This window comes from Melitaea cinxia, chromosome 11, assembly GCF_905220565.1.
Source record: "Melitaea cinxia chromosome 11, ilMelCinx1.1, whole genome shotgun sequence".
Lineage (NCBI taxonomy): Eukaryota > Metazoa > Arthropoda > Insecta > Lepidoptera > Nymphalidae > Melitaea > Melitaea cinxia.
Window position 1 is genome coordinate 8,505,583 of NC_059404.1, and position 106,764 is coordinate 8,612,346.

The window sequence follows — 106,764 nt, forward strand, 5'->3', positions numbered from 1 at the left end:
CAGGTAACAATTGACTCGTAAAACAATTCTACATAAACAATTCTTATAACACAAATACAACTAAAAAAATTAATGAATATCACGAAAATTTGAAAAATACAATAATAGAATAATAAAATCACATTAATAATAACTAATACCAAATACAAATAAATAATTTTAACAATAATTTCATTATATTAAAACTAAAAACCACTAAATACAATCACACAATGTCAAATATGAATAAAAATAATAATTAATATTTAAAGCTTTCGCTCCGATTTTAATATTATTTAAAACTTTAATTTATAATTATGTAGTAATATAAATATTGTTTTACAAAAAACTTAACTTTTTAATAAGTTTTCTTACTTTGATGCGAAGAATTTATTTTACTGGCAGCACCTGCAGTTTGTAGCTTCATTTTCGAGGGTGAGGTGCGTTGAGTATCTTTTGGCGTATTTTGATGTCGTGGGACAATTTTAAAATGCTGAAATAGTGTTATAATCGTCGAAGTGCTCAAATATGTGTCGTGATAGTGATTTATTTAATAATTATTCGATCATAGTGTAGTGTTCAACATGTTTCGATGTATACCTTTGTTTAAATGTAATCGCCAAGTGGAATGTGTAGACAAGCGGCATTGCTCGTTGCCAACAGTACCTGAAGACATTTTACGATATTCCAGGAGTTTAGAGGAACTTTTTTTGGATGCTAACCACATACGAGATTTACCCAAAGTAAGAATATTATTTTTAACATATTTTAAAATTTCCTTCGTGGGCGTTTACCTTATCACTGAGATTGTAAATAACGTTAAGAGCTCTACCTATTTTTTTTAACGAAAAAAAAAAAACAACATTGTCTAATAAATTTTTAATCTAAGCTTATTGTATTAATTCAATTACGTATTTACATACGTGAATAATATTACAAAGTTAATAAATTTTATCGCCCTAAATTCTAAATTGATTATTTAATTTCGTTTTATTGATATTTTTCAAATAAAACTAAGACGGCATAATTGTCACTTAATGAAGACATATCATTTATTATTTCAGTTAAATATTGATAGAAAAATAGTTCCATCATAGTTCATTCACACTAAAATATTTCTAATTGTTACAATTTATCAAACTTGTTGTGATAACATCCTATACCTGTTGCATTGCCAAAGATTTTAACTTGTCTATTTACAAACAGTTAATATTTGAAACCATTATATTTCATTTTTAACATGTTTTATATTTTACTATAAATCTTAAATAAAATAAATATTTTTATATATTTTTTTACATAACAAATTAGATAGGTAAGTATTATTCCCAGATATCAAATAGATAAGTTCCAAATTTAGGCACATTTGATTAATTTATATACCTACTTATTACGGTAAAGCTTTAGATTATGTAAAACCGAATTTCGGGACCGTGGGGGGAAGGGGGGGTGAGGGTGGGGAACGCTACCCCTAGTACCACTGTCACACCTCAGAACCCCATGGTTATGGAGATATTCATGGTTAAAGTTTTGAGGTTAGAAGAACAATTTCGAAAGTTAGAGGAACGCTTGGCTCCGGCGCTGTGGGAAGTGCAGCCCTTCCGCCCTTGCGCGCGAAAGCACGCTCACTCATGCTCCGTTCCGCAGGGGGGGGGGGTTCCGCTCCGGCGAGGGCTGCCTTCCCTCCGCGCCTCCGCGGCACAAAAAAAAATCACTCTAGGGGTAGGACAGACCAAGACCACGTGGACAGTGGGGTGCTCCGATTCGGTTTTGGGTATTTTTCGAATTTCTAAACCTATATTCTAGCACGCAATGTTACTAATTTTATTAGAATATTATGTCTGACGCGTTATTTTGTTTAAAAGTGTCGATTTGTCACACAATGCAAACAGGTTTTGAGGTGTGACAGTGTTACCTTGTATAGATTCCCCTACACCCTCCACCCTCCACACCCAAAAACCCCATAATTCGGTTTTTCTAATTCGGTTTTACCTAGTCTAGATTTTAGCCCTTATTACTTTTTAGTATAAATATTGAGTTACAATAATTAGGCACTTATTGTAATTACTATTATTTATTAGCAGATTTTTTTATTAGTTTAGCTCCTTGTAAAATTTACATTAATAAAGTATATGTTGAATGTAGTTTTTGATAGTAACACATTTGTAAACAGTTTTATTTATTGTTGTTTGTGATTTATTGTTAACATGTTTCCAATCATCATCAATTAGTCAAGTAGTATAACAGAATAATTACCATATAATGGTAAATACTATCTGTGTCTCTGGACCTCCCTAATTTTCAATACAATTTATCTATTCCTTTAAATTCATTTGATGTTATTAATATTGTATGAATCTTGTTATGCTTGTTATGCTTTAATAGGGTAGTTTATAGCCTGTAGTTTATAGTCCTACAACTGACGGGGTCGATTGTACTATCGAAAAGTATTTAAATATTATTTATTTAGATATAACCTGATTCCATAGTCATATAAACTGGAATTTTTAGTGTTGTTACTAATTGTATAATTTAAATAAGCCGACGTTTTTCATCTTGGAGATTATGAACATTTTTGAATATCATATCAAAATTTGACTGTTCTAGCGGGGTTCGAACCATGCTGTCAAAAGTCAAATTTTGATATGATATTCAAAAATGTTTAGAATTCCTAATGTGTGGGTAACACAAAAATAAAATCGTACATATCGGAAATTATGTTTTAAAACTTTTATAAGTATTGATAATTTTTATTTTTTTTTTGTTACAGAATTTCTTCCGACTTCATAGGCTGCGGCGACTAGGACTTAGCGATAATGAAATTCACAAGCTTCCACCTGATATACAGAATTTTGAAAACTTAGTGGAGTTAGATGTTTCTAGAAATGGTAAGTACTAAGCTATTTAGCAGATTTTACACGTATAAACTTATTATTTTAACTGGAATTTCATATTAATATTTGTTGTGTATGTATTTACTAAACATAACTTATTAATAATACCTATATAAAAATTAGCATGTCCGTGTCACTTTTTATATTGTGTAAAAAAATATAACTTGTTTTTCATCTATAGTAAATTAATATTAACACACTATAAAAGCGTACGCTTCAGCTTGTAATATCCCACTACTGGGCATAAGCCTCTTTCCCCATGTAGGAGAAGGATCAGAGCTTAATCCTATATATATAAAAGCACCTGTTTAGTGCAAATTTTGCTAAGCAACTGATGATGGCAGACTCACATTAAGGAAAATAACAGTCTAACCCACATTAAAGATTTACAGTATAATTTTTTTTTATATCACTAGGTCGGCAAACAAGCGTATGGCTCATCTGATGGTAAGCGATTACCGTAGCTTATAGACGCCTGCAGCACCAGAAGTATCGCAAGCGCGTTGCCGACCCAATCCCCCCCCCCCCCCAGGAGCTATGGTCACCTTACTCACCAACAGGAACGCAATACTGCTTGAAAACAGTATTATTTTGCTGTGATCTTCTGTAAGGTTGAGGTACTTCCCCAGTCGGGCTGCTCCATATTTTGCGCAGGAAATTTGTGCTGTGCCCTACCTCAGTTAAAATTGCTATTTGTATAAATAAAAAATTGCATTACAAAGCATTTAAATGGCCTATTGTCTAGTCTGGTGTATTTAAATGGTATTTATGTAAAATATGCATTTTATATTACTGAAATTTTCATGTCCTTGTAGTTTCTCATGTAAAAATTCTTAAAATAGGCAATTTCACTATATATATATATATATATATATATATATATATATATATATATATATATATATATATATATATATATATATATATTTGTCACTATTCAATAGGTCTGTTAACTTTCGATTAAATATTCTGCTCTTCAGCTTTGTATTTTTATAATGTTCACATATAATATTAAGAACACACATCATATATGTATACTTTTATAAAAGCAAAATCTTTAAAAATTCATAATATTTATTTAATCTCACTGTGAAACATTTGATTAACAAGACGGGCTTATGCCCCTCTGGTTAATTGGCCATGATTACATTAAATATGCTTGTTTTTGCCTTTTTAATAATATCTTTACATTCTTGATAGTTTTAAACTGTCATATAGTATTTATTTTATTGGTACATCGAAATTCGTAAGGACTCCGTTGCAAAAATGGGTGTAACCAAATAAAGTGAATTACGTTTTATTATGCATGCTGCGTGTCTCTTTGGCGTATCCATTACCAAGTGTGTTAGCCAGGTGTGAAATAGAAAATACTGACAAGTACTTTTATACTACTGATACAAACATACTCAGGTTTTGTGGCCCACGGTTTTTTATTCGCGAAATATACTTAGTTTTATTCCAAAGTTTTTAATAGGTTCTTTCAGTACTACACAGTATTAATAGCCATCAAAATAGAAAAGTCAATATTCAAATCTTTCTTACCTGTGTATGTATTGTCGCACCGTGCAACACATGCTGTTTACGATCGCCTTCAATGGAGACTTATCATTCGTGGTCGCGATTCTCATCATCGAGGGAACGAGGAAGAAGGAGAAGGGTTTTTGTGCAGTCCTTGTGGGTTTCCCCACCGTACCTCGGAGGGCACGTTAAGCTGTCAGTCCCGGTTGCTATCATTGTACAACTGATAGCGATCGTTACTCATAGTAGGAAATATATCCGCCAACTCGCATTGGTGAAGCGTGGTGGATTAAGCTCTGATCCTACTCCTACATGGGGAAAGAGGCCTATGGCCAGCAGTGGGATATTACAGGCTAAACGAATAAAAAAAACCGTTTCGTTACAATTATAGTATTGTATTTATCGTTTACAATTACATATTATTAGTATTTAAAATTCGTTTATTACTATATAAATAGATATATAGATGAAGAATCTCAGTAAAATATGGACGCTCAAACCATGAGTTTTTTATGTAATGTAAGTTTCTTAACAGAAAAATCTCGAAATTCCTAACAGATACTGTATAGATTTCCTCACTATAGCCTGTATAGAGTTATAAACAAAACCATTTAATATTTACTTGTTAAGGGGCTACCCTACCTCAGCTCGAATTCAGATTTCACCCGTACTAAATACACATGAGAATTGAGAACGCTTGGTTGTTCATCGCGCGAATTATATGTATTTTCTCCCCACAAACATTATCAATAGTTATTTTTTAAAAAACGCAACATATAAAATGTTCTTCATACTTATTTCAATTACCATGCTTAATCTCAAGTCCATTACTTCTATATTTACTGAGATATTAAGGTTTTAATACAAAAATAGAGGTAACTTTGCGATTTTCTTTTATCGAGAAAATTTTATGAAATCGTGTTTTCGAAACATATGAAAGATAGTTTATGTCCTGAACTTTACCATACATAAATTTCAAACTTAAATATTCAGTAGTTTGGAAGATATGGACACCCTGCCGAGTGGAAAATAAGCAATTTGAGGTAGTATACACTCTTAAGCCCTCCCGGCTGTCTTCGTTAGTAAATCGCAGCTATACGAACCCTAGATGATAAATAAATTAATCCAAACTTTATCCATTTCAAATTGCTAATTCAGGGATTTCTGCTTACGTATTACCTGTTAGGCTATGTAAATATACTAACACTTCATCATTTTTGAAATAAATAAATAAAAGATTTACCTATGAAGATAAACAAGTAACTTAAATAAGTTGATTTGATAGACTTTAATGTTTAAAATTTCAAAACTAACTAAGTACGAGTATTTAAAATCTCGCGACAAGCTTTTATTTGTCATGCAAATTGTGTAATAATGACTATACGTTAACAGTATAAATATGTTTTCAAGAAAAATCTTATTTTATTTTTAGGGCATTTAAAATAAAACCTCGTTAAAATAAAGCTTGAAAGGTAAAAAAGCTAGCTTGAGAGGTGAAACCTTCACGAATTGAGTGAAGCGTCACATTACTCAATCGGCACAATAATGACGGAATTGTAAATCGAATCAAGTGATAAAAAGTGGCTTATGTACGATAATCGGAAGCGCTCATCGCAGTGCCTGAACCCTGACGAGACAGCCAAATCTTGCCGCCATTGCGTTTTGCGTCGTTCACTTGTTTATTTTTCAAAAGAGTAATTGCGGAGTTTCTTGCCGATTCTTCTCTGCAGAATCTACATTCCGAATCGGTGGTAGCTTTACTTCTACAAATATAATAATTTATTTTTAAAGTTTTAATTTGTAAAATGACGATTTGAAAGTGCTCTTGGAGCCTATTTGAATAAAGCTATTTTTGATTTTGATTTTGACTACAGTTTTCTTAAATCTGGCTAGACGATTACGGCAGATGTCTGTTGTCAGCAACTGCAAACCATGATGGAAAAGCTAGTCAATCGCTCTATACCACTGCTGCTTCAGGACAACGCTAGACCACATATTGCACAACAGACGGCTACCAAATTAGAGGACCTTTATTTGGAATGTTTAAGACATCCACCGTACTACCCGGACCTTGCCCCAACAGATAACTATTTTGTTTCAAAATTTGGGCCTGGCTCCTGGGGGAATTAAGGATAGGGTCGCCAACGTTTTTGCGATGCTTCTGGTGTTGCAGGCGTCTATAAGCTACGGTAATCGCTTACCATCAGGTGAGCCGTACGCTTGTTTGCCGACCTAGTTACCTACATAAAATAAAAAATAAAATAAAAACACAAAACGCCAATTTCATGTCATGAAAAATTTATAGAGCAATTATTTAAACATTTTTGTTATTTGCAACAATAAAAATGTTTAAATCCGAGATCGGGAAAACTTTTGCTAATGGTCCTATTTGTTGAAAAATGGGTTTTAAAACTTTTTTAATGGGATTTTATTAATTTAAGCGTTCAGTATTATTAGTATTCTGGTTAGTATACACCATCATTTAAAAAAAATGTTATTAACAAAAAAAAAAACCTTGTGCGTGCTACAAATCCTTCCGACCCATTCATTTTTAAACGGTTTTATTTAGCTCACCCCGTTTGTTTTTTTCTAGACGTCATTCCGGATCGAATGAGCTATGGCACATATTTTTAAGAGCTTTATTTCCATTTAACACGTTTTGATCTCATTGACTAGACTATGATTCTGATTAAAATTATTACTTCATACATAATACGAATAGTTTTTTTAAATATTGGTTCGCTGTATGGTCGTTGTAATTTTTATATTAAATTAACAATTGTTCTTAATAAATTAATTTCAATTAGGAACGAAAGCAAAATGACAACAAAAAATATAATTATGTTAAATATTTAAACTAGTAATTATCCAATTAAAATCTATACTAATATCATATACCTGAAGAGTTTGTTTGTTTTTTTGGTATTTGAACGCGCTAATCTCAGGAACTACTGGCCGATTTGAAAAATTCTTTCAGTATTAGATAGACCATTTATCGAGGAAGGCTATATATCATCACGCTAAGACCAAAAGGAGGGGAGCACCAATGAAAAATGTTTCAAAATCGGTTTTTTCCTTTTGAGAGCTTCGGCTGCGTGCGCTGCGTAAACAGTTAAAGTTTCGCAAAAATCACGCATGACAGAATTGTTCCGCTTTAACAAAGGTTGACTTACTATAACCTTTTTTATGCTAACCAAATTTGTTCTAAAATAATGCATTATTTGCAATGGTGTTTTTATAAACATGATATTAATCCTAAACCAAATAAATATGTTATTTACCGTAAGCATTTAATTTGAAATAAAACTGCCCTTTACATCATTCGATTTCAATGAATCTCTTAGGATATCGCAGTTTTAAAATAACATCGCATTAAAATAATTATCAAGTAAAAGAAACAAATGTAATTTATCCATCTACTGACAAAAGCTCTACGCTTTCTTCCTCAAATTAACGCATTGGAAATCGCGGGGCACAGCTAGTACACAATAAAATTGTTTCTACATTTATGATTTGTTTGCTATTATTATGTAGATAATTTAAAGAAATTGCCTTTAGAGTTCTGTATCTAACGGGTACTAATGTGTATCTGATAATAATCTGTTCGTCAGTTCATTATTCATGCATGCATTCTGCAGTCATCATTTCATTCATGACTGCATTCTGCAGTCACGGGGATATATGTTTTCTGGTCTTGATTTTTTTCAAAATTGTTAATTTATTTATAAGAAATTAAAATGTACTTTAAAATAAATGGGGGTACTCTATTTGAGAAACGTAATTTTTTTTCTATTCCAGTCTAAAATGTGAAATATACAGAATCCTTTACGTGGTTGTTTGAAACTCAATTGACCGTTTTTTACGACCTTATTATTAATTAACCGCCTTAGCGGTTTGGGAACAAGAACGTGTAAACTTTAGTTCATTTGTAATGAGCTTTCCCGTGAATGTTCATTACTTGTAATTTATTATGTTTGCACAATGTAGGCGTTTTTATTCTAGCTAGCATTCAGACGAATCAAAAAAAAATATGCTACGATATTTCGTTGATTAGTGAGTCAGGCGAACTTACATGTACAGAAGAATAGAAATCTTGATTACATACAAAATTTGGCTTTCGTTAGGGTAGACGGCAATGTAAAGGACGAATTTTCCGTCTTTTTATGAGTTCCTTATATGTATAAGTTTAACAGAAATGCTATTAGGTTATAACGTTGCTTTGATAAATAGACAACTTTTATTAAAATTATTCAACATTGTCAACTTACGTTATTATTTTCATTACATTTATTTTTGTATCTTTCTTTCGGTTTATAAAACCGTCACGCTCCTATAATAAAATTTCTCGGTTATTTTGGATTTCTTCCTGAAAGAATATAATAGACAAATTTAGTACTTGAAAAATGCAAAGCTATCAACTAGGTCGGACTTGAACGCTGTGTGCTATCGGCTTACGTGCTATCTCGGGTCTCTAATTTATTTTTTATCTTATTTTGAGAGTTTTAGAACAACGTTATAAACCAATTTTGAATGTAACAAACATAATACCAAAGCAGACGCAACGTGTAATTTTAATTAAGTATAAGAAAGATTAACTTTAAATGAATTTCAAATTCTTACGGCTTCACTTCCTCGAACGTTTATTTATAAAAAAGTACGGTTTGTTTTGTCAAGACGGTCGTCCCGTTTGTTTTTATTCATTGCACTCCATTCATTCGCGTCATATGTAGGTATTCGGGGTCGTCGTAGTTAACAAATGCGAAGTTTGTACAATGAACGTTATTGACGCTCCGCAATGTGATGCCCATTCAAGATATAACCCTGGATACCATTAGAAACTCATGTAATTAACACTGATTTTTTCGGTTTTAAGATGACGTAACATTGAAACATGTGATTTTTTGTCATTTCTGTTTAATGTATATTCTGTACACACACGTCACTGATTGTCGACCAATTTTAATGATTTTCTTGTTTTGTTAGAATTACTAGAAGATTAACAACTGGGACTTAATAGATCGAACTGCAGTCCGGGTCTTGCATATTTTTCGGACAGAAAATCGGGAATCAGACTCGTTAGGATTAAAATATTATGTACATACCTATATAATTTTAAATACTTTTCATATGTTTTTATTTTCAATATGTTTTGTCAAGAGGCGTGATCCTTACAGAATAAAACGGCTCTATCAAGGTTCGCTTTTTAATGATTCTAATAATTTAATTACATTTCGAATCATAAATACTTATTATATTGTATTTTACAGTAATTTAACATTAAACTACTGCTATATTGCACGATAGATTTTATATTACTTAAAAAATGGTACTTAGCAATATATATTTCTAATTGAAGTGAGAAACTATTAAGATACATTTTGTTCTGATATTACTAAAAAGATAAGCTTTTTTTTTCTAACCTAAACCTGTCTAGAATCCACATTATTATAGGACAAATATTTTTGTCCCGTTCTTTTAACGATGTCTAAAATATTTAATTAAAAGTCACTATGTGATATACATATATATTATAACTACGGTACAGCCATACAGGTACCGTTCACTGTCGACAGACAGCGGTCTTACTTGTCGTTTGAATTTATATAACACACCTTATCCTCGTCGCGTACTAAAACGTGCGAATAAAATATTTTGGCAACTAAAGAATCCATTAAAATTTTAATCTTGTAAGATGTAACAGATTGTTTGTTTTCAAAGGTTGACAAGTTACCGCACTGCTGTTCGTGACATACTTATAAATTAACTCGCACGTAAATAAAGACGAGTACCGAATTTAAATCGACTTTCATCGGAATCGGCTCCTTCGTTCTACGTCATCGTAACGATGTGTCATTAATAGATGGCAAAATTATTCATGACATGCCTAAGCATTTGTGGCAAAGGGGCTTAATAAAGTTGAGATATAAAAATTAGTTGCTCCAACAGTTTTTCATTTCAATTGACAATTTTCATTTTTTTTTTACATTTTTCCATGGACTAAAAAATTTGATTTTAATTCCGGTACGTATTTTTAACGAAAATGACCGCATCGATTAATTGAAACTTTCATATTCTATTTTCGTATAACGGGTATAAAGGGGAGAGTGTAGTTGCAAAGAGTATTAGTTGGGGTCGCCTATGACGTTAATGGCAAATAGTCATAATAATCGGAAAATAAGGTCCAATCATTTGTAAGATTTATTTATTAAATATCTAAATATATTCCTGTTATATCATTGGAATGTGGATTGTGAATATGTTCATGAGATTTTTTGAAGTGAAACTTCTTCAGGCGCATGAGGGTAAAATTTTTACGGATGAAACGGCAACGTTTTGATGAATCGGCAACGTTTTTGTCGATATCACTGGTACGGAAATCTAAACTTTAGATTTGTATAAATATAAACGAGACTAAAAATTAGTTTGCCAAAGAAGTTTCACTTCTGACGTGTACTTTTAACGCACGCACCTTTTTTAATAATCGTCAATAATGTATATTTATGGTATATATTAATAGTAGAACTAGTGGGTGCAAAAATGTCTTCGTGAGTTGCCCTAATTCTATAATAAATGTGCAAACTTATAACTGTTATAGTCAAAAACATAAATTTGAAAGAATTTACACGTTATAAGAAACTAATAAGTAGTAAATAGCGCAAAGGTAAAATATTCCGTTACTAGTTCATTAGCACATAATTATAACATACGTAAAATAACTTGTCATTTGCAAATTATGATGGTCATTGACTTTAAATAAGGGTCGGAAAACAACGTAACCTTTGTAACACTTAACAGTACATAACAAAACTTATTATGGTCTTAGTAGATACTTAAGCTTTAAGGTTTTTTGACTTAATGGTTTCGTAATGTAATAATTGTATTTGCTCCCAATCGAAAATAAAAACCGACTTCAATTACACCGACAAGTAATACCACATAGGTAGACGAAAAAATAGTCAAGTAAATACGCGTTATAAAAGATTATTCAAAATGTAGTCATCAGATTTCTATCAAATTTAAACGACTACAAGACGCAGCTTTCGATTAAACCAAGAATCATAAAATCGGTATACCCAGTGAAAACTTAGTATGATACAACATAGATTAATAGCAATAGCTCGAAAAGTACTTGTTAGATTGTTACAAAGTTCTAATACACATTAAATATACAGTCAAACTGAGAACCTTTCCCTTTTTTTAAGTCGGTTAAAAATTATAAAAAAAAACTCTGACGTAAGATGTCACTTTTGAGACTACGAATATAATATTGAAATGAGAAAATACTTAAAATTAACGATGTATAATTTTTGTAGTGTTTGTTGTTTTTTTTTTATGTTTATGCTTTGATCGTTAAAAAGATTTTTAATTTTTATATTAAATTATTGGACGGGTATTTATGCTAAGAGTATTAATTTTAAATCGTTTCGAAAATTAATTGAGTACTATATTCAATTCCAAAGAAAATAACAAAAATGCGTAAACGTATTAAATTTGTTACTAAAGGGCCACAACATTAATTCAGGATTTTTAATAATTCATATCTGCTTTCAGCGATATCACCTTTGATGTAGAGTAAAAGTATTACGTATTTTCATTGCCCTGGTTTAACAGGTCATCAATCATTACTGTAGACAGAATCTGATTTTGACGATAGAGCTTAAATTAAAATTTAAATTAGATATCTAGACACACGAAATCACAATACTATTGATGGTGTTGATAATAGTAAAAAAAATACTATTGTAGTAACAATTCGATTACTAAGCGACATTTTACTACTAACTCAAAAAAAAAAAACGTATGCCAGTAAATGTTCTATGAAAACATATTACGTGAAATGATTTTTTCATCATCGGAAACGGCAAATTCACGGTTTGTGATTCGATTGCGATCCCAGCGACCCGTGTAGATGAACCAGATTTCCTGTGAACTCAACATCACGCAATATGGATGGTGTTAAGTATTATTTACAGTTAATAGTTTTGCTCTATATTTAAAACAATGCAGACGCCATTCTAAATTTATGATTACGTTCGGTGCTTGGAAACATAAACAACGTCGCTCTACATTTAACCTTAGGCGTTAATTTATAAATTTAAATTGATTTCATATAACATTATATATATAAAATATTATTATGAAACAATATAGTTCAAGTAAAAATGTCATATACAATTTAAAATAGGTACAAACCTATTAAATATGGAATTCGATGTCGCTATAGCGAAAATCAAGTTTCTATGATATTCTAACTGTAATACTGTGCAGTTACTTGGTTAAACAAGCTTCGATTTGCATAAGATTTTCTACATTCCTACATCGTACGTGGATGCCTGACGTGATTCTAAAACTTTTAGCTTGACACCTGCTTCCTGAGCTGTTACGAAACAGATAACAGAAATGATAAAATTTCTACTTTCAAAATACTCCACATTCCATGCGAAGATAAAGAAATATGAACTATTACAGTTATTTGTCCAATGTTATTGAACTTTGATTGTATCTTTAAAACAATAAGTGGTCAAAATTTTGAATTAATTTCTCTTAAAGGTCAACTAGTTAAGGCTATCTTGTATTCCAGTTATGGTTGTCACTCGTCAAACGTTTGATAAACTGAATGTTTGTATTCGGTAAGGCATTATTAAAGTAGTTTCTTTGAATAACCCGTTTGTTCGGTTCGATGGCTATGGCTTATTCGGGTGTTGAACCTAACCGCATTGTCCTCTGCTCCCACGCCGCCGCATCGCAATCTCGGATCATATCTCTCCCATACCCTTCTCTACATCGGCGAACTTTTACTCGTTTAATTCGTTTAAAATTTTAATTAAAATGTCTTTTTTGTCTTAAAATATATGTAAAAATAATTTTCATATTAAAATTACACGATGATGTGACAAAATCTTAAAAGCAAATTTGTCACTAAATACGATTGTTCAGTGCTTCAGCTATTTTTAAACCAAAATTAAATATTGTATTTGAAAAATAACACTTAGTTTTAACTCAGTTAATTTAACCTAAATAATGTACAATTTTAATTTTAGAGACTAAACTATGATTTAAATGTATTTTAATATTTGATAGAATATCTACTCCTAACCGTATTGTAGTAATTTATATCGTTTCAAACAACGCAGCTAGAAATAGAATATATAATAACTAGAAATTTTTGAACGCTTATCAGTCATTCCATAGCGTCGCGTAATCCGGATCACTAGTCTGTTAGATCACTTTTAAACCAGTCCGATTATGTTATTTCTACCGTATTCAGTGATTTAATTGTCAGTATTTTGTAAATGTATGACTTAGAAATTGTAGTTATATATGGTAATATTTATATTTTATGACTAATAAATGTATTCCTAAAATTCTGACTTTGTACTCGTACGTTCATGTCATAATAAATTTTAAACAGAAAAGTAATAAAACTAAGACATCATGAAATGTTGCAGAAAATTCGTTTATCGTCGCAGGTGTGACTAATACTTACGCAGGTTCAGAAGCAAGATATTATAAACGAATATAAATACCAGACCATGGTTATTTAATGTTATAAACAAATATTGTACTCTTTTCAAGGGCGAATTTCAGCCGCTCGAACACTTCACGATTCTCATGTAAATCGCGAAATATCAATCGTCGGTTCGTTTAAGGCAATCACTTAGCGTATCTCTTTTAAATGCTTAGGAATTAATTTTATCTTGTTGGTGTGTTGCTTTCCTTTGGTATTTTATTTGACCCAGTTCCGTACATCGTAATATAGTTAATACTAACGTATATTACTATGTACGGACTTTAATAGTCCTTCCATTAAACCTTCTGTGAGTTGTAGGTGAGAAATGTGGATATCGTTTCTCGTGTCATGTAGTTAATAGAGTTATGAAACACGAATTGCCAACGGTAACCATATTGAGCGCCATAAGCGACGTAAGCTGACCTATTGCGTAGCCTTTCAAACATATGTTACAAGTTTTCGTATAAATATTCGCTTGCAAGCTATACATTGTACTCCGCCGGTCAGATGGCTTCCATTACTGTGGGCGGTGGATCGGCACAGTCCACTTGCTCATCGCTTTTGTATTGCAAACAATTCAATAACGCTATAATAGGATTCCACTTCGTCTAGTGTAAACCACGCGAGACTGTCCAACCTATCAACTTTTGTAGGTAATACATTTTATAGCTACATGGTGCGAGAGGCATATTGAGGACGTATCGTAATTGAATTCAGACAGAAATTACGTTTAATTTAATTTTACTTTCTACAGTTGTATCACTTTGATTGGCATGACATAAATAAAAGCATCTTTTTATAATCATTGAATGAATATAATGAGAGTGATGTATGAATGATGTCACAAGTCACCGATCTAAATCTAGATTGAGTATTCGAGTATTTATTACATACAAACTTATCGGTTTCAACTATACTTCTTTACCTAATAGTATTTCAAAACTTAAAGATTTCGGAGCCCATAGGAAACAAGTGGGGTTGCTAGTTTTGTCTAAATAATACGTAGATGTAGATATGAAGCGCCATCGTGGATATTAAGCAATTTCCTCCCAGTTCCCTCACTTGACGAGTTGTTTGCGGATGTTATGTTCCCGACCGTACCTAGTACTTAGGAAATGTCGATTGTATTGTTTAACGACATTACATAGAACTTAATTGAATGTTACACTTTAACGTTATATAACATGAATATAGTTTTAGTAGTTTTAATTTAACGTTCGCTAGTCACAAAAAAATCTTAGATCAGTCTTTCTCACTTAAAAAAGCTTCGAATAAAAGCTTTTTTTTTAAATCATCTTTTGTGGTTTTTTTTTTAATAGCTTTGGGTAATGGAAGCGTAATTTTAGAATTAATATTTTCTTTACTGTTTAGAATTTTAAATTTTTTGTTTTGTACAAACTACATATTTTTAAAAATGTTTTTTTTTTTAATACCCTTAGATGTTTACTAGATCTTGTGATTTGATTACCTAACCCACTGCGCGTTAAAAAATCACAATAGAATTACATTTAAATCTATTGTTTTCACTCACAAAAGATTTTCGTCTTAGATATTTGATAAGAGTACGTTTTAAATAATGTTAATGTTATTTTCATTGCAAAATAAATTGTTTTTAATATAAAAAAGAACATTTCATTAATGTTAAAGAGAAAATTATTCAATGAGCTATAATTTAAACCTTATAAATTTATAATCATTCGTCCGTATCAAAGCGCATCCGGTATAGCCATAGCCGCAGGTTTCCTACATCTCTGAAAAGGCATTAACCTCTAAGAGTCATAAACAAAACTACACTTAAAGACAGATTCTTAGTAGCGGCATACCTTTCCAAAAATAGTCGCACTTACCGTTTACATTACTCAGCCATGAACGTTTTTCTACCGGTTATCAAAAACGTTGAAAAAATAAACTAAGGGTTTTACTTACAATTTTCTCATTTATACTATACACAAAGTATTAGTAGGCTTTTGAAGTTAAAATTTAAATCACAAAGGTATGGCAATAATTTTTCTTCAGTTAAAGCATGTTATATAAGCTGTTGAGCGTTGACCCACATATCCGTGCCTTCAATTTAGTCGCAGTTTATACAAGGTCCTTTGTTTGCAATGCACCCATAGATTGTGCTGGCCCTAGCCTGACAAATAATTTATGACGCCACGCCTGTCGGAATGTCCGCCAGCTAAACCGGAAACCGGAGTGCACTACCGTTAATATCATGAAATTAATAAACGAGTTTATAATTACTTTTTAACTGTGAAGTAAGTGTTAAGTTATATAATCTAAACTTAATTTTATCGAAATTGCTATTGATGAATTTAGTCATTCAATTAAAAGCTATTTAGTTTTGGTAGTATAATTCATTATCATTATGAAACAATACGGTATGTGTATTAATTAAAAAACTTATGTTTTCTACATTACAATATTAAAGTTAAAATTTGACGACGTGTTGTCGCAGCGGTCACAACACTTGGCTGTAGCGATGGCGATCCGTTAAATCCGCGTTTTTTTTTATGCCCTAGGTCGACAAACAATCGTACGGCTCACCTGATGGTAAGAGATTACCGTAGCTTATAGACTCATGCAACACCAGAAGCATCGCAAGCGCGTTTCCGACCCAATCCCCAACCCCCCCCGCAGGAGCTCTGGTCACCTTACTCACCAACAGAAACACAATACTGCTTGAAACAGTATTATTTAGCTGTGATCTTCTGTAAGGTCGAGGTACTATCCCAGTCGAGCTGCTCCATATTTTGCGCAGGAAATTCCTGCTGTGCCCTACCTCAGTTAAAAGCGTTATCAAAGATTACTCAAAAACTAGTCATCAGATCTCGATCAAATTGAAATGGGATCACAAGAAAAATAATATAATAATATAATATATATAATCATAATAATAATAACCATATAAGAGGGGTGATCCAAAAGTAATGATAATGAAAATAAAACACGGTAATTAAAGTTAAAATAATAATTTATTTTTCTACATAGTCTCCTAACAAATCAATACATTTAGTCCATCTTTTTTCCAAACCCAGGATTCCATTTGAAAAATTATCTTTTTCTTGACCCTCCCAAAACGCTTCAACAGCGGCCATTACTTCGCTATCGTCTTCGAATTTCTCGCCTCGGAGGCGTTCCTTGAGCCGAGGAAAGAGGTAGAAATCACTAGGACCTAGATCTGGCGAATAGGGAGGGTGTTCGAGCAGTTCGAATCCCGTTTCTTGAATGGCAGCCATCGCAACTGCGGCTTTGTGAGCCGGTGCGTTGTCTTGGTGAAACAGCACTCCAGCTCGCAGTTTGCCGCGTCTTTTTTCCTTAATGGCCTCCCGTAATCTTCTTATTTGGTCTGCGTAGTAAGAGCCCGCAAAAGTGTCTCCCTTTTCCAAATATTCCACCGTAATTATGCCTTGAGCGTCCCAAAAAAAAGATGCCATAACCTTTCCCGCCGAACTTGAAACTTTGAATTTCTTTGGCGTCGGTGAGGAGGCTCGCTTACAAGTCATCGATTGTTGTTTCGTTTCAGGATCAAAATGGTGGATCCAGGTCTCGTCCATAGTCACAAAACGGAACAAAAATTTTTCTTGATCTGCTTGGAACTTTTTGAGATTGACCCTCGAAATGTCAACTTGATTTTTCTTTTGCTCGTCGGTTAACATTCTGGGTACCCAACGCGCAGAGACCTTTTTCATATGCAACTCGTTCGCAAGGATTCTTTGAACGCTGCCATATGAGATCCCTGTAACCTCAGCTACATGCCTGATGGTCACTCTTCGATCTTCCAACACAACATCTTCGACTTATTTCACGTTGTCTTCAGTGAGGGACGTGGATGGGCGTCCTTCGCGATGTTCATATTCAGTGGATGTTCTGCCCAGTTTAAACTCCTTGGCCCAGCGTGCAACTGTAGAATATGGAGGAGCAGAGTCCCCCAATGTTTCCACTAAGTCACTGTGTATGTCTTTTGAAGATATTTTTTTCAAACAGAGGTACTTGATGACAGCTCTAATTTCGTTTTTCTCCATGTTGATGTTATCTCTTTAACAGTTCGTATTCAAATGAATGTATCTCTCGGAAATCGTGATCTATTTATATGATTTTTTTAGGCTGACGTAGTGAGTATATAAGCAAGCAAAAAATATTTTTTTTTGCATTTTTATGTGGACCTGAAGTAACCGATTATCATTACTTTTGGATCACCCCTCGTAGGAAAAATGTGCTGTGTGGCTTCGGCACCAAAGAATATAGCCACCTCTCTCAAGCTCTCTCTTCCCGTGGGTGTCGTAAAAGGCGACTAAGAGATAACAAGGTTCCACTACCACCTTGGAGCTTAGAAGCCGACCGATGGCGGGATAACCATCTAACCACTGGCTTTGAAACACCCAGGCCGAAGACGGGCAGCAGCGTCTTTTGTTAAGTAGAGTTACCCGCGGAACTCCATCCGGTACCCTCCAATTAATGTGGCTGATGGCTCCCGCAGGGGTTTTGGTCGGTATTGCACACCCAAGCGCTGAAGCCGACATACGGTCTAGGAATGTCTACCCGAGCATCCTGGATATCACCCGTAAATTGGTTGCCGTGCGATACCAAAAAAAAAGGTATATACCTATTGTGTGCGCAATAAAGTGGTTCGTCGCTTGTTAGTTGAATTTTTATTTCACTTGTTTTCAATTGAAGTCAATAACTATCGACAATAATAAACTTTTCAGAGATTTAATAACAGCGATGACTAGACGTGAACAAGAAAAAGTCATTTGAATATTGCGTAATCAAAATGAGTTCATAAAAATTGTTATTTAAAAACCTCATTTCTTTATTATAAAAATGTATTATGAAATGAAAAGAATGATAATCATTTGTTTGTAATGTGTTACGGGCGTCTGGCCTTGTTCTCAGAGCTTTCAGTGTTTAGATTCGCGTTTTGTAACATTGAACAATTGTAAATTTGTGAACCGCACTGTTTACGTGTCCATGTGTTAATTAATTACTGTTCCAACCTTCAAAGGTCCCACGCTAGCAGATCCTGTTTCAATATAAAACTGTTACAAAGTCATTACATAAACAATGTAATTTTTGCAATAATGTAAATTGAAAATACTTTCAATTATATAAGTAATATTGTGTATTTATTACAATGCAATACAATACCAATTAATCATTCCAAATCGATGAGGAGTGTGGATCTCAGTGTCATTACAAAATTATTGTTACATGATCTTAGAGTTATTACTCTTCACGACGAATGTTCTCATTGAAGGAAATTAGTCATTAAATTATTTTTAAATAAACTGGTTTCCTTTTAACTGAGATAAAGCACGTGCTATTAATATATGTTTATTTTGTAATTCTCAAGCGTGATAAAGCAAGTAAATCTATACAAATAAATAAAATTGGAGTGTCTGTTTGTAATATTAAAACAACCGCTTTTTACTAAATGCATTTGGATGCATACACGATACATATACCAAAATAACATTTTTACAATTTTGTCTGTGTCTGTCTGTTCCGGCTAATCTCTGAAACGGCTAGACCGATTTTGACGGGACTTTCGCAGGCAGATAGTTGATGTAATAAGGAGTAACTTAGGCTACTTTTATTTTAGAAATTTATTTATTTTATAACTTTGCGAACTGAAACAATAAACTTTTTTGTTAAATTCCATGCGAACAAATTTGCGGGCACAGCTAGTATTGATATAAATTTGTTTCTTGATATCTATGTGTATCGGTCGCTAATCGACAATCATTTGGGTGCTGTAATTTAGAAATTACCATTAATTCTAACTGTCGCGAAGTTGATTTATGTTGGAAGGGGATAGATTTAATTGTATAATCTTTTACCTGGTTGTTACTCCTTGTTACTAGAATTTCCTAAACATGTCTAAGATACCACGAGGCTGTAAAGGTCATATAAGTTTATCCTTATAAACTTTTAAATTAGAAGTTCTATTAGTGATCATTATTATCGGTAGAGAAATGATACCCTATAAACCTACAGCGAAGAAGTGTCCTATTTATAATTGTACATATAAAATATGTATAATTATAAAAAAACATTCGATGAAATAAAATTACTTAATATACATATCGAGTGGAGTTAATGTAATATACACGATATTATGTGAAGTTAAGCAAACAGAAAAAATGAAATGCGATACGAAAATTTCACCATTTCGACTTCTTGGAAACAAGGTTTAAATATTCAAGGACGTTTAAAATTTTGTAATAAACTTCAATTTCTGTGAAACAAAAACAAAGGCAGAACACATACAATCTTTGTACTCAAGCTTGTGTTACTATAATTGTGTATGTGTGTGTTTGTGTGCGTGGAAGAATACGCTAATTACTCAAAATTTCCACTTAATATTTTAAACAGCGTTGTGAGCACTCATTATAATAAAAGTAAGATAGGCCTTTTTCAGTAGTGGGTCGCTTGCTTGTGTGGCATTGCTCTTGCTTGATACCCAAGCGTATTTTTAAGACTTAAGTTTTTTTAAAACGTGTACAGTTTTTAGCTTCAAGAAATAATAGAACTCCTTTGCTTACATGTCTCCTATTTTTCTCTTAGAAATTTCTGTCTTATTTTCAAAAAATTAAGTTAGACGATCAGATGCGCGTTAATACATGTGAACGACAATGTGTAGCTTAAATGCGTAGTAAACAGGAAAATGACAAGTAATTCTAGTCACAACATCGTTTGTTGCAGTAACACTATTTTAGATTTAACTGTAGCTTACTACTGTAGAGATTTATAACATAAACCATTGAAATGAAACAACATTATTCTTCTCTGAAATTATATTATATATCAAATCGTTTGTAATGCTAGTTAGAATCTAAATTTATAACTGTCTACTGTGATTTTATATGCTTGAAATTAGATAGTTAAATGAAAATATTAATAACATAACTTCCAGAATATATAATACATAATGGACTCATCATATTTAATATTTAATTCATGAAAATATTTGTTCTTTTAGAAACTGTACCAATTATGTGGCTAATACGGATAACATTTTGGAATTGTGAAAAAAATGTATTAGGTATTTTTTTTTGTATTTTGTAACATACATAAATACAAAAAAAAATCATCTTCTTCATCTCTATATATCTTTTTTTACGTATATTATGTAACGTGGTTATTTGAATTTGATTAGCTTTATTTACGAGTACTGTATATTATTTTAGTTGAAATAGTTTAAATAATTAATTTTTATAATTTATTGTCTATTTTATCAATTTTCTCAATGTTTGGAGATTGTCGCCCTGTAAGAGATCTGATAGAGATAATGATTTTCCTTATGTAATTTCAAATATGTAATAAAGTGTTCAATAAATAAATGAAAAAATAGACACTTGAAGAATTTAATTCGTCCTTAGAATAGTTTTAATTAACGACTGCGATTACGATTTCTCATGTGTTTTAATAAAGGCTTGTTACAAATTTTATAAATTAACTTTACCGATACTAATTATATGTCCTTATTAAAATTGTGTTTTTTATTATTTATTTAAACACGCTTTTTTTTGTTGGCCCGCTAAAATAAAATTAGGTACTTAGACGATGAATCTAAAAAAAATATATACCTAATTTGGCTATTTGTCTAATTATAAATGTCTGAAAATGATCGAGACAAAAGAATAAAATCATGAAAGAGTTCTATTGTTTGTTAGAGTGTAATTTTTTTATTTTAGTAATTTACATTCAGACATTTAACAATTTCATTTCAGACATTCCTGATATACCAGAAGATATCAAGAAGCTGCGTGCGCTGCAAATTGCAGACTTTAGCAGTAACCCCATACCGCGGCTGCCGGCGGGCTTTAGCCAGCTGCGGTCGCTCACCGTCCTCGGCCTCAATGATATGTCGCTTACTAGTTTACCCAGCGATTTCGGCAGGTGAGTCAAACAAGTAGCTCAATGCAAGTTATGTGCGCATTTTTATCGATAAAAATAACCTTATAATTGCTACAAGCAACTTTAAGCAACTCTTGTATGAAATAACTATGGAAAAATATTTAAATAAAATACGCAGCTAATATTAGATTCATTAAAATTTTATTTAATATATAATTTTAATAACACGTGTCAAGCCACCCACAAGAAGTGAAATAATCATGCAAATCAGAGAAATGAAGTTAGTTAAGTTTCTACTTAGTATACTCAAGGACATTTATCCTAAAGGCTTCAAGGCCGTTAGCTCCGGCAGCTCGATTCCAGAGGGACGGATGAAGCCTGAGAACTGTATTATATAGAAATGTACAAATTACTTAAAAGTAAATAGGTATTTGATTGATTATAAATGTGATATTAAATGTTGTACTTACTACAACTATCTTTCTATCAATTATATATAACTTTATAATGGGTATATATGAAAATATTACATAATTATGTTAAACGTAGGCTGTAATTCATTATCATTTTATTTAAGATTGATTCAACGTATTACGCTTATATTCAGTATTAAATGTCGTCAATGTGTCAAAAAACTATACTAGTAGTTTTATATAATAAAGTAAAAAACAGAAAATTAATTCGTAACTTTAACTTGTTAAACATAGTTTACAATAGAACGTATGTATTTACCTACCTTGTTATGAAAATTTAATACCTTCCATTACCCAAATCTTTTATTTTAATATGTGCAAATTGAATACCAAACAACCAGTCAACGTGAATTTCAAACAGATAAAGGTAATGAAAATTTTTAAATTTAATATTCTATCACATTTTAAGTACAAAGTTCTAAAAGTGACAAAAGCGAAAGTTAAGTGGAAAGCTACAGACTAAGGCGTACCTTTCTGAGAATAATGTTATATAAGGATAGTGCAATGAACTCTTTTTTTTTTCGTTCGTTTTTTAAATGTCTTTTTTAAGTAGAATTCCTGTTATTGTTATTTTTACGAAACAAACCATGTCGCTAATTAAATACAGTAATCATATTATATTAATACGCTACGGTGTTGACCTCTCTTTTTAGAAAAAAAACTCATAATTACTCCACATAAATTATAATTATATCATTTTATGGATAACTGCTTGCTCTACCGGCATCAACAACTAAAATATTTATTATTGCTTGTGTTTTGTAAATTAATTAATTATTAAAATTATATATATATATATATATATATATATATATATATGATGGCTTTAATTTTGAAACAATGTCAACATGATTGTCGGTCGCTAAATTTTTAAAATTAATTTTGTAAAGTGATAATTATTTAGTGCGAATTCTTCGCACGGGTATAGCTAGTTGTAATTAAGTAATCACGCAACATATGGTCAGTGTTATTACCTCGTTTACAAATACGAGTATACGACCTTTAACATTCAGATCAAAAACGGTTTTAAGTGTTTTAATTCGAAAAATGCTTGCATCAATTTTTCAAGAACACGTTTCAGGGATTTAATAGCTCATCAAGATGCTCGTTCTTTTCTAGTTCCTCTCAAGTTGTTCGAACAAAGGGAGAACACAAGGGCTTAGCTGGGCTTAACCCAATAAAAATACACCTTTTTTCACGTATTTAAATACCACCGGTTGCTTCAGTAAAATAAAAAATGACCAAGGCAAACTGCGTATTCATACACGCTTATAATCTCTTCCTTTTTAAGTTTCCAGTTCGCTATTTGTGCTGAAAATAAAGGTTATTAATTCTATATTAACGAAACGTATAAAAGTATTACATTACATGATAAACTACTGGGGCGTGCCTTGTCAGTTGTCTGTTATCAGAACAGGCGTCTTATCTTACCTATTTTTCTTTTATAAAAATTGCTAACTCTACAACAACAATGACAAAAATTAAAAGATGTTTTTTTTACTTAGTTGAAAATACTTTTGGTTAAGTTAACTAAACTATAGTAATAAATAAAATCAGAACCTCTACTAAACTGAAAGATTTACTGAGAAGCTACAACAAGTACCATAAATTCTGTGAAACGTTGAATTGCAAAAGTATTCAGCGATAAGTGGTACATTATTCTTAAGTTAACGCCTTTTAATTGCAGCGATAAACCTCATTTTTTATGTCCAACAAACGAATTTATGACTCTTGTGATGGTTTATCATAATGTTCACAAAATTATTACGATTGTACTGAGAAGTGGGCCAAACGACGCAAAAAACACTTGTACATAATTGTGTTTGCTCGCAAACTAAAAAAAACCGACTTCAATTACATCGACGAGTAATAAACGTAGATCGACGAAATAATAGTCAAGTAACTACGCGTTATCAAAGATTACTCGAAAAGTAGTTATCAGATCTCAATAAAATATATACGTGACCACAGGACAAACACCAGCTTTCGATTAAATTAAAAATTATTAAAATCGGTACACCCGGTAAAAAGTTATTACGGATTTTCGAGAGTTTCCCTCGATTTCTCTGGGATCCCATCATCAGATCCTGGTTTCCTTATGGTATTAACCTAGGGATATCTTCTTTCCAACAAAAAAAGAATTATCTAAATCGGTACACCCAGTAAAAAGTTATTGCGGATTTTAAAGAGTTTCCCTCGATTTCTCTGGGATACCATCATCAGATCCTGGTTTCCTTATAATGGTACTAAATTAGAGATATCTACTTTCCAACAAAAAAAGAATTATCAAAATCGGTATATCCAGTAGAAAGTTATGTGGTATAATACAACGTAGGTCGACGAAAAAAGCGTCAAGTAAAAACGCATTATTAGATATAACTCGAAAAGTAGTTGTTAGATCTCAAATAAATTTAAATGGGATCAATTGACACACACCACCTTTCGATTTAAAAAAAAATTGTCGAAATCGGTCCACACGCTCAAAAGTTCTGATGTAACATACATAAAAAAAATACAGTCGAATTGAGAACCTCCTTTTTTGGAAGTCGGTTAAACACTTCAAGCAATGCTTCATTCGTAGAGTTGACCGTGGCTTGTGATTCATCGTTGAGCGTGTTTAGTAAGCAGCAAGCACGGATCACTAAGTACTTTGACATCAGCTTAGGAATGCGTCAAGGTTTCCAATATGAAACAGCTCGGCGTACAAACGGTAAACAATTAGCGTACGATATGTATTTTCAATTGACGGAGGTACACATTTTTCTTCGTCTCGAGATTCCTATTTTTTTTTTTGAAGAACCACTTAATCTACTATGTTTTGTATATTCTTATATTCGATTTACATATTGCTTTTATATATGTCTTTTAAAGCCTAAATACATGTTCTTACAAATGGTTTTGAATCTCGTACAACCTGTGCCGTCTTAAGATAAAATGTAGTTATCGAATATCTAAGAGTAATACATGAAAGAACCGTTTAACTAATATTACTGGGAGAAAATGTTTTATAATTTCAAACTTCATGAGAACTCGTAACTAGACGGTGAGAGCCACGTGGTCTCGTTTTAGCAACCTTTTATATGAAAACTAGCTGACTCGGCAAACGTTGTCTTGCCGCTAAACGCTATTTTAAAATAGGGGTTTATCGTAGAGGGTTGAAAATTTAGGGTTGTATGTATTTTTTAATGTTGCATCATAAAAAAAATATCTAAAAATTAAAAAAAAAATTTTTTTGGGGTGGACTATCCTTAACATTTAGGGGGATGAAAAATAGATTTTGTTCGATTTTCAGACCTAGCCAATATGCACAAAAAATTTCATGAGAATCGGCCAAGCCGTTTCGGAGGAGTTTAACTACAATCACCGCGACACGAGAATTTTATATATTTGATGATTTTGGTGAGATAGAAATGTTTCACTAAAAATAACAGAAAATATTACACTATATTAGTGTAAGACATTTTGCTTCAGAACAATTTTATACAACCGTAACATACGTGTCGTTAGCTTAAATAAGAATAATAAGTTTTAAATTATACACTTACCCACTTTACCTTGTATGGATGCATTACTATGAAAATTGATCTCGCCTTAGTCATCCATTGTATTTTTTATGCTCATTTAATGTTTGTCACAACACATAAGGCTTATTATTTTATAAATATGGTAAAATGAGTAACGAGTTGTTAGAATTATTTTAAGTTTCAAGTTAATGAGATCTCACTTTTAATGATGTAGGTAACTGTAAAATTTAATTTAAATTTTATTTCTCTACTCTTGGCAAGTCATACGATGTCAAGGATTACTACTGTATATAAATATGTGTAGAAGTAAGCTAAGAAATGCCCATCAAAATTGTGTAAATTATATCTGGAAGTTGTCTTTTCGTCTATATTAAGGATGTGTGATAATGTTTTTGTTTTTTGTCGATTTCAGTTTGGTGTCTCTCCAGTCACTGGAGTTGAGAGAAAATCTACTCAAATCATTGCCTGAATCTCTAAAAAATCTCACCAAGTTAGAGAGATTAGATTTGGGTGATAATGAAATTGAGGAATTGGTAAATTTACTTTATATTACTACTGCATTTGATACACCTATCTGGCTAAACTAGCAAGCGTCGAAAACTTTTAAGATATTTTAACATCTCTCCACAAAATGTACAGAACATATTTGTCATATGAAGTATTTTCGAAATTATAAAGATTTCATTCATTTCATTTCAATCATTCTCTAGAATGATGCTATTTTAAATTACCTATTGAATATACTAATATACACATTTGGCCATGGGGGTGATTTGCAGTTGCAGTTTATGGGATATTTTACTTCTTATAATTTACCAAATGGTACATTTTCACATTTTAGCCTGGATTTATTGGTGAACTCCCGGCTCTCCAAGAACTTTGGTTAGACCACAACAAGCTGCAATATTTACCTTCGGAAATCGGCAATCTGAAAGCTTTAATATGCTTGGACGTTAGTGAAAATAAATTAGAAAAAATTCCAGAAGAAATCGGCGGTCTTATGTCACTTACTGATCTTCATCTATCCCAAAATATGCTTGAAACTGTACCGAACGGTATTGGTGAATTATCTAAACTAGCTATATTGAAATTGGACCAAAATAGATTACATACATTAAATGAAAATGTAGGAAGGTTGGTTACATTATTATCTCTCATTTTAATTTATTATTATTCTTGTAATTGATACAAATTAATCATTGTAATTGTTTTTCAGTTGTACAAATCTTCAAGAGCTTATTCTAACAGAGAATTTCTTAATGGAACTACCAAAGTCCATTGGAAATCTCAAAGAGTTGACCGTATTGAACGTCGACAGAAATTCATTAGGTGAAATTCCTCTGGAGATTGGCAATATGACGCTATTGGGAGTGTTGAGTTTGCGTGACAACAAGTTAACGAAACTACCGAACGAACTCGGGAACTGCAAATCACTTCATGTTCTGGATGTCAGTGGGAACAGGTATATTTATTTTTATTGGATATGCTTGAAATATAAAACTAACTTAATATACCTTTGTTACAATGTCAAAAAAATAATACTTAGGTCCTAGTAATTAAAACAGCGAGCTAAAAATATTTTGTTGTGCTGGTAAAATTTATGGCTGTTTTAATTATATATAGGATACTAGATTTGACTCGCGGCTTCGCTCGCATTGAATTTTTTTAAATAAAGAGTATTCTATGTTACTTCTAATACCTCCAAAAATATGTGTACAAAGTTTCATGATGATCGGTTAGAAGTTTTTGCGTGAAAGCTTAAAAAACAAACTTACATTCACATATTAGGGATTGGCTTTAACCGTTACGAAATTTGGCGTATATACATTGATTTTAAGTATATAAAAAAGTTTCATTACATTATTTCGCATTAAATCACAAAATTTTGCTATCCATATATTTCCTATAAGCCATTAAAAAATCCTAAGATTAAATGTATATCATTTATCACAAACATCTAGAAGCTGATAATAATTATAATAATCGTTTTGAAATTTTTAGATTACAGTATTTACCGTACACATTAGTAAATTTGGAACTGAAAGCAGTATGGTTGTCAGAAAACCAAGCACAACCTCTTCTGACCTTCCAAACTGATAGGGATGAAACAACGGGAGAAAATGTACTTACTTGCTTCCTACTGCCTCAGCTCAGTTACACACAACAGCCAGGTACATACGGATCATACAAAAAAGATAAGGAGTACCAAAAAAGGTTTTGCTTTCGGTGCTATTTATAATCAAGGTGTTATGATGGTGTTTATATAATGGTTTACTATTTTTTAATTTCTTAGCTTTTTAAATATACACTTTAACACGCCAATGCGCGTGGCTCTGTGTGCATGTTCTTGTAAATATAACATCTTTATTTTTTGACATTCTCGCGGAAGGTTTTGTTTAAGGAAGACGTGATCTTATCGCTTCGTTATGCTAGTACAATCTACAATAATGGGATTTGTTGTTTAAAAACAGATTTATATTGATAGATTTATATTAAATAAAAAAATAATGATATGTAGTTTTATGTTAAATCAATTATTTATAAATCAGGTCACATGCACAGTTATCGCAGTTACATGCTTAATGCACATGTAGCATCGCACATCATGAAGTTAAATACTTCTTCTTCTTTAAGATTAATGGTATTTGAAGTTAAATATTTAAACACTTTATTTAGTAAAATGAACTTGAGATTTTAAAAACATCATCATACGCATATGATTATGCTTTTAGTGAATTTTTAGCTTTTACTATTGTATTTAAAAGAATGGAGTTTTTATGACTATTGGTACATATTATGTAATGTTAAAATATTTTATATTTGTAAAGTATGTAACTAATGTAATGTACTAAATGTATATTTACTAAATTATTCGTTCAAATGATGTTTACGAAATATTTGTTTATATTTCCTCGAAATAACTCTGTTCTTTTAAGTTATTATTTGCACTGTCAACATTTTTTTTAATCTGTCTCGACACGGTATCTTTACGAACAATTAACATAGAAAACAAAACATTACAAATGTATCGTTTTGTATGTTTGCTGAATGTCTTACTCGGATGCACATGACCTTGAAACGTGACTGTTTGATGTCCTTCGCATTTTGCTTCTTTTGTGCTTTTTATTTAATTGTGCAAGGCATCTATGACTATTTACATCATTAAAGTAATCTAAAATTAAAAAAAAAAATGCTTTGTTTAAAATATTATTAGCCCCATAAAAGAGCCATAACTTAAAGATCATTTATTTCTCAAAAGAATACAATTCACTTACGTTTTTTTATGCCACTAGGTCGGCAAACAAGCGTACGGCTCACCTGATGGTAAGCGATTACCGTAGCTTATAGACACCTGCAACACCAGAAGCATCGCAAGTGCGTTGCCGACCCAATCCCCAACCCCCCCAGGAGCTCTGGTCGCCTTACTCACCAACAGGAACACAATACTGCTTGAAAACAGTATTATTTAGCTGTGATCTTCTGTAAGGTCGAGGTACTACCCCAGTCGGTCTGCTCCATATTTTGAGCAGGAAATTCCTGCTGTGCCCTACCTCAGTAAGGCACAGTTACATGAGAATTTACAGATACAAATTAATAAAACTTAAATTATCACACTTAGAAAAACTTTGTGCAAACTTTTTATAAATAGTACATCAATAATAATGTAACATACAATTGTATGTAACGAAAAAGCTATTTTAAAGATATAAATGGTAAATAGTCATAGATCTGCGTTTGTTTTGTTTTTGCCGTGTAAATACTAAATGTCACTTTTGCCACTTGCCACAACGCAAATAGAGTTGGAACATACATCAGAGGTCGGCAGTGGCACGTGGTTCAGGGAACACAGATTTAATTCACAGTCACAAGAGCTTGATAGAATACGAGGTAAGTTTGTTTAGAGCCTTTGGTATTTATACCTATATTATCTACTTTATTAGATAAGAACACGTTGATTTTTTTACAGTCATACCATTTTATAAATACACTTTTTCTTTCCATAATCTAAGGGTTTGTATAGAACTAAATATTCTTTATTTATTATTATTTTTTTTTTACTATAACACAATAATTTTATATAAAAATGAAATAAGTAGTTCAATACCCGGGACGAATTGGCAGGATTTAATGAAAAGTATTTAAATTATTTTCTATGTGTTGTGTCAGCGCTACGCAATGTTGTCTCGTTGTTTTCTATACATATCATACACCCAATATACACGTTATTTTATCACGATTTAACAAATTTCCAACAGAATCAACATTATCAAGAGATCAGGATTCGGACGACGACTGGGAAGAGAAAGAAGCGTCTAGAACAATATCCGTCAAATTTACTGAAGACGTCCCCGAAGCGAAAGAGGTGAGCCTATGCTGTTGTCTCTTTCTATGTAAAAGAAAAGTTTATAGAAATGCTTCCAGAAAGTTCTACGGACGAAATTATTGCCACGATATTAATATTAAAACTAGAAATCGATGTATAAAAGCGAGGTACTGGGTTAGAGACAATGTATATACTTTGTTTTCTAGACAAAGAGCGTATTTAGCTTTGAGTTCAATATTAGTGGCATTAGAATAACGTTTTAATCAGAATTATAATACTACTGGTATTGTACATATGCAACACTAATTAAATGCAAGGTATAATTGTATATTGCGGGTAACAAACAGACTATGTTTGTAATAAAATGATTATTTTTATTTATTTTTATTATTATGTTTTTAATAAATATGCCATTTCTATTGGTTTATGTTTTATTTTTACTGCATGCTATATCATTAATTCACATCATTTAATACACTGGTGTGGGCTTAATTTAATATGATATTATATATTTTATTCTAAATTCTAATTATTAAGTTATTTTGAAAATACGGATATACTTTAATTTTTATTTATGAATTTTTGGAAAAAAAAAACATATTTGTTTAAAATTATGTTCTTAATATTGTTATTTGGTTTATTTAATATTCTTATCACCCATTATATAATAAAGAAATATAAGAACTAATTATTGTTGCTGTTGAATTTTATAACGTTATGTTCACTCAGTAATGTTATCTGGGCCAAAATATATTTTACGCTATCTCAGCATTAAATCAAGATAAAAACGGTAGACTCTACTTAGTTATAACTCTCAAATGTCTTATATTCAATATATCAAAAAATTCCAAGTAAATTAAAATAAATTAATAAATATTTAATTAATACCGTCTAATCTTTTTACATCGTTTTATAAATAAACTCTTATTTCTATTCTCTGCTTTTATATATTTAACTATAATTATTTTTGTTTATTATTATTATTTTTTGTCTTTAATGTACTTCTATAAATAGTAATTCGTAATGAAACAGGCAATGGGTAAATGAAACACAATACGAAAACTATGCTTATATTTCAAGACGATTTTAAAAATTAGACAGCTGATGTCAGCGCCTACGATACACGCCTACAAACAGCATCTGGAACAAAAACATTACACGCATTTTTTGCTAAATTATATTTCCTGGATGAACTTATAGATTATATTTCCTGATACTATAGATTTATATATCCTGTAGTGTACTCGAGATATTGTAAGAGCTATCCCACCTACAAAAAATGTTTAGTCTTCAGGCTAAAATAAAAAAAAATAAATAAAAAAAAATGTCATCGTTGAGTAAAATATTAAAAAAAGGTTGAAATTTCAAGGATGGGTAGAAATGGTTGTAGAACGGGTGCCAACCAGGGTTCCCCTAAATTACCAAAATTAGACGACACCTTTAAACTTTGGTTAAAATTGTTATTCCTGAAGAAACTTCTGAAAAACAAAAACAAGTTTGTAACGTATTTTTAATTTAGTTTGTCATGCAACCGTGGAAAGGTCGGGGACACCGGGACATATTACAAATAGTGGCTCTTGACTATTTTTGCCTCGACGCCTCCGCCTGCCGAATTACATGGGACAATGTAGTGTTTGTATTTAAGGTCTCGTCGTTACATGAGGAAAGTGAGGAGACGACTCCGTCCGATTCGTTCTTCAGCGCACAAACTATGCTAGGGCTGAGGCGGCCGTTAGACGTAGTTCGCAAGCTAGTTACCACGCAGCGGAGGACGTCACTGCAGAGACTCTCCTCCTCTATTACTAACCTCACTGAGGTACACTCGTCACTACTGAGTGCAATCACATGCATCCTTCTAACGACCCCTATCGTTCCAATTCGTGACATAACGTGACCGTAAAAAAAATGGTATGACTTTATAGAAATACCACTACCACTACATTCTGTCACTGACCGCGTTGACCGATCATGACCGGCAACGGATTCGCGATGAGAATTTTGTGTACGTTGATACGTTCTATTGGACATAATACTAGTGTCGTTGCGTTTTTTTGCGATGTGCCTACGTGCATAGCATCGTCATGGTGTGAAACGGTCAAGTGAACGGAATTGTTCAAAACCATAAAACGGTGTTAAAAAAAATAAATGTCAATATATTTTTTTACGGATTGAAAATCCACATAAACTACAACTTAATTTATTAAATGACATCTGAAATTGTATTATATTTTACACTTCGTTAATGGTAATGTTATAATTGACAAAGATTCAGTGATTGCACTCTAGTTACGCTCCATTTGCTGCCTCCACTAAGCCTTGTTAGTCCTTTGTTTTATAAAGGTTTAGTTGTTATGTCGCTGCGAGTAGTACACTATATCGAGATAAAATCGCATTATTTAGATAACATTAGTTACGCATTACCTTTATTTTAAGATATTTTATAGTTTTTTTATCAATTAAACATGTACCTATTATTTCTGAAGCCACTATAAAAATTAACTCAGTATCATTATTACAATTTTATATACTTCATATATAGCACATTTAATAAGACCGCATGCTGCATATTACTTACTACACTATATAAATTTTATACATAATTAAAAAACACGAAATGCACTTGTTTAGCTCCGTTACTGACACTCATAATTTTTATAGATTCAGTTATATTCAAGTTATCTAGAACACGTAGCACTATTTGCACTGCACTTATGATGGATCACTCTGGATTCCGTGAGGCGCGTCGTTTTGCCGCAGAGGTGAAGTAGCGTGTGATATCATATCCTGTGATTCACGTCGCGTAGTCTTATTAGCTTGACGAGTTTAATAGGTTAAATAGCAATTGGAGTTTTTAATTGTTGTCATGTTTAGGACCTTGTGTATATTACCAAAAATATGTGGAAATAAAAACTTCATTTTAGTCATGCAATAATGAATCTTATCGATACGTAAATGTATTATTTCGATCATTATCCAGTATAGTACATTACATTTTATATAATATATGTATATTACACAAAATCATTGCTATGGTGTTTTTTTTCTAGAATGTCAGCGAAGTTCATGTCTGAATATGCTTGTTTTATTTACTTTTTTTTAATGATGCACTAGTTACGATTGAGGTGAAGTTGCGTTTGGAAATTATGTGGCTTTACTCAAATATAATGTCGTTATGTATATTTTAAAGCATTAATTTTTGCTTTTAAGTTAATTTTTTTTTTTGATAGAGTGAAGATTTTCTGCAATAAAAAAACTCATTATAGCATGTGCATGCAATTCTCAAGTCACCGCGACGTTTTTATATTTCTTTTCTCCTTAGAAATCCATTTGAATATTTAAGAACAAAACGTTAATTATTATTTATTTTTCAGACACCGTTCGTTCGTCAGAACACGCCACATCCTAAGGATTTGAAGGCGAAGGCTGTGAAATTGTTTTCAAGGACGCCCGAACAGCAACCTCAAGAGAAGGTTAACGAACCGCCGACGACCAATGGACTGGTCAAGTCACCTCCCGAGCCCGTTCAGGCTGTAGAAGTGATAGAAGTAAACATTTTTAATAAGTGCAAGTAATAATAGTGTACAATACGCAACAAATTAAAGGTATTTTAGATAAGGTAATAAGCTGAAAGTTGTGTTGAGTTTAAAAACATTTTCGACTGCTGTAACTCAAGAGTTGTTAAAATATAGTATAGGCATATTTATATTGTAAAAAAAAATTGGTTGCCTGTAAAGTCGGTATACGGGCGAAAGTTTTACGTGACAACGACTTTGAGTGGTAAAATAATTTTAATGTGAATATTCATTCGTATAGTAGGAAGAAGGATGAAATAATAGTAACAATTTAAAACATTTATTTATACAAAGAATTATATTTAAAACATTAATTTATACAAAGAATCTCGCACTGAATTTCATTCACTTTTTATGTCTGTCTCTCTCGCTCTTAGGCGGGCTAACCATGCCCGCGTGCCTCTCACTCGCTCTCATTGTGAGCGCATAACGTGAGCGGAGCGTAACGCAGTTTCTTGAAGTGTCACCCGGCAAACCAATTTATAAGACGTTGTCACGTCAAAACTTAAGAGTTATATTTGAATGCCTTAATCTCAGAATGATTATCCCATATTCAAAACTACATGATATGATCTATTTTAAAAATGTCACAAGGCCTATATAGCAGTAGTTAATAATATGATTTATAAATATCCTCTGTTATTACACAAATGAGCGCTAAATTACAAATTAGGTTATCTCGTGTACTAAAGCGTAGATGTTAGTTTATAGTTTATCTCGTTAACATAGTTTCCAGCGCCGAATATTATAAGTATCTGCCGCAAAACTAGGTTCACATGAAATATTCTAACTTAGCGGACATTAAAAATTTAGTTTATATTATGTTTACTGAGTTAAAAAAGATTAAAGAAGTAACTAAAGTTACTATTTTCTATACAGAGAGGGACAGGTAGCTCATAATTAATTATTTCTCATCTCATATTCATTTCAAATTCGCAGAGCAAAATAGTGATTTCGCGTATTATTGTAACATGTTCAGAAATATTGTTTATTAAATAAAATACAATTTTCATCCGATAAGTAAGAGTTTGACCTTACTTGGGGTCTTAGACTATGTGAGCGCGTTCAACCAAACAAACTCTTCAGCTTTATTATCTTACTAAAGATACAACATTTGCGGAAATCTTTTACTCACTGTGAGTTGTCTCAAAAAAAAAAAAACGACTTAAATTAACATCGACAAGTAATACGACGTGGGTAGTCGAAAACAGTAAATTAAATACGTTAATAATTTCGGGTTAACTCAAAAACTACTTGGCAGATTAAATTTAAATGGGACCACGCGATAAGCACCCGATTTGATTTAAAAAAGAATTATCAAAATCGGCACATCCAGTAAAAATTATAAGGTAAAACACAAAATACAATCGAATTGAGAACCTCCTTCTTGTTTTAAGTCGGTTAAAATGGATTTAATGTATATTTATTATACGACCAGCCGGTGCCACAGCAAGTGTTAAACGAAGATAAAGATGAAGAGAGTGACACTCAAACGCTTCAAGACAAAGAGTCGTCGGAGCCCGAAAACGAAGACGATGACTCTGAGGAACTTGAGGTAGGTTTAACTTGTATTGTATAATTAATATTTTTGTTTATAGGTATTTAAGATAAATGATATACAATATTTGGAATTATAAAGTACGTAAATATGAGTTTAAAACGTGTTTTGCTCAGAGTCATTGAACTGTTAATTTCTTTTTTTTTTAAGTTGAATTGCAAGTAATAATTTATTTAATTTTAAATGTCCAACGATTTTTAGTTGTCGAAGGTTTTATTCATAAAGGTTTTTTTTTTTTTAATTGTGCCCTGGAAATATTGTTGTCCTCTTGTTAATGGTAATTGTCTCGCTTTTGTATTGATACGTTCAAATTTTTTTTTATTTAACCTAGCACTGAATATTTAATTTTGGTAACAGAAGTAAAATTATTAAAACAGTAAAATATGGAAATGGAGATACGCTTATAAAATGTACTAACTGGGAAATGGAATGGATATAATTAACAAAATACTATTACTTATCTGTTTTTTGTTTACTTATGTCGCTTATTGCATATACTGCTGTTATTTCTCGGGTCTAGCCAAGTCTTCTATAGTATATTTATTTCAATTGAGATTCGTTTATCACTATTTATAAATGCCTTCAGAGACAAAAGTAAATACGTAAACAGAAAGTAATTGGGGTCGATGTCATAGAATCGATATATGAATGTGTAGCGGAAAAATAGACCAAAACATCTTATTGGATTAGTAAAGTTACTGTAATAAGGAACTTGCGAACTGTAAGGAATAATTATACTAATAAGATATGTAAATGCGAACTTATGAAACACCACGTTCTTTAATACCTATTTTTGATTTTAATATATGACTTCTAAAGTAAATATGACAATGTTATTATTTGAAAAACTAATATGGCTTCATTTTTTACATTTGATGTGAAAGACAGAAATAAATATAATTGCTTCAACCCCAATCTTACACATTTTCATTTTTATGCCTTATGAAGATCACAGCTAAATAACACTGCTTTTAAGTAGTGCGGATTTCCTGCTCCGAGTAAGGTGGCCAGAGCTCCTGGGGAGGGTCGGGAGTAGGGTCGGCATACGGTAACCGCTTACTATCATTTTTGTTTGTCGACCTAGTTGTATAAATAAAATAATCAAAACTCATAAAATTGTTTCTTTTTGTTTTTAGTAACTTTTTCAAATATTTATCTTATTACATACAGAAGCGGTACTAATCGAGTTATCGTGTAAATTTAATCCCTTGTGCTATTGCTAATTGCTATTCTTGTAACTAGAACTCGAAATGTGGATTCCATAATGGATAACAAAAATGCACATACCCTAACAACAACAACAAGCCCTAAGCCAAATAGACATACGGACAGACAATGGAGTAATAAGTTTTTATTTGCACTCTTCGCTTATTGACTCTAAAAAATTGCGTGTGTACAAAGTACACATGTCAGAAGTGAAACGTCTTTGGATAACTAATTTTTAAGTCTCGTTCATATTTATACAAATCTAAAGCTTTAGATTTCCGTTCCAGCGCCATCTAGTTAGTTTACAATGTAATACTATCTAGTACACGCTAGGTGGTTGTTTTTCGTCAAAAAGTTGTACATCTTCGTGACGCTAATATTATTATTATTAAGTTTCATCTGTAAAATTTTATCCTCATGCGCCTAAAGAAGTTTCACTTCAAAAATTATAATAAGAATGATATTTGGAAGCCACAAAAAAGTAATTACGAGTAAGTAGAGAGTTCGCAAACTCCTTAATAATAAAAAAACGGTCGTACCCGCTGTCCGTATATGGCTCGAGTGATACCGAGCGGAGGACAGCGCGGGCGGCGCGTGACGTGGTCGGCCAAATATAATAAATAAATATTTGCACATTAAAAAGAAGAACAAAAAAAAAAAAACAGTACAGTAACAAAGTTCGCAAACTCCTCAATAACAAAGATTTGGTGGATCCGCTATACGTATATGTCGTATATCGACTCGTGTGACGTTGTGCGGGTGTGGGTAGCGCGAGCGGCGCGTGGCGTGGTCGGGGGTGCGCGAGTGCGGCGCGCGCGCCGGCGGCCGCCTGCACCGCCGCGACACGCCGCACCACCTCAAGAACAAGCGCGTCACGCCGATCGACGCGGCCCGCGCGCGCGATCTCATTGCGCAGGTGCTCACACACACCACACGTCTTAGGGGTCGTCCGGAAATCACGTGGGGCTCGAGGGGGGGGGGGGATAATGGAAACGTCTTATGACCTGTTTTAATACTCTATCTCTGAATTAGCTTACTAGAGGTAGAAGTTTGACGTAAAATCCATGAAAATTGTGTCAAATATCTATCACTGGTAGGCAAAACTAGATATGATGAGGTTATTAAAAACAGCTGTTAAGGGTCGTCCATTTTTCATTTTTTGTAAAAAATCACCTATTTGTTTTTCTCTGAACGCGTCATTTCCAAACCAAAGAACCAGCGAACACACTGCAATCATATTATCTGTCTAGGAATTTGTATCAAATAATATATCAGTCTGATTATATCTGTATTTAAAGATAATATTCTGAAAATTTGTGAATATTATTCACAAAACACACATGTGAATTATGGTAGGGGGGAGGGGGTAGTCTTAAACCTCACCATATATCACCAAGGGGGAATAGGGGGTTAAAAAGTTGCTAGAAACATCACGTGATTAATGAACGACCCCTTACGTTACTGAACGATCTGAGTCGTGTGGCGGACTTGCTTGATCAAACCGAAGATTGAACATATTAGATCAACACCGTTCTCATCTCTTACTCCTTCTGAAATATTGTTTGACAATATATGTATACGTCAAACTATTCATTCAAAATTGTAAGTTTTTAAATATCGTACTTCAATTTAGATCTTTTTTGATAAGCGTCAGCTTACACATTAAAATCATGTTTAATTAAAACAATCAAATGCGTTAAAGTTTGCCCAACGGTTTGATCGTTTTGCAGTGCGCCTTAACATTGCCTGTGCTTAGTTCAGTTGCTTCCTCAATCTCTTTGGTTTCGGTGCATTTCAATAGAATTTGTCTGAAATCCAAGCGCAATTCTCGATAACTTGTAACGAGAACACCTGTGAGTATTACCGTCGAATAATGCTCGGATATGACTTTGTATCATCCAAACTGGAGGACAAAGTTCAATATGGCTGAAACGTAATTATTGAACTCTCTCTTGGACCTTACTTTTTACAGCAGTTTTCTCATTATGTGTTTCTCAGCATCTCATTAGTTTGATACTAAACAGTTTTTTAAAGAAAGGGTATTATTATCATTTTATAGCTTAAATGCAGCAATTTGCATTTTTTTTTTGTTCGTTATATAAGTGTTTAACAAGGAAATAACACAAGAATAGAAAAAAATAATCTAAGAAATGCACAAAATTGATTTGGAAATGTAGATCCCTTTTTGTATATCTTATAAAGCGAAAATAAAAGTATTCAAATGAACTGTACAAAATCTATTGAAGTGAGCTATGAATACTTTGCTTTGTTGTTTCACTCTATTCAAGACTGCTTTATCGGTCGATCGGTAAATTAATTACGATTTACGTCCTATTAATCTTACTGTTCTATTCGTTGTCGAACGAACTTAACCGACTTTTTGAGTCCGCGTAATAGATTAAACAAAATACAGACTATAAAGTTTATATTAAAACTAATCGGCCGATAAAAATCTGAAAATATATAAATAGAAACTGTTATCTGTACCTAATGTGTGATAGTATTTCTTGTTTACTAACTACTTATCTTCTTTAAATAATACCATAAAATTATTACAGTTATGAGGCTGATTAATAACTGTTAAATTAAATTAATCGTTTAGTTAAAAAACAATATATATTTTTATTTCTCTCTTTTAATTAATGCATTTTTTTTAAATATGCTGATCTATCACTGGAAACTGTTTATCTTAAGTATTTGCCCTGTTTGAGATTGTCTATGAACTGTTCTTTTGATAAAAATTAACGAATTAAAAACACTAAATATGAAGGGCTTGAAAGTAGATTAATCTGACAACTTTCCCGAAAAATATTTCAATATCACAAGTTTTCTTTTATTATCAAAGTCTTGTTCTCATCATTGTTTAATTTTAAAACTTGCATGACAAACCAAAAGAATATAATATATAATTTAATTTTTATATGTGGAAAGTATTTATTAAGACTTTAATCTAATAAATGTTGCGATGTAGTATTGTGTGTATAAATTTTGTTTTTAAATGATATGATATTTTGCATGAACCATTTCATTCGTTTAATGTTGATGGTATTATTTTAATTCCTGTAGGTACTTATGCTTTATTCTAAACTGCAACATAGTATCAAAATGATCCTAAAAATTTGCAATGCTTAACATTTTAAACGTGTGAACAAAAATATTTTGATATCTAGAAATATATCAAACGCGTATCGCGTTTTTGTTTTTATTAAAAGAAAGCTTGTATTTATTATTACCGAACGAATTAAGAAAGTGCAACGTAATCGTATTTCAATTATCTTTATCATGTATACATTATGTACGTAGCACACTGCCTATTTACCTTTAACAACATTTCTTGTATAATAAAAAGAACGAGAAACAAGAATTTCGGTAATAAGAAATATAAGTCCATTACAATATAAAATCAGGAAAGTAAAACTAATTATATATAAGGTATAAATAAACCCATTACTTTCGCTTACAGTATACCGTTACATTAAACCGTGACTATAAAGCGCATGATTGTTCGTGTGATCTCTGAGAACTTTAATGTTTTATTGTTGGTTTTAGTAGCATGTGATTCTCATTTTTTTAAACAATTTAAGAGCAATTAGCAGAATTTTTTTATGCTTTTGTTTGGCATTTGTTTTCGGATAGTAGTTACTAACGTCTTATATTTTAAAAAAAAGCAGTATTTACATTTTATACACAGTTTTAATAACCGTTTGTGATTACATTTTCTATTTTATTATAGGAGATAGGCCTATCATATGGATACTATCTAACTTCTATAATTGTAGCTAATTTTATGGTGAAAATGTCGCTCGTGAAGTAGTGCGTATATGCGTTTTTATCTAAATGCTCGCATTTTGTTTGTTTAGTTATGTATATACCATCGTGCTACAGAGTGCAAGCGGACGTGCGGTCACGTTAGAATTTCTTATTCGCGAAGAAAAAGAGAAGACAATGGATTCGTGAGACCTTTGTTAGAAGTGCATTTTGAAGTAACGCTATTCCTATTAACACTTAGTCAGGATTTTGCTCTCGAAGCAATCTAATATTTGATGCAAAGGGCATATCTTACTTCTCTCGTTAAAAATAGCGTCTAAAATTTTCTTTCAAATAAAAGTAGGTTAAGACCCGGAATGAGTTAATAAACAATAAATTTGCCGGCGAATCGGTCCGTTTCTGTGGGCACGACTCAACCGTGGGTAATTGTTAGAATACTGCGGCTGTTACGGGCTGATGCGCGCGGGCCCTCGACCACATCATTCGTAGTAGACCCTCCGAGAAGTTTGCAGAAATGACTCTCTGGCACCGCACGTCTGCTAGAAATGCTACATTTACTTGGAATAAACGATGAGTGAAGTGAACTTTCCCCGATTTGAGCGACAATTAAATAAAATTAGCAACTTCTTAGTACCGTTTAGCCGTATACGTCAATACTCGATAAAATGAGGTGCTTGAAAACAGCGGGTGGATGGATCGCCCGGGTGAGATACGTTCGTGAGAGAGATATTCAGAGCAAGATTTCAATTTAGATATGGCTGCACTTTATTTGGCTTGTCTCGCTTGTGTTTTTGTAATACTATGATAGTGCAACTTCTAATTCGTGTATTTTAAACTTTGGTACCTTTCGTTTATGTCTGCATACCATGTTTTTGTATTGATAACACGCTTTGATGTTGTGTTAGCGTTAACAAAATAAATTATAAACGTAATTAATAATAAACGTTGAGAAAATTCTTAATGAAATAATTTTTTACAGGCAATCAAAAAACGAGAACAACCCGAACTTAAAACAGACGACGACATTTTGGAAGATATCCCCGACGGTAAGTATCTCTGATTTACTATTTATTCGATTATAAAAACGTATGTTATTTACTTAACTCGCTACTCGCTAAGACGGATACATTAACGGTTGAGAGAGCACAGTGTAGCGGAAATGAAATACTTTGCTTATGTACTGTACGAGTATATATTAATACATTATCGTTTTACACAAGCTGAGGGATATTTAAACAATGCGAGTGTAATGGGATTGCGGGGTATGGGGACATAGTGCACGATGTTTCTGAGATAGCAGTTGCGAGATTGTTTCACGCGATCGTGACCACATTCGCCCGTAATGATCACGAGCATCGCTTCAAACCCGTCACTCGCAAGTTCGTTGCTCGAAATCTCACTGAATTTAATTTTTAAACCAACTAAGGCTCGGTAACTGTTTATGTATTTTAATATTTAAAAATATATATAATAATGCTTTAATACCAAATTAAAAGTTATTTCAGTCATCGTTTAAACTTTTAAATGATAAAATGATACTTTATCACTAAAACTGGTTAAGAAGACTTTTCAAAGCTTTAATATTAACAAAGTACGGAATCTATGTCATTATTATTTTTTGTTCCGAAATAAGTTAACAATGAATTTAGTACGCAATGTTTGCTATGGTCGTATAGTCGGTATCGCAACGTTATCAGCTTATCTAGCACTCGACGTGCCATTCCGTAGCGCACGCGCAGTATTCCGATCACCTGTGCTGCGTTTATTCTGAAAATCCGAATTCCGATTCATAAGATCGTGCTAATTGACATACGTACGTAGCGTGACGCGTCGTGTAAACTATGCAATAGAAAATTTAGTATATCTATTCAATATTGATTGTGATTTCGTCGCGCGATCTCGTTGTACTTTTATTTTGTTGTATATAAATTTATCGAACGTTTATAAACATGATTGTCAAAAGTGATCAAGTGTTTCTCAGTGAACGCTAGAAAAGTATAATTTAATTATATGTTAACGTGTTATTTTTCCTGTTTTTAATTACTATCGAACAAGATTAAGCGATATTGAAATAAAAGAATAGTGATATTAGTGAATCATACGACTTCCTGCGATCAATTGGTATTTTTTTTTGTCCGAGGTTGTAGCGCGCGTTATATGAACCTCTGTTCGTTCGAAAACATCGCACTAACTCAGGCTCTGTCTGATCTGAAGGTCAAGTCTCGGTATTGTTACATTAATATCTTTGTAAATATGTCATGTGACTGGCTCGTACTATTTATCGATACATGTTGTTATTATACTCTTACACGAAAGTCGTGATTTACTTCACTTTTCAATTGTCGGCTTACTCGCTGTAATTGATCAAGCGACGTACTTTCGCTGTGTTGCAGACGTATAATTTCTAAGCGAATATATTCATTACTGTATTTACAGAGTAATATTGACAATACAATGTCATGATTGTTTCTTATATATTGGAATACGTTTTATGTAATATATTTTAAGTCGACATATAAACTTTGTATTTTTGTTAAGATTGATTAATACATATAGAAAAAAATAGCAGTAAGTATATAATTTAATGTACTTAAACCTCAGCATTTACCACACCCGCTTCAGATAGCATAATCACATCAGTCGATAATTCTTTTATCGACTTATATTATAATAGCGACGCGCCCCGGCTTCGCACGGTTGCAAAAACTATCAGTTTTCCTCTACTAGCCTTCCTCTATAATCACCCTATTTACTAAAGAAAACTGCATCAAAGTCCGTTGCGTAGTTTTAAAGATCTAAGCATACAGACAGCGGTAAGCTACTTTGTTTTATACTATGTAATGATAAATTGAATAAAAATAATAAACAATTTAGTAGGTAGGTACGTAGTGCATGTTATATGTCTGCAATACAATCGTAAAATCAATGAAATTTTTACTCGCACATAAAATGATGTATATATTTGAAGTTGTAACAATTATTCGTCACGAATGTAGATATGTCAAACCTGTATAACACATGTTATTGAACTGACGTTATCTTATCGGCACCAATAATAACGATTCGCTCGAGACTCGTTCCTGTAGTGACCAGGAATCTTTTACTTCGACCGCATGACTCTTGTGTTACCCTTGTATCTATGGTCGAGTCAAAGTAATTACTTGAGTAAAAGTCGTTACTTAAGTAGTCGTTTTTATACTATAAACAAGAATTTGAATGAAGTAAGAACTGTCAAAAGTAAGAATACTTGGCCAAGTAATAGTCGTCAATTTCACTACTTAAGTAACGTACAGTGCTCAGCCAATGCAATTTTAGTACATTTTTAGGTTATTTCATTAACTGTCTCTCGGTCTGTGGTATTATTTACGTTGTGTTGTGGAAAATAAAACAGAATTCGTATCATAATGGAACAAATAGATACTTTATTTGCAAGTTTGGATAATGTAACTGCTGATCCATTGGAAGATGTCGAAAATAGTATTCGTGTAATTGAACCTCGAGTATACAAAATTTATTTTCGCGATAGAGACCCCCTTCATGAGTATACAGAATCAGATTTTAAGAAGAGATTTCGTTTTGGAAAAAATGTCGTTATGAATGTAATATTACCAATGATTATCGATAACATTCGCTATGAAACACAAAGAGGTCTTCCTATCTCCCCAGAATGTCAACTCCTTACAGCATTAAGGTTTTATGCTACAGGTAACTTCCAAACCGTAAGTGGAGACCTCATACATATATCCCAATCAACAGTTTGCAATATTGTACAAAAAGTAAGTCGCTCATTAGCTCATCAAATGCATAGATTCATCAAATTTCCAAGGTCAGAAAGAGAGTTAAAAAGAGTGCAGGATGACTTTGAATCTATCGGACGTATAGGAAGATATGGTGGACTGAAGAATATTATTGGAGCATTGGATTGCACCCATATAAAGATATCCAAACCCCGAGGAATAGAACACACCGAACAATACCGCAATAGAAAAGGTTACTTTTCTTTGAATGTTCAAGTTGTAGGAGGCCCATATTTGCAAATATTTGATATAGTCGTACGTTGGGCTGGAAGCACTCATGATAGTCGCATTTTTCGAAATTCCATGTTAAATGTCAAATTACAGAATAATGAAATTCAAGGTACGTTAGTTGCCGATGCAGGTTACTCATGCACAAGACATTTACTTACTCCAATATCTAATCCTTCAAGTCCAGCTGAAGAAAGATACAACAAGGCGCAAATCAAGACTCGAAACACAATCGAGCGATTATTTGGGGTATGGAAGCGGAGGTTTCCATGTTTACAAAGAGGTATGGCTACAAAACTAAGAAACACGGCTAACATTATAATAGCTTGTGCGGTCTTGCATAATATAGCTATAGAAACAAATGACCCCATTGATGATTTAGAAATGCAAACAAACATAGAGACGATATCTAGCACAGCAACTACCCTTGGAACAAGCGATGGCATGGTTCTTCGGGCTAATATTATTACACGAGATTTCACATAAAAAAAAAAAAAAACTTAAAATAGAACTGTTTAGTAATTACAACAAGAGAAAAACCATTGTGTACTTAATTTTTTATTAAAGCCTTATTCTAACAATTGTCTCTCTTTAATTTTTAATTCTATAGCCCAAATTTTTTCCTTATGTTCCCTTTCCATTATTTTTATTTTTAAATCTTCTTTGTGCATTTCTTGCTGGTGTTGTAATTGCTCTTCTAATAATTTTATTTTTAATAAATCAATTTTATTTATATATTTCTCCCCAAAACTACTTTTTTTCAATGGGGTTTTCATTGTGAAGAGTTCACTATGTTTTTTTAAATTTTCCTCTGATATGCACTGTGTAGATGTACTCGGTGTAGATGTACTTTCTTTTAAGGTCATTTCTATTGTTTTATCAGGTAAATCGGGAATGTCCGCATAACAATTGGTGTTCTTGCTCCATGCCTCATCGTTTTCATCCCCAAGTTTCACCAATGAACCTATTAATAGAATTAAATAAGATTAATTTAATTTCAATCACAATATATTTTAACACAATCTATGTTAAAGCAATAATTATAAATGTATAACTATAAATACCATTTATGTCACTGTCCACATCCACTTGTACATTCGTCAAAATATTCTTATCAATATCCATGACTTTTGCATCTATGGGATTCATATCATCCACTAATGGGCCTCCACCAGTCATGAACCTTACGTTTTCTTTGGTTTTAGCTTCTCTAGCCTTGGCTTTCATATTATACCACAGCTTAAGAAGTTGTTTCGTGGCTGCCTGTAATAAAAAACACAATATTAGTTATTAAGGACATATAATGTAAACAAATTAATAAATTAAACTATGGATTACTGTTTTAGCTAATGAAAAGGTGAAAAGAATTGATCTCATATATAACCTTAAATGTAATATACTATGGATAAGTATTGTATTTATAAATTAAAGGAAACCAGAGCAGCCAGACTAATGTTACTATTACCTATGATATTGGAAAAACTACAGAAATGGCAGAAGCCGGGATCGACGATTACTTTAATAAGAGCCGTGGTATTTTAGCAATGTAAAAAGAGCTTGTATAAATGTTATTATAAATTACAATCATAAGGTGGTACTTACTTTTTGAGTGACGATTGGAGATGAATTAAATTCATTCCTTATATTCTCCCAGCAATTCTTCTTTTTAAGAGCACTGACTGCGTTAGTTTTTTTGCACGACAATATCTCATCATATTTTTGAATGATATTTAAAAATAAATCCTTTTCTAGTGACGAGAAAGGTTTTTTCCTCTCAATATCACTCATTTTCTTAGGACAAAGTACTAATTTTTACTGAACAAGTAATAATCAAATTCAATACAACAAACAACCAACAATTTTAATGAATTACAATAAACCAATGTTCATTGGACACGACTGACACTCATGAGCGTTTCATTTCACACAAACTTGTAATGAAAGAAACTTGATTTTTTTTATTTTCTAGCATCTGATAAATTAAAAAATGTACTAAAATCATTAAAAATAAATGATTATCATTTGTAATGTTATGTGTGTGTTGTGTGCAGTTTTTAGTTCATAATTAACATATATTTTACAATTGAAATTAAATACGGAACGTAAGACAGCATTGTTGCCAAATTGAACATAACCTTAAGTCGAAAGTATTACTTATTACTTTTCTCAAGTTAGTAATGAAGAGTACTTGACTATAAAATATGTTTCTTAGCTCATTCAGAGTTTTCTCAAGTAATTGCTTAATTAAGTAATTACTTAGAAACTAGTAATGACTCGATTATAGATACGAGGGTTAGTGTTATTAGAAAATTTACTTGAAAACCAATTAAGAGAAAAGTCAGACCCGTGAACGTCGTCATGTCTCGTCAATTGACTTTAGTACATTCTTCAGTCTCTTGCTTATTGTAAAGCTGTCCCACCCGCTAAGCTCTTTGACAGTGCTTTTGTTTGAGAGCCAGTCGATGTTTCGAACAAACTTTTAACCTCAATTAAGTCTGACAACGTTGAGCTTGTTCTCAGGCTTGTGGTCATTTGCTATGTAACAACAGTCATTAGTCATCTTACATGATAATAATGATATACCCGTATTATACTTTCGTTGTGAACGTATTCGAAGATAATAAAGTGATTTAATTATATTAGATTCATTAACGGATTTCTAAAAAGTACCCGTAGATTCTTAATATGAACAAAACAGTTCAGTTTAGTGACATCTCTTTGATTGGATGAATCGTAATCAGCGAAAAGGGACACTATGAAAGACAAAAGACTAGAATTAAAGTTAAGTGTACGTGGTGATGGTCCGCTGAGCCGGAACAACCTCCGGAGTAGTACGAGAAGTAACCGCAGTAATTTGAGTAATAGCAGTTCCAATCTGCCTGTGAGTGAAATATTTGCCACCGACCGCTACGGAGCTCCACAACACAGGGCATTTGAAATATTAGACAAGTATAGAAGACAACCTGTTCAGTACGGATATCCGGCGCAAAGTCTTCCTGCTCTTAACCAGAACCAGCAAAGTAACCGTTATGGAACGAATTCACAGGCGTACCCGTATGTAGATCCAAATAGTGTACGACAAAATGCGCCCCAATATCCGGTGTCAGCGTATGACTATCAGCCAGTCTATGTCGACTCACCAAATCAGATATATGGCACTCTACCGCGGACTGCGCAATATAGCCGTCAAAAAAATATTCAGAATCCTATTTATTATACGCTGCCAGAAAGACGAGTGCGTATTAGCGACAATCAACCAACCGTATATGATTATGGTACGTTGTGTTATTTCTTACGAATTACTTAAATCAAGCACAATTAGTATATAAGATTAAGTAAAAAAATATTTATCGCTTTCAGTTGTTCTTTTCGAAAGTAACAAGATTCGATAAATATGCTAAATAATTGTTTTATCTATTGAATAAATTTGTTTTACCGGTATTTACCAGAATTGAAATATAATATGTAAATTTAAATTATGGTAAATACTGGTAGGGATGTTGCAAATGCTGAAGTTATCTGGCATTTACTTTAGAGAGAAATTTGCCTTAGAAAGCTGCTTTGAATAGAAACTATCGACTTCAACCTGTAATATATAAGTTATATTCAATAAATTTCTACTTTCAGTTATGTTAGCTATCGTAGTCATCGAATACATCGAATTTGAATAATCTGCGATCGATCATGTATGACATCGTATGTTATTTACATAGGAATTCAAATCAGACTTTAATCGATACAACGTTTAAGTAATTTTATTTATTTTCTCATTTTATGACAGTATTCGTTTAATAAGCATATCTTATCTAGTATATCTTAACATCTCGATAGTTTAATCTTCGTTGATGAGGCATTGTTACTGCTGCTCTAATGATTGCGTAGCCCATGGAGAATAGCTGTTGTCTAACATATCTTAGTAAAGGTGGAAGGACTATTTTCTATTTTATAGTAATCAACTAAACTAACAATTGATGTACTTAATTTACTTGTGATTTATAATTTACTTGACTGTGCTAAAAGCTCATGTAAATTGGAGTTAGAGTAGTTGAAGTTATTTTTAAAAAAATGTTAACCTAGCGCCGTGAAAAGTGGTGCAGTGTTAGACCATTTTGTAATAGTATTTTATGAAATGTAACGTTATAAAATTCTTTCTCGTATGTTCGTCGGTAATATTTATGCGTATGTGCGTATGTAGGACGAGATATGTGCCAACCCTCCCGAGGGAAGGACAACAATAGCATCAGCTTTCCCTGAGTTTATTGGTGCGCTCTAATGAACCGCACGGGCGTCAGGTGGGAACTCATTCGTTCACAGTACTGTATAAGCTTCTCCATTACATACTCACGTAGACATATCCTCTTCACGGTGGATAAAGAAACTTTACTAAGATTTTGCGCCGCAATGGCCGTTACAAAGTCAGTAGTTCGCGGTATCATGTGCTCGATTATGGAATTCACCTTCAAAGCAAGTAAGGCCTGTTCTGTGCACGTCTTCTTGAGGTCAAGTTCGGCATTTATTTATTTTGCTGGTAATTTCCTTCCTGTCTTCATTGTCATATACGTGTTTATTTTAATGTGTAATCGTCTTAAAAAATTGTCAAAATGTTATCTTTATTTTTACCCCTAAATACATTATTATTGATTCCAGTTTATTAAAATCCTACGGACGACATTTTTATTTACATTTTAGCTAGAGTCAACTTATTGCACTTTTTTATTAGATACCGGTTTTCGAAGGTCATCAACTACCTCGTTTACATTCTTAATAGGAATTTTAAGCTAATGCAGTAAATAAAGAAATATTTTAATATTTAAGTGAGGTATTTTATTTATAATATATATACATATATATATATATATATATATATATATATATATATACATATATATATATATATATATATTATAAAATAAATGCTAACTAGTTCTGCTCGCGACTTCGTCCGCGTGGAATTTAACAAAAAAGTTATTGTTTAGTTAGCAGAGTTATAAAATTAATAAATTTTTAAAATAAAAGTAGCCTAAGTTATTTCTTTTTACATCAGTTATCTGCCAGTGAAAGTACCGTCAAAATCGGTTCAGCCGTTTCAGAGATTAGCCGTAACAGACAAAAATTTGAAAAAAATGTCATTCAGCATATGTACCGTGTATACATCCATATGCATTTAGTACAAAGCGGTTATTGTAATATTACAAACAAACACTCCAATTTTATTTATTTGTATAGATTAGTACCTATATAAATAATACCGTAACATGCAATCTAATTCGTATTGAACTGGTTACAAATATGCACATCGTAAAGCACGCTTTTAAGAGTTGTAATTGATGTACAAAATAACTAATCCACATTTAAACGGAGAGTTATAAACGTAAATCATCGTCATTAAAACAGTAAGAATTAAACGTAAATCGATTGTTTACTCAAACTTTTTAATTCTGTAAATTAAAGTCGGATCGGAGTCGGAGAGATCGGTATTTCAACCTATGTATTTAAATTTATTCAGTTGTATTTACTGTAACACAAATAAATAGTTTTTATTTAAAATTGAAATTGTAAAATGGTTTGAAAGTAAATCCGACGCAAATAGAATTAACAGTTTTTGTTCATTATTTCTCTAATGAAAAATAAAAACAAGTCATTACTCAGCTGTTATTATCTATAAAAAGCGATTAATAGATGTGATAAGTGTCCGCAGAGGTCATCTCACTGAGATACGTAGGTAATTTTTATCAACATAGTATTTTTATTTGTAAATATAAGATAAAATTTAATCTTAAATAATTGGGATTACGTTGAAATCGATTATTTTAAATAATAAACTTTACATAACACCTTATCAGCTCTTACTGTATGTAACGGAAAAGATAAAATTCAACCTTTTCCATTCTAAAATATTGTGTTGTTACTAACATTTATCAGATAGAAAGCACAACAGCCGTATCCGTGGCGGCAGTCCAACATGGCCGGATGATAATAAATATAACGGATGAGCTTTAGAAGGCGCATACTCTCCGAGAAGTTCGTGCTCAGTTAGAATCAGACAAATACGATCAGTTTCTTCAGCGAAATCGGGTTCATTTCAAATAACGTTATATTCTGCTTTAATTTCAACTCAGGTTCACATTTGCCTTTGGGTACATTTTAAAGGTCACACACACTCAACCGTTCGTGAGAGTTACGATACATAGATACTACTCTTACTCAATATGATGAAGTGTATACATAAAATGAACTGTTTAAGTTTCAAACTAATATTACCTTTCTTGCCAGTCATGATCGATTAAGAATCAGGTAAAGACACATTACTCGTGTCAATCATGTATCGTGACCGCAAATTATTAAGTTATTATACTTTCGAAATGATAAATTAGTGTTATTAAGTGTAAATATGGAAGATGTTACTTTGATGATGTGAATAAATAAGTTTTTTTTTACCTGCTATACAAATTATATTGTAATAAAACCGTATACGTAAATGTCGTGTTGTCTTCTCTGAAATATTTATCATTTGCACATCGGTATGTTATCTATAGGAAGCGATCTGAATAGACACATTCACCTTGCCTTTTGTGTTGGAATAGTGCACCTTTCTCTTCTAATTTATTCCATCTGTCTTAAATCAATCTCTCTGTAATAATCCTATGCCCTATATCAAGTTTCTCTCAATCTGTTTTTACGTTGGCCGGCAGCAAAACCGCATTAATACGATATAAATAAAATTAATTTCATAGCTACATAGTGTAGCCACGTAGGTATAGATAGGTACTTAGGTTGTGGTTAACATCCGTGCTGCGGCCGTTGATATTGAAAGTGAACCTGTGAAATGAACTATTGAAGCGCGTCCACAATACGATATCCGATTTATTCGATCTTTAATCAAAAAGGCTGTATTAATTCCAACGTTTAGAAACATCTAAACATTTATATATATAATACAGATGACGGACAACGTAACAGTTGTAACTCTGAAAACTCGGTAATTCTGAATATGATCTTTTAAAATTTTTGAATTTAAGTAAAGTTTGTTTTAATATTTATACTTATATTCGTAAATCTACACAAAATTTGTTAAAAAGTTCTCGTAATGATTACTTATTTTATTAATATTTTTTTCACTATTTAAATAGTTCTTATTTTTTTTTCATATCGTATATCTTTTTTTATTTGAGTATTTAAAATAACGAAATAATAATTTTACTTTAAATTTGATTACACTGCAATACGCTCATTAATGCAGTATAATAATTGCACAAATAGTCACTTTTGGTGGGTAGTTTAACTGTAATTTCCATTTTATATTAATGTATTACGGGATAAGCTGGATTTAACTGACCACTTAGGCCATATTTAGCGAAAATAGTGCTGTTTACTTTTATACGTTCTAAAAGACCTTTTAGAAAAATACAGTATTAACTCCACGCCGTCGTTTTCAGAATAAAAATACTATTAACTATATGATTACTGTCCCTACTGAAATTGTCTATGTAAAGATTGTCGCAATGATGAAGGATTTAAAATAATAATTGTGTTTGCTCGCAAACGAAAAAAAAAACCGACTTCAATTACATCGAAGAGTAATACAACGTAGATCGACGAAAAAATAATCAAGTAACTACGCGTTATCAAAGATTACTCAAAAAGTAGTTATCAGATCTCGATACGATTTATATGTAACCACATGATAAACATCAGCTTTTGATTAAATTAAAAATTATCAAAATCGGTACGCCCAGTAAAAAGTTATTGCGGATTTTCGAGAGTTTCCCTCGATTTCTCTGAGATTCCATCATGAGATCCTGGTTTCTTCTATCACGGTACAAAACTAGGGATATCCCCTTTCCAACAAAAAAAGAATTATCAAAATCGGTACATCCAGTAAAAAGTTATGCGGTATAATAAAACGTAGGTCGACGAAAAAAGCGTCAAGTAAAAACGCATTATTAGATATAACTCGAAAAGTAGTTGTTAGATCTCAAATAAATTTAAATGGGACCAATTGACACCACCTTTCGATTAAAACAAAATTTGTCAAAATCGGTCTACCCGGTCAAAAGTTCTGATGTAACATACATAAAAAAAAAAAAAAAAAAAAAACAGTCGAATTGAGAACCTCCTCCTTTTTTGGAAGTCGGTTAAAAAGGAGAAAAGAAAATTTATAATACTCATACTTTAATTGGTATATTATTATTGAATTTTTTCATCCGTCGGGACTTAACAAATGTCCAGATGAATATAAAACATTAAAAAGAGAAATATTTTTGACATTGTCAACCACCAAAATATAAAATATATAATTACAATAAATTTAGCTAACAGTTAAAATATTATTCAAAGCTATATAATAAATAATTCCAATAAAACTGTTAGGTTACTGCTCGTGTCACATACATCTATAAAATATATCCTCGTTTGTACGAAATTCTATACTACCTGCATCATCATAACCGTTACTTGAACCGTAAAAATAAACACTATCGTAAAATCGTCCTCGTGACAGCGACTTAATGCTATAATACAAAGAAGCGGATTTCAGAATTCATTATGCTCGACGCGTGCTGAATATATTTGACATAATTGCGTAATTTAATTAAAACCTATATTATGTATCGATAACTGATATCGATAGCCTTATATTTTGTTCTTAATTAAAACCACCAAACCGTTAGACGCTCATATAAAGCAAAATCAACACGCAAGATTGTATAGTAATGCGTATTTTAATGTTTGTTGTCTAGGAGTACGATTATCTGTAATAAATCTCTTTGTCATAAAAAATTGCTCCTAAGAAAAATTACTGGCTATCAAATGGAAACCTCAAAGCTCCTGTCAGGTTTTAATATCATGCAGCTTCTATACTTGAACGCAATATCCTGGTAGGCTTAGCTCGTAATTTCTAGTTTTCTCCGGCATGTAGCAAATTGTTAGTTAGCACCGCTTGTTAGTTGTCGACTTAAGATAATTTCTGTTATTAACTTAACAAGACAATATTATATGAGCATTAGAAATTTTAAGGCATTAGCTTAAAATTCAAAAATAAATAAACACCGTCCTTCATTAAATAGTTTATAATTTTACTTTCGCTTGTTTCCTTTGAATTTTACATTACTTTCGATTTTAGACTGTCACTATATTTTTAATTGATCCCTTTGTAAGAAAACTATCAAAAATATTGAATTAAATTTTATATTAGTGAAGTTTCCGTTTCCGTTCATCGATGTATATTTCTTAATGTCATTCGACATTAAAACCAGTTTTCTAAATTGATATTATGATTACAAATTATATAAAGCAATTGGTACTTGTCAGTGACTTCCTTTTAAAGTAATTGTAGATTTAAGATAAAAACAGTCGAAATTATTTGACCGTATCTGTTATGTGTTATGTTATAATTATATATGTTTATAATTGTTGTTTACGAAGACTAATAAATATTAATTATCCTCCTCAAAAGTCAATCGAGAATTTATTATAATTTAAAATGTCTAGATTGATTGATACTAATTGTAACGGAAATCTCTGTCAGAGCTATTGTTTTTTAGCTCTTTTACAAATTGATCATATCCAATTGCAGTCAACTAAGTGGCCCTTTTTATTAATACAAATTGGTATAATAATATTTAGTAAATCTCAAATTAACTGATTAAAACACTAGTTTAAAATTAGTTACTTATTAACTCGTATAGAAGAACTGCAAGTGATCTTTATTTGATATGAGATGAACTTATAACAAGATCAGTTTATCGTATTATAAATTAACTCTACTCCGCAGTTTCACCTGCTTTATTATATAGCCTATATCCATCCTCGGGAAATGGACTATCCAACAAAAAAATAATTTTTCAATTTCAACCAGTAGTTTCTGAAATTAACGCGCTTAAACAAACAGACACTCTTCAGGTTTATAATATTAGTACAGATATTTTATCTGAGGGTGAAAAATAAAAAGGAGGCGGTATGCGCCAAGTTGTTACTTTCTATTTTTAATCTAACGGAGAGGTCGCGGGCGCCGGCGCCACAGCCTCTACATCTCTGTTGGAGCGCGCGCATTCCGTGAACGCATGCGCCCCGGGCAGCGCGTACGCATCCGTCGTCCTTTTAACTTTAATGAATTTGGTTGTATAAGTGTTTTGAACAAAGCAAGCCATACGAAACCGTTTTGTTTAAAGAAAGAAAAAAAGACGATTCTATTATTTCTTCGTGAATCATCTGTTGTTAATAAAATGAATTTTTACAAGGATCGGCGTGGAATGCATGAAGGATTTGCACCCTAACGAGCAACTCTGGCTTTTTTATTTAAAGAACCGTACTATTTAGCTCTCGGTAACCCGTTCTCAGGAAGCAAACACTTTATTAAAAGAAGCTATGGGCGTAATAAGAAAAAAAAAACGTAAGTTAGTTAAAATAGCTATTACATTTTAACAATCACTGACAGTTATAAGTAGTATTAATAAATAAAAATATAAAAAAATTAAAACTTAAAAAATAAAATAGAAAGTAAAACTAAATATCCTCAAAACCTTAAAATGTTACTTAGGAGAGATCTCTTTATGTCCTTGACAAAGATATACGAAACGTAGAAACAAATCTTGTATGTTAATATTTTATGATCAATTTGATGTGCGAATTAATTTACAAAGTCACATAGTAAAATGCCACCTGAAATTATCTCTTTTATACCGTTTTAGGACCTGCCTATAAATTATTTACGTGATAATAGTGGTTACACTCAATAACTTTAAATGGTCTACCGCTTTTGTTCAATAGGTCATACGTAATACGTTTAATGGTGCCGAGAATTGTTTTTTTTTGTGTGAAGGTGAAACTGTATGGATTTGTTTGCGATGTGATCATCTTTGGGCGAGACCACAGCTTCTACTCAAGTATTGCGTAAACGCTTGTTTATATTTTTCATCAACCGTAGAATTGTTTGAATATGAAACAAAATAAAACGATACGTTATAGCATATAATTGCTTGCTGTATGTAACCTAACGTTTGTTTCAAATAAAGTCTTGTGCTTAAGAAATTGTTACTGTACTGTAAAGCTTCTTGTTAGTATGACTTTACATCTGAGTAAGTATTTTTTTATTTATATAATTAATTGGTTTACTGACTAATTACATATAATAATATTTCTATAGTTTAAGAATATATATATAATATCATTTTAAAATATATATTTAAATTATAAGTACATATGCACAGCGTTAATAAACTTAATTTACAAAGTAAGAAGGTTTGAATAATTTATATTAATACTATTTTTTCTTTCTTTTATATTAACTTTTTTTTTTGTTTTTAAAGTGTCCAGACTGTTACAAAAGATATCAATATCACAATTTTCATAACGCTCATTGTAGCTCCTCATCCTTAAGCAAAGAGGTGACTGCTGTGGTTTCATTTTTTAGTATCAACATTGAAGGGCTTAAAATTACGAAAATCGAGCTTACAACCTGGGCACATTAAATCTAATTTGGGATAGAAGGGATGGACAATCAATTTTACTATTTACAAGTTTACGCTAAAAGCTTGTAGAGAGCTGCTTTTCCCTTTTTTCCAACGAAAAAAAAATCTTAAGTGAGCCAATCTATCATTGTAACTTCGAATCGTTTGATGCGCACAACTCACGTAGGATATTTTGTTTATAAATCTTTTTTCAATGTTTTTCTATACGTTGAAAATTATTTTGGTAAGATGACTTCGGACCAAGAATAGATAACTTTCAATGCTTTGATTGATTTAAAATCCTTATGCAATCCTCCTGCTTTACCAGTTGTGGATAAAGTTTATCCTCCAAATAAGTTACGATTAGGCTTTAACAGCAGGAGGTAGAATAAGCCATTAGGACCTGTTTCGTCGCCATTAATAAACTACGGCTTTTAGATTAATTTATTTTTTTACAAATATCTTATAAATAGAGTGGAATTCGTTAGTGAAAAAGAATAATACACTTACGTGTTGGTTATCATCATCCGTCAAATATCCACAGAAACAACAGGCAGAGTATTATTTATGCGATTTGTAAAGCGTATCTCTCATTCAATAACAATTTCCAGATTCTTCATTTCATTCACGTTCTTCAAACTTTGTCCATTAATAATGTACACAATATAATTCAGACATTTATTTTTAAGTATTACAATTTAGTTTGCAGATAATTAACATAAATTCTGTGTATATCGTTTAACGGTATTTCATATCGCGTTAAGAATTTTGTTATCCCTGCTCTGGTTTCACTTCTTCGGCTGTTAATGGTCAGCGGAATACGTTTTTTTGGTTCTATGTTTTTATTTTAACTTTTTCTTTATTATATTGTCTGTTGCGCAATTTTTCTTCTGTTTTAATTTATTATACTTTTACCCTCGTCCTATGGTATTCTTGCTAAATATCATACCCATATCAAGATAACTATCATTTTTTTCTAATGTTAACGCGAATTTTACTTATTATAATGAAAAACTTTTTCGGGAGGACCTCCCGTGACCAAGGTTGCTGTAAAGTATCCGAAGCGTCGTGTTTTAGAGTATACATATTACATGCTGTAATGTATACTCTAAGCGTCATATATTTAAAAAACTTAATAAACCGCGAAAAGATCCAAAAAAGTTGTTTCATTATAATAATTATCATTCTCTTAATTTGTTTCTTGTATGCTTTTGTATATTTATTCTGTCTTCCGTACCTATCCCCTACATGTTAAATACAAATTCGCGTCTCTACTGCTTGCGATTTGTATTCATCTGTTCCCTTATGCACTAAACATTCAGATCCAATACAATAATTATTGTATTACATTAACAAATCATAATAATTAATATCATCATATTAAACAAAAATGTATGTGAGTATTCACAATTACTACGATGTATGTTACGTTTCATCTCAATGGAATTATCATGCCATATCCGTAGTCTCTGTGTTAATTTGATATAAGTAACGTGACCTTGTAGTATAGGTGTAAAGTGTATTACGTCTTTTACGTTTGCTACTGTATCATTTTTATTGACAACTAGTCGACCCACGCGGATTTACATGCGTTAATAATTCGTGCTCTGCTTGTAAGTCTTATTATGCTCTATAGGTAAGCTCTAAGTAGGCTAAGTTATTATCTTATACTATTAAACGAGCAATTCTTGTATAAATATATTTATATATAGAATCTGAATCTCGGAAACGGCTCCAACGATTTTTATGAAATTTAGTATGCAGGGAATTTCGGGGGAGATAAATAAATCTAGCTAGGATTCATTTTTAGAAAATGTCGTTTTATCCCAGTTTTTTTAGACTGAAAAAATATTGTTCGAATACGAAGGTAAATTTCGCAAATGTCAGCAAAGTTGTAATAGCTCAGGAGGGAAATCGGCCGGTCGCGATCGTCCGAAAAGACCATGGTTCGAATTCTCGATCGATTATTATTGTTATTATTATTATTTTCTAATTGTGCTCGTTATTTTTTATTTAATAATTTATGTAAAATCGAAAAATATTATTTATATTTTATCATTTTTATTTTTTAATTATTTTTGATTTTTTATATTTATTTATATTTTTTATTATTGTCGGTAAAAAAATACTATTCATATTTTATAAATATGTAATTCGTATTAAATATGATTTCCAAAAAACACGATTTACTAAAAATACCGAGCTAAGCTCGGTCACCCAGGTATTTTTGTATATACGACATAGTAAAAACTTAATATAAATATATATACCTACTTAATATAATTTGTAGAAATTAAAGGTTTTAATAATAAATTTATAACACATTTAAGCTATCTATATTTGCATACTAAACAAAGGATTTTTAAGTGTCAACAAAGGATCTATCTTCATTAAAAAATAAATTTCCTAAAACTGGAAAAGCAAAGAGGTCAACATTTTTTATTCGTGACATTAGCGAAATCATCTGTGCTCATTTGACACTATTCATAGCCATTAACCCTAAATAAGAAAAAGAAGAGGTCAACATTCAGTTTATTTTATTTTTGTTATTAATAAAAGCCACACCCACGTAAAAGTTGCGGTTAAGAGTTACTAAAAAAATAAAATAACGTTCAGTCAATACTTGAAATTATTCTAAAGTGTGAGAATTTTGTACTATTACTCACGGTCTTGATGGTCTTTGACAAAACACAAAAACTCCAAGGTGTTTCATACATATGTCCATGTTACGTATATGGCACGTGACGCATGTATCTGAAGACATCTGCTTATTATTCTCTACATTTGTCAAGTGTGCGTTTGGCATAACGTGTAAGTACAATCATACTATGTACAATAGGAGCTACATGCATTTGATATCAAAAAAAAAAAAATCGTCGTGGCAATATTGTTTATGAGTTCGAATATGTTTTGGGATAAGATATTTAATACAATTCTGTATGTTTTATGGGAATAACATAAACTTTCAATTAATTTATTACGACGAAAATGTACGTGAAAGTATTTTAGTATTGGATGAAAGATATACTTTGGAATTCTCAGGAAGCTGTATATTTTATAAGATTGTGTAAATTGAATTTAATTTCTTTTCCTCGAGCAAGCATCTAACAAATAATTAACTTTATATTGTTATAATTAATCATGTTATTGAAGTAATTTAGAGTAATCGCTTTTATAATGAACTTTTTCTTTATGATCGACAAAAATTACTCTTCTTGGACTTGAAACCTATCATTACTATTATATTTAGATAAAGGGATTTGTAATTTATCATTGTTACTTGGACGTTGCACAGAACAGTCTTAACTTTCACCTGTCCATTACATTACTATTCAACTTAAATTACTACTATTCCTAGAAAGGAGCTGTTCCTAATGATATAAGACTACCGGTTTATAAACGATAGTCACGAGTCCATCCATTACCTATCACGACTCGGTTCGAGGATACAATAGAAGTTCTGTTACTCCATTTAGGCTATGGGAGGGATGAAAGTATTGAAACTGATTGCCCATTGTGGAGAGCTCAGGACGGGGATGCGACGATGATTCTGGATCATGATTTCACTACGCTCGCCTCATTTATCTTGTCGCAGTGATTGCCGTGCGAACTCCGAAAGGCTCGTTTATTATTCAATTCAACGACGACTGTACGTATCCGAGATATGAGTAAGAGAAAATTCAATTGTATTCAAGTCGAACTTGTAAAACTTTTTAATGTTTTTATAAATATTTATCTTGAAAGTATAACTGCGAAAAGTATTCAAATGATATAATATTCAAGAGAGACGATAGACTTTTTAAATACTTCTTGAGGTGAAAATTCTAGCTTTATCAAAGGGAAGGGAATATAACATTGAAGGTATTTTCGTTCATGCTGCGATCTTATAACGGTACCATGTAGCCTTGCAAATGCCAAACAAGCGCATATCTCGATGCATTGTTCGTCTTATCGTCACGGGAGCTACAATTACTCCCTAGGCGGGTTGTTTCATACACCCACGATCAATTAACTATCGTGGGATCTAACATCGTTTTAATAATTAATAGCGGTACTAATGAATGTCGAATGAATTTAATTAATAATATTACTACAATGTGAAAGGTATACGAATACGGATTTTTCAATGTTACTCAAGTAAAAAAAAAGTTATTTTTTAGAATTCTACGACTACATTTCTGTTGTAAATTTATCAGAGAAATCAATGTAATTACAGAGAAAAAGATTTCTCATAATTGTTGATAGTTGGAAACATTCATATCCACTCTTTAAAATGTCTTTTATTACTGTTACTACCAATAGATAACGTATTTCTTCATATTTTTAATCATTTAAATGAATGTATAAATGTATGTAATGTATTTTTCCTAAATATCCCCATTGCGTTAGTTTTTATTTTGTGTGTATAAAAAGTAGTTCCTTTGTTTGAACAATACTATTGATAATTCCTTATGTACTGTTTTAATTAGTGCTGTTTAACTACATAAAGACTATTATCGAAGATAACTATATGTTACACTGACGTTTTAGATTCATAAAAATCACATAAAACACATTATTTTAAATTTCACTTCTACGAGAAATAACAAAATGGAATTTAGTTATATAACTAAAATAAAAATTTATTCGAGCAATTCGTTATTAGCTTCGGATAATGTACTTTGTTTTTTGTTAGCTTTCTCTCGGAATAAACAATTTTTGTTGGTTCAAAAATAATGTTACAACTATTTTAACTTTTCGTTTCGATTATTAATAGGAAGGATTTTGATTACATTCTAACAATATATTAACAGTACATTTGCTGTGTGGTTACGGCATTAAGAATATAGCCACCCCCTCTCTTCCCGTGGGTGTCGTAAGAGGCGACTAGGGGATAACACAGTTTCACTACCACCTTGGAACTTAAAAAGCCGACGATGGCTCGATAACCATCCAGCGGTGCAGCAAAGCTAGCCCTGTGGTCACACAACCCGCCTGCCCAGCGTTGTGACTATAGGCAAAACACATGGGTTCACTCCATTTTTGGCGGTAACTTGTGGAGGCCTATGTCCAGCAGTGGACTGTAGTAGGCTGAAATGCTTATAGTATTGTTTTTGTCTTGATTTCTTATTGAAGTTAAGTTTATTACCCAATAAAAAGACATGTTTCTTTACTTTTATTATATTTTGTATTGTTTATTGAAAATATTAAAGTTGAGGTACCTATAAGAAATCTGCTTTACGTAACAAACGTATTATGTATAAAATTTGTAGGTGAATCGGTATCGGAGCGAGCGGATAGCGAAGCACGAATAGTAAACGATCAACGATGTAAAGAGGTGCACATAGCTCGCGCCGCCGGCGGCCTCGGCCTCAGTATAGCTGGTGGACGAGGCTCTACGCCGTACATCGGCGACGATGACGGCATCTTTATTTCTCGAGTTACACCTAATGGACCGGCGTATTTAGCAGGACTCAGGGTAAGGATAACTTATTTTATTTATTTATTTAAAATTTTATTGCATACAAAAAAGAAGATACTATTTTGAACCATTACATTCAAATAAGCCTCTTTATCGCTTATAGCGATTTTTGCAGACAACTTCTATTGATAGTAGTTAAGGAAAATTGCCGCGAAGAGTGCGCAAACAACAGTGCGAGGTTAAAACATACACAAAAATCAACTTAAAATGTTAAACACATTTATATAATATTCATACAGTAAACGTTACATACACTATCTAGAGTACGTAAGCTAAAAGTTGTTTGTGTTTGTGCCTACGTGCATGCGTACATGCGTACGAGCGTGCGTTCTTGCATATGCGTCCTTGCGTGTGTGTATATGAACATCCATCAGATAATTCTTAATGCAATTCATTTACATACATATATATATATATATATATATATATATATATATATTGTATGTCATGTTACGTATTCCCAGGTGGGCGACAAAGTTTTGTCTGTCAACGGTACATCAGTTGTAGAGGTCGACCATTATTATGCAGTTGAAGTACTTAAAGCGAGCGGACCAACGCTCACACTCGTTGTAACCAGAGATTCGCCGACGTCAACAAGGTTCAATTTTTTATTAAATTTATTTCTCAGTTTTGACTAGCTTTGTAATAGTGTCATAGATTGTAATAAATAAGATAACATGTATTGATCAATACTTATTTTTAGAACACACAGCCGAGCACCGAGTGGTGCCAGTCACCACTCCGTGTCAAGTACTACTGATACAGTATCTACTTTAGAAAATGGACAGGTAATTTTATCTATTTTGTCATTACACCCTGATAATAACCATCAATTGATTTTTCGCGTCTATGTTGTGTTATTGATAGTCTATACGTATTATACGTGGCTTTTGATTCTAAATACAACGTTCAATTTTAAAAGAGTAGCGATTTTGTTTTCTCGTAATAGTTCAAAGTATTCAAAATGTTATGTAAACTGTGTTTTTTTTTATTTTAAATATACTAAATAAACGAAATTAGACTTTCCTGTATGTAATTACTTGCAAGTCTCAACTAATATTACGTTTTTCAATTTAATTTTCTTTGTTAAAAAATGCCACCTGATTTTATCGAACACCCAGGGTATTTATTTATTTTTTATTGTACACCGAAATACATACACATGTAGAAAAAATACAGATTAAGATGTACAAAGGTAATTTTTTCGCTAAAAAACGATTTCTCCCAGAAAACCTTTACCACCAGGGTACTAAGGTACCAGGGTACAGGGTTTTATATAGTTTCTTTATGAATAAAAAAAGCATCAAAATGTTAATATAACGATAAAATGCTTGGTCATAAATGTATATATAGTTTTCAAAAAAAGCTTGACCATTTGAAAAATTTTAAATAATAAAAAAATTTTGACTTCCAGAGCTAGAAACAATTAAACCTGGGGTGTGTAACTTTTTTGATGATAACAGTTGTCTGATATTTTGAGATTAACGGTTTGCTCCCAGATACCGACTGGTCGCGGGGTGGGCAAGCCGCTCATCATCAGCAACCAATACGCGCAGGAGTTTGAGCCGGAGGAAAAGTCGCAGCCAGTCGCACCCGTCACACCCGTCGCACCGGCCACACCCGTCACACCCGTCACACCCGTCACACCCGTCACACCCGTCACACCCGTGGGCCGCTCGCCGCAGCCCTACCGTCTGCAGGCCTCGCCTCCACCCGCTACGCAGCCCTATGTGCCACCTGGTTAGCCGTAATACTTATAATATACATATAATATTTAAATATAATCACTTTGTTTACAGTAAGCCGAGTTCCATTTTCTTCTTTGATTCTGGACGATTCAAGTTATTAAATTTGAAAGATTAAGAAAATGATATAGTCACTATAAACTTTTCTAAAAATAAAAGTAGAATCGACTCCACATTGGCAACTATGTATCACACGCTTATCGTCCGATATCTATACAAACTACAACAAGATACCAGTGTCTAAGATGCATTGCACAAAGTAAAATATTATTATTACAATTGTAGTCAATGAAAATTTTTATGAGCGTAGTGCATTACTATCTTATCAGACTTTCGTAAAGTGCATTGCATCATATGTACTTTTATGTTGTAAAGTAACATAATTATAATACATTTCGATATTTCTAGTCTAATATCACTAGCTGTGCCACACAGTTTCATTCGTGTTAATTTGAGGAAAAATCGTACTAAAAATTGTATAGCCTGTAGCTTTCCTCGGTAAATAGGCTATCTATCTAACAAAAAGATTCTTTTAATTTGAACCAGTAGTTCCTGAGATAAGCGCATTCAAATAAACAATTACTTTTACTATTAGTACAGATAATGAGAATAAAAGATCATTTGACGAGCAGAATCGTACTACTTGTCAAACGATTTTCCATGAAAATTAGTTGATGTTTTTTTTTCCAATCAATCCCCGTAATCATCCTAGTCACTAATAATGTTTTTTTTTTCAAGTGTATCAACAAAAAGTGTTAGTCCACACGACGCTGATCCGCGACGGCTCGGGGCTAGGGTTCAGCATAGCGGGCGGCAAGGGCTCGCCGCCCTACAGGGACGACAGCGACGCCATCTACGTGTCGCGCATCTCTCCACAGGGCGCCGCCGCTAAGGACGGCAAGATGCTGGTCGGGGACAAAGTCGTCTCGGTGAGGCCCTCCGTGCTATTTATAACCTTAAGTAGTTTCCAAATAGTCCATATTGTGCACAATAAATTAAAAAAGCAAAACAATACGTTTTTAGATAAACACGAATTGAATATTTATAAACCCAAATGTCTGCTCCCCTCCAATACACAGACAAATAAATTATAATATAAATTTCAGATCAACGGTGTCGACATGGAGAACACCTCACACGAAACAGCTGTTTCGCTACTGACCGGCCACGAACGATTTGTGCGACTTGTCCTCCAGCGGACAATCACGTCCGATCAAGGTATACATTTAATTGTTTGTAAAACATAACGCTTTAAACTAGTAATGCCTGCTTAGGAAGCTGATGCATATTGGTAATGAATAAATATTATTTTCTAAAAGCTGCAAAATATTCTCTTCAAATATTAATGTTAAATAGTTACATAAATGTGATCGTAATTTGAGATTGTTCTCGTATAGGCGAATTGCTCCCGCGGAGATCAACATCAGAAGAAGTGAGAGAACATAAGACGAGTTTGCCGAATGTTAACGTCACAATGACCCAAAAACCCACGTCTAATCACGTCCCGCTCACCGGAAACCACACCACACCGCGAGTGACGCACATTATATCGCAACAACAACCACAACCGAAACCGCAACCGCAACAACAACCACAAATGCAACCGCGACCGCAACCACAGCCACAAATGCAAACGCACTCGCATCCGCACTTGCAACAACAAACACAAACCACTTTTGCACAGACAGCCGTGCCGCAACCCGCACCACGGAAACTTAGTCAGACCAATGGAACGGTAAGGTTTTGAAATAACTTTTAGTACTTTATTTTAATTATAGTACGTTTTGTAATTTATTTATTTCACTTGCTTTTGTCCCGAGTTAAGCTTGGTTTTAATTTCATTTTTAGATCTGTATATTCCGTAATACTCATTTTATTTTTAATAGTGTCGAAGCTTATAGTATAAGCGCTCAAAAAATGTAGCGCTCGATTATACTCAAGTAACTATTGTTGACTTCAGGCGGGCACGAAACCGGCAACTAACAGTACGAGCACGCCTCTAACTCCCGGCGCCAATAAATTGCACGGCTCTAACGACGACGTATTCGACGACATCCAGGTAAGATCAGTCGGACGTATTTAGCAGGTGACGGGTAGAGTTAGTCCAACGCGTTCACATCCACACGCTTGTACAATAGCTTGCCAATCACACCGCCTCGCACTCACGAACCCCACGAACTCCCTCCGGCCGCCCGTGCGGCGCGACCGCTCCCGATATCCGGGTCGAAGCGCCTCGAAATAAAGAGCTCGTATTTCGAGGTCGCGGAGATCGCGATATTCGGCGCGGCCGTCGACCGCGCGGGCGGGTCCGAGGCCGAGATGTGAACGTGATGTGAACGTGTCGTTCGCGCAGCCGGCGAGGCCGCTGACTAGCGAGGAGTTCCAAGCGATGATCCCGGCGCACTTCCTGGGCACGGCGCGCGGCGCGCGGTCCGCGTCGCCGCCGGAGCGCGGCGTGCGCGTCACGGTGCGGCGGCCCTCCCCCGCGCCGCTGCTGCCGCCGCCGCCCGCCGCGCCCGGCCGCGTCACCGAGACCATCACCAAGTCCACCTTCACCGAGACGACGGTCACGCGCGTCACCGACAACCGCCTCGTCGAGCCACTCATCATCGAAGTAAGGCCGCGCCCGGATCTAATGTTGTATTCGTATCGCACGTCTAGGTGGTGGTCCGCACGCCGGTATAAGTGAAAGTTTTAATTCTTTCGTTTCGTTCTGGTCACTGGTAGATGAAAATTTTACTATAATCCGAAAACACGAATGCGCGGTAATATGTTGCGGTATGGAACATTTATCTAAATATCATTTTGAAAATTTTTTTTTAGTCTCGTCAATAATAATGAAATGTTTGTTTTTTATAAAAGTAGAATATTTGGGCCTATTTTTACCGCTCCGTGATTGGAGTATCGTTGATTTTTTATTTTCATGTTATATTTTAAAAAGAAAGAAACTGATTACGAAATTCGATATAAATTTCCACTTTGTTTTTCCAGATTCACGACTCTTACCTAGTAAATAATAAAATCTCGCAAGACGATAATGAGTAATATTGAAGCTGAGACATTTATATACATATTTATCATATATATTTATTGAAATTTATTCATCACGTATATTTATTACTTGGATATTCTTATTAATAGATTAAATAAAAGAATCTTCGAAGATATCCCCTTACTGTTCCTCAGATGCATACATTTTTTTATCTCTTAGCTGGACCTCGATTCCTGCACCGTGATATTCATCTGACATTGATTCTGATCTTGTTCTTCAGTGTAATTGTACTAAAATTCTATAATACAAGAACATAATTAGTACGCACTAAAATCTATACTAATATTATAAAGATGCAAAGTTTCTAACTTTGTTTGTTTGTAGGGGGTAATCTTCACAAATACTGATCCGATCACGAAAATTAACAGAAAGCTACACTGTTTAGGAGTGACATAGGTTATATTTTATTGTAATGGAACAAAAGATTCACTGAAAAATGTTATATATAAATTTTTTTGTGTCACAATATTAGTTACAATACTCCTCCGAAATGGCTGGACTGATTTTTAGGAAATTTCGTGTGCGTAATTTCGGGGAGGTCTGAGAATCGGCCAACATCTATTTTTCATACTTACTTTCGTACTGGCTTGTTTGGTGCACTTGTTGTATCGTGCTAGTAGCGTCTTTCAATAATTAATTTGTGCAAACGATTTATTTGTTACATAACGGTCTATAATTTGGCTAGGCAGGGCGGATAACTCGAGCAATAAAGGTGAGCGTTGATGTACAAACATACAAAGGGGATCGCTTTAAACCTACACCTAGGTCGCAATTCCTAGGAACTGAGTTTCTCCCTCTGCCACACGATGGACTCGGCACCCGCACGGTGAATCCATCGAATGCTAAGAAATTAGTCCCCGCCCCGTTAACTAATAACCATCCAGCGTTCCGTGCTGCGTACCTTTCTACTAAAATAACTTACCTTTCTGCTAAGTGATTCCTGTGTTATAAGAAATTAGTGATATCATGAATTGTGTTTACTTGGGTCAACATTGACCACTGAAGCCCACAGTAGACCGACATATAAAACCATAAAATATATATCAAGCTTATCCGTAGTGCTCTCCATTGGCTGCAATACAGTCCTTTAAACGTTGAGGCCAATAGGGGATTGGATAGTAATCGGATTAAAATGTATAATGTACTTAGATAAAATAAATATACTGTTTTACGATTATTTATCGAATAATATTTAATATAATTCATTTGTTTTAGTTTTCATCAACAATATTTTTAATCTGTAGTGAAACACCAACTACAGTACGTGACGTAATTTTTAGGATCAAACATTGGCCGCCTTCCACTAAGCGTCCGCAACGGCCGCATCATGTTTTCACCATGCCGCCATATTGTGAGCACACAGCTGATGTCTGACACTTAACAGCGCTCAAATGTGTGTTCCACTTATAAAATTCGCTCACAACGCCTGCAGCGTTTTTTACGTTAGTGAACGGCAGTTTTAGCGATCGTGATCGATGGCGTTGTGGGTCTTAGGTGGAACGCGCCCATTGTTATTACTCCAAATGACGTCACGCACTCTCAGATGACATAACGTGGCGTTTTGGCGGGATTTTTAAACAAACAATTTTAAAACATGTTTTTGAGTATCTAAAAGGTTTTAAATAAATGATTTTTATTTTATTTTATGGAAATAAGTATCCATAAAGATTAATTTAAAACGCTTTCTGAAAATTTGTGCGGCCCCTATTATCAATAGAAGCACGCACTCTTTCCCAGAGAAAATTCTTCACTGTCAATCGTATGGATTGTTTTAGAGACTCTTAATTATCATGGCATTTAGAGAAAGCCAAACTCTCTATATTCTATTTTTTTGGAAGAGTCTTATTTAGTAAACAAACCCCTGTCAATATTTTCACGTTTTTTCCGCATTTACCACTCACTTTCACAACACATTAGCTTACAGACATTTGTAAAACTCCATTTACTATTTATTTAACTAAAAAGAAATATCAATTTATCATTTTAAACACATAAAAACTATTAAAATACGGATCTCGAGAGTACAGGTAATTAATATTTTCGAATATGACATTTTAATAAAAAAAAATTATGAGGCAAATACGGATATGGTCATAATATTTTTAGAAGTGAAGTGAGTATAAGTGAATGAACAGCATGAGCGATAAAATAGGCCTTGTTTTTTACCTATATTTTAAATTTTCACGAATCATAATTTGTTAATAAGGTATAAAACAATGTTACCGTAAAGCGATTTGTTATTATGTTTTAGATATTGTTTTTTTTTCTCTTTTTATTTATGTTGAGCGTAAAAAATGCTGACAATATATTATAAATGTCAATCTTTTATAGTAGTGTTTATTGTAAAGGTTATATTTTATATTATGAATATTTCTGAATATCAATTTCACCCTGAATACGAACGAACTGAACGCTATTCCATATAATATAGAAATATAGCACATAGCATTGGCATAAAAGTTTATTTTAGTTCACAGGAAGATTTTGTGGGACTTTAGTATGAGACTTAGGATTACCCAATAAGAGCTACGTGAGAAACAGTGTTATCAATCCTTTTGTTTAGATGTTATAGAGAGTGTACATGTCATGTGTCATGAGTGTCACATTATTACTATCACATTTCACCTTTTGGCTAATAGTCGAAAGTTGGATATGTCCTTAAAATTTTATAGGTAACTAGATTTTTTTATATAAATTTATATTACTTGAATTAAAACTAAAATAAAGTAAATAATAAAAATAGAATCTACTTGAGATTTTAAATAAAACTTCGTCGCGCTAGGCAGACGTGTTAGGGGGCGTCCATAAATTACGCGAGGGGTTTTTTAAATATTCTGTCCCTCCCTCCCCCCCTGGTGAGATGTCGTGAGATTTTATTCAACCCCCTCCCCCATCCCCCAATCTCACGTGAGATTTTTTAAAATGTGGGTTTCTTACGTAAACGCGTTGGATTGTTATTGTAAAAAGAAAATGTTTTGTGCTTTTATTTACGACTAGTTAAGACTAGTAATCAGACACAATCAACAAATCAGACAGTCAGTAGATGTATAACGTCGAAGTATGAATGAAATTATTTTCTTTCGAATGAATTAGTGAATGATCTTAATCATATTACGATTACGCTGAAGATTAAATCTTAAGCATGTACAATCTGGATTAAATGGACCAAAATAGTATATTTTTTTTGTTTCAATCAGAAAAAAAAATATTGCGTGATATTTGCCTCTCTCCAACGTAAGATTAGATGAGATTTGACCCGACCCCCGCCCCCCCTTAAACATTTCACGTATTTTATGAACGCCCTCTTACCAATTAGATCACTACTATTGACGGGTAGGTCGAAAATTGGTATCATAAGAATTCGTGAACATTTTAAAGGCATTTTTCTCCAAAACTGCTGGCAATTCGACTGAAATATTCCTGAAGGTCGTTCCAACCTTGCGTAGTACTACAATTACAGAAAGTCTCATCTGTAAGTCCGTTTTCCACTTCGTAACCTCCTGTGAAATTTTCAATTTAACACTGTATTGAATAATATCATGTCAATTTAAAATTACTATTTTAGAGTGCTTAAATTTGTTCTTCGTATATAATAATACTCATATAAAACTATAGTTGGCATTATATAAAAATCATTATTTCATTTAATTTTTGCAGACTTGTTATGATTAACAAAACAAAATATTATTAATGAATTATATAAAAATAAAAATAAAAAATTAAGATATTGTAACAGGAAAATATCGTCAGCGTCGGACCCCGTCTTAGCTTCACTAGGCAGTCACAGGTGACAGGACTGACAATCTGTAGTTTTAAGTAATAAGTCGCCTGTAGGATAAGCATAATTATGCACGATGTATGGCAAAAAGCATAGGAGTTTTAAGACCTATGAATGTTAAATTTAAATTTAAAAAAAAAAAAAACGAATATTTAAAATTGTTGTACACAAAATGCCTAAAGTATCTTAGACAGTTTTGCGGTAATTTTATTCTGCTTCTGTAATAAAAAGTTTACCGAATAGAAGAGTAAATAGTATTGTACCTAAAAAAGTAACGCGTATGTAGGTTATTCGTGTCTTGTTTATGAATTAATAGGGAATGAAGTTTAGCTAACTCCTAAAAACTAAGTGGGAGTAGTTAAAAAAGTTATTTTTACTGCAACTATATCTCTTCTTTTAAAATAAATTAATTTTCTAAGATTTCGTGAAAACTGAGAAAGCAATATTTTTATTCATAACATTTATCGAATATGCCTTTCTGCCATTTTTTATTAATATATACCGCAATATATGAATTTCATTTGCTTATTATATAAGATCAACGCGAGTTGTTTATGTATTTGTCTTTGGCCTTATTTTGATAATTTTTGAGAGATTAAAATTTTCACTTCGACTACGTATAGACAATAGTAACTCTGAAAGGAGTCCTTACTGTCGTAACTTTACGGAAAGAGAGCTCTACTTTCCGTGTAAGTTCGATTTTTTTGGAGTATATTTACGCACGCTTGACTCACGGAGTAAGCTTGTGAATGTGACGAGAGCGTTACGAAAGGGTGACCGGGGAAGGCGAACGGAGCAAGAGAGGTGCGAGCACACATTTTCTCTCTCTTTCATAGCCAGTTACGTTTCGTATATCTAAGACACAGTGCAGGCCTATCGCTAAAGAAGTTTTATTTCAGTCGTGTGGTCTAAAGCACACTCGTTTTTGAAGTAAAAACTTCTTACGCACGCTTGACTTGGGGAGTAAGCTAGTGAATGCGTGACGAGAGCGTTACGAAAAGTGTGATTGGGTGAATCGAAAGAAAGTTCAGAGGGAGATATAATACAGGCCTATCGCTAAAGAAGTTTTACTTCAGTCGTGTGGTCTAAAGCACACTTTTTTTCTAAAATAGTTATTAACCATTTATTTCATTAATATTTAGTATTCTGAACACTTAAGTCAGTCAAAAATTATATCATTGCACTTTGGATAGTCTTTAAAAGTCCTACAACTTGACGACGCGTAAGCGCAACGGTCTCAGCACTAGATTATGGCGGTTCGATCCCCACACAACTCATACATACAGATGTTTCCCCTGATCTGGCCGTTTATTTTCGTTTGAATTATTTTGGACCCTCGACACAGGAGTAAGTCCTAGCGGGGACCGTTGAGTGTTAGGCGTTAGATTTTTCATTATTGGGTAGGGTGGCCTACCGGCTTTTTTCACACTGGTTTCCCCGTCTATGAAGGTAGTAAAGGGAACTTCCCTTTGCTATTGAATGAAGTACGCTGTTCTAACGCAGTTTGAAAGATCTATTTGTCTCAGAATTGCTTCCAAAACACTTATAAACCCTCATGATGTTTAAATTCTTTGGAAATAAATAAATTTTATCAAGTTATTTTGTTTTACAATTAGATTTTCTTTTGTTACAGGACGTGACGTTAGTCAAAGAAGGAGGATCTCTCGGATTTAGCATAATCGGTGGAACGGATCATTCCTGTGTGCCTTTCGGTGGAAAAGAGCCTGGAATATTCATATCTCACGTAAGAATAACATCTCATTTTTAAAATATTATTAATGGGTCTGGTCTAGGGTAGGTCACAACAGGATATATATTCTACTCAAAATCTGAAGCAACCTAACTAGGGAAGTACAGTACGCAGTGATATTTTCCTGTGGTGAGTAAGGCGATCAGAGCTCCTGGGACAGATTGGGGGTAGGGTTAGCAACGCGCTCGAGATGCTTCTGCTGTTGTAGGCGTCTATAAACTACGATAATCGCTTACCATTAGGTTAACCGTAAGCCTTACTTGTTTATCGACCTATTTGTATAAAAAAATTGAATCCAAGTTAAACTGAATATGGTAATATAACCAGATCGTGCCGGGCGGCGTGGCGGCGCGCTCAGGCAAGCTTCGCATGGGTGACCGGCTTATCAAGGTGAACGGCACAGAGCTGGCGGGCGCCACGCACCGCGACGCCGTGCAGCTGTTACTGCAGCCCGGAGCCACGCTGCAGCTCACCGTGCGGCACGACCCCCTGCCGTCTGGCTTCCAGGTTCGTACATCCCGCCCCCCACCTGCCCCATCGGTCCCGACGTCTACATTCATACGTTTCTGTTAAGTTGAAAGCTTTTGTTGATACATCCCATGAATAACTCATAATTGATTAGCAATACGGCCCTAGAGGCTTCAGCGGTTTCATTGTCCCACCGGCCAAATCGGCCCCGCCGGCCCCACCGACCCCACCGACCCCACCGACCCCACCGACCCCACCGACCCCACCGACCCCACCGACCCCACCGACCCCACCGACCCCACCGACCCCAACCGACCCCACCGACCCCACTGACCCCACCGACCCCACCGACCCCACCGACCCCACCGACCCCACCGACCCCATCGACCCCACCGACCCCACCGACCCCACCGACCCCACCGACCCCACCGACCCCACCGACCCCACCGACCCCACCGACCCCACCGACCCCACTGACCCAACTGACCCAACTGTCCTCGTCCACGCGACTACACTCATACGTTTCTGTTAGTTAAAATTATTTTCTGTTAGTTAAATTTAAATAATAATTTCATTATAGAACTGATAAAAATAATATTGTTAAGACTACAAATATAAAGTATCAATAAAACCTCTCAATTATAAAAATGTGTATATGGTACTCATTGGACGGCAGGTTACTCATTCGTGACACAGGATTCGCCATCTTTCATTACCATTGATTCATTACATGTACATTGATTTGTTCATGTAGATTTTGAATTTTTAACATGCCGAGGACTACTTAACTTTAATTCGGCCATGAATGATTGTGTCGAATATAGTATTATGTTCTTAGTTTGTTAAGATGTTTCACCTTAGAAGAAAAAAGACACATTTACAGTTTTTCAGGTAAATCATAAGTAGTCATTAGATAATACTGTATGTGTAATAATAATATTAATTGACAAGTAAATGAAATTAATACAAAGATTTATTTTTTACTTGGCGATCCTGTGTCATTCGTGCAGTAAGTTTTGTTATATTACTGATTGTAAAATAAGTGACAGACAGCTTTAATGGTTTGTGAGTTCAAGCAGATGCATTGCAAGTTACTTGATTAGAATTTAATGTCATTTTTGAGATCATATATTGTATGGACTTACACTTACAGATCGCAACATATGCATGATCGCAACGTATTGGATTTAAAAGCGATGAAGTATATATTTATGAGTATGTTATAACGTAGCACACTAACGCTTAAGTAGTATTTGGTAACATGCGAGTTAATGCATAATGCTTCATATCAACATACTAAGTCTAAGTGCCACGAGTACGACTCTGTGTTGCGAAAACTCACGCTCAGTACATTGGGGATATCAGCTAGGAATTAGAAATATAACAAATCAAAATTAATATTTTGTGTATAAATAGATGATCTTGTTCTTTTCCACACGTGCGCACTGCGGGCAACACAACACAAATACAGGGTCTCATTCAAGTTGAGATTGTTGATGCAACTGTAAGTGTGAACGTCACATGAACTCGAACATCTGTGTGTTTATCAGATTATTTTGTCAAAAACCCCTGCCCCAGTACCTTCGTGTGTACCGTCGTCGTAATACCAAGCTTCACTCTATTAGAGCGTGACTATAATCCCGATATATTTATCGCTAAATTATACTTTATTATATAAATTATTATAATTTGGCTTAAAGCTTTCGTCTATCCTAATGAGGCTTTCTTTTATTAAATATTTTTATTTGAATTAGTTCAGTTTATAAAGAATGTACTGTTTTTGAAATGTTCGAATACACGCCTTACTGTGTAAAACTGTTTGCATGCTTGTGTTAGCTTTGCATGATGTGTGAGTGTTAATAACTTAATAACGATGTATTTATAAATTTTGTGCTGTGTGTTTGATATGTAAGTAAAAGAACTTAGGTCACTCTAAATATAAACATTAAATTACATCTTTAATTTTAAATGCTTAAGAAGAATTACATCTTAGCAGTGTAACTTGTGAAAATTATATACTAGGTGTGTAAAATGCAATAAATTATTATTAAAAATATTATTTGTTGAGACCGTAATTATTTTTATCACGTATCTAGTGTTAAAGTATTAACACATATTCTGGTTTTATAGGAGCTTACTATAATTAAACAAGAGGGAGAAAAACTCGGAATGCACATAAAGGGTGGTCTAAACGGTCAACGTGGCAACCCTAACGACCCTAACGATGAAGGAGTTTTCATATCGAAAATAAACAGCGGTGGCGCCGCTAGGAGGGATGGCAGACTTAAGGTATGATATATTATTATTAATGCAATTACCCACTATCGTCTCATCTTTATAAAAAAAAAACAAACATAATTATATATTTAATGATATGTGGACACATTAAGTGTGCTCTAATTCACAAAATAAACAGCTAATACGTAATTGAAATCCTCAAATCGATCATTTTTTGCGTCGAAAGTTTTCGTCACGTAATTTTGATTGATTTTTATAGAGGATATTGCTTCTAGAAAAATCTCACGTTCTTACGAGCTAGAGCTTAGTGCATTTTAAACTGAAAGGTGAAAATATTTTATTTTATTTTTTACTTTTATTTGCTAAAAATTTATTTAAAACCATATTTTCTAATAACTACGCGAAACTTGAGAGAGGGGAGGGGGGCTTGGTTAATACTAGTTAGTGGTCACCGAGGGGAGGGAGGGGGGTTGTTTTCAATTGGTTACATGGTATGGACGCGTGGCCCTTCGTGGCAATCGTACGGATGTGTATTATGCCGGCGGGCCGCAGGTGGGCATGCGGCTGCTGGAGGTGAACGGCGCGTCGCTGCTGGGCGCCACGCACGCGGAGGCGGTGAACGCGCTGCGCGCCGCCACGCACGCGCCGCTGCACCTCGTCGTGTGCCACGGGTACTCGCGCGCCGACAAGGGCACCGTGAGTATGACGTGCCGCGCGCGCTGTGGGTGGCTCCGTTCGAGCGCCTGTTTCAATACTGAAGCAGTCCGACTGAGGAACAAGTAGGTTCGGCAACGCCCAAGCGATGCTTCTGGTGTTGCAGACGTCCATAGGCTACGGTAACCGATTACCGTATCGTGTGGGGCCGTAAGCTTGTTTGGCAACCTAATCGTATAAAAACACGTCAAAATAACTAACAGTCGTATAACTGATTTGAATATTATGTTAATTAGAAAATTAAAACCGTAAACTTTTTCAAATTTTTTATTACTTAATTGTAATGAGTTAGTGATTTGATATACAATATCTCGATATCACCTTTTGATGATAAATTATTTAATTAAGTAATACTTAAATACCATTAGTTATTAAAATTTAAATAAGTAATTATGTACATTCAAAATTATTGTTGATTATGGCCAATTAATACATAATGTCTAATTAGTTCATTATAAAGGTTGATGTTATTTTAAGTTTTTAACACGTGTGTTTGTATTGCTTAACTATAAAATAATATCGTTAACACGCTACAGTATTGTATATAATATGCTTAAATATTAAACGTGGTTTCCAGCACGAAGTATTTCTAAAAAAATAAAGTCATGCTTTTTGCTATTGATTCAAAGTAAACGTAGTAAAAATATCAGCTCCACACTAGCTTACTGTAGCTTGCACTGAGTGAAATAGAAATTATGCATGTTCGAACAGACGGGAAGCGAGAGCGGAACGGCAGATACAGGCGGCTCTCTGTCTCACTCCACGTCGAGCCTCGATAGAGACGAATCGTTGCACCAAAATCAGGTTTGAATGTAGTTTTTTATAGCCTATATACATTACCATATCGATCAGTGTTCATTACTGTCTCGCTCTTAAATATTCTTAATACACAACAGCATAATAGTATATTTCATTACAAGTGTGGAAAGGCTGTCATTGCAAAGAGTTTCGACAAATGTCTACCCGAGCCGAGGCGCAGCCGAAGGCGAGGGTTGACAGTCGGAACAAGTATATGTAATATTGTATATTCATTTATTAATGTATCGTAGGATCATCACAGTCGACAGGATTTAGTGGAGTTTGAACAAGAGAAACAAGTCGCGGAAATGCGGGAAAAGACCACGCCCGAAAAGGTAATCATTTAAAAATTTCATTTTTTTTTAAACTTTTTGTTGCAGATGTCTAAATTAAAAACAAGAAACAAATGTAGTAACTTAGTATATATATGTATTTACAGTTGTAAAATAATTTCAATTGTAAAATTGTATAGTCAGTTAGTTCAGCCTATTGCAGTCTACTACTAGACATAGGCCTCCCCAAGTTCGCGCCAGACATGACGGTTTTCCGCAATCCTCATCCAGCCTACACCGGCAAACTTACGTAGATCGCCGTTTCAACGGGCCAGAGGACGTCCTCCCACACTGCGTTTGCCAAGACGCTGTCTCCACTCTAGGACCCGTCTACTCCAACGGAATTGTGTAGTGCAGTAATAATTTTTGAGATGCTACATGGCCACTATGTGCCCTTAGGTGATGGACATCGTGCACGCGGTGGAGAGCATCGCGCTGGAGCCGGCGCCGCCCACGTCGCCCGCGTGGCCCGCGTCGCCCGAGCCGCAGCACAAGACCACCACCGTCGTCATGTCCAAGCACACGCTGCAGCCGCAGGTGCGTGCCCACGCTTTTTTTTATGTCACTAGGTCGGCAAACAAGCGTACGGCTCACCTGATGGTAAGCGATCACCGTAGCTTATAGACACCTGCAACACCAGAAGCATCGCAAGTGCGTTGCCGACCCAATCCCCCCAGGAGCTCTGGTCGCCTTACTCACCAACAGGAACACAATACTGCTTGAAAACAGTATTATTTAACTGTGATCTTCTGTAAGGTCGAGGTACTACCCCAGCCGGCCTGCTCCATATTTTGAGCAGGAAATTCCTGCTGTGCCCTACCTCAGTTAGCGCTACACACACTCGTGCGAATGTAACCTATTGACTGACGAACGAAACGGTTTTAATTCATTTTTTTATAATTTGTATAGTTATGTACTAAATTTTATGGTACTTATTCGGCACATGCTATTAATATTTTTGTTTGCATTCTGTTAGTTTTTAACGACGAGTAAAGTGAATAAAGATTACATTTACTCAAAAAAGTTCAAATTATATTACAGGTGATGACCAATTTGTAGTTGTAAAACTCAAGTCTTGTTATATTCATAAAGTGAATGCGATATTTTTATTGCTATTCTTTGGTTGCAAACAAACAGCATTATAATTTTATCGACTGGCGTATGAATTCAGAAAAATCACATTCTGCAAATTGACTGTAAAACTACAAAAGAGATTTTTTGGTGTATTTTTGTCCCGTTTTGTTCGTCAGATGAGGTTCGATTGCAATTATATAAATAAAACACTAAGTATATAGTATATACTATTATATACTAGTATCTGCCGACTATTTATAAATTATCAGTCAAACAGTATAAATAAAAAATAAGAATAATTTAACTTAGCTTCAACCCTGAGCACTATTTTTCATTATTATTTTATATTTACAGTAAAGTAGTATTTAGTAACTTAAAGCCATGGAAATTTTGGCATGAAAGTGAATTTTATGTAGTTTAGTTGTATCTTCTCTAAACGAATAACAGATATAGGTTTTATTTAACAAGTGTACCTTTACTTGAGCACGACGGACTCTGTTGATAGCATGCACCCCTTGTATTATATAGCTTGCATGAAAATATTTTGTCCTATTATATTATATTAAGTAATTTAAGTATTTTTAATTTATCTTAATATATCTTCCAAAATAAATGTTGTTTGGTATATATCAATGTAATATAATTTGTTAAATGGGAAGGGTTTACGCTATAGTTCATTAATTGGATATTTTGTTAAAGTACACAATTATTTTTAGATATTGTGAACTTTTTGTCAATGTAGTGTCACGTCGTGGACAGCTAGCCTGAAAGTGTGCATGTTACCTAAATTCTTGTTTGTGTTTATTGTACTTGAAACCGTATTGAAATTTTAAGATCTACCCCATTTTTAACTCTACCTTCATAGCATAAGTGTAATCAGTAACATGATTTTGCTAGCTTAGCACAATGTCGTTACGTGTTAGTAAAGAAAGATTAATTTTATTAAATAAAATAATAAGAAAATTTAAGATACTTACAATACGTATTACGTCCATTGCAGAAAGCAAACCTTGACGGGATGGGAGGAAACACATAGTACAGCAATTAAACATCTGTCCAAATAGTGTACATATATTAGACAAATACGTGCGGAATGGATCGTATCGTAATTTAATTATTATAATTATATCATTAAAATTAAATATGCGATCGGTTATGATAAGAAAGCAAGTGTGAAAAAAGTTTCGATTGATCGTTTTTAGACCTCCTAATATTAACTTAATTTTATAAGCGCGATCAAACGGAACTTACTGCTACGTGCGTACGTGTTTTATGATAATTATATGAGTTAGTAATTGTTTCTTTACTATAAATTTAAGTTGCCATTTGAAATTATATAATGCTCGGAATCTTCAATAAATTCAGATGTAATAATGTTTACAATATTATCCAAAACATGAAATTCGTATATTAAAAAAATAAAAACAAAACAAATGAAAGAAAATATGATTTTTTCAAAGATTTAAAAATTACTTTCAAATAAACAAAATGTCTAAAATCTTAGGCTATAATATATCTAAATATAATTTTTTGTAGTCATGTCCTTATTTTAGTAAAGGCTAGAGGCGCCCTATGTTAGTAAAATTATTGAATTGAAACTTGATGTTCTTAACAAATGTTAGCTGCATTTAGTGAACAGTGAACTTTATAAAGGTTTCATAACGGTTGAGGGTATTTAGCCTTAAGTAAATGCAGTTTACTTTTCTTACATTTGGATGTTAATAATTAATATTAGTACGAATGTTTACTATATACTCAAAAGTGAATATTTTGATGGTTATCAATATATAGAAGTTTATGAATAAGTACTCGTTTTGTGTAACACGCGATGTGTGTTTGATTCCTACATTGTTCCCTAATAATAATAATATTTAAATGAAGCCTTTTTGCTACTTTACCGATACTTATAATCAGCTATTTACAAATATTTATTAAACAACAATCTGAAGTGACCAATATTATGTACTGTTCAGCGTTTAGATATATATATTGTGGTATTTCATTCTGGTAGTATCTTGTACTTCGAAAGCTTTTTGGATACCGTTTTATACCTAGCATACATACTCAGTATTTAGATCTGTAATACACGTATACACTATACACGAATATATAAATAATCATATAAAATATCTGTATAAACACACCTTATATAAAATTAATTTTTCATACAAATTTTGTGCTGTATAAGAATAATATTTCTGTTCAACTTATTTCTGGTTAGCTTCTGAAAGAACTATTCGTGTCTAGAATTAAAACCAAGTAGGAATTTGATATTGATATGAAGACTTCTATTGTTTTGTTTCTTATACTTTTCATATTGCTACTCCACTTAGATAATTATAGAAAATAACTTTACCAGGTTTTTTTAATTCAATCTTTCTGCAATCACCGATGAATAAAGGTATTTATTATTCATGTCATTACGTTACATTTTTCCATAAAGATAACTGTTTGGAGATTTTGTTTTAACATATTTCTGACAAATTTTACTTTAAACTGGCTTTGTGTTTAAGTATCATGCAAATTTTATTTCATATTAATCAAATTTTTAATTTATAAGATATAAAATAATAATATAATTTATAAGAATCTACTGAGTACTAGGTATTCGTTTTAAGTAAAGATTGTATGTAATTATCTTTGGAGAGTAGCAAATATACCATAAGCGTTTTGTCATTTCTCTTTTAATTTCTTTTATTGCAATATCTCTTTTAATCCATTTTTTTATTACAAACGTAATTTTATTAACATGTAGTATAACATATATAAAACTATTAAATTCCAATGTATAGTCTGTATATTTTCGATTATATGATATAATTGGAATATATTATCTATACTTTTTGATTACATCCTGAAGCTGCAATATTTTTTGGCCTATATTCGATGGAATATAATGTCACTTTATATAATTTTTTAATTTAATTATGCAAAACATTAAACATATCAATAATTTATTGTACTATTTGGCCAATTATAAGAAAAAATAAATTAAATATCTATTAATGTTTATTTATTAGATAAAATGTACTAACTTGTAATCGATGTTTGCCAAAATTATAACTGCCATTTATTTTGACGTTTAATAAATGAATGCTCTTTATGTATTATAAATTTATTTTCACTTTTACTATGTATACAACGTATTGTAATCAGAATTATATTTTAGTGTTGAATTTAAATACACGTTGTTTAAAAATATATTGCTTTTCAATTAAGATTTTTGTTAGCTAATTTTATAACATTTATTTTGGAAGATTTATTTCGTCACAAATTTGCTATATTGATTTATTCTAACTTTATTTTATTCGAGTTTTACTTTAGAAGATTCCTTTTCTTGCAAGTCGCTGTCGCTATCCTCGTGATAATTTTAAAAAAGTACCAATAAACACTCGAGGTTACGAGTAAAACGAATGTAATGTGACATAGCACCGAAGTATATTGTGTTGGTTTTGGATAGTCGTCGAGTCCAGAAGCGGCGCCGCCGTCCCCGCTCGCGGCGTTCACTCAACAAAAGGTGAAGACTCCGCCTCCGCCCGCAGCGGTCGGCTCTCCGGACGGCACGCCCGTCGACCCGCCGCCCATCAGACCGAAACCACAAGTGCCCCGCAAACCGCAAACGAAACGAGTTAGTTTCATTTCGGAACCTCACGAAACACACCGACCATTGTCGACGAACGACCGACCCAGCCCCGGAATTTTAACGCATGGGACGCATGATGAAACCGCTCCGGAGCCCCCGACCACTAACGATGCATGCCAGGGCAGAAGCTCTATACTAATACGAAATCGACCCACAAAAATAGAGATGAGCGACACGAATTCCAATGTTGTTCGCCCCGACGAATTTATTATACCTCCTCCGCCTCTGTTCTCCACAAAAGTAAGTCAAAGTCAGTTAGTACACGACGTGGCACGCGAGCTAGATGCCCCTCTTATCACTGTCGTACCCGAGCGAGTAGTTTTACCGGAACCTATCGTGGCAGAAACTGCTATTCAATCATCTAATTCCACTGATTCTCCCGAAACTGAATTTCCACCAACAATAAATTTTAATACTCTTCCAACTTTAGACACCTCATTCAAACCAGATGATCCTTTTCGCTCGACCATTTTTTCTGAAGTGCCTTCGCATCAAATCTTTCGAACTGATCTTCCTTACAATGACGATGATGAGTATTACAACGAACTATCCGCCAGTCCAGTTGGAGAACCCGGCCTGCCAGCATTATTGCATGCACAGTATAAAACACTTCCGACGGTCTCACATATACCTAACTCACCTTGCTATTTGCATCCAGATAAAAGCTACTTTGAAGATTCCCCCGAGCTTGCTCATGAGTCGTTATTCGATTTAAGAACTAAGAATATTACATCAAACATGATACATTCGAAAACATACCCCCCAGGCAATCCTTACCCATCTTTAACGACAGTCGCGGGAACTTTCAATCCATACACGTGCACTATTCCAGTACGTGTCTCGCATGATATGTCATATTCGACTTCTATTCCCCAATCACCGCCATTAGTTAGTTCAGTAGAGAGAGACATAAACGCCAACGTTACGCAATCTGTTCCAATTAAAGCGGGAGATGCCCCTAAAATTATTCAATCAGAAAGAAGAGTTCGTTTTGGCGAAGTGACGACTGCGCCTGAATTCGATAGATTTTCAAACAGCTCAGAATCGATGGGAGAGGAAAGCACTTCGCCCGCATCTGCCATGAAACCCGGGTGGAGCAGCAAAATCAAATCCTTCGCCATCGGCGAGGTAATAATAAATGTACGGCATCTTACCCACAAACACTTCAGCTTCTTTTGATTGTGTTCGTCGACAACCCGTCCTGAGTTATGACTAAAACACACGTTTCCATCATCGTCCCATTATGTTACCTCGTTATCGTCATTAACTTGCATTTTTTTATAGTTTGCATGTTTCTATTAATTTACTGTTATTATAATTATTATTCGCATATTATCACTCAAAATTATATCAACTGCATGGGTGTTTAATAACCCGGAAGAGGGATTTTCACAGCTTGTATAATAAACAAATATGTATATGCTTTTTATTCATAAAATTTGTTTTTCACCTCATTTATAAAATCTTTTAAATAGGCAATAATGACAAATAATAACTTCAATAAAATGTTCACAGGCTTCCCCACCTCAATCTGGTAATTTTGTAAAAGCGTCTGTAAGCGATAAGAAAAAGTTTTTCGAAAATGCAATGGAAGAGAGTCATAAGTCATCGCTCAAACCAGGTAAGATAATAAAAATAATTATTACATTTCAGTAAAATTTAGATTTTTAAAGACCTGACGGACGAAATTGGTGTAGTAGAACTGATGGAAATTGGTGTGATGTCGCTTTCGTAAAAAGCATTAAGTATAAAACTTGATTATCCAATTGATTACCTTTAAGATTTAAAAAAATTATATAAATCCTAAAATATCATTATCATTGATTGATCATGAATCTAATTTCCTAATTCTTATTACTCGCTTTCTGTTTTCAGAGAAAGTATTCACATTTTTATCAGCGGATGAGGTGGAGAAATTGAAGCAGGAAGAGGAGAGGAAAATGGCGTCTCTGTCGCGCGCCGAGCTCGGCTCGTGGTCCCCCGGGGAGGACCGCAGCGGAGACAGCGAGCGCTCCGACGACGAGCCCATTGAGAACGGCCACAGGTACCGCCCCACATTATACTCTGTGCACTGTAGCACCATACGTGAATGTCAATCTGTACATCACAGACTATCTTCTCTTTTCGAGATTGACAAGTCTAAAAAACATAGTAATTTGTTAATCGGATATAAAGTCGTCGTCGAAGCGAACAGTTCTTTCGCTAATTCCATTTGATACAAAGACCGTCCGAAAAAAGTTTAATTGAAAAAAAAGTAGATATACATATGTTATAATTTTTGTAACGTGAATGGCTTCTGCAGTCGTAGACGAACTCTTTTGAAGTAGGGGATAGCGGAATGTATACCGCTCAAAATCTGGAGGTCTGTCTGGAGAAGTACCTCAGCCTTACAGAAGGTCACAACTAAATAACACCGCTCGCAAGTAGTGTCGTATTCCTGTGGCAAGTGTGGTTGACCGCTCACCATCGCGACCTACTTGTATAAAAGGCCCGCAAGCGAGACGCCAAGTAACCCCGAGCCCTCCCAGAGGGCTTCCCTTCTTCCTTCGCGGTTGGTGTCTTTAGTATCCGGCCCCTCTTACTGGTGACGCTGTAAAGGCCGATAGCAGCACTCTACAATTCGAAAAAAAAAAAAACGCCAAGTAAGCACGCGTGCCGTCGTTCCAGCGCGCCGGCGGGAGGCGCCAGTCCGTCGGCCAAGGCGCGGCGGCGCGCGGGGCGCGACGGCGAGGACGCGGAGGCGCGCGCCGCCCGCCGCGCCGCCTGGCGGGCCGCGCGCCTGCGCTCGCTCGAGCAGGTGCGATAAGTGAACTGGGATTAATAATAACAATAAATAATTTCATATATATATATATATATATATATATATATATATATATATATATATATATAAATATATAAATACTCGAAGCGAAAACTTTGTACCGCTAGTATATAGAACTAAGTATATGGTACTAGCTGTGCCCCGCGGTTTAGCCGCGTTAATTTGAAGAAAAAACGCACTCAAATAGTATATAACCTAAAACCTTCCTCGGTAAATACGAACCGATAGTTTCTGGAGATTAGCGCGATTAAACAAACAAACTCATCAGATTTATTTTGTATTATATATTGTAATATTAATATACCTATAGAATCAATAAAATAGTTTAAATTTTACAATAGCAGTAAAAAAATAGTAACTGCCTTTTGCCTAACCACGACAATATAGTTCTGTAGATTACAGCGCTTCTTCTGCTCGAACTGTTCTTGGAAGCAAAGTTTAAAGTCCGCTGGCGAGAACATTAACGAACTACGTGTGCCTCTTGAACTATTATGATTATAGATATAATGCATACAGTGTTTGATTTTCATAAATGTAATCAAACATACGGACAGAATAATACCATTGCTAAAGAAAACCTTTGAAACTTAACCTATTTTTTCAAATACTCTTAACAATAAGAAATGCTTGGAACTACTCGTAAGTCACATAAAGCTAAATCAATTGTTCGAAAATAGTGAAACATAAAATTACCTGTTTTCAATATTTCAGTCTAGTTTATAAATATTCATAAAAGTCAGTATTGCAAATAAGCTTAACAATTAAAATACTGACACGTTCAATAAAATAAAAATATTAGTAGCTTGTACTGAGCAGATAACTAACCACTTGCTACTTAAAATATGGCATGTTTGTTTCAATGACCTTCGAAAAGATCTAATATGAAGATTAGATCTATGTTTTTAACTTTTCTTACCAATCGCGTCTTAGAATTGAAATTTTTAACACCGTTATAATATTTTAGGACGCGATTGAATCACAAAAAGCAATTAAAAGCATGGTGGGCCCAGCGCATGAAATCATAGGAGAGGTGGCTCCGAGAGATAGGTCTCCTTCCGAGGTAAAATTGTAGCATTAATCACTGTTTGTTGTCCTGGTGTACTTGCTAAGATCTTATAGGTAGTTGAAAAGAATGACAATATTGTTTTCATTTTCATTCTTTCCAATTAACAAAACGGTTTTATTTTGTCGTAATCTAAGTTCCTAATATAATATGTATGTGTCTGATAACATTGAATGTCATTAACATTTTGTCCGTGCAATAAGATGGGGTTGCAAATATCGATATAATTTTGGATACGTGACTTCCAACAGTACTTCACCAATGTCACCACGAACTCATACGTTTAATATCGCAGAATAAAATAGTAAAGAGCACTATTAATTTAGTACAGCTTGATTATAACACGTGTTAAAACAATTGGTCTCGAACGAAACAATTGTGTTAACTCAATGTTACATGTCACTCACTGGTTGGGTGTATCGCTTCGCTCGCATACGCTGAACGTAATATGGGGTGTGTATGTCAATATTGGCTTTAAAAATTATAGAAATGGCCCCTGCCACGTATCGCGTTACGTACGAAACCGGGCCCAATACTGGCCGTGAAGGAGAAGGAAAAGTTATTAGACGAGCGCATTACCCTTCGCACGGAGGAATACGTGTGCCCGGCCACCGGCGAGACTAAAGTGCGAACCGTCGAATACATTGAGAAAGTCATTGAGAAAGAGGTACGCGACGCGCGCTGTCCACGCGTAGTATATACTATATAGGACGCTGTACACAAGCAATGCCGTTTCGTGTGTGGTTTTTATTGTACTTTCTATGTATCATTTTTGTGTATCATACCGAATATGCTTAGCTTTTTACGGGCAGATCTTACGACTTCCGACTGTAGTGTTGACTGTACACGATTGTTAAGGTGTTGACGAGAATCGACTGACTTACGTTTTCGAGATCGTCGAGTTACTTTGATGGGGCCCTCTTGCACATGATATATGTACTAGGCACACTCGTGCAACACCGTATTTTAAAATTAAATTTAAAGTAGACACACACGTAGCTTGACGCAACTAATTTGTATATATGGTGAAAAGATAAAATTATGTAAATATAGGTATTTAAATATATTAAAAGTAATCGTTTTTTATTGAAATCGTTTATATCGGATATAGAGAAGTACAATAACTATGTTGATATTTGTACACTTATTTCGTGTGTTGCATGATGTTTTGGCATGGCATGCTAACCTATTAATTGTGTATTTGTCAGACAATACCTGGATTCTAGACACGGAATCTTCACCGAAAGAAATGGTTTGTTTCTTTCTTTTATATTCTATACAGCTAAACCTGCAATCATTTCATATACACTTTATAAATTAATTTAATTCATATCTTGAGACTTATATTTGGTACTATAAAATTATTGCAGGTGTATATTATTTGCCTGAAAGCTTTGGTTTAGCGCTTGCATTTATGTTTATTTGTTTGGGAAATATACGTATCTACTTAGTGCATGTAAGTTATCTAGAACTTTAACAGTCGTATATATTCATACATCCTTCCATGAAAATGTCATATATTTCATTTTTTTTTTTAAATTACAAAGGCTTAATTCATTCATATATTGTAACTTGAGATATCACTATGAAAGTTATTATTTAGAAGTATTGTTAAATAGTAAAGCACATGTTTACCTTTATAAAAATAATTTTCAAGATATCTAAGTATACATAAAAAACTGCAATTACTTTTAATATATATGCGTAGATTAAGCCTGTACCCCACCCTCATATAAAGCTCCAGTCGTACACATAATACCTACCCTTCATTCATTAAAAAGAACACCTCGATCGACCTAAACTCACTTCCCTCAAAATATTTATAATATATTGACATTTTAATATAATAATAAAAAAAAGTTTTACGACAAGAAATAAAAACGACTCACTGACTAGGTGGAGACGACGCAAGAGAAGATAATATCGCTCGAACTGACGACCAGTCCGAGCAGCGAGACCGCGCCCAGCGGCGTGGGCGAGGCGGAGGCGGAGGGCGCGGTGGAGGCGGAGGCGGGCGAGCACTCGCTGCAGCCCGACATCGTGCAGGTCGTCAACCCGCTGCTGGGCGGCGGCGCGGGCCGCGTCACCGCCATCCCCGTGGGGCCCGCGCCCCGCCTGGCGCCCCGCCCCGACCGCGCCTAGCCTGTCGCCCCAGCCCCTGCGACCGTATTCCTGAATTACGGCCCTGCGAACCCGCGCCACGGGCCGCTTACGTGGAATGCTACGAAACGATTTTTCGAATCTTTGTCCCGTATCGTATCGTATGAGCGTTAAAGGACACTTTCGTTCATTTTGACTCTCCTGACAAACGTTTAATCGTTTCGTCTGCTCCCCACTGTGTGAGACAATTTTCTATTTCCGACGATCTTTTATCAGTCTAGTGGTTTCGAGTCCGAAGTTCTAATATTTCTCATGACAGCATTAAAACTTTATCGTTCTAATGTTAACGAACAACGAAGTAAAAATCATTATTTTCGATTAAGGTTTTTGATTAACGAGCGATCGAATGATTTCAATATAACGGTCAACTTTACACATGACAATGGAATCGGCTTATGTACTCGGTGCGTACGACTCGACTAACTCGGTTACGTAGCCGTACGTATCGAACCAAACTCGATTGTAGATTTCGTCAACGAAACGAACGACTTTGAATGAGTTTACATCTTTTATTTGTATTATAACTGTGATAATAAGTATATAATTCCACCGATTTTGCTCTTATTATTTGTATGGGAAATCGTTGAAGGAATCTACAACCGGGATTCACGAATACAGTGGCATTTTGTTTGATCACAATTTTTATTTTTATAATAATTTTGGAATGGAGATTTTAGGTTTGTGATATGTTTTATCTATTTTGATAATGTTGTCTTTGAGTACTTTACGTATATAACTTTAACTATTTTCATTCCGTGCAAGTTTTTTTTTATTGTTTGACTGAATGTTGATGCTGTCCCTGAAAATGAAAACTTTATGAAAACTTTAGAGATGTTATTGATTTAAATAAGATTTTCTAGAGTATTTTTAAAATTACGTAAATTGAGTGTAAATACCATCGTCCATATTTTAAAATATTTTAAAATATAGGCTAAATGAAATTGTATTTATATTTTGGCATCACACAGCCGCCTGATCGTAATGTATTCAAGTAGTTTTTACTTATTGTAAAACGTCGCAACGTCTTGTATTTATATTTTCTTAATAAAATTCGTACAGTATTTGTGTTAACTGGTGTATTAATATAATTTTTATTTAATGTTTTAATTTCATGTATGTGGTGCCTTAATTCCTCAAATAGACTACATTGTAATGTTACGATATTAATCTTATATAATAAATAGTACATACCTACATACATTTTATCTTTTAAGTATTTCATCTTATAGTTATGTTTTAAATACATTTATTTCAAATTTAGTGTTGGAAAATGATGGTTATCATAAATAAATTTGCATCGGGCTGATGTAAGATGTACTTTCAAATGTTCTTCACAATCTCAACAAACTGTATATTTCCGTTGATGAGGTTTTATCGTTTTGAATCAATATTTAATGGTAGAAAAGAGAATAGGTTTGATGTGTTAAATGAAAGAATGGTTTTTATGCGTGGTCTTTATATCTATTTAAGGCTCTTTTGCAACGTGGATTGTAAACTAATGAAAATTTTGTATGTTTGTCCAATAAATGGTTTAATATATATTTTAATAAAATAGTACTTTAGTTTTATTTGCATCCATTAAAATAAAAAACTTTTTAAATAAAACTTGCGGATTTTTTAAATATAATATACATATAATGAATAATTGTAATCTAATTATAAGTTTATTACTTCTTTGGAGCGATGATGCCTTCAAGTTGTGCCTGTAAAATTATTTTATCTATTATTTATGAATAACAATTATTTGTTTATATATAGTTACGAGTTTCTGTTTTTCCCTGACTTGGGAATAGAATTAAAGTAAAGAAAAATTAAAAGCGAGCAATTATAATCCAATTATAAAGCAATTATAATAATAATAAGTTGTAGAAGAGTATTATACCATAGAAAATATGTTATTGTTGTACATACACACACGGTCGTGTGTCCTTGTGTTATAGGTAACAGCAATTATAGAAGAGAGGTATACGCTTCGGTCTGTAATATTCCACTGCTGGGCATAGGCCTCTTTCCCCATGTACGAGAAGGATCAGAGTTTAATTCACTACGCTGCTCCAATGCGGGTTGGCGGATATATTCCCTACTACGAGTACCGATCGCTATCAGGTCTACATGATAACAACCAAGACCGACGGCTTATCGCGCTCTTCGAGTTATGGTGTCCCCACCAACCGACCCACAAGGACTGCACAAACATTCAGACCACGGCAAACATCTGTATGGCTTATACAAATGTTTGTCATGTGTGGAGATCGAATACGCAACCGTTAGCGCAAAACCCACAAACCTGTGTGCTGTGACCGTTGCGCCAACGCGGCGTTAAGAGGACGTATGTGTCACTACTTATTCCCTACTACTGTACTGAGCAATATTGTAAAATATCACTCTTTACGAAATCGGAGACTGTCATACTTTAGCAGACTGGAGAAGTTTAAAAGATGCAAAACTGCACCGGAAAAACTCTTTAAAAAATGTCCGCTGTATTTAGTGCGGAACATCACCTTCAGCTGCGCGTTGGTCTTCTTCAAGGCCAGCAGCTCCTCCTGGTGCCGCTTCTCCTCGGCCGCGCGCAGCTCTGCGGCGCGCCGCTCCAGTTGCTCCGTTTTTTGTTTCAACTCCGTGCATTGCTGTTCTAGAGCCGATCGTTCCGCTTCCAGCTTAGCGACTTGATCCATAAGATCCGATTTCCCTTGTTCGGACTACGTACATTTTGTTCATTTTAGTCTTATTATAAAAATAAATATTCGTGTACTGTTTTTTTTGCTGTTATATAGAAATCCTATATACATATATATATAGAATTTTTATTTTAGCAGGAAGCCTTTACAAAATTGAAAACGGTTCTATTATATCGTTTATGTTTTTGTTTTATTTTAAAAACAAGTTTTTATTCGTTCTCGTTATTATTTTGCTTAAGGGGATCCCAGACAAATTCGGCCGTTTTCATGTGCTATAAAGTATACGTTAAAGTTACGTTAAAAATATCAAATAAATATATGTTGTAACTCGGATTCAGTTTATTAATGTGACTGTAAGATAATTGTATAAAACTCTCAAAATAAAGAGAAATAATTGTTTACCTGCAGGCCTAGCATGCGCGCCACGACAAAATTTTGTCTACCCCTTTTCTCGTATTATCTCTCTCTATGTCTACAGTAGCTAACATGCGTGCACGCGATACTCTTCTCGTTACGTCAATAGAAGAGATAATCATTAAATTTTAGTGATCTGTGATATTTATCTCTACGGAAGCTAACATGACATCGTAATTTTGTCGAATTTTGTCGTTTTAGGAAGAGAAACTTCTCGTTTTCAATATTATCGACGAGAAAGACAATAAATAAAAAATAAATAAAACCGGGTGCCTATTTTTTGTATACCATGGCGTTTCCCTATTATAATTATATAATTTCGGTATACGAAGAGCGGGAAATGCGAAAAGTCGAGTGAAGTGTGCCATATAATGACACAAAAAACGTATTTGCGCCCTGTTGCTTCTTATTCTAAATAATAATAATAATAATACTTTATTTCAGACCAAAGTATAAGTCCATATTGGGTTAGTACAACAAGACAAGACAACATTCAGAATAAAAAACAAAACAAAATTATATTAAAAAAATCAATAAGTAAAAATAAAATTAAATAGAATAAAAGTAAAATCAACAATCAAAAAAAAAAAAAAATTCAAAAATTCAAAAAATTTTAAAAATAAAAAAAAATAAAAAAACAATGCGTGATAGAATTACAATTATCTAATGTGCGACAAGATATAAAGCACAACACGAGCATATTGTTTTACATATATAATTAAATTCATTTACTTACTCCGTTTTATTTTCCATATTAGATTTTTTAAATTAGATATACACTTTTTATCTTAGCCAAAAGGCCGAGAACATTGTTAAATTAAAAAAAAAACAAAAAACCCGCCTGCGTGAAGAACAACTAATAGAAAATCAACTGAAAAAGCTGGAACAAGATAAAAATTCAATATGCACACAAAGTCAGCGAAATAAATAGAAACAGTATCAAACATTTTGTGCTGTACATTTAAAATATATTAATACGGTAGTCCTTCGAAACTTTATGCAACGTCGTACATAACATGCAGTCGGAGACATGCACAAAGAGAGAATGATTTGACTTATCCTTCAATTTCATGCCTCCGACTGCATATTATCTATGACGTTGCATAAAATTTCGAAGGACTACCGTATTAATATATTTTAAATGTACAGCACAAAATGTTTGATACTGTTTCTATTTATTTCGCTGACTTTGTGTGCATATTGAATTTTTATCTTGTTCCAGCTTTTTCAGTTGATTTTCTATTAGTTGTTCTTCACGCAGGCGGGTTTTTTGTTTTTTTTTTTAATTATTATTTTATTTATGTCTTTTTAGTCAGACAAATTACGTAATCGGTTCAATTAATTAAAACAGTTTACATCATGTGGTTGATTAAGTAAATTTTTAGGGTCAAGAGAACTGATAGCAAGCCCGGAGAAAGATCTCACTCTGCTCAAAGCAACGTAAGCCTGACCTTTAGCAAATAGGTGACTGCTTAAATCAACAACTATTAGTTTTAATATAATGAAATTATTATTAAAATTATTTGTTTGTATTTGGTATTATGTATTTGTTATTAATTTTATTAATGTAATTGTAAATTGGTGTGACATTTATTAATTTTTATTTGTAATTTTAATTGTATGTTTTTTTTAACCATTGTATTTTATTTGAAAGGCTACACCCCGAAGTTGATCGTCGCCTAGGAGGCGAGTTTGGCATGGCATAGGCGTGGGAAAGAGCAAAGTCCACATTTTTTAAACTTTAATATTGTATTTCTGTCTTAGTATTACGGTAATAATAATCATGATATACCTTTTTAAAATCCTTGTATTGTGCCCTTCAATTTGATACCCATATTGTAGTATTCGAGAAAAAAAAAATTTTTTTCATTAAATACAATGGCTTCGCACAGCCGCCATGTTTGATTTTTTTTAATGTCACCTATCTAAGAACACTTGGGCAGCAAAGACGAACCTAACGATACCTCAGTTATGTAAATCCGTTTAGTGGTTCTGGAAATATGAGGTAGTAAAGAATATTACATACATACATACATACAAGATACGCGCGAAAAACATAACCCTCCCTTGGCAGTCGGGTAATAAAACATGTGTCACTCGTTTGAAATTATACAAACGTTGGCTCATCCCGGTTTGGCACGATTAGTCAATAACCTTGTAAATTCAACTTTACGACATAAGAAATAAGAATGATATTCAGTTGTGATTATGGTTGATAATGTTTCTCTACTCGACAAGGCGAAGTCTTCGGAAGAGAATTTTGTCTCTCGTAGTGCGCATGTTAGGGTAATCGAGAAAATACTCGATGTAGACATTATCTCTCTCTCTCGTCAAGAGATATCTCGTTGTATGCATGCTAGGCCGGCTGGACCTCCTTTCGCGTACAAAAATCGTATAGGCTTTCTAATTTTACTACTTACAATAGTGAATATTTTTTTTTATTAATTAAGGATCCTGTACTTAATATTTCTACAGAAGGGTTTTTTTATTAAGTGCAGTATTTTATTAGAAAATCGTAAAAATATAATTTTTGGTTATTTGCCGGGCGACAGGCGGCCCACGGCAGACGGCCAGAGGCCTTTGTACGGGGAACTTGTGTCGCTCGTCATCGCACGCTGCTCTTGCTTACGCGCAAATCTATTTACTTTTTTTAATCCAAGATAGGCATCAAGATGTAACAGGTAGACAGACTTACTGTTGAATTTTGCAATTGTATTTACTTCAAATAAAAAAATAATTTAAATTATTAATTTTGAGCTGTGTAAATGTAAAGCTGCTTAGCTTGTGGTCTAAGATCCGAACCTAAAGTCGATCTTCACCGAGCCGATAATAGAATAAAATATAAATTTAGTATATCTATACAAATAAAATTGGAGCGGCTGCTTTTAATATTAAAATAACCGCTTTTTACTAAATTCATATGGATGTATACACGATACATACACAAAAGTAGCATTTTGACAATTTTTGTCTGTCTGTATGTCTGTTTGTTCCGCCTAATCTCTGAAACGGCTAGACCGATTGTGACGGAACTTTCACTGGCAGATAGCTGATATAGTAAGGAGTAACTTAGGCTACTTTTATTTTAGAAATTTATTTATTATATAACTGTGAAATGAACAACAAGTAACAACTAGTAATTAATATAATTTTATAGCCTAAATGATCGACACGACAAGAAGAAAATTAAATAATAATTATGGATGATCACAACTTGTACGCAAGCTCTTGGTCTAGGAAACGGATCAATCGCATGTCCTAAGTAGTACAAGCTAGAGCCGGTAGATGGCCGAGTTTAATAACCTTTACGTAATAGTGATCAGGTGAAGTGCGGGTGGGTGGGGTGTGGCGAAGTCTAAATGCTCAAGGTCATTGAGAAGGGGGAGCCTCTTAACGATTTGATTGATTCGACTATAACCACAATAGTGAAATCATGAACCAGATTAGGTTATATGTATATGTTATATTAATTTTACATTATGTGAAATACTGCAATTATAATATGGGAGAATAAATTTAATTTTTTTTTAATGAATAATTTTTCCTAATATTCTTCTGTCTGTTTTTCGATATACACATTACAACCAGACTCAGGGCGAGAATCGAACCCACAACCCTCGGAGCAAAAAGAATGGTCACTACAGACTGCGCTAATAAGCTAGTTAAAAATATAAAATGAATACAGAAGTACCTGCAACGCCTTTCTCATACCAAACGCAATAGAACTACAATATAGTGTCTGATAAGCTTCCATAGTAATTCTAGCTTCATCGCGCACTCTTAATAGGAGTAGACCACGTTCACCGCAATTGATTGTCACCTGGTAAAGTATACACTAATTGTGTATCACTTAATACCAAATTAAATTCCAACTGAGAATATGAATACAAGAATAATACATAATATATTATTATAATTAGTTTATTATGTATGTGTTGACTGGATTTCAAAAACTTATATTGTTCTATAAAACCACATTAAAATAATTTATAAGCTAAAAAAATATCACTGATTCATGTGGGTTAATTGGGGCTAATCAATCAAATTGTGTTGGATCAAAACATTACCTGCCGTATAAGTTCATCAAAGCACTGCGTATAAAGCTGCCTTCGAACAGGGCATATGCCCGTTTCCCTAGCTTGTCGCTGTTGAAGACGAGTGTCCAGCATTTCTTGCAAGTTTATAACGTCTAATCTCGTCGCTGGTGTTGATGATATCTAAGTCAATAATATATAAATATTTTATCCATCTTACTTGTATTGTACTCTATTAAAAAGAGATTTTAATAATGACTTATTAAACCCACCTTTTGAGTCCATATCTGACCATCTTCTTCCCATTCTTTAGGAGGTAGAATGGCATTAAGGATTTCCTCAGTTTCACGTTTTGCTTCAGTAGGAATACACGGTTGTGCCAGAGCACCAGTTGGAGGTGATGACTATTAAACTCAAATTAATTTTAATATTTTTCAGAACCAAAGTATACTATAAAAAGGTATAGTACCCAACGAAGAGACAGTGAAATTTGCTAACAAAATTATTTCAGTGTCTCAAATAAATAGGCAAAAAAACTTTTAAAAATAAATAAATACCTATTGCACCTTTACTCAATGAAACATAATTATTTATCGGTTGTGATTTTAATTTTATTGGGCAAGTTTAAAATTGCATAAAATATACGCTTAACTTACAATTTTTTCAGGTTGTTTTGTTACTAAAACCGGATTATCGTAACGAACTAGCGTGTCTTCAGTTGAAACAGGGGCTCTTTCTGCCATTTTGATACGAACTTAATATGATTAATTTATTCGTTGACTTGGGTAAAGTATATTTAATAAAATCTCCCAATTCATTTACCCATACAAAATATTTGTATCCATGGTAACGACGCTGTCACATAGCAACACTTTAATAATTTGTGTGCAAATATCTGCATCAAAGTAATCATGTGGATTTAATTTGACAATTGTGACTGGATCTACTTACGTTAACAATATTGAGCTCTCATCTCAATGTTTGTTTTTTTAGATAAAGAAATAGCTAACAACTACTTATCTTTTTTTATAACTTGGTAATCTCAACCGTACTGATTAATCACCTTCGTGTAATCTTTATTCAAATATGAGACCATTTATGCCAGTATTTTTCATTCGTCGCGACACGATATCAGGCTTTTAAAATAAAATACCGGGTCGCAACATTCCTGCCTTGTTTAAATAATTGTGTTTGCTCGCAAACGAAAAAAAAACCGACTTCAATTACATAGACGAGTAATACAAAGTACATCGACGAAAAAATAGTCAAGTAACTACGCGTTATCAAAGATTACTCAAAAAGTAGTTATCAGATCTCTATAAAATTTATATGTGACCACATGACAAACATTAGCTTTTGATTAAATTAAAAATTATTAAAATCGGTACACCCAGTAAAAAGTTAATCCGGATTTTCAAGAGTTTCCCTCGATTTCTCTGGGATCCCATCATCAGATCGTGGTTTCCTTATCATGGTACTAAACTAGGGATATCTCCTTTCCAACAAAAAAAGAATTATCAAAATCGGTACATCCAGTAGAAAGTTATGCGGTATAATACAACGTAGGTCGACGAAAAAAGCGTCAAGTAAAAACGCATCATTAGATATAACTCGAAAAGTAGTTGTTAGATCTCAAATAAATTTAAATGGGACCAATTGGCACACACCACCTTTCGATTAAAAAAAAAAATTGTCGAAATCGGTCCCCACGGTCAAAAGTTCTGATGTAACATACATAAAAAAAAAATATTAAAAATAATACCTACTATCGATTTTTTACCACTAGTAAATGTGTATTTTTTTACCTAATGAAACCAGTTTCGGTTTAAAAGTTTTAAGTGAGTCACGAAGGGACAGTGAAAATAATCGGGCCATGGCAGAATAATGTTTGGGAAACACTGGTCTATGCTATTCAAGCACTATTGAAAGCCATCAATAAAAAATTAAAGAATGAGCGTTACTGAGTTTTTAGAAGCAAAAAAATACAACATATGTGTAATTTTTGTAGTACTTTTATCTTAATATATCTTAAGAATTTTAATAATTTTTTGCTGTCAATACACAGTAGACGACCGCTCTGGTGTGATTGTGCGTGCCGTGTCGGCGGCGCCTAAACAACGACGGTCGCGGGTTCGATTCCCGCTCGGAGTGAATATTTGTGTTATTAATTTGTGTTTATACAAATATTTATTATTATTTTGTAGATATTTATTTATTATTTATTTCCAGTCTGATTGTTAGTCCTTGTGGGTCTACTCACCGTGCCTCGGAGAGCAAGTTTAGCTGTCGATCCCGGTTGTTATCATGTACACCTGATAGCGAGCGTTACTCGTAGTAGGGAATATATCCGCCAACCCGCATTCGAGTAATGTGGTGGATTAATCTCTGATCATTCTCCTACATGGGGAAGGAGGCCTATGCCCAGCAGTGGGATATTACAGGCTAAAGCGAGTGAGCGATTGACACAGTAAGCATATTAAGATTTCATTTATACTTTTTTTTTATAAAAAAAAGCATAGTTAAATTATAGTATACTTTTATTTTGCACTTATACATACTTAGATCCTGTTTTACCAGTTGTGGAAAAAGTTATCCTCCAAATAAGTTACGATTAGACTTCAACAGCAGGACAGGTATAATAAATAGGTCTTAGGACCTGGAATTAGAGTGAAGTTGGATGGTGAAAAAGAATAATATCTAATAAACTTTTATCTGTTGGATATCATTATCTGTCAAATAGCATTATCCACAACTAGTGAAACAGGCCCTTTATTTTATAAAAGGCAGTCTTTATACAATAATACATAGCTTTGCTTATCTTCCATTCTTTGAGTACAAATTAAATACATTGTATTAAAATCCCAGCAACACTAACAAAGAGACAGTCTCAATGACTACTGAATTAGTATTGTTTATTTGAGTGAAATATTAATAACATCAGATGCACCCATCATATAACACTCTTTCATTGTGTGATCCAATATCAATTGTCTAATTGCACATTTATAAACCACAAAACTGTTATTGTGAGTCACTGCTCGAACTGGAACTTGAGTCAGTGGACATGACTTCAACGTCTTCCTGTGTAGGCGCATCTTTACTGCGCCCGTCGATGGCCACAGAGTTGCCACCTCCCACTGACATGTGTAGCTCTCCTGAGGGGTGCCACGTGAATTGGTTTGTTGCTGACGCTGGCACTGATAAAAATAAAATAAAATAACAAACATTTTGCCTATGATTGTAGCTATATAAATAAAACTAAGTTTAAAGAAAAAAAAGGCGAATTATTAATTAATTGATAGATATTATACGATTCTAACAATTAAAAATAGACATTCTCTTATAAAAAAAAGTTAGTTAGTTTAGAAATACTAGCATAAACCTAGAGAATCTGCGTTCAATAATTTTCTCATTATTAGAAATCTGCGTCATCACAGCGATTTGACTAAAAGGAGCAGAGTAGTAATCCATGTAACAAATTTCAACACTCAACATTTAATTATTACGTCATCAATATGTTTATGAAATAATGATGTACTATAGTAAATATGACACAAGTAAACATAGCCTTAACTTTGATTTTAACCTAATATTTCTTGAGTAATTTATAACAATGCTTTATGTATTCAGTGCAATTTATATAATAGTTTTTTAAGTTGTAATAGTAATATAATAGTAATAGATCTTTAGTAACTAAACATATACATAAAAAGTTCATCTATGAAAACATAGACATATTTAGGTATATATAATTATAAAAAAGTATTGTCTTACTCAGTAAATTTCCTAAGTATTAAAGAAGATATACACTAAAGTGAAGCCACCACAAAATACCTACAAGGAAGACCAGTATCTAGTTGATGACTTAAATATAATGAAGGTAAAACATTAACATAAGAATTTTATCTGACCAAGTATGAATAATAAAGAATTACCTCCTCCAGTGGTTATACGATGTAACTCGTTCAGTGTGGAAGGAGTGTGGCCATTGAGTGGTAGATCACAGAGCCGACCTAGCATACCCAGTCTCATCTCCAAGTCGGTAGGATAAGGTCGTCTTGGGTCTCCAGGTTGCCAGGACAGCGGTGCACTTACAGCATTTGATGCACTTATTCTGTTGAACAGTGAGTTTTTACTATTGTTTAAGTAAGTATTTCTCTATCTTTATCTAATCTATTATATAATATCTATATAAATAAGTTATGAAATAAATGAAGTATTCTTATTTGTATTATATTTATCTTATTTATATTATATTGCTAGAAGAAAGGAATGATACTTGTCGCGCTTGTCAAAACAGGGGTATCACTCAAAATCAGTGTTGGTTTTTGTCTTTATGAAAGCCAACTCTAAGCTGAGTGATAAACCTTTGGGGCACAGCACTTAGCTGCAGGTGGTATTATTTGGATATACAATTATTTTAATATTTCTTGTTTATTCATCTTTTTTCATAACTTTTTTGAAAATTTTTATTTTTACATTTTTTTTACTTTTGTTTTGGATGATATAGATTTTTTTGTAGCCTATATTACTGTTTTTGTAATTTTTTTTCTGTATGTACTTACTTATTAATTATTATTATTTCTATTTAACTGTATTTTTTTGTGTAAAAACTTTGATATATCTTATAATCTTTTGTAGAATATAATATAACTTATTATAATCTATAATGTAACTTTGAATTCTGAACAACTCGTGGCAAACTAATGAAGAGTAAAAATTGTAGAATTCTTGGGAGGAAAATCGCTTCTCCTTAATACAGATAGCTCAGCTACCTAGCTAGGAGAAGTAGAGATCATACTTAGTAATTACTTTCAAATTACACCTAGAAACTAATTGTTCCTTTTTTGTTACTTGCTACTTGAATATGTTGTGTAAATACGGAAATAAATAACAATATAAATAAATAAATATAATATCTATACAAATAAAACTGTCTGCGATTTATGTCATGTAACGAATAAACATGTTTCTTTCTTTCTTTCTTGTTTGTGCATTGTATTAAAAGTACTTTAATATCGTTGTATTCACTTTGAACACTATCTATATGTAATGTAAATAAACAATATAAATCAAATAATTATCACTAGTATAATCTCAAAAAAATTATTACTCCTAAATAAAACAACTTACCTATGTGCAAATTTTACCAACTCCTCAGATGGAACAGGTCTCTTTCTTGACTTAACGATTGAAGCCAGTTTTTGTCTTGCTTGATACAACGATGTCGCTAAAATTTGTTCTGCATCTTTTAGTTGCCTTTGTAAATGGTAAATATCTTGATCCTATAAAATTACTTATATTAAATATTCAAATTACGATAAAAACCAGTTAAAATGTTTTAGTATGTACCTTATTGTCAACTTCGGCTTTAAGTTCGTTCATCTTTTGTTGAATTTTAGCCTGTTCATCTGCTAATTCTAGTGTCTTCTTTAACTCTGCATCTTTACTTAGCAGTAAATCAGTTAGTTGTGCATGGTCAGCTGCCGATAATTTCTGAGATTTCGGGGCTATAGACACTTCTATTATTTCCCTGCAATAGTTATTATGATTATAAGTACGTAAAAAGCTTATTTTAAATATTTATTAATTAGATACAATACATACTTTGCAATTAACTCCATATCGTCTATTAACGACAGCAATCGGTCCTTAGTGCTTAAATGAGTAGCCATAATTAACTTAAAAATTAAAAAGTAGTTTATCAAAGTAACTTTAGAAAGTAAGTTTTGGACACAAAATTTATAGTTTATACATGGTTTATACACAAATTTAGAGCCTCATATTCCACATTAATGTCATTTTGCTTTTGACAGTTCTGATACGATGCTGCCAGCAACCACTAACGATATATACTCCATTTTTTTAGAAGTGTCTTATTTAGTAAACAAATCTAGTACGTAATTCACGATTTTTCCGAATTTTTCACTCTTTTTCACAACAAATAAGATAATATTTATTTCACTTAAAACAAATATCAATTTATAATTTAAACACATAAAACCTATTAAAATACGAATATCGAGAGTGCAGATAATTAATATTTCTTAATATGTCATTTCAATATCTTTTTTATAAGGCAAATAAGGATGTGGTCATTATATTTTAGAGGTGAATGAGTATAAGTGAATGAACAAAATAGGCCGTGTGTAGTGATTAAAATAATAGGCCGGGTTCTTTACTTATATCTTAAATTTTCACGAACTATAATGTGTTAATAAGTTATAAAATAATATCACCGTAAAGCGAAGTTGTTATATAATGTTTTTTTTTTTGTTGAGCGCAAAAAAAAATATAGTAAAGTATTTATTGTAAAGGTTTTGTTTTATATTATGAATATTTCTGAATATCAAATTCACCCTGAACATTTTTAATGCATTATACATAAACTAAATATAAATTTTCTGTCTTTTATATTAATGTTTGTTTTTGGTTATTCTGCACCTGTATTAATTCTTAACAAAAATATTTAATATATTATCAGGTTTTGAAATAATTTTAGCAATATGGTATCGTTAAATATTTGAGCATAAAATGAATTTTACTTTCAACTATGGTTTGTTAACATTATTCAATCATTTGCTCTTTGTGTCATTTTACTAAATTACAATATTACTAGACCAATAGGTATTTACTTTACTTAATAAATATTGGTCTCTGTGGTCGGAAGAAGGCCACATTAGTTTACCAAATAAGATACTTCTAACACAATGGACTATAACTATGTACTAACGTACTACGTACGTAACGTACTAAGTTATCATGAAAATTACTAATAGTAGTAAACACTAAATATACAATAATTTGAATTATTATATAGTACAACATCTAACTCATTCAAAATAGACTTGCGTGCAAAAGTTTCGGGCCACCCTGTTTTTTTCAAATAATTGACAAAATATTTTTTTCGTTCACTTGTTTTTCGTTGTTGAAGTTATTTGAAAGGATCAGAATGAAAATTATAACGCCAATATTTATATAATTGTGATATAATATTTAGCTAAGGAAATGAGTTTCGGCAGTGTACAAAAGTATGGGGGACACCGCAATTTATGAATTTGCCGGATCTTACTAGTTACGACGTAAGATTTTTGACATTTTCTTTGAGATTAGTTTCTAAATACGCTATGTAATAGATATATTGTAGTAAAACAACCATTGCTAGATACGAACTGACAACCGTCAAACTTTATATTAGTACTACATAGGTATATATATATATATATATATATATGAAACCGCGTTGGAGCAACGGTTACAGCCATTGATTGTATCTGTTGCGCTGGCGGTTGCGGGTTTGATCCCCGCACATGACAAACATTTGTATTGGCCATACAGGTGTTTGCCGTGGTCTGGGTGTTTGTGCAGTCCTTGTGGGTCTCCCCACCGTGCCTCGGAGAGCACGTTAAGCCGTCGGTCCCGGTTGTTATTATGTACACCTGATAGCGATCGTTACTCCTAGTAGGGAATATATCCGCCAACCCGCATTGGAGCAGCGTGGTGGATTAAGCTCTGATCCTTCTCCCACATGGGGAAAGAGGCCTAAGCCCAGTAGTGGGATATTATAGGCTGAAGCGAAGTGAGGCGAAGGTATATATATATTACAACATATATATTTATATACATAAGCGTATGTACAGGTATTTTATACCTTTTTTTGAGCACCAGTCCTTCGCTAATCGTGTTGTCAAACTTTGTGTTGTAGTTATATTATTAACAAGATAAGGTTTCATTGTATCAACATGACTGTGATGGAAAATAAATCATTATTATTATTATTATTATTACTCTCATTTCTGCCTCATTGTCAAATTTTTTTGATAATAAAACTTAAAATACGCAAACATTAAGGTCTGTTAAGTCTTGTTCAAACTGTATTCAGAAAAAAACGAATGTATTTTAGAACATATCACTGAAGTATAAATTTACGAAATGTAACTCTCTCTATTTCAATCTTTACTGACTTATATCTCACTGTCAACTTCAGTTCGCTTCGTCTGATCACACTTTTCATAACGCTCTTATCATGCATTCAATAGTTTACTCTCCAAGTCAAACGTGCGTAAAGAAGTTTTACTTCAAAAAATTTCACGTTACACCACAACTCACTCTCTTCCCGTGCTGTGTGGCTACGGCACTAAAGAATTTAGCCACCCCCTCTCTTCCCGTGGGTGTCGTAAGAGGCGACTAAGGGATAACAAGGTTCCACAACCACCATGAAACTTAAGAAGCCGACCGATGGCGGGATAACCATCCAACTGCTGGCTTTGAAATACACAGGCTGAAGACGGGCAGCAGCGTCTTCGGTGCGACAAAGCCAGTACTGCGGTCACCAACCTGCCTGCCCAGCGTGGTGACTATGGGCAAAACACATGAGTTCACGTTATTTTTGGCGTAAACTTGTGGAGGCCTATGTCCAGCAGTGGACTGTATAGGCTGTAATGATCACACTCTTCCCGTGGGTATCGTAAGAGGCGACTAAGGGATAACAAAATTCCACTACCACCTTGTTACTTAAAAAGCCGACCGATGGCAGTATAAGCATCCAACTGCTGGCTTCCAAATACACAGGCCGAAGACGGGCAGCAGCGTCTTCGGTGCGACAAAGTCAGCTCTGCGGTCATTAACTCGCCTGCTCAACGTAGTGACTACAAGTTTGTCGGACCCTTATGGTAAAATAGGAAATGCAATAAGATCTTTCTTATTGCAACCGATGATTTATATTTTTATCTGCAATGAATACTTAGATATCTGCTCAGAATATACAATTTCTCTTATGTGTGATATGAGTGAAACCTTATTTGATTGCAACCTGGCCATTCCAAATTCAAATCTGTATCTTATGAATATCAGAATTAATTTTGAAATTGAATCTGCTGATTGATCCTCATAGAACACCAACGATTTTATAAAATCTTAAAAGATTGTAATGTATCTTAGTGGCAGGAATACCAAACCGAATTTTTTAGAATACAAACTTCATGCTAATTGGTGATCGTTCCATAAGCTTGTAGCATATATTTTTAATAGCGCCTGGTTTCGTTCCTGCTGATGTATAATAGCACAGTTATGCATTAGCGTTGCTATTTACTTTCTCTAGGCGACTGATTTAATTTTTTGGAATACCCTCGTATCGTATTACGTTGCGGTTCACCTTAGGGGGTAGTTGTGTCGCGACGCGCGGGGTTTGCTAGGGTATATAAGCCTCAGGGCGAGTGTTTGCGGCCTTTTTGCTCTTTTCTTTTTTGGGTTGGATTCTCTCGCCGTCTTAAGATCTGAGTGCAATTTATTGTGGGTGAGTCATTGTAGTTTCTTATGGTATAAGCTTTGCTTTAGTGTAAGTTGATTTTGTGAGTTTTTGGAAAAGAAGATTAAGATTCTGTAGGATTTTTTTTTTACTCTCTCTCTTGTGTCTCGTGTTAGGAGTTGTGGGTGTCTCTCTAACCCAACGAACAATTTTTTAACACGTAGCACTGGCGCCCAACTACCCCCTAAGGTGAACCGCAACGTAATACGATACGAGGGTATTCCAAAAAATTAAATCAGTCGCCTAGAGAAAGTAAATAGCAACGCTAATGCATAACTGTGCTATTATACATCAGCAGGAACGAAACCAGGCGCTATTAAAAATATATGCTACAAGCTCAGAAATTAAATGATCCCGTATTGGTGATTACTTGTAGATTATCGACTTATTACTTATCGGTAATTACTGATGAATTTTATTACTTGGTCATTACCGATAAGAATCGACAATTTTACTCAATTGAAAAATCCAAATGAAAACCCACTAGTTGTTCTAATAGGAATGACGTATAAATTCTCGAAGCTTAAGCGACTCCTTATAAGAATAATTTAAATCATATAATCTTATTCATTTCAATTAGAAAAAAAGTTGTACCTGGATTTGCTTGTACATTCTGATAAATCTCAAAGTTACCTCTATCTGGAAATTTTTCGTTCCAGATAGAACATATAGAAGCCCATACAATCCTTATTGTTTTTAAGAATTTCTAATGTATATGACTAAATTTAAAATGATTAATGGTGTAATTATAAATGATTTAATTTAATAATTGATAGTAGATCGCCAAGATGACGTATTTGATGCGAGTTCCTCCTAGCTTTCGTTTAAGCTGTTCTCAGCTAAACGTTTTAACAAACTATGTGAACATTCGCTATATCAATTTCCATTATGTATATTATATGTAAAATAGTTTTTTTTATTATTTATTAATGTATACCAATAAAATGTTATACGGTAAATAAAATTTAGGTTAGTTCGTTTACATAAATATGAGCAAATGAATTGAAAATTATGAATGGTATCAATAGGAACTGGCTTTATGTACATGCAGTCATCCAGACATGCACCGAGTGCGTGACGGCGCATAGCCGCATTCGCGCGGCGGGTGGAGGGGCAAGGGTATTGAACACGCTATGAGCACGCTCCGACTACGTGCTCACGAGTCTTTATTATTGTGTAAAATAGAATACCATTATTTTTCATTCTTTTAGTTTTAAATATTATTTTATTCATGATTTTATACAAAAAACGTCTTGCGTAAAGCGTTCTTCCTAATAAAGTTTAATAAATCCTTAGATTAACATATATTATTATTTATGTTAATATTATTATTTATGTTATCCTTGGTAAATGGACTATCCAGAACAAAAAAAATCAATTCGAACCGGTCATTCCTGACATTAGAGTGTTCAACAAACAAACAAACTCTTTAGCTTTGAAATATTAGTATTATAATTATATAAATAAATAATAGTAATTTAATAGTAACTAATTTAATAGCAATAATTAATAGTAAATATTAATACATTGTTTATAATCTATAATAATAATAATATATATAAAAGCGAAAGGTCACTCACTCATCACGAAATCTCCGAAACTATAACACCTACAAACTTGAAATTTGGCAGGTAGGCTCCTTATAGGACGTAGACATCCGCTAAGAACGGATTTTACGAAACTCGACCCCTAAGGGGGTAAAACGGGGGTTGGAAGTTTGTATGAAAGTCCTATGTTTTTGAAGTAAGAGACCTGAAATTTAAAATGTATGCTCTATAGATGGCGAGAAAGTGTCCAAATAATGTATCTTTAGAAATCAACCCCTTTTTGGGGTTGAAACGGGGGATGGTACGTTGACTCACTGATCACGAAATCTCCGAAACTATAACACCTACAAACTTGAAATTTGGCAGGTAGACTCCTTATAGGACGTAGACATCCGCTAAGAACGGATTTTACGAAACTCGACCCCTAAGGGGGTAAAACGGGGGTTGGAAGTTTGTATGAAAGTCCAATGTTTTTGAAGTAAGAGACCTGAAATTTAAAATGTATGCTCTATAGATGGCGAGAAAGTGTCCAAATAACGTATCTTTAGAAATCAACCCCTTTTTGGGGTTAAAACGGGGGATGGTACGTTGACTCACTGATCACGAAATCTCCGAAACTATAACACCTACAAACTTGAAATTTGGCAGATAGGTTCCTTATAGGGCATATACATTTGCTAAGAACGGATTTTACGAAACTCGACCCTTAAGGTGATAAAACGGGGGTTGGAAGTTTGTATGAAAGTCCTGAATTTTTTGAAGTAAGAGACTTGAAATTTAAAATGTTCGCTCTTTAGATGGTGAGAAGGTGTCCAAATAATGTATCTTTAGAAAGCAACTCCCTTTTGGGGTTAAAATGGGTGATGGTAGATTGACTCACTCATCACGAAACCTCCGAAACTATAACACCTACAAACTTAAAATTTGGCAGGTAGGCTCCTTATAGGACTTAGACATCTGCTAAGAACGGATTTTACGAAACTCGACCCCTAAGGTGGTGAAACGGGGGTTGGAAGTTTGTATGAAAGTCCTATGTTTTTGAATTAAGAGACTTGAAATTTAAAATTTTCGCTCTTTAGATGGTGAAAAGGTGTACAAATAATGTATCTTCAGAAATCAAATCCTTTTTGGGGTTAAAACGGGGGATGGTAGGTTGACTCACTCTTCACGAAACCTCCGAAACTATAACAGCTACAAAGTTGGAATTTGGCAGGTAGGTCCTTATAGGGCGTAGACATCCGCTAAGAACGAATTTTACGAAATTCGACCCTTAAGGGGGTAAAACGGGGGTTTGAAGTTTGTGTGAAAGTCCCATGTTTTTGGAGTAAGAGACTTGAAATTTAAAATGTTTGCTCTTTAGATGGTGAGAAGGTGTTCAAATAATTTATCTTTAGAAATCAACTCTTTTTTGGGGTCAAAACGGGGGATGGTAGGTTTACTCACTCATCACGAAATCTCCGAAACTATAACACCTATAAACTTGAAATTTGGCAGATAGGCTCCTTAGAGAGCGTAAACATTCGTTAAGAACGGGTTTTACAAAACTCGACCCCTAAGGGGGTAAAACGGGGGTTGGAAGTTTGTATGAAAGTCCTATGTTTTTGAAGTAAGAGACTTGAAATTTAAAATTTATACTCTATAGATGATGAGAAGGTGTCCAAATAATGTATCTTTAGAAATCAACCCCTTTTTGGGGTTAAAACGGGGGATAGTAGGTTGGCTCACTGATCACGAAATCTCCGAAACTATAATAGTTACAAACTTGAAATTTGGCAGAAAGGCTCCTTATAGGGCGTAGACATTCGCTAAGAACGAATTTTACGAAATTCGACCCTTAAGGGGGTAAAACGGGGGTTGGAAGTTTGTGTGAAAGTCCCATGTTTTTGGAGTAAGAGACTTGAAATTTAAAATGTTTGCTCTTTAGATGGTGAGAAGGTGTTCAAATAATGTATCTTTAGAAATCAACTCCCTTTTGGGGTTAAAATGGGGTATGGTAGGTTGACTCACTCATCACGAAATCTCTGA

The 106,764-nt window shown here is 33.5% G+C and overlaps 4 protein-coding genes across 4 annotated transcripts; 1 reads left to right on the forward strand and 3 right to left on the reverse strand.

Moving 5' to 3' along the window:
• Positions 1–395: 395 nt before the first annotated feature.
• On the forward strand, positions 396–83,342 carry LOC123658051 (protein lap4-like). The gene is made up of 33 exons (XM_045593534.1): positions 396–722; positions 2,750–2,867; positions 21,636–21,804; positions 26,172–26,292; positions 26,601–26,893; positions 26,976–27,221; positions 27,761–27,930; positions 29,558–29,647; positions 30,016–30,122; positions 31,729–31,899; positions 33,455–33,628; positions 35,094–35,210; positions 37,189–37,335; positions 41,167–41,233; positions 60,912–61,117; positions 61,585–61,718; positions 61,824–61,908; positions 62,620–62,860; positions 63,604–63,794; positions 63,972–64,083; positions 64,263–64,600; positions 64,826–64,924; positions 65,219–65,479; positions 71,329–71,439; positions 71,773–71,952; positions 74,044–74,202; positions 74,704–74,847; positions 75,577–75,669; positions 75,915–75,998; positions 76,395–76,532; positions 80,530–81,840; positions 82,228–82,333; positions 82,588–83,342. The coding sequence occupies exons 1-33, from the start codon at positions 564–566 to the stop codon at positions 82,926–82,928; spliced, it is 6,483 nt and encodes a 2,160-aa protein (XP_045449490.1). The 5' UTR covers positions 396–563; the 3' UTR covers positions 82,929–83,342.
• On the reverse strand, positions 44,758–46,057 carry LOC123657887 (myb/SANT-like DNA-binding domain-containing protein 3). The gene is made up of 3 exons (XM_045593378.1): positions 45,815–46,057; positions 45,277–45,475; positions 44,758–45,176 (listed from the first exon to the last, which is right to left on the reverse strand). The coding sequence occupies exons 1-3, from the start codon at positions 45,998–46,000 to the stop codon at positions 44,782–44,784; spliced, it is 780 nt and encodes a 259-aa protein (XP_045449334.1). The 5' UTR covers positions 46,001–46,057; the 3' UTR covers positions 44,758–44,781.
• A 5,030-nt stretch (positions 83,343–88,372) lies between the features above and the next one.
• Positions 88,373–94,628, reverse strand: LOC123657912 (putative inner dynein arm light chain, axonemal). The gene is made up of 6 exons (XM_045593398.1): positions 94,542–94,628; positions 94,158–94,289; positions 93,919–94,068; positions 93,543–93,671; positions 89,261–89,458; positions 88,373–88,462 (listed from the first exon to the last, which is right to left on the reverse strand). The coding sequence occupies exons 1-6, from the start codon at positions 94,626–94,628 to the stop codon at positions 88,427–88,429; spliced, it is 732 nt and encodes a 243-aa protein (XP_045449354.1). The 3' UTR covers positions 88,373–88,426.
• A 1,776-nt stretch (positions 94,629–96,404) lies between these two features.
• Positions 96,405–99,676, reverse strand: LOC123657699 (mediator of RNA polymerase II transcription subunit 4). Its single transcript, XM_045593219.1, has 5 exons — positions 99,493–99,676; positions 99,238–99,418; positions 99,019–99,170; positions 97,821–97,999; positions 96,405–97,082 (listed from the first exon to the last, which is right to left on the reverse strand). The coding sequence occupies exons 1-5, from the start codon at positions 99,558–99,560 to the stop codon at positions 96,907–96,909; spliced, it is 756 nt and encodes a 251-aa protein (XP_045449175.1). The 5' UTR covers positions 99,561–99,676; the 3' UTR covers positions 96,405–96,906.
• Positions 99,677–106,764: the final 7,088 nt, after the last annotated feature.

Coding starts and splice junctions, on each gene's coding strand:
- LOC123658051 (XM_045593534.1), top strand. CDS start 564: ATGTTTCGATGTATACCTTTGTTTAAATGTAATCGCCAAGTGGAATGT. Junction 27,222..27,760: donor CTGGATGTCAGTGGGAACAG/GTATATTTATTT, acceptor TGAAATTTTTAG/ATTACAGTATTTACCGTACA. Junction 37,336..41,166: donor CGCGCGATCTCATTGCGCAG/GTGCTCACACAC, acceptor AATTTTTTACAG/GCAATCAAAAAACGAGAACA.
- LOC123657887 (XM_045593378.1), bottom strand. CDS start 46,000: ATGAGTGATATTGAGAGGAAAAAACCTTTCTCGTCACTAGAAAAGGAT. Junction 45,476..45,814: donor CTCCAATCGTCACTCAAAAA/GTAAGTACCACC, acceptor TTTTTATTACAG/GCAGCCACGAAACAACTTCT. Junction 45,177..45,276: donor TGTGGACAGTGACATAAATG/GTATTTATAGTT, acceptor TTCTATTAATAG/GTTCATTGGTGAAACTTGGG.
- LOC123657912 (XM_045593398.1), bottom strand. CDS start 94,628: ATGGCAGAAAGAGCCCCTGTTTCAACTGAAGACACGCTAGTTCGTTAC. Junction 94,290..94,541: donor CAAAACAACCTGAAAAAATT/GTAAGTTAAGCG, acceptor TGAGTTTAATAG/TCATCACCTCCAACTGGTGC. Junction 89,459..93,542: donor GTATGAGAAAGGCGTTGCAG/GTACTTCTGTAT, acceptor AAATGTACGTAG/TCCGAACAAGGGAAATCGGA.
- LOC123657699 (XM_045593219.1), bottom strand. CDS start 99,560: ATGGCTACTCATTTAAGCACTAAGGACCGATTGCTGTCGTTAATAGAC. Junction 99,419..99,492: donor GATATGGAGTTAATTGCAAA/GTATGTATTGTA, acceptor TAACTATTGCAG/GGAAATAATAGAAGTGTCTA. Junction 98,000..99,018: donor TTGGTAAAATTTGCACATAG/GTAAGTTGTTTT, acceptor ACTGTTCAACAG/AATAAGTGCATCAAATGCTG.